Genomic DNA, 144,179 nt, shown 5'->3' with positions numbered 1-144,179 from the left:
GCTACCCAAGCTCACAAGTGGTATGTATGATCCTCAATCTCATGCTCCAAAAAAATAAGACTTTATCAAAGCCCTAGGAATAGAAAAGATTTGACTATTTTGAAGCTTCCTCAAAGTATAGGTCATAGAGTTGAGCTTGAGGGGAGGTGTTGAGATGTTAAGCTCAACACGAGCTGGTAGTCACGTACCTAGATGATTGTTTTTGCATTCATATCAGTGGAGTGCTTGATACCTCCATTGGCATATGCTTTCCATGATATTTTACAAAAAATGGACATTATTTAGTCCATGTATCTGAGTTACAGGATATCTATCTAGCCACCTTGCTAGTTGACATATCCACACTATGGGCTACTTATATATTATGTATGTTATACTTTCTCTTTATTCTCGATAAATTGTTATAGTGGAGAAGGAGAAGATGTAAGATTGGAGTTTTCAACTTTCTATCTTCTATGCATTATTTGTGTTGTATGTCTTGTAAGAGCTCAAGCTCCCTCTCTCCTCATACCTTTTCATGCACTTGGAAAACCATCCCTACTAGTTTTCTTAAGCTATCATTTGCCATCTTTAAGATGGTGAGATATTTTTGAATGGATAAACATAGCCTCTCCAATAAGTCAATGCACTAAATACACTTATAATGAGTATATTTATGTATTTTGATCAAAATGACATATTTTTTGCTAAAGAACAGCTCTAGAATCATTGTAGTAATTTTTCAACAAAAAATATATTTTTTGCTATATATTAGAAATTTTTATAGCATTTGCTTCATATTTTGACCATTTTTTATGAGGAAGAACATGAAAAACTAGCAACCAATCCAAATTAAGACAAAACCCATAAAGAAGAACCACATTCGTCCCACAAGAACATTATGTATTTGTAGAATCACATTCATCCCCCAAGAACATCATGTATTTGCACTTTCACAAACTATGTAGAATAGACAATCACTTACTTTGTGTAGTTTTCACTATTTCTTGTGTATTGCAGGAAATGTAGAAACTTACAAGCCATTAGAACACAATATTAGTGAGTTTGAAAATCTCCCAATTTTCATTTTTTGAATAGTAAAAAGTGGCACCCGGATAACATGCCCATAAGTTTCTCAAAACCATATGATGCTGACCTATCATTGGAAAGAGCTTGAAAAATGGAATCTATTGAGCTATAAAGGGCTCAATTCGAAGTTGTAGTATTCAAGTTATGAAAAATCCAAAGATTTGACCATGTGTCCCAAACTTATGGGAAATTCCCATATTCCCCAATATGGTGTTTTAGACCACCGTTGATGCTTTTTTTGACTGTTAATACAAGACCCTTGGCCTCATAAATGCTTCAACATCCTTCATTTACACATAATCATGACCCTCTTGGTTCCATCTCAACCACCCCCTCTCTCATGTGAACCGGTTTTAGTGGCTATGGAGGAGAAGAGAGAAAGATATCAATTCAAGAGAGAGAAAGATTGAAATCTTTGATTTTCAATAACTCCATCTGAGGCTAGAAAAGTGATATAAGTGTGTGGCACTCAAATAATAGGTTCCATTTCAATGATTATATACTATAGTTGGTGCATATCAAGCATGCTAGGAGCAAAATCATCATCAATATATTGACATATGTTCATTATGTATTCTACTTCATTATCTCTCCATGAATCCTCTTCTTGGGTACCCTTTAGCACTTTAGCCATGTTCTCCTTCAAAATTGGCCATGGCCCATCGACTATTTGACCAAACTTTGTTCATTTTGTTTTCCTACAACAATTTTCTTCTTAATCACTTTTAATGAAAATGTCATGGCTAGATATTGTAAGGTCAATTTTACACTCCAATCTACTACTGTCTTTAAAGTCCTTTATGTGAGATTTGGAGTCAAGTTTGGGTCTTTTAATTTTACAAAGAAAAAGCCTCTCCACTAGTAGAGCGAGAGCTATCATTATGGTAAAATAGAGGTTTCTTAAATTTTAAGTCTTTTATCTCATATTTAAATGTTTTTAAATAAAGTATAAATTCATAGAGACACAAAATGCAAGAGGTATTGGTACAATTAAAAATCCCACATAGAAATATTTCTTGTTAGTCCCATATGACCTTACAGTCTCCCAGTCATTTTCTTGAAATTCTTGAATAATACACCTAAATGTATATCATCCATTGTATTATTCCTCTCTATTTCTTGAAAATCTCAAATAATTCAATAAAGTGCATATCCTCTCTTCATTTTTGCATAGGATTTGCTATTCTCTCTTTTCACTTGACGTCCTCTTTTGCTTCATCTTCTATTTTAATGGAAGATTCACATCCTTGTGTCCTTTCTCTTCTATCAAAATAATCATAATATACAAAAAAATTGACCTTGACAATAATAGGTGGATTCTCACTACCATCTCTATTGGTTATTGGGTTATGTTGAAGACAAAGAAAAGGAGAAGACATGGAAATGAATTCATTAATACTTACAAGGGGCAAGTTAAGGATTTCAAGCTCAAAGGGTCAGGAGAAAAAAAATCAAGGAGGTGCTTATACAACATGCATATATGCACTTAGAACTACACTTCTAGAATTGGCCCATTAACATGCTATCCCATAGAACAAACTATAAGTTTACTATAATATTTCAATTGGCTTCAAACTAAGTTTTATGTTTCAAGAATTTGTTGAAGTTTCTCTATGTTTGCAAATATATATCCATCAAACATCAAAGATTGACAACCAATCGAAATCATAGTTGGAATCTTTAATGCATTTCATGACTTTATTGGCAAGTATTTGTACAAAACGACCTCAAACAAGTCATTGGCTGAGAAAAGTGTTTTCTTTTATGATAAACTTTACAATGCACCATCAAGCATGAGGTATGGATCTCTTTCTTCCACTTCCAGCTCTAAATAGTATAGAGTAGCCAATTCTAGACCAGAAACATGTGAACCTTTTAGGTTAAAGATTTATGTAAATATTCCTAATGTAGTGAGCATGTGAAGATCACAATCTTACTATTACATATTTTTGTGGACTTCTTTTTATGGTGAGGAAGTTCTGATAACATCATCAATATTCATATGCAAATTAGAGAAATTCATGGACTTCTTGGCTCAAAGTTAGGATATAAAAGAAGTTGTGGGATTATATCTAAAGTGCAACAAAAATCGATTACCTATAAGTTGGAAAACATCATCAATGTTTGTATTCAAATTAGAGAAATGCATGGATTCTTAAGGTAGAGTTTGAAAAACATCATTAATGTTCATATGCAAGTTGGAGAAATGAATGGATTCCTTAGGCCAAAGTTGGCATACAAAAGAAGTGTGTGGGATTACATCTAAAGTGCAATGAAAATCAATTATCTATAAATATATGATTGCATCATAAAGATTTATTTTGACTTTCTATTACATGAGATGGCATTATGTGAATGGAAAGATAATATAAATTGATCCAGACTTACAAAAGGACATTGATAGTCCGATGATGATGTTAGAGGTTTGGTTAGATCTTAATGATGTTCAATGTAAGGGAAAACATCTCTTTACACTACAAGTGTAAATGGATCCTAGCAATTCAGAATGTAAGTATCAATATTGCTTATTCGCTCATTGGCTTGCTCTTGTTGAGATCCAATCTAGGTATATGCTAAAATACCTAAGGTCTAACAATGAGGGTGAGTATGTTTTTAAAGCATTTGAGTAGTTTTGTGATTATGAGAGGGATATTAAGCATTGGTTAGGACATGTAACTCGAGCTACATTCTTGGTTACTGTGACTAATCTAGATAGGCAAACTTCTACAATTGATAGTGGTGAACCATTTCAAGCAAATTGTGGCAAAAATGGTAGTCTCCCTATCATTTTAGCAAGTTTTCATCAAATTTGGGCTTATTTTGAAGGAAATTTTACAAAAAGAGTGCTACAGGTGGTTGGAGGAGACTAAAACACTCCCTACTTTTTCAAGAAAGGTTTTTTCTTTCCTTCTCAATATCCTCATTAAGCTTCCATGGTGTACTATGGCTCCTCACTCTCTCCCTAAGTTCCCTTAGCTTCAAATACCATTGTTAACTCCGTTAGGTGATAGATGATGATAAAGAAAGCAATGCACTAAATGTTTTTACAATAGTGCGAGTTTTGGTAATGCCAACAAGTAACCAATGTAGTTTGAGTGTTGGGCTCACTCCCCCGTGCAAGTTTTAATAATTTTTGCGGAGTCAAATCCCACTTAGCTTTAACATCCACTTGTAAATGCAAGGTCAAGTTTGATGGACAATAGAATGTATAGGCACCCAAGGGGCACAAGGGACTGGAGCCCTCTAAACCTATGTGTAAAACCCAAAAAGATAATGAAAGAGATTATTTGGCAATGTGCTAACTTCTTAGTTAGTTCTCTTTTAGCTACATTCTACTGCATGAAGCTCCTATATGTGCCATTGAGAGAGGGAGTGAGTGAGGGAGAGAAGACTATAAAGGGAGTGTGAGGGACATGCCATGAAGCACTCAGCGACGATCCTCCACCTTCCTTACCTAAGCTTGCTTCACTCGATGGCTGAAAGAGATGGGTGGTGGAACTGCACGTTTGATTCGAGAGCTTGTAGAAGGAGGTGGTGCCATTCAAATCATGAGACCACTTTGGTTTGTTGAGTCTACAATGATGGGTGAGCCCCCAAGTGTGCCTACTACGAAATTAGTCCCATTGATTCCTTTTATCACCTATGAGAGTAGCCATTGGATGAGAGAGGTGACAGACTAGGTGAGAGCTAGTTTTCCCCAAATGGTTGAAATCCTAAAACAATAGGAGCTTCACACATTTCCTAGCTATCAAGTGTGGTTGAAGCCTGACATTTGGGTTGTGTTGTTAGGACATTGAAATCAACTATCCAAAGCATTCACCTCTCTACCATGCATAGGAATAGGAAATGGGTTGTGAAGGGTTGGTGAGAGATTGAGGGAGGTTCAATTTTTTCTTGCACAATAGTTTTTTACCCTAGACATCCAAGAAGTAGCACCTCCAATAAAGGTGAAGATATAACTAGAGGTGGACTTCCTACTATCTACATGTCTTGTATAATATAAGTTTGTGTAACCCATGACTTTGTTGTCCTGGGTTGATGCCATAGCAAAGGCGTAAGTCTACAATGCTTGAGACTCTAGTAGAGTATCTCAAGACCAGCTGGGGGCCATGTACATCCTGCACCTCAAATCGAGCAACAAAGTAAGGGTTTCATCCTCGAATGAGAGCTTGAGATAGGTAGGAGGGTTTGGATTTTTAATCTTTGCAACAACAAGTAAGTATTTTGGTTTTTGATGACTAGGCAAGTAGGAGAAATCATTTTACTATTTTTCTTTTGATTTTTGTTGCATTTAGAGTAGGATAGGTCAAGAAATCGAAGCGGGAAGCTTTAGGCCCAAACAGGTTACAAATAGGGGAAAAATGGAGAAAAAGAGTGCTTAGAGGTGTTAGAGTCACACGGGGAGTGATAAGGAAGATTAAGGTTGAGTCTACAAGGGTATAAGACCTCAAAAATCAAAGGGAGACCTCATTTTCACTTGTGGCATTGAGAGAGAGAGAGAGAGAGAGAGAGAGAGAGAGAGAGAGAGAGAGAGAGAGAGAGAGAGAGAGAGAGAGAGAGAGAGAGAGAGAGAGAGAGAGAGAGAGAGAGAGAGAGAGAGTGTGTGTGTGTGTGTGTGTGTGTGTGTGTTTGTGTGCTTAGAGGTGTTAGAGTCACACGGGGATTGATTGGGAAGACTAAGGTTGAGTCTAGCAAGGGTTTAAGACCTTGAAAAGCAAAGGGAGACCTCAATTTCACTTGTGGCATTGAGAGAGAGAGAGAGAGAGAGAGAGAGAGAGAGAGAGAGAGAGAGAGAGAGAGAGAGAGAGAGAGAGAGAGAGAGAGAGAGAGAGAGAGAGAGAGAGAGAGCTTGGATAGTCAGGGTTTCCTACTAATCGATTGACTCCCACTGGAATTGTTAGCACATCCTAGGTATATACAAACCTTTGCCTTGTGGTCGTAGTTGCATTCTAGAAGTCATTGAGACTACTAGCTTGCTCATAATCATGTTGTCGATTCGATTTTGTGTCATTTTGGCCCCCCGACCGGCAGAATCAGACCACCTTACCAGTGTCAGATTCCTAGAATCGGACATCCGATTTTGGAAACTAGACGCTCGGACACCCTACACCGGTTTGATTTCGAGACTCAAGTGGCCAACAATCACTCCACTACCATGTGTCTAATCCTAAGGATCGGACACTCAGATATGTGACCTCGTTTGATTTTGGAAATCAGACGCTCAGACCACCTTGTCTGATTTTGTTAATCGGACACACTCAAATCGGACCTACCCATCCTATTCGATTAAAATTATCATGTTCGATTTCGAAAATCATATATCCCATAATTAGACAGGAAAGTCAGACCATTCAGAATCGGACACTTCAAATCGGATAGAGTAAATTGGACAAGTAAAATTGGATACCTGTCAAACCAGATGTTTGATTCCTAGAATCTGACACTGTAGAATCAGACTCTGCAGAATTGGACCAGATATTGATACATTAAAATATACAAATTTAGAGCATCTGGGATGATGGAGAGTACAACCCACAATAGGAGAATTCACCAAAAGCCTTACAGGCAAATCTAACCCTAGAAATCATAGCCAAATCGCCAAGAACAGTGCATGACACTCATATAAATATATTTGTCACGCTTAGAGTCGTAGGCTAACCAATAAATTGCAATTTGACCTTGAATAAGTTGAACGACACAGCACAGATCCTAATCACCGATAATAAGGACAGCCAAGCATCGAGCCTAGAGCCCCATCAGGTCGAGTACCTAGATGAGATTGCTGGAGTTGCAATTGTCACTTTGTATTTACACCTACATTGTTTTCAAGCACTTGAAGTGCACTTAAGAAAAGCTAAAATCTTGATTTTGCATGGTGCATGGAAGAGAGCACGCACACACACTAAGTGAGTGTAAGTTGAGGACTGTTTGTAAATAATAAGGAGCTCACTCAGACTTAAGAATCAGAATGAACCCACCAGTAGGAGAAGACCCTAAAATGTAGATAGTTGATCGAGAACCCCAAGTATAGGACCAAGCAAGGACATGACACAGGAGTCACATGCAACAAGGACTGACACCATTGGAGGAGTAGATCTACCCAACTTGATCAATCTCATTGACAACTTCGTGGAGCACAAGACCACGGATATGGTAGAGTCAAGCACTAACCATAGACATAGCGAAGAGCTTGACTTAGGTGATTTCCCGATGTAAATCTAGTAGCTAGTCACCAATTACGATCTACAGACTTGGACGGACCACCACAGTAAGCCATCCGAGGATATTATAGCGGACCTTGAAGAGGAGAGGAGACTAGCACGGTAAGCTTTGCAAGGAATAGTGGCCTACAATTAGGAACAGAAAGATAGAAGCTTGTGACAAAACATCAAAATGTGGGAGATCCAGTGAGTGTTAGCCTTAGAAATAGAAATCAATTGGGATCTGACACGGAGAGAGAGAGAACGCTAGAAGGAGACCTTACGCTGATCGAACTTATTATGAAAGAGACTACTTGACAACACCTCCATAGAGGAGACTGCAACAACACTTGCAACCTCGTTGCTCTCATAGGGCTAGGATTCAACCAGGGCTCAAAGAGCTAATCAAAAATCCATTGTCATCATTGCTAAGTAGTTAGACAAGTACCAGCCAAACGACGATCCCTACAGCTTCATAAAGCAGTTCAAGTAGGTCTATGAGGCCAACGGCCTCATCGATCTCAACCATAGCACTTGCAGGCCTTTGGTCTATGCTTAGGCAATAAGGGAAGGACTTGGTACACCAACTTAGATGCCGTAGAATGTAACAACTTCAACTATCTCAAGAACCTCTTTATTAAGAGATTATCGAAGGTAGGTTACTTGGACAACCTAATCATACCGCTCATGAATGTGAAGGAGAGAGATAAGGAGGATATTAGGGATTATGTGACCCATGTGAGGAGTCTCTTTAAGAGAATCTTGACAAATGAATGACCCATGGAAGGAACAGTGTCCATGGTTTTCATCAATTGACTACTAAGTGAGCAACTCTACAAGGCCTTAGTAGACAACTCAAGCTTGCAGCGAGATGCGCTAATAACTAGGGTCTTTGACATTGGAGTGGATGACAGCTCAAGGAGAGGAGCTCTAGGAGATCAAACCAAGATGAGGCTAGCTCTAGAACCTCAAAAAGGGCTACCACATCTAGTGAATGGTCGGTCCCAAATAGCCAGGATAAGGGGAAGAGTATTGATCAGAACCAAGAGCTAGCAGAGATGAAGATGGAGATAGCAATGCTACAAGAAATGGTGAGGAGACCAATGTGCCCACACTTCCAGTGCATGTATTGTAGTGGAAACCACTTGCTAGTTGAGTGTTAGGACCCTATATCTCGACCTTGTACCAATCGCGGTAGGTCATGATGCCATGCATTGAAGACTACCAACACAACTCCCATACTCACAACTTACAACCAGCCTTACCTAGGAAATAGGCTGCCAAACTTTTTAGGAGAGGAGACCCATTGGCTCTCCCGACACGTAATGATGCTAAACTGTCCATTCCTAGGATGGAGATAAATCTCGCAGGTATACCCCAACCACCTGGACCCTTTTGTAACCCATACAATGAGCAACACTCCTTTCCACTATGTGGAGGAGCAAGCTTATCAAGAAAAGGCTAATCTTAGATGCCGAGAGTGTGGAATCACTCACTTGTTTGCTGAATGCCCTAGACAAAAACCATCCTCTAGTGTGGCAAATGAGCTATCAGTACCATTGTGGATGTTTGGAGTTGAGACATTTAATGGAGAGGACATACATATCCCATTACATGTCATGACTCGAGCACAAATGAAGCAGGCTAGCATATCACTACCTAGATCTAGCAATATAGATGGAGCCTCGATAGGGTAAAAGAGCTATAGGTGAAGGAAGAAGAGGATGGAGGCCAAGGTCACACTTAAAATGGAGGGTGCTATGACATTGCCCAACAAGAAAGATATTCACCGACGTAGAGGTAGAGACATCCACTCTAAGGACTGCTAAGAATGGGAGTGCTAGGGCAAGGGAGTACCCCAAATGATCTCTCAAGTGGCATAAGCACACCAACTTTGCCTCTACAACCAAAGTCAAAAGACGTGTTTGCACCACAAGCAGTGTGGTGCAAGCAATGTCGCTTAGATGGAGTTTGAATGCTATGGGCTAGCAAACCAGTCAAGGCCATTGGCCAAGGAATGTAGGCCAAGAAGAAGAGCAAGCAACTAGCAATCTTCTTATAACACTAGTAACCACCGGAGTGACTCTAAGCTTAGGAGATCTACTTAGGCAGCATCCGATGTTATGGCAAGAACTGAAGTAGTGGGTTGAAGGACCAATGGAGCAAGGGGCAGCTGACCTACATGATCATGACACGGTAACTTAGATACCCACTCTAACATTGCACTTGGTGCCCAAGTCCTTATATGTTAATGCTTTTTGGGAGGGCAAAGAGATGCATGTAGTCTTATCGGTCCTAGCATGAGGAGATGCCACACAAAAAGGGATCATGGACACGGGGGTAAGAGTCATTGTGCTTAGCCTTGTAGTACTCTAGGCTTGGGGTAACCCACTTGTCGAGAATGCCAGGTTTAATATTACACTGGATAATGGAATGAAAGTCAGGCCATTTGGAGTGTTGAAGAATTGGCCATTGAAGATCGCAGGTGTCCAGTTTTCCATGAACTTCATTGTCATGAAGGGAGTCGATTACGACATCCTGTTAATCCAACCCTGGATAATGTGCAAAGCACGAGTTGTCATAGAAGACTGGGGCAACGGTCTCATCTTCCTAGGCAGCCAAACAAAAGCGGCAAGGGTAGAGATGGACACTTGGAAGAGTACGCCAGTAGACTTAGATGCCATCTCGGCCATGTTGAAGGGTGATGTACAAGTTAGAAAATCATATTGGCCACTCAACAAGCATATCCCTTGTCCTAAGGATGATCAAGATTGGATGCATTTGCTAGCCACAATCGATCTGCCATTCTCAGATAGTGAGGAGTATGAGCAAGCCGCTAAGGCAATTGATAAGCCTAGTGACACGCCCCTAGTACCAATCTGCATGATGGCAAGAAGCTCACATAGACAACCCACCAACCCTGTCAAGGTACGAGTGGCCACCATCATAGAAATTGAGGATGAAGAGATGAGAAAGTGGTGGCACCTGCACACCTACGCATATCAGTGACTATCCTAGAAGATACATGTCTTTGATGCACTCATTAATGAGGGAGCTGATTGTAACATCCTTACACAGGATCATTGGACCCTCATTGGTTAGCCCCAACTACAATCTATTGACACTAAACTCAATCCATTTGGAGGATAGTCCTACTCACTACTGGAAAAGTGCAAAATAGAGGTTTCTATTGAGATTGAAAGCCTACCTATGATCTTTTATATGATGTCTAACACTAAGACAGCTAGTAAGAAATTGTTGCTAGGACACGCATTCAAGAAACAAGCACACTGCAATGTCGACTATGACTCGCAATGCATTCATCTTGCCATTGGCAATGTTCAGATAGTGGCGGCTTTTAATAAGGGTAGCATAGCTCCATCAAAGCTTTCAATGACACCGATGGAGAAACCTAATGCAAGGTCTGAGGAGGGGGGTTGTAACTTGACCCATCCTATGAAGACAAGCTAGCTATAGCCTAAAAGAGACACATCCAAGACCATTGAGAAGGAGCTCAAATGGGTGCCCAAATGACAACCACAACCATCTAGAAGCCAACCCTCATGATCTCTTGACCAGAATATCACCTCATAGGCCTAGAAGGCAAAGATGGCACTATCAAAGTAGACAAACATTCAAGCCACATTAGGTGCCCAAAGACCTATTGCACACTCAAGGCTACTACGAAGGCAACAACTAGATTTGGTTGCCCAAGTCCATGAACGATATGTGTGCTCCTCAATCCAAACCCTCTAGCCCACCTCCACAAAGTGGTGAGCCAACTAGGGATGAGAAATCCATTTCCCCAAAAAGCACCAAATCCATAGAACCTCACGGAATCTATCAACCAAAGTTGCAACCAGTTGGCCCTAGGTCAACTCAACCTAACACTTCCAATGTCCCAACTGTTCCACGACTGAGAGTAGTGCATCAATTAGGCCACAGGACCAATCTATCACACAAGTGGCCCAATAAACTCCCCATTGAATAGCCCAAAAGACATGCATAAGTAGAGTTGAGCTATCTAGCTCGGAAGTGCGCTCCTTGCCATGCACTTGGGAGAACTATGAGTTTGTGTTCATCAAGATTCCTGAGGTAGCCAAGGAATTGATTGATAATGAGATCTCTCAAGAGCAAGCTTGCACACAACAAATGATCCCATCATATCACAGGAGCAAAGTTGCTACAATAGGCTAAGAGCTAGAAGAGATCGAGTCAAGAGCAAGCTTGCACACAACAACTGATCCTATCATATCACAGGAGCAAAGTTGCTACAATAGGCTAAGAGCTAGAAGAGCTGATAAAGCTATTCAACTCTAACTCCTCCTTCTTGAGGAAATGGTATGCTCTCCGGCTTCGATGGGAGAAAGAGGGTTGCCAAATCATGACTAATGTTGAGCAATGCTGTGCCATCAAAACCTTGGATTATGACTTATGTAGCTCCAATCTCCTATAGGGCGTTGATCACTATTTGTAACCGACCCCTAGAAGAGAACCTCTTGACCCACCCGTATTTAGATTGAATTCTCATAGAAGAGGAGCTCCATATTGCTAGCAAAGTCGACTCTGGGGATTTCCTACTTGATGCCCTCACTTACATCACACAAGTAGGCACACCCTGTGACATGGACCACTATGCTCAAATGGAATACAACCCCGAATTTTACCCTTGGCTCATGCAAAAGTAAACACAATAACCATGTGTGGAACACCCTTAACCCCTTAAACCCATAATCCTAGGAAGGATTCTTCTTATTTTTGCAGGGGGAGGGGGTAAGGTGGAGATAAGAATAAAACTCAAAAGCAAAGGAAAAAAAATCAAAATCAATTCATGGTTAAGAAAAAGGCTCATAAAATTTGGAATGTATGGACTGCTCGAGGGAGAAGTTTAATTCTATAATTAAGCATTTCAATTCCATAAGGATGTAATCTTTTTCCTTTACAAATAACTGTTTTGAAAAGCATTAATGGTGAACATGGCTTCATGATAGGTACCCAACATGGCAAGCCAAGAGAGAGTGCATGCAAGAAGCGAGCTTTTGGAGCGAGCTTTTTTTTGGTAACCTCAAATTTTATTCCACATAGTCCGCTTAGTCCTCTTTTTCTTTTGGGCATATTCAAGCACCAATGATGCTCCTCCATTGCCACCACCACCACTAGCACCGCCACTACCACCACATCTTACTCTCCCTCTCCTCATTAGAACCACACCCAATTCTCCTCTCTCTCTCCTCATATATTGGGGACCAACCACGGATATCTCACTCCCCTCAATAACATTACCACCACTAGCACTGCCACCACACCACCACATCTTACTCTCCTCCTCCTCATCAAAACCACAACCAAATCTCTCTCTCTCTCTCTCTCTCTCTCTCTCTCTCTCTCTCTCTCTCTCTCTCTCTCTCTCTCTCTCTCTCTCTCTCTCTCTCTCTCTCTCTCTCTCGTTTCTTGGAGACCCACGATATGCATCTCCCTCTCCTCTTTCCCCTCAATAACATCCTCTCTCTCTCTCTCTCTCTCTCTCTCTCTCTCTCTCTCTCTCTCTCTCTCTCTCTCTCTCTCTCTCTCTCTCTCTCTCTCTCTCTCTCTCTCTCTCGTTTCTTGGAGACCCACGATATGCATCTCCCTCTCCTCCTTCCCCTCAATAACATCCTCTCTCTCTCTCTCTCTCTCTCTCTCTCTCTCTCTCTCTCTCTCTCTCTCTCTCTCTCTCTCTCTCAACACTAGTAATTCTCTCTCCTTAATTGCTTTACATCACTATGTTAAGCTTATGTGATTATTTGCACAAGCGATATCACACTCCGTATACATTCGCACCCCCCTCTCTCAATTATTTGCATACATGTTATAATTACATCATGATGTATTAGTACTTCAATCATGATTCCATATTCTCTTTAGAAGAAGACATAAAAGTATGACGTATTCTAAAGAATACATGTGGAATTACTTATCAAAATTTGGATCCTTATGTCTCTTGCACATTTTTTTATTCAAGTGTTTTTGGTATAATGCCTTCTCATTGGAGGGTATTTCACCTTTAGGTAGTAGAGGAAGATATGGCATCTTTGGTATACCTTTTCATTCTACTACTACTCAATCTAGTGATCCTTATATATGAGCTACTCCTCCTTCAAGTGCACCTAATCTGTGCATTTTCTTGGCAAAGTTTACAATATCCCCTTCTCCAATTACCCATACATAAACCTATCATTCATAGTTCTATTACATATAGAGAACACATCAACAAGATACCATTGCAAATATACTTGTATAGAAGGATACCAAATTATGCCTGTAGGGAAGTCTCCATGTTGCTAACTTGCATGGCTTGTGAGGCTCAATATCATCATCTGGTTTGAAATTCTCTTTATCTCCTATGTGAATGAGAAGGACAAATCTTTGTCCTAGTTGAATGTTGTAGTAGTTTCCTTTTATATATATAATGTGTCTTTATTATCATCTCTCTAAGGGGACATGACATTTTTTTTGCCAAACAGAGGTTGCCGACAACCCCTTCTTGGAGAGAGAGAGAGAGAGAGAGAGAGAGAGAGAGAGAGAGAGAGAGAGAGAGAGAGAGAGAGCTTTGAATCACAACTCCCCTCCATCATCTATCTAAGGGGATGTGAAATTTTTTGTCGCTAGACAAGGGTTGTCAGCAACCTCTTCTCAGTGAAAAAAATTCACAAATTGCCTCTATCTCTTTGAGGAGACTTGTGGATTTTTTTTTTGGTTGGGAAGGGGTTGTTGATGGCTCTATGTTTAGTGAAAAATAATTTTAGAGAGGACTTGTGAAAAAAAAATTCACCAAGAAGGGATTGTCGGCAATCCCCTATTTGATTAATTTTCTTTTCACAAGTCCCCTCAAAGAAATGATGGAGGAGACTTGTGAAAAAAAAAATCATCTCGAGAAGGAGTTGCAAGCAACCCTCTTCTTGATGAGTTGCTAGCAACCCCCTTGTTGATTTTAAAAAAAGGGTCAAAGCAAGTCACACACACACACACACACACACTCTCTCTCTCTCTCTCTCTCTCTCTCTCTCTCTCTCTCTCTCTCTCTCTCTCTCTCTCTCTCTCTCTCTCTCTCTCTCTCTCTCATTTTTGTCTCTCTCTCCCCCTCTCTTTATATTCTATTTAATAATTAACTAAAAAATAATTCGTAACTAAGTTATTAACTAAGTAATAAATTAAGTAGTGCATGTGTGTATGTGCCTCTCCCTCTATGTGTATGTGTATGTGTTTGTGCATGGCCCTTATCTTCATTTCTCACTATGTGTATCTCTCTCTCTCTCTAGAGTCATTAGGACTCAATAGAGTCGATAGATTTATTTATTTATTTATGAGAGGAAAGAAGAGAGAAATTTTTTAAAATAATATTTAACGAGAGAGAAGAGATAAAAAATAATTATTAGCTAGGAAGATCAAATTATGTATATATTTATGATATGTTTTAATATGAGACATAGTAGATTGAGATTTTTGAAAGAACAATATTGAAATGTTTGAACCTTATGAATAAAAAACATTCCTCTCTTTTGGGATTTTTTTAATCCTAACATAGAAAGCTAATAATCAACATAACATATAATGGCTATCATCTTTTGCATTGTGTACTTGGAAAAATAAAGACCTTATCAAATAGTTAAAAAAGTTTCATACTATTGAAATTATAATCAAAATGTGACTTTTTCGTTTAATTGTACTTGGGCAAAAAACTTTTAAATAGAGAATATATATATATATATATATGTATATGTATATATATATATATGTATATGTATATATATATATATATATATGTATATGTATATATATATATATGTATATGTATATATATATATATATGTATGTATATAGAGAGAGAGAGAGTGTGTGTGTGTGTGTGTGTGTGTGTGTAAAGATCCAAGGCTATTAATGTAGGAAAGGATCTAAGGAAGTATTATAGTAGAGAGTACTAGAAATTTTTGAAGCCAAAGAAGGGGGCATGGCTTCCCTTTCCTTGGCTTCAAAAATTTCTAGCACTCTCTCCTATAATACTACAATACTACTTTTGGGCTTCAAAAATTTCTAACACTCTCTCCTATAATACTATATTACTACTTTTGGGCCTTAACATTAATTTGAAAAAGATACTTCTCTATCCATACTACTTTTCACATTTCTTTCTTTTCTCTCTTATCAATGATTTTTAAAAAGAAACATCTTTCTTGTCTCTTATCAATAATTTGTGTGTGTGTGTGTGTGTCTGTGTGTGTGTCTGTGTGATTTTTATCTCTTTCTCCTCCCTCTCTTCTCCATTGAGTCCTAACACCTTTCCAATTGAAATTCCTTACATTCAAAGTATCTAGAATGTATTTTTTAATTTAAAAACTAGCTCAAGGTGGATTAGAACTTTTATAAGCAATAATCTTTAAAGCTATGTCTTTAGTTTTGTAATATACAATAGACAAATCTACCTTGATTTGTCTCTCTATGTATATGTGCATGTGCATGTGCATGCATGCACGCACTTGTGTGTCTCATTAAGAACTTGTTTCTGTATCTCTCTTTTATTCAAATACCTTGATTTGTCTCTCTATGTGTATGTGTATGTGCATGTACATGCATGCACGCATGTGTGTGTCTCATTAAGAACTTGTTTCTATATCTCTCTCTTATTCAAAAACTATTATCATTAAAAATCTCTCATTCTCTCCCTCACTCTCATTAATATATTTACATATATATGTGTGCATGTATTTATGTGTGTATATTAGAAGTCCTAATACGCACACAACATGTACACACAAATGATTAGTTCAAAGAAGTATAACTATATTTTATGGCTTATAAATATTAATATTAGAACAACATGATGTTAAGTTAGCAAAGACATGCACAATGAGAGATCAAGATGATGCTCTCTCTCTCTCTCTCTCTCTCTCTCTCTCTCTCTCTCTCTCTCTCTCTCTCTCTCTCTCTCTCTCTCTCTCTCTCTCTCTCTCTCTCTCTCTCTCTCTCTCTCTCTCTCTCTCTCTCTCTCTCTCTCTCATTAATCATATTGATTGAGCATCAAATTTATACTTATTTTTACCAATCAATATCCCTTCTTGCCACCATAATAAATAATCTAAAAATGTACAAGCTTTAATAATGAGTTTTTATTTTTAAACTAATATTTAATTAGGCTACTAAAGCCATGTATTTAAAAAAATATTTAGTGAGTATTTGGAATGCATGCAAATATAGACATGTTTATACACCAATCCATGCTTATAGAAGAGAACTTACATCTCATATTTGAAAAGAGAAAAACTTTTTCAACGTCGCCCATAGTGTGACCAACAAAGTAAAGAATCTACTAATTCTTAGAGCAAATGCATTTTATTTTGTTGAGAAAATACAGACATACCTCTCTTGGTTAGATATGATCAAATTTATGATAATCTTTTACTATCATTGTCTATCAGTTTGTGGAATAATAATACACTTGCCAAAGATCAATGTAATATAAATCTAGATCCAAATCGCTTGTAGAAATTATTTTATATTGTAAATGAGAGAGAGATAAAACTATTTACAAGTAAAGAGTAAACTATTTGTTGTGACACGTATTATAATCCAATGTAAAATAAGTTATGTCAAACCTAGAGTACTTGCACAAATACTTTTGTATTGCAAACGAGAGAGAGAGAGAGAGAGAGAGAGAGGGAGAGAGAGAGAGAGAGAGAGAGAGAGAGAGAGAGAGAGAGCTCTATATATCACTAAAGAGAGAACTGCTCATTGCAACACATATCACAATCCAATGCAATACAAGTTCTATCGATTTGGAGTGCTTGTACAAATGTTTTCATGTGGCAAACATGAGAGAGAGAGAGAGAGAGAATGTGTGTGTGTGTGTGTGTGTGTGTGTGTGTGTGTGTGTGTGTGTGTGTGTGTGTGTGTGTGTGTGTGTGTGAAGGTGGTGGTGAAGGTAATGATGGCAATGGTGGTGGTAGAGCTAGCAGTGGCGGAAGCGGCGGCAGTGGTGGTGGTGGTGGAAGTGGAAGTGGAGATCGATACATCTATGGTTGGAATAAGTGAACTATGTGTAATAAGAATAGAGGGGTTTCAAAAAAAAACTCATTCAAAAGCTTGCTTAAAAAACTTGCTTCTTACCCTTCCCCACCAAGAGAAAGCCAGCAAGTTGCCATTTTCAAAAGAAGAGCAGTCAGGCCTTTCCATGGAAACAAGGACCTTTAACTAGTTCAAGTTCAGGTACATCTTGAACTTGGAGGATGTTGAGGAACAAGCAGTGAAGCAAATTGTCGAACAATACCATCTGCAAAAGTACATGGAGGCAGTTGGCTAAGCCGTCAACTACAAGAAGTGCGAGGAATTCCTTCGAACCTTTAGTAGGAATTGTGACATCGTGACAATGCAGGAAAGAGAAGAAACCCTCCAAGTCCAGATCAAGTTAACCCTAGAGTTGGTGGAGAAAGCATTGGGCCTAGCCAATAAGGTGGAAAGGCAGTCAAAGAGAGATGTATATGCCATGTTAGGAATGTACAAGGTGATGGTCCACACAAATGATGGCATCAGCTTGCCAAACATCTCCGACCCCAAAATCCAGCTCCATGCCAAAATGATTCACGCATTTTTCTCTAGCCATAGGTACAACTCAATAATGAGTTGAATCAACGTGCCTATGCTAGAGAGCATTGCACCAAGATCCCTTAACTAAGTGAACCTAAATGGCTTTGTACAGAAGACCATTGAGTCTTTAGCAAGAGAAGAGTCTCCTGCTACCAAGGCAAAAAGAAAAGTGTCATCATCAAAGGCCTCTACCATCAGATTTGGTGGGCTTTTGACAACTATAACAAGGGAAGCATTGGGAAAAGGACAAGGTGAAGGAGAAGGAGTCGGAGAAACACCAAAGAGGTCACCTCCTCATTAGGAACAATAGCCACACTCCAGTGAAAAAGACAGTGAGTGATGATGAGAAAGGAGAACAAGAAATGCAAAGTAGCCAACGAAAACCCAAAAAGCCAAAGAAGAAGGATTTGCAAGAGAAGGCTGAGGAGGAAAGCAAGAAAAAATAAAAAACAGACTTACAAAGAGCTAAAAGAGAGTCTAAGAAGGAAGAGGAAGAGAGGAAGAAGAAAGAAAAGGAGGAGTCGGAGAGGTTGTAAGAAGAATCAAGAAAATCTGAGGAGGAGAGAAAAAGGAAGGCAAATGAAGAAGAGGAAGACTTGAACAGGAAGAAAGATGAAAACATGGCTCTATCAACATGTCTATCTATAGAGTAGCTATGTAGGTAGGACGAGCTAGGTGCCATGAGCCCATCTAGAGATGAAGGCCCGGGTTCAAGCACACAAGCATTAGAGATTAGGCCACCTGTAGTGAAAGAAGGCAAGGGCAAGGCCCCAATTGATCCCATCCCTACTCTCATAGTGCCCGCCACTCCCACAATCATATCCATGCCAAGATCCACGATCAAAGTGGATGCTAGCAACCTCATGCCCTGGGTACAATACCTTATTAATAAGGAAATGTCCCAAGGAACAGGAGAGGGTACCCCCATAACATAAACTAAAAGACAGACACTAGCAGGACTCTGAGTCTAGGTAGGATCCCAAGAGGCAAAAGGGGGAAACCTCCACAACCTCCATTCCCACGACATGGTTGCCACTTGCAGACTATGACAAATATGTCAAGGAGCTGAAAGAGTAGCTATAAGCCAAGAACGAAGCAGAAACCGATTGGCAAGCAAGGCTAGATGAAGAGACTCAAGCCCCAATGAGCCTGTGACACCATAATGACGAGCTCGTAGGGCTCTATGAAGACTTGCAACAGGAGATGGAAAAGGTCCATAAAGCCATAGAAGAGTTAGAGGTGGCAAGAGAGAAAAGGACACATAGGTACCAAGAAGAGATAGAGAATTTGAAAAAAAAAGGCAACCTCGGAGTAGGAGGATCAAAAGAGGTTGAAAATAGAGATTGAAGATCAAGAGTAGAGGTTGATGATACTGGCTCAAAGGCAAGGAGAAAGCCTTGAGGAAATGAAGAAGAGAGCAAAGGACTGGGCGAACCATAATGAGAGAAGAATCAAAGCTTTTGCACGCCATCTAGCGCGGGTGGAAAAGGACAAAGTGCTAGCTAAGAGTAGAATAGAGGCCGCCCAAGTGAGTTTCGAAGCCCAACAATGTGCCTTCCTCAACACACTATTGGATGTCACTCAAACAGAGGAAGGGGAGGCCATTGACTCCATAAAGAAGAAGCTATGGTTTGCACACATGGACCTGAGAGGAGGTATGCAGATGCCAGCGCAACCCGTGGGTGTCAGTCTTGGCCTTGAGAAGAAATGAAACTATTTATTGCAAGTAGGCTTGACCCCACAAGAAGTCAATGCACTAGGGTTTACCAAGGAGGCACAATAGGAAGACCAACAAGAAAAAGAGGCTAGCACAAGCTTTGACATGGAGTAAGCAAAGTGAAGATTGAATGCCAAGCTATCAATGGTGCCAATGGCACCTATCCCACCAAGCCAAGATGATTGCCAGCAAGCTTTAATGCCGAACTTGTGATCTAGGAGCAGTAGGAGACTACTAGAGGGCCCTTTGACTTTAATTTTCAATTCCCCACCAACTTGCACACAATGTACTATTAGTCAAGGTGGTGGAAGATGTGATTAATGTTGGAAGCATGCTAGGAGACAAATGGACCTTGGAGAGAGAGAAAATCCCACCCTATGGGGGACCGAGGATACAAATTTTTGGTAGGATAAAGTTTTTGAAGTATCCAAGGCTGTGAAGGGCTATGAGTGCCAACCCACATGGAGTCACATTTTTTAATATAAACATGGATGCCCGGATGGCTTTTTGTAATGCCCTACCCTTCGAGAGGAATAACCCAACCTTCATGCCATACCTAAGAAGGGTAGGAGTGGATTTTGACCCAAGCATTCATGCCCGGTTTGACTTTCCATGGATCTACAATGCCAATGCTACTAAACCTGAAGAGGCCCTCGTTTTCACGCTAGAGGACCTATATGATTCAATAATATGCTTCATTGAAGAAATCTCTTCCTGTCTTGATCATCACAAAGACACAAAAGATTCAACTCAAGTAAGAGTTGAATACTTTGAAGAAAGGAAAGATGTTTGTAAATGAGTATGTTTTAAAGGTGAGAAGCATTGCAAATACCTTAATAGCTATTGATGCAATACCTGATGATGATGATTTGGCTTTGTCTACCTTAGATGTTCTTAATAATGAGAAGTCCTAAAAATCATTTGTCACTTTCGTGTATGTATGGAAGCCACATCTAGTTTTTGATGAGTTTGTCTCTCTCACGCTTATTGAAGAGGTCAACATGCAGGGTAAATCACTTGAAAGAAGTGGTGAATAGATCCAAGCATTTTACTCAAGTTCCAAAAGGGGACGTGGCAGACCCTCTTTAAGAGGCATGGTATGGAATGCGTTTGTGATAACCAACAAAATAGATTGAATAAGCCGTTTGGAGGAATACAGGTTTCAAGAGGCTGGGAAACTTTAGAGATAGGTGAGCTTTAAAGAAAGAGGTAGATGATAGAACCGAGGTTGTGGCAAAACATGTCATATTACAGCCCATTGTTATGCTAAGAATGATGATATTTGCAATGGTAAATTGTAGCAATGAAACTATGCATCATCCTCACAATAGAATAAAGACAAGAACGAATGTTTGTTTATTATATAGTATATGATGAATGCTATTATAGGAAAGGGGACACATGATGATGTATGGTATGTTGATTCAAGTGTATCTAATCATATGACCAATCATGCTGAATGGTTTGAAGAGATTGAAGATTTATAAACTCTAGGTTATGTGTAGACATGTGATGATTCATGCTACCCAATTTTACACATTGGAAAGATTTCCTTATCCTTGCATGACCGTCAAACAAAGAATTTGTTAGATGTATTATATGTGGCATCAATCACAAATAATTTAGTATTTGTTGGTCAGATGGTAGATGTAATATTCCCGCCATAACACTTTATAAAACAAATTCGGGCTTAAAATGCTTTAAAAATTACTCGTTGAGTTATCACATAAGTGACCACATGTAATATCAAATATTGCATTAAATCAATTCTGCAATCCAACACGAGAAGACGCCTAAATGAACCTAGCTAACAAAAAAGAAAATATGCCTCGTAAATAACATTACAATGGCTTAATCATAATATTTTTCGCATTATATTTGATTTAATATTCTCGATTCCATTTAATGAATCAAAGATCGCATTGATTTGGCAACCGCAAGGCAAATCGCAAAAGCCTTAATCGGTAGACAAAGAATGCGCAAGAACGAGCATGATATTGAGTAAGTTAAGTATCAAAGAGTATGGCGTGACTTTAGAAACTAGATGAGTCATGAGGTAACTTGGCCAAAAACTACTAAATGAAGTCGTTTCGATGAAAAAAAAATGTTTTTGAAAAAATAGGCCAAAAATCATGACTTTTTTATGCCTAGAGAGAGAGAAAGCCACCATCCAACAGGTAGGCAATCAAAAAGTATTTTTTATCAAGCTTACTTAGCTCTTGACAAGTAGCCAAAAGAATGAGTGATTGCATGCACCCCCTTATGGCTATAAATACAACCCCTCTCCTTGACAAAGAAAGCAAGAAGAAAGACCTCCTGATGATGGAAAAAGTTCTCTACATCTCTTTTCCATTCTAGCTTGAGCTTTGAAGAAGGAAAATACCCCTCTTCTACCTCATTTCCATTTTCTCTATCCCATGTTACGTCTTTCTTCCATATAGCCATATCACTAAGAAAAACGCTAGCAAAATTTTTCTAGATGACCACCAACTCTCCCTAAGCTACCACGTTAATTTTGCCTGACATCCATGGCTCCACGAGGTCGCAAAAATTCAAAAAGCTTATTTGAAGCAAAAGAAGCAAGAAACGCGATCGATGGAGAAAATGACACAGTAGGAATTGGCGAAACCCCCGTTACTACAAATCTGATAGAGGTAACATCTCGTCGGTTTGAAAAAAAATAATATTTTATAAGCTTATCTATATATTTGTCTTTAAATGATTATAAACGTATTTTAAAGAAGATGCATATGAACTACCGCTTAGGAAAATGGCCTGAGTAATATAATAGTAAACTATTCAGTGAAAAGACTCTTTGACTTGAAAAAGGATTATATACCTATCATGAATAAAATATCGTAATTATGATTTATTTCATGATATTTATTGATATTTCGTTAATGATGTGTGTGATTATAATAATTAAAAAAAAGATAGACGGTGTTAGGAAAGAGAATATTTTATAATTTTTCCCTGAAAGTGACTATCTCTATTTCATTTTGCTAATGATAAATAGACACGTATGAGTCTTATAATAATTTATAGAAAATCATTTAGATAATATCATGAAATAATCAATGCATTAAATCAACAAAAAATTGTATAAGAAAATATATACTAGACGCATATAAATTAGGTACATAGTAATATAATTCGATGTCTGAAAGATAAAAGAAAAATTACACTTATGATTTTTACATTGCTTAGAATAAAGTTTTCAAAAAAACAATTAGTATTGTATTTATGACATAATTAAATGAAAATTGATCTTCCTAGATAGTGTTGAAAGTTCGACAAATGGTCGGACATCGTTGATTAAACCATAGAATACGAGCAGAATAAAATAAAAATTATTTTTTAACTAAAAACACACACAATGTTAATATCAATGGTTATATTAGCGAGAGCGTCAATATCATGAGTCGACTCACATATGAATCAACGAAAAAACCTAACATAAAATATCAAGGATGTTGAAGCAAAAACAACTATGAAATACTCGGTATCATGAAATTAAATAAATATCCAAAGTCTGTAAGACTTATTGGACATTGATAAGATTTTGTCGATACAAATTCTAATGTCTAAACAAACTTGGAAAAGCATTTTGAAATCTTGCTAAGTGTGGGTTAGGGCAGGGCAGCGCATGAATTGCCTGCCATAGGTATAAATGCCCATATTATCTTTTAGGGCGAAAATACCAAGTTTTCATAAGGATAAAATAGACTTCAGATTAGCGAAATAACTTGTGGATCCAGAAAAAAGAGTTGCAAGTAGGAAGCAAAACCCTAAGAATAAGGTGGGACCTTAAAAGAGAAACCCTAGACGTTTCTTTTTTTTATTTGTGTATGTATTGATGGTTGCACAAGAATGTTTAATTGTGCTTGTAACGGTTAGATCTGATTGTAAATATATAATCAGGATAATAAAAGGAAAGATCGCGCTATGCCTCCCCCACAGCTAGACGTGGAACCATACTCCAAGGGGGATTGTTTTGTACCACCGCAAGGAGCTTTGGACCGGCCCTGATGGCGAGAGGTCGCTCGGTGAGGAATCCATTAGGCAGGAGGAGGCGGGAGTGTCAGGGGGCTCTGACCGTAAATCTCTCGATCACTCCTAGGAACTACCTGACCCTCACGCTAATCAGAATGGGATCCTGGAGTCCCGGTACTAGTGAAGGGACCAAAATCTTGGAGGGTTTACTTTCTTCTACACAGACAGAAGGGATTTTCCGATGAACGGAGGTTTTATCTTCTGCATAGGTAGAATTGTTTTTCTTTGTCTTTGTGTTGTGTTGTAAAATTATGCAAAAGAACCTATCATAATGGGTTAATTAACAAAGCTGTTTTTATATGTCATAACTTAATGTGATAGGTAATTAGAAAACTAAAGAAAACCATTTGTGGGAAGTGGGTGGGCGAGATCCCTGTCGGATTTGTCCTACGGATGGGTGGTCCCGGTAAGTTGGGAGCTTCTTTCAAGAGATTGAATGAAATGTTAGTTAGGAGAGATTAGGTAAAGCCGAGCATTGACTTACCTAAGGTCAGGTCTTAAAACCTTCATCAATAATTATCTTAGGGGAAAGGTGCAGTGGCTATGCCAGAACTCCGTTAAGGCTCCCTGAATCCTAACTAGTTGCTAGAAAAATGCGTTGCACTATATGAACCAAGGGTAACTACAATCGCTCCAATCGGACAAGAAGCCCTTATGGGACACCTCTGATGGATCTAGCTGATGCATCAAGACCTCAATTGTCAAATTAGGACCTCGAGCTTGTAGGTTGATCCTCGTGGGGATGGCTGATACCTTCCGTTACAGGGTGGACTCTGGGAAACCTAGATGATAGACCCTGTGCATTCTCGTGAGAGCTGGGCGAAGCCATCTAGGATAATTCCCTGATGGACCACTAAAGCATCCTACTAGGGAACTGTTAGGTAGGCACGTGATAGTAAAGGGTTGAGGTTTGATTTAATGCAAAAGATTGCTTTGTGAAAGATATTAATGAAAGTGTAAGTTGGTTGCAAAAGGAAATAGATTTTGCCACATATTCACTTTAGATGTTGAAATTCCTACTATGAATGCTACTATGTATGCTAAAGGCAAAGGAGTGATTAATAGACATTGAAATATGGCACAAATGGATTGGACATGCAAATGTGCAAAGGTTGAAATTAATGTAGTCCAAAGGGTTGGTTATAAGGTTATTTGCTTTTAGAGTTGAAGAATTTTATAAAGTGTGTGCAACATGTCAATTTGGTAAGTAGGCAAGACAACCTTTTTCGCATGATCAAGATGTGAGTAGAAATATACTTGGTGTTGTGCATACAGACATTTAGGTGCCTACACAGAATATATGTCTTAGTGTCAAAAAATATTTTGTCATGTTTATTGATAATTTTCAAGAAAATTATGGGTGTATTTCATGAAGGAAAACAAGCTTGAAAGTTAAGTGTTTGAGAGATCCGATGGAGGGGAGAGGACCTCTCTGATGAGTTCAGTGACTTCTTAAGATCTCATTGAATAAAGAGACAACTTATTTGTAGGTGTACTCCACAGTAAAATGGGGTTGCAGAAAGAAAAAATAGATATATTGTAGAAGTTGCATGAGCATTGATGGCTAAAAAGAATGTGTCAAAATATTTTTGGTTTGAAGCTATTCATACTACGGTCTATATTATGAATAGAACTCCCACAATTGCAGTTCATGGGATGACCCTTGAAGAATGCTTCATAGACAAGAAGCCCAATGTGTCACACTTGAAAGTCTTTGGTTGTATTGCATATGTTCATATAACAGATGAGTTGCAAAAGAAGCTTGATCCAAAGGGTTAAAAATGCATTTTTATTGGATGTTCTTTAGAGCAAAAAGGGTATTGTTGCTATAACCCTATCCCATGTGAGTTTAGAGTGAGCAGTGATGTTATTTTTTATGAGATGAGCAACTACTATGCATCTAGTGGTGATGTATTAGATGATGATTATAATTATATACAAAAAGAAAAACAAGAATAACAAAGCCTTATGGACCAAAAACATCATATGGCACTACATATATAGGTTGGGAGACTGAGAAGCAACCCCACATCTTCAAGTGCATCTAAAGTATTATAGGTAAAGACAAAGGGAAGAAGAAACTATCAAATGGAAATGTTGAATCTACTATGTCAAAGTTTTAGAGGAAGAGAGAAAGACATAGATATTGAGAGAAATCCACACACAAAGAGTAGTGTACTCTCATGTTCTTCACCTTCATTATTCAAAACCTATAGATTAAAGTCTAGTCCCACGCTACATAACAGTCTAAGTCACTATCTGACTATGTCGCTAACTATGGTTGAGTCTTCAACTCGTTTATTACAACACACATGGAAGATGATGATAGTTAAGACTACAACTATCAAGATAGAGACATTGACGGTGATCATGAGCTGTAATCTCAACACTCCCCCTCAAGCTCAAACTAACTATTGTACTCCAAGAAGCTCCCTAAAATGCACAAACTTCTCTTTACCAAGTGATTTGGTAAATATATCTACTACCTGGTCTTCTGTCTTTACATGGAGTAGATCAATCTGTCCAGTAAGTACCATCTCCCTGATGAAGTGGCAATGAACCTCTATGTGTTTGGATCTAGCATGATACATAGGATTTCTAGCCAACATCACACTACTAAGATTGTCACAATGCAATGCGACCTTTCTATCTAATTGTAAACCCAACTCATGTAGCAGTTTCACAGGCCAAACTGCTTCGCATATACTGCTAAGACTACATCCATGTATTCTGCCTATGTACTGGATAAGGCAATGGTCAGCTACTTCTTACTACTCCAACTAATCATACTACTACCCAAGTTGAAATTTTAACCACCGGTTGACCTTCTATCATAGGCACAACCAACCCAATCTACATGTGTATACGTGTGTTGAATAGTCAGAGTGTACATAGCCCTCGAGCTGCTCAATATACACCTCCTCAAGCAAGTCACCATTCAAGAGTCTCATACTATAAGCCATAATGTCATGCATATCCCTTTGCAACTAGTTGGGCTTTATACCTTTCCAATGAACCATCTAGCTTGCATTTCGCTTTATAAACCTATTTACAACCAATCAGTATTTTTCCTTCAGGAAAACTAACCAAATCTCATGTTTCATTTTTAGCCAGTGCTACATATTCTTCATCCATGGCAACACACCAATTTTCATCTGCAATTACCTTACTGAACTTCATAGGCTCTTTGTAACCTAACACTTTAGTCATATACGCATAATGTCTAGCTGAATACCCACTATATATCAGCCTATCAATTGGTTTCCTAACCCTTCAGACCTTCTTAGCTGTGGTTCACTTTGTGCTTGCCTCTCATGAGGTGGCACATACTTGCTTTGTCTTACAATAGGCATCTAATGGTGTGCCCAATTCATTGTCAAGACTATTACTACCAAGTGGCCCATATCCAGCTATAAGCAAGCTAGTTACATCATCAAACATCTTCTCTTTGCCTTTATCTAATCTCCCCCTCACTAACGTATTCGTGTCAGTGGTGGATGTAAAAACATGACTGCGTAGTCGTCCTGTCCAAGGACTAACAATAGAAGAACCATCACGTATAGGTCCATCATGGTAGTACCAACTGAAGGATAATTTTCAGCATGAGTAGGGCTAGTTGGTCCATCAGAAACCATCGCATTCAGACCACCATACCGTGATATTAGCTCATCAAACACTTATTTGTGCTAATTAAGGTCTCCCGAGTGGACAGATTATAACACTTGTAGGCCTTTCTATCTTGTGCATAGCCAAGAGAGAAACTCTTTATAGCTTTTGGATCTAACTTCTTTCTCTTTTCATTAGGTACATGTATATAAGCAATGCAACCAAACACTTTAAGGTGGCTGATATCGGGCTTGTGCCCATACAATTTCTCATATGGAGTCAAGTCATGAATTCTAGCTGTAGGGGTTTGTTCAATACATAAACAAAAATGAAAATTTTGCTTTATCCCAATAAGCATTTGAAAAGTTCTTTTCATTAAGCATTGCCCTAGTAGCTTCCATAAGTATATGATTCTTTCTCTCTACCACACCATTCTAGTGTGATGTGTAACTACTTGTGTGAGATGCCTTTTTATGCCATATTTTACCAAGTACCTGTCAAACTCTCTAGAGACATATTCTCCACCTCCATTAGATCTCAGACATAAGAGATAACATCCAAACTCATTTTCAACATGTGTCTTAAAATCCTTAAATACGTCAAGCACCTCATCATTGTGCTTTAGAATATACTGCCATGTATATTTGCTAAAATCATCAATAAATGACACACAATACCTAGCACACCAAAATATATGTTATGAGCAAGACCCCCCCCCCCCCCCATACATCCAAATGTATCAAGTGCAAAGGTTGAGAACTGCTTTTGACATGTCTTAGGCAAAACAGACATGTCTTATCCCAATCTGATAGGCAAAACAGACATGTCCTAGGTCAATATAGTTAAACTTTGGAAAACCAAGTACAACTTGCTTTTTCTACATAATTTTTAACCTCTGAATATTGACATGGCCAATGTATTTGTGCTAGATTTCTACATCCTGAAGTGCTCCATTATCATGGGCAAACATGGCTGCTTTCAATTCAGGGATAGATGCATCCAAATTGAACATTTTGCCATCTCTCTTGCTTTAGCAATCAATTTGCAGCCATTTCCATATTCCTCAATAAAGCAACCATCTCTCTTGAATTTGACCTACAAATTTTGTTTTTCCATCTTTCCAATTGACAATAAGTTCTTAGTAATAGAAGACACATGTAGTACATCATAGAGACTCTTTTTTCTGCCATCATGCATGATTAGCAGAACCACACTTGTATGCTTAAAATCATGCTGTGTGTCATCACCATTACATAAATGTCCATGGGAACCTGTTGTCAACTCATCAAACCACTCACCATGTGGAGTCATATGATTAGTGCTCCTAAGTCTATATGCCACTTGTCATCCTTGCCTTGCTTATATGTATTCTTAGAAACATGATACATAGCAAATAACCTATCTAGGTGATCTCCCCTTGTCTATAAAGGCTCCAGATCCTTGCTGTCCTTGCACATTGAGTGCACATTCAAGCTTTGCCATGCATTCTATTGCTATTGTCCATATGTATTCCAAGTGTCTCCATGACCTCAAAAAGCTCCTCGAGCTCTACCACCTCTAGCTCGCTGACTCGAGTAAAAGATAGTATCTCTGCTTTGAGAGGTACTCGAACTTGTATTAAAGCCAAGCTTGACTTCCTCATGTAGTAGCAACACAAGTAATTTATCCTAGTTAGGGGAATCTACTCTCACAAAAATCGAAGTGTCAAATGCTTTGTGCTCCTTGCCTAATCCATTCAATGTAACTGTAACCATGTCATCCTCTAAGACTTTAGAATCAATAGTAACAAGCTGATTTGCTATGGTTTTTATCTCTTTCGTATAAGCTTGAATGCTCCTGCCATTTCTAGACATATTATTAAACTACTGCTTTAGTTTACCTTCATTGTATGAGTAACATTACCATAATTCTTCATGAGAATATCCCAAGCATCTTTTGGGGACTGACAGCTTGTAATTTGCATAGTCTTTGCATCAGAAATGCATAAATAGAACCAGTGCAACACTTTGCTTGCTCTTTCCAACCACTATTGATGAGCTCTCTGCTAATCATGAGAGTCATATTCTGTTTAGGCAGTTCAGGTTCTACTTTAGCCCCTGTACACAAATCCTAATAGCCTCTTCTAATTGTTGGAGATAAAGGCGCCTCCGCCTAGCCTCCCGTGTATTACTACACTGACAGTACCTACCACTGCACACTATAGGTGGCGGGCGCCCATCACAGTCACTTATTCTTTATTCTTTTAGTGACAATTTGAATAAAGGAGGCCCGGCCACACATTGTGGTTGTTGGAGTTCCCATTTCTTGTCTCTCTCTTTCTTGCTCTTGCTCTCCTGCCATAGTTATTGCGTGCAAGCTTTGATCCTTCTCACCTTTCAACTGGTATCAGAGCAGGTCCTTCGTGAGTGCTTTGGGGCCTTCCCCGGCATCTACACGAGGTATGAGAGCTTGCTTCTCACTCAGTTCTCAGCCATTCTTTGATATGAACAGCAGGGTTTCATGAAGAGGCAGCCATAGCTTCCATCATTGAAGCTTGTTCTCTTCACGTCTTGCTTGGACTTGTCCTAGGCTTCTGTAGGCCTATTGTAGGCCTTCATTGGGCTCTTTCTTATCCCCTACCCACCCTGATTTGGCCCCTTGAGTACAACAACATGCTTACATTTTATTTGTGCCTGTTTGCAAAAATGGCTCAAAAATCACTCTTTTTGTCATATCTCGAGCATTCAGAACCAAATTCAGGCAAGATAAGAGTCTAAGTTGGGGTTTTGGCACGCTCCGAACATGATGGTGATGTTGGATTTGCCAAATTCTAATTACAAAATATTTTGCAACAAATTTCAGGTCTGAGACAACATGTATTTGTATGCTTATGGCTTATGTAATGCTTCTACTGATGTCTATTGATACCGAATCACTTGCAAATGTTATGCCTCTTATGTGAGATGCATTTGGAGCTGCTTTAGCTCAGCCATTGACTGTTTTGAATAGTTCCAGATTTGGCCAAAATAGGGCATCACTTATCTCTTGAAGTCTATCCTTACCGGGATTAATCACTTGATGCATATTGATGCACGGATTATGTCTACATGTATGGAGATGCTATGTTAATGGATTGCCATCATTTTGGTACTAATTTGAGGCCTGAAATACTCAGTCTAGAGTAGTGAATGTCTGATGTAAACAATTGGCCTAAAGCTATTCTAGTCATGTATGCTTATGCCTATGCTATTCGAGTCATGTCTTGGAGATGTACATTGATGTATTGACCCTCGGGGATTGAAAAAGAGTTTAACATTGCTTCTTAATCATTGGTTGAGCTTGAGATCTGCTTTTCATAGCATTTGGATAATTATCTTGGATGTATCTTTGCACTTATTGGTCTATGCTTGACTGCTTTGGACATGCACTTATGCTCATGTCACCTACCTATGTCAGTTACATTGTTTGAGCCTGGATGCTATTGGAGATTTAATTGGGCTTGACATTCGATTTTCTGGAGCATATTTTAGAGATTTATTAGATGCTAGAGTTTATTTTGGGATATACTTGATGTCTATGGATGCTACATATGGATGACACACAGTCTCCATGTCTGGGATGTCTCATTGATGCTTAATCTTGGACACTTGTCACTGGTTCTTGTACATGCTTTGTTTGAGCTTTGTTGCTTGATATTTACGGTCTTTGTGCCAATGGGAGCATCTTTGGATGCTTGACAGACATTGAGCAGGCGGTCTATGCTATTTGAGCTTTTGAAACTATTTGGGATTCCTTACCCTTTGGGATGATACATGGTTCATATGTCGGTTCCTTTTGATGCTTATGAGCTGACTCTTTGACTTGAGTCCCTTTCCTACTTGAGCTAACACTTTGCTCCGTTGACTAGGGGGTGTGCCTACTCACTGGCAGATATTTCATGACATGTTCGGATGTTGGATTCATGCTTATCAACTGTCATATGTCCATGTTATGCCCGCATGATACTGGTTATGGTCTTGGCAGCATATGATTGACTTGGGATCCGCTTCTGGCACAGTTAGCTCTCATTTACTGAAATCTGTCATTTATTACAGCAAGTTAAAATCTGCAGATTTTGAGCACTTCTCTGAGGGTAATGCTTACTATTTGATGTTCTCTTGGTCAAATTTGGTGGACAGGTGCTTCTCTTGGTAAAATCCACTCTTTCAGCCAATTTTAGCAGTGGTTTTACTACATTTTCTGCTAATTACAACAACAACCTGCAATTTTGCCTTTTTGCATTGATTTGGGACAGTATGGCTAGTCATCTGAAAGACATAGCTCTCTTTAACATTGTTAAGTTGGATGGTACCAACTATGGCTATTGGAACTCCCAAATATGGCAGGTTTTGGTGCAGAAGTTGCAGATTAAACCCTTGCGTTTCAAGGGTGTCAAACCTGAGGATATGGATGATGATGTTTGGATGGAAGTTGATGAGTTATGCAAGTCTACCATTATTTTATCACTCTCAAAAGAGGTCCATCATAATGTTGTTGAAGATGAGAGTCAGAGTGTATGGGATTTATGGGAGAAAATTCAAGAGCTTTATGCGCAGCAGAGTCCTGCATCACACATGTCACTACAAGGATACGGAGGCATAGCGACAGCACTTTTTGATGCAAAATAGCGACGGTGCTCAGATGAAAAAATGCGGGCCAAAACTTGAGCGCGTTATTTTGCGCGAACAAATGAAAGAGAGAGCGAAAGGGAGAGAGAAAGGGAGAGCGAACTCCATCTTGCGTTTGAGAGGGAGAGGGAGAGAAAGAGAGAAGGAGGGAGAATGAAAGCTTCTCGCCGTCGCCATTCGCAAAGAAGAGGAGGAAGTGTACGGAGGGCAAAGAGGAGCCGCCGTCGCGAAGAGAAGCCGCCGAATCCATCCTCGAGCCTTTACAGTAAGTGCATTGTTCCTTCTTGCTTTGTTTTTGTTTTTTCTCTTTTTCTTTTACTTGTTTTTATTAAAAATCATGTGTATTAAGAGAGGGAGAGGAAGAGAGAAAAGGAAAAAAGAAACAAGAGAGTGAGGGAGAGAGAGAGAGAGGAAGGGAGAGGTTGTTGTTATTGTTGTTGTTGATGTTTTATTTCTTCTTTTCTTTTTTTATTGTTTGTTGTTGTTGTGGTAGTCGTGGTAGTAGTAATGGTAGTGGTAGTGGTAGTGGTAGTGGTAGTGGTAGTGGTAGTGGTAGTAGTGGTAGTGGTAGCGGTAGTTGTTGTTTGATTTCTTATTTTCTTATTTGTTGTTTTTCTGGTAGTGGTAGTAGTGGTAGTGGTAGTTGTTGTTGTTTGTTGTTATTGTGATAGTTGTAGTAGTAGTAGTGGTAGTAGTAGCGATAGTAGTAGTTGTTGTTTAATTCCTTCTCTTCTAGTTTTTTGTTGTTGTGGTAGTCATAGCCGTGATTGTAGTCCTCGTAATCGTGATTGTAGTAGTAGTACTAGTAGTAGTAATAGTAGTTTTCTTGTTTGTTGTTGTTATTGTAGTAGTAGTTTTTTTTCTTTTCTTGTTTATTGTTTAGTTTTCTTGTTTGTTGTTGTTGTTTTTTTTTTTCTTCTTCTTCTTCTTCTTTTCTTGTTTGTTGTTATTGTAGTAGTTGTTTTTTCTTCTTCTTCTTCTTCTTCTTCTTCTTTTCTTGTTTATTGTAGTGGTAGTGGTTTGTTGTTGTGGTAGTCGTAATCGTAGTAGTAGTAGTAGTAGTGGTTTTCTTGTTTGTTGTTGTTGTTTTTTCTTTCTTTCTTTCTTTCTTTCTTTCTTTTCTTTTCTTTTCTTGTTTATTGTTGTTTATTTTTATTGTTTGTTATTGTTATAGTAGTGGTAGTAGTAGTAGTTTTTTCTTCTTTTCTTGTTTGTTGTTGTTGTTGATTTTTCTTCTATTCTTGTTTATTGTAGTGATAGTAGTGATAGTAGTAGAGAGAGAGACTTGTTGTGGTAGTCGTAGTCATGGTTGTAGTCGTAATAGTCGTGATTGTAGTAGTAGTAGTAGTAGTTTTCTTGTTTGTTGTTGTTATTGTAGTAGTAGTTTTTTTCTTTTATTGTTTATTGTTGTTTAGTTTTCTTATTTGTTGTTATTATTGTTGCTGCTGCTGCTGTTGTTGTTGTTGTTGTTGTTGTTGTAGTTTTGTCTTCTTTTTTTATTTGTTGTTATTGTAGTAGTAGTTGTTGTTTTTTTTTTCTTCTTGTTTTCTTATTTATTATAGTGGTAGTGGTAGTAGTAGTGATAGTGGTAGTGGTTTGTCGTAGTCGTAGTTGTAGTCATGGTCGTAATCGTAGTTGTAGTCGTAGTCATCATAGTCGTGGTTGTAGTAGTAGTAGTGGTTTTCTTGTTTGTTGTTATTGTTGTAATAGTTTTTTTTGCTTTCTTGTTTATTGTTGTTTAATTTTCTTGTTTGTTGTTGTTGTTGTTGTAGTGGTAGTAGTAGTTTTTTCTTCTTTTCTTGTTTGTTGTTGTTACAGTAGTAGTACTTCTTGTTGTTGTTATTGTTTTTTTTTTCTTCTTTTCTTGTTTATTGTAGTGGTAGTGGTAGAGAGAGAGTGATATTTTGTTAAAGGAAATTTGTAGTAGAGAGAGATAGATGTTTTGTTAAAGGAAATGAGAGAGGGAGAGGAAGAGAAAAAGGAAGAAGGAACGAGAGAGAGAGAGAGAGAGAGAGAGAGAGAGAGAATAAACATACAACATAATAAAGAAAGAGAAAAAGAGAAAGAGATGGAAGGAGAGGAGAGAATGAATGGATAAAAAACAAAGAGAGAGTGGTGGCGAGGTTCGGTGAGGTTCGGTGCAATACCACGAGACGAAAAATACTCCGACATACGTTAATTTGTGGCTAGGTGGAAACTTTACATACGTTAATTTTGCTGAGTTACAAGAGAAGAAATCCCTTCTCAAACAATTTAAGAAAGAAAAAAAAATGATAACGAAAACAAATTGTTTGTCGTAACATAGACAAAATGGAAAATGATGAAGATCATGATGTTCAAGATCGCGAGGCGTATCTTAATCAACGTGTCCCATGTCCTTGCTCTCAATATAAACTGGCAATTAGACAAAAACGTCAATTGTCTATAGAACATGTACGACGCTTCGGCGAGTTTCAATCTGAGATCATTGATCATGCGATCTCAGATTTTAAGCAAACGGTAAGAAAAGTGTATATCAATCATGCATTGTATTTGCAAGCTAATTGAATACCATATACAAAAACATTGAGTGTGGCTGGAAAATTTTCTATCTAGGGAGGTGACGTCTCATCCCAACGAGAAGTGCGGCTAGTTAGAAGAGTTTGTGGGCATGCGATGGATGGAGTGCCTGAGCCAATTCACCACTTGAAAGATACTACCCAATCTATACCGTCAATACTAGAGGAGACACGCATCCTTCCAGACTTACCTACAATCTTGGAGCCTGAGATGGAGGCAATGATCGATGTATTGATATCCATGGATGTCGAGACTTTTGATCAGCTTAGAGAGGAAGCATCCATACCATTATATGATGGGTGCCGAGTATCTCGCTTGAAGACATTGCTTGCGCTCCTAAGTGTGCAAGCAAAATACGGATGGAGCGATGCGAGTGTGACCGAGTTGTTCAAGTATCTTATACATACGCTTCGTTGATTTCTTTTTGGCACTATCATTAAAAACATTTGTGCTTTTTCCAAGTGTTTTATGATTTTTTTTCAGGTTACTGAAGTATCATATATTACCACTTACGAATACCATGCCTGAATCTCGTGATGATGCAAGACATGTTTTACGAAAGCTTGGCATGGACTACAACAGCATCTATGCATGTATCAACGATTGCATACTGTTTCGAGGAGAATACGAGACTATGGAGACATGTCCAAAGTGTGGTGCTCACAGGTATCAACAGGACTTGCAAGAGAAAAACATCCCTCAAAAAGTTCTTAGACACTTTTCGCTTATCCCCTGCATAAACCACATGTTTCATACGTCCGACATGGCGAGCTTGACAATGTGGCATGTGCAGAATAGGTCCATAGATGGAGTTCAATGAATATTAGCGGATTCACACGAATGGGACCACATTAACTCTACCTTCCCAGGCTTTGCCCGAGAGCTAAGGAATCTTTGGCTCGATATTGCTATGGATGGCGTGAACCCATTCGATCTCTGCGCTCAACTTCTTACAATGTGTGGCCTATAGTCCTTGTCAACTACAATATCCCTCCATGGCTTTCTACAAAGAAAGGACATCTCATCCTTAGCTTACTCGTTCTCGGTTGCTACAAAGTCATAAATATGAAAGTGTATCTTCGTCCATTAGTCGATGAGCTTAAGATTTTGTGGGAGGAGGGGGTCACCGTGCAAGATATGAGCAAGCACGATGGTTGACGGTCCGCCAATATTCAAGCATTTCTCATGTGGACGATGCATGACTTTCTGGGATTCGAAGAGTGCTCAGGTAATTAGGCTTCTGTTCTCATTGGTAATATCTATCATAGCTCGTTCAAGTTTATATTCATTGAATAGAGGTGTTGGGATAGGTCTAGCTACCTCAGGTTATCATGCATGTCCATTGTGCAGGCCATAGTTAGACTCCTGAAGGTCACGAACCATGAAGAAGATGGTATATCAAGGACACGCCGCTTTCGCAGTATCTCCATCTCATCGTTCTGCTGGAGTTGTGTCACCTCCAGGATTTGTCACACTTGTGGGGACGTCTACTCCACTCACTCTGCTCAACCGTCCGCATGTGGCAGCCCTATGGGTGCTACTTCGATAGATACTACCCTGATAGGTACACCAGATGTACAGGGGTCTCCTAGATATGCCCAAGAGCATGGTCGCAGGTGGGAGAGGACCCATTTTAGGCATACCCCAGAGGGGTATGCCTACCTTGTACATGATAAGTCAGGAGCCATCATCATGAATGATGATGGGAGGAGGGTGATGGCTCACATGAGAGAGTTATGCCAACAAGTTTTTCGGCACAACGTCTTGGATCATTGGAAGAACATACTGGAGGGGAGCAAGGACTACATAGTAGCATCCTTGCATGAGGAGTTTTCGGTACCAGCCACAGCAGATAGGTTTTCTACGAGCTGGATGATGGAGTACATGCATGCATATATGTCACACAAACAATTAGACACACACAAGGCACTCAAGAGTGGGGCTTCAAAGCTCGAGTGGCTACATGCGGACGACTGGTGCCGACTCAGGGAGAGGCTATAGATTCTCCAAGACGTTAGAGATAGTAGCACGAGGCAGCGAGGGCACGTCTAAAGGCCGGAGTGGTCCATCATCTTGGGAGTGGCGGCCACAGGACATATCTGGAGGACTTTGTAAGTTTTTCTTTTGTTTTGCTTGCTTATTTTTTTACAATATCCTTTGTAGTGACAATTGTGTTTCTAACAGTTGTATTTTGTTTTCTTTGCAGCACTCCATTACAAATCACGATCCCACCGACCTCAAGACTCAATACGCAGAGAGGCATGGTCTCACTACATTGATCGATCGATTGTATGGACGTGGCAGCCCTGTAAGTCACTCATCTTTTCTTGTCCATAGTTACCATGTTTAATTAGAATGCATTATTGTATGGTGGACTAACGTGTAGTTGTTTCTTTTTTTGCAAAGTCCATTCGATGCTCCTTTGCGGCAGGACTAGGTTTCGGATGGCGATGATCTATAGCTCGCCCTTGAATCCCTAGAGCTCACATACCCTTCTTTTTTGGTCACGTGATCTGTGTAGACATTTTCTATGTAATAGTAGTATCTTGTCATGATTGTACCAAGCTTTCATTATGCGATCATCTATTTATTTCATGTATTAGTGTTATGATTTAAGTACACTTTGCATTTATTTACACGAGCATTGTAGACATTATTGAAACTATTTTGTATGGCCTAAATAAAGCACATAGTGCTATATCTGGCAGGGCAGCTTGCTACCCTACACCAAAAAATAAAATTCATGTTACTATCACTATTAGCATCGCAAATTTACTACACACATCACTATTAGCGTCGCAAAATGCATTGCAAAGCATCGTTATCAGCGTTGGTATCAATGTCGCATGATATCGACACAAATAGCGACGCTGATACCGACTGTTCTATGGCATCGCCAATAACGACGCTTTTTGCAACAACGGGGGCAAATTTCTTTATGAAAATTTTCATCACTTTTAACGTTGGTATAAGGCCTATATCTTGTAGTGTGTATTGGCTGAAGCAGTTAATGGACCTTCGCATAAAGGAGGGGTCATCCCTATCATCTCATTTCAGTCAATTTCATGCTATCATGAAGAACCTATTGTCATAGGGTATTGAGTTCAATGATAACTTGCACCCATTATTTCTGCTTGGCACCCTTCCTGAATCATGGGATGTCTTCCGTACTGCCATATACATGAACAAGCTTAATGGGCTAAAAATTAAAGATATTGAGAGTGCTTTATTGACTGAGGAAATCAATAGGAGAAACAATGATGCTTCTTGCTCTTCACATGCATTGACTGTTAGAGGTGGCAGAAATGGCATGCATGATAAGGATCATAAGGGCAGGGACTCTCAGTAGTCCAGATCCAAGTCATGTGGTCGCAGTAAGTCCCATGGACAGAAGTCTGATCTTACATGTCATTATTGTGGGAAAGCAGGACAAATTAGGCTGCAGTGCCATAAAATGTGCGATGATAAGTGCAAGAAAAAGGGAAAAGAAAAAGTGTAGGAAAAGTCTTCTGAGCGCAATATTGTACCTGTAAAGTCTAGTGTGAAGAGTGTCATGCATGCCACTAACTCAAATGATGATTACATACTTGCAGCTTCTTCATGCAATGCCTTACAGACTTCTAAGATACATTCTATGTATGTGCAATGCTGGCTCTTGGATTTGGGTACATCCTTTCATGTGACACACTGTCGAGATTGGTTTCATACCTATCGTACCATGTCTAGTTCTGTGCGTCTTGGTGATGACAGGTCTCTTGACATTGTGGGCAGCATTGGAGATGTTAGGCTGCAGTTTCCTTCTGGTAGCTCTTTTGTTTTGCATGATGTACACCATGTACCTGCTTTGACTCACAGCCTTATGTATGCTTTTGACAGCTTGATGATGCATGGTATTTTGTGTCTTTTGGAGACTCTGCATGGAAGATTACTCGTGGCAGACTTGTACTTGCAAGAGGTGCCAAGTCTGGTAGCCTCTATCCTTTACTTGTATCAGGAGCTACATTGGATCATGTTTTGTCTGTGGATTCTATTCCCCATATATCCCTTTGGCATGCTCGTTTGGGGCATATTTCTCTTAAAGAAATGAAAATGCTCTATGCTTTGGAGTATCTTCCGCCCTTTGACTCTTTGCATTTTGATTCTTGTGATCATTGTTTGTATGGTAGGCAAACTAGAAATATGCATAAAAAGTCTGGTCAAAATGCATGGGTGAGCCCTTGGCTCTTGTGCACTCATATGTACGTGGGCCCATGCCCTATCAGTCACTTGATGGGGCAAAGTACTTTATTACTTTCATAGATGATTACTCACGTAAGGTTTGGGCCTATCCCATAAAGAGAAAATCCGATGTCTTAGACACATTTCAGCATTGGCTTGCATTAGCAGAGAACCAATTTGGAAAAAGGCTCAAATGCCTAAGGTTAGATAATGGGGGTGAGTATGTATCACGTTCTTTTGAGCAATTTTGTGATGAGCGGGGTATTAAGCATCAGTTGACCGCCTCTTACACCCCACCGCAGAATGGTATGGCTAAATGCATGAATAGGACCATTCAAGAAAGGGTCTGTAGCATGCTTAGCCAAGCTGGCTTATCGCAGCACTTTTGGGCTGAGGCAGTTACTACTGCAGTGCATCTCATTAACAGGTCACCTAGCAGTGGCATAGACTTCCAAGTTGCAAAGGAGGTATGGGTAGGCAAACCCCCCTCTTATGATCTTTTGCATGTCTTTGGCTATGAGGCGTTCTGCCATGTGCCCAAGGATAAACGCAATAAGCTAGATCCTAAGAGTGTCAAATGCATTTTCATTGGCTATGGAGATATAGGAGAGACCGTCTATGGGATCCCCAGGCGCGGAAAGTGATCCATAGCCATGATATCATCTTTTATGAGGACAAAATGCATATGCAGCCTGAGAAAGTGGTTGAGATACGCAGAGTTATCTTTCAGGAGGAGCCACCTGCTCCTGTTCAGCCGCCGCTCCATGACCAGCTAGACAGCGCACAGCATCACCTGATGCTCATGGCCTAGATGCTAGGCATGTTGATGTTAGACAGAATGTCGGTCAAGCAGCAGATGCTGGATTGAGGCGTTCTACTAGAGATAGACGCATTTTGCGCCCTCTATGGATTATGTATTGGTTACAAATGCAGGAGAGCCTCTTACTTATGATGAGGCTATGCGAAGGGGTGATTGTCACTCTTGGGAGAGGGCTATGTAGTCTGAGCTTGACTCATTGTATAAGAATAAGACTCGGGATTTGGTTTCCTTGTCTCAGGGTAATAAGACTTTGCCATGCAAGTGGGTGTACAAGCTGAAAAGTACCCCTAAACACCCCAAGCCGACATACAAGGCTCGATTGGTTGCTAAGGGTTTTAAGCAGGAGCATGGTGTTGACTTTGATGAAGTCTTTTCTAGTCAAGATGACCACCCTACGTTTAGTCTTGGCCTTGGTTGCACACCTTGACCTAGACTTGTACCAAATGGATGTCAAGACTGCTTTTCTACATGAGGACTTGCATGATGAGATTTACATGAAGCAGCCTAAGAGCTTTGCAGACCCTGGCAGGGAACACCTAGTGTGCAAAATAAAGAAGAGTCTATATGACTTGAAGCAGGCACCTAAGAAATGGTAACAGAAGTTTCATGCATTCATGCAGTCACAGGGCTACAGCCACAGTGCTATGGATCCGTGCTTGTACATGAAGAAAGCCCGTGACAGTTCTTTACTGATTTTGGTACTCTATGTGGATGACATGCTTTTAGCAAGGACAGCTCATGAGGAGCCAGATGCTCTTAAGGCTCAGCTCAAGAAGAGCTTTGAGATGAAAGCCTTGGGACAAGCCTCTCATATACTTGGTATGCGCATTACGCATGATCGATCTCAAGGACTACTCTATCTGTGGTGCACAGATCGGACGCCGTATACACGTGTAGTGAGCACCAGAAGGTCCCTAAGAACAAAAGAACTCTACTTTTTGTACAAAAATTGATGAAGAAAGCTTGCACGACATGAACAGGAGACCAATTGGGTGCAATCTCCCCCCATGCCTTGTGTGAGTGCTCCACAAAGCATGTATTTTAAATATTATTCATCTTCAAGCTCAAGAAATAGCCCAATTGACAATTAGCACGCTTTAGCTTTTATGTTTGCTTTTGTGCCACTAAAGAATTAAAGCTATTGGGCACCCAAGAAGTCAGGCGGTACCCAAATACAATGTCCAATACAAATATTTAAATCGTGCGCCCATGCACATACAAAAATAATAAATAAATATCAAGTGCTTTGATAAATAAGCACGTCAAAATATGGATACTGTGCCTAAGATATGCACCCATCAAAAATTGATGATAATTTGAATACACGCTATCCTCCAATGCTTCCCACTGCCACCGCTGCTTGCTCTACACATCAACTGAAGTATTCACAATTGTTAGAAAAATAATATAATTAGACCGACAAAAGTGAATACCTAGCAGTCTTCAGCTAAAAAATAAATTGGTTAGAAATCAATCCTAACCTTAATTTATTACGAGTGCGCACTCTAAACTCATAAACGTTTATTAATTTAAATATGTATTTTGCGAAATCACGCGCTATGGAATCACCCACTTATACATTAAATTAATAAAATGCCCGAAAAGGATAGGCGTCCCCATCGACTTTTCGCACAAAGAATCCACCTTATGTATGAGCCCAGGTAATAAATTTTTATGGAATCCACCGTGGAATATGGCTCCTGGCATCATACCCCCGGGGTGGGATAGCAATTGTCCTCAATTGCTATTAGCTCAATGTGAAGCTAGCAGTGTGGGGAAAGCACTTAGGTCTCTAGCATGCATCCATTGGGCCTCTTCAACAGGATGATTTTTAAACTTGACCAAATATCTAGAATATCTACGGCTAGTTCTAGTGGTCATAAAGTCAATATCTATAATAGTTTCATGCTCAAGGATTTCAGTTTCATCATCTAGCAAAGGAGGGTTTTCATAGATAGGGTGTACAGGTAGTTGTCCTCTAAAAGGTCGTAATAAACTGATATGGAAGGTGTTGTGGATTTTCCAATGTTGTGGTAATTCTAGTTTAAATGCATTGTCATTGATTTTGTATATGATCTTGAATGGTCCATAAAATCTAGGTGCTAATTTGACAACGGAGTGTTTATCTATACTTTGTAATCTTCGTTTTTGAATTCGTAACCAAACATAATCATCAATTTTAAAATTCATAGCCTGTCTTTTCTTGTTTGCTTGTTTTGTGTATGACTGCTGGGCTTTGGCAATCATATCTTTAACTTCATCAAAAATAGTAGCATACATGTTAGCAATATCATCAACAGTTTGAATTTTGTTTGATAATGATGTAACAGGTGTAGGGAATCGATATCCATAAATAACTTCAAATGGTGCTTTCTTTGTAACTGTATGTGGTGTGTTATTATATGCAAACTGAAGTAAATGTAGATATGTATCCCATGTGTGTGGTTTTGAAATTGTGTAAGCATGCAAAAGATCTAAAATAGTACTGTTAGTAGCTTCTGTTTGACCATTTGTTTCAGGATGAAATGTAGATGAAAAATCAATCTTTGTTCCTAAGTTAGCAAACAAAGTAATCCAAAAATTATTGCAGAATCTAGAATCACGATCAGAAATAATGACTTTTGGTAAACCATGGTTAATGAAAATAATTTTCAAAAACAATTGAGCAGCTTGAGATACAGTTAAAGTTTTCTTGCATTGAATAAAATATGCTTGTTTGCTAAACCTGTCTACAACAGTCCAAATCATATCATGATTAGCTTTAGTGTTAGGTAGACCAGTGATAAAATCCATTAAAATTTGTTCCCATGATTGTAGTGGAATAGATAATGGCATTAGTAAACCATATTGTTTACCATGGTGTCTTTTAACTCGTTGACAAATTAGGCATTCAGATACAAAATTAGATACATCAGTGTCCATATGTGGCCAATAAAAATCTTCAATCAATGTACGCAAAGTAGATATAATTCCTCTATGACCTTGATATGGAGGACAATGAATTTTATGAAAAACAAATGATCGAAATGGAACTATCACACATAATCTTTTTTCATAAAACATAAATCCATTAATGTAAGACAATGAATCAATAGGAATCCAATTATTTGTAACTAATTTATTCCAATCAGCTTGAAAAGTAGGATCCTGATGATAAGTATCTTTCATAGGAATAAGAGAATCAAATAATATCACAGAAATATTTTGAATTGTAGGTCTTCTACTCAAAGCATCAGCAACAGCATTCTCTTTTCCAGGTTGATATTGTATAAGGAGATGAAAACTTTGAATAAAAGCGGCCCATTTAATGTGTCGGTCAGATATTTGTGGTTGACTAAGGAGATGTATAATGCTTTGTTGGTCCATTTTGATCATAAATTCAGATCCCATTAAATAATGTTTCCATTGACGTAAGGCTTGTACTACGGCTAGCAATTCTTTATCATAGGTAGAATATTTAAGTTCAGATGGTTTGAGTTTGCAACTAGAGTAGGCTATGGGATGAGAATCTTGCATAAGGACTGCTCCTATTCCGGATCCACTTGCGTCAGTAACCACTAAAAAGAATGGTCTATTGAAGTCAGGTAATTGTAATACAGGAGCATGAGTTAAAGCATATTTCAGCAAATCAAAGGATTTTTGTTGATTGTTAGACCAGTTATACATGATACCCTTCTTTAAGAGTTTTGTCAAAGGTAATGCAAGAAATGAGAAATTCCTCACAAATTTTCTGTAAAAGCTAGCAAGACCTAGAAAAGAACGTAATTCATGCACATTTTTGGGTATCGGCCAATTTAAAATTGCTTCTATCTTTTTAGGTTCGACTTTAATACCTTTTGATGAAATAATATGTCTTAGATATTCAATTTCTGTTTGGAAGAATTCACTCTTTTTTTTATTAGCATATAATTGATTGTCTTTTAATAACTTAAAAACTAAAGACAAATATTCATAATGGTCATTCTCATTTTTACTGAAAACTAATATGTCATCAAAGAACAGAATGAAGATGGAAGAAAACGGCTTTGATTGAATCTTCGAAAATTTGAATTGAATTGTTTGGAACCAAAGTTACCATTAGTTGGAAATTGTTGTGGTCGCTTGTCTCGTCCGCCAATTTTGTCTTCAGTGTCATGGGCCAAGGAAATTGCATCTTTAGGGGTTGTTGGTTTTTACATATTGACTTCCGCATAGAAATATCCAAGTAGGCCAGACATAAACTTGCGTTTATGAGTTGCTTCAGGTCATCTTTGAGCATACTAGTTACAATAGAGCATTCCAGAAACGTTCAGTGTATTGAGAAATAGGTTTGCGATCCCTTTGTTGTAGAAGATCCCATTGCTTGATGCTTTTTCGTGGAATTGGGGAGGAAGAAAATTCTGCAAAAATTTCTTTTGGAAAGTCTCCCAAGTAGTGGGACAATCAACGCTTTTGTGGACCACAGTCCACCATAAGGATGCTTGGTCAACTAAATGGTTAGTGACACGTTTAATTTTGTCTTTCTCAGCATATATTTCTTCATGGAAATAATCGTCAAATTGACTGATAAAAGCAAGAACAGTCTTTGCATCGCGTGATCCATTGAAAGTACGAAATTTGAAGTTTCTTTTACTTATCTTTGTTTCTTTGCGAATGGATTGGGCTTCAAGTGTTACATCGATGGTACATCGTATAAGATCTTCAGGTTGCGATCCATCTTGGTCGGTGGTAAATCGTTGCAGATTAGCCAATTGAGCTTGCAAAGCTTGTCGTGCTCTTTGTTCCTCTTGTAGCTGCATCATAATCAAATCCGCATCATAATCAAATCCAACTTTTGCTCCATTGTTGGTTCGGGTAAATCACCTTCAGCCATAAGATCGTCCATGTTTTGATCAATCATCCTGCAAAATTCCAAAAGACCTCACACACTCGAAACCTTATTAGCGGGATGAGCGTAGCTCAAAGGCGAGTTTACAAGGCTTGTATATATTTTGTTTGGCTTTTATAGTATTTGTCACTTACGATTGCGAAATTCGATGTCACAATCGTCTTCCAAGAAAGTAATTTTGCGTATAGACTGCGTATAGTCTGCGTGTGAACTTCTACTTTTGTTGAAACTGGTTCAGCAAGACTGCAAGTGTGAACAGGGACTTCTTGAGAGTAGTAAAGTGAATCGTATATTGCTGAGTATGAACTGCCTCTATGGTAGTTGGTGAAGATGACTTTGATGACCTTAGTGACTTGAGAAACTTGGAGAACTTGGAGTCTTTAGTGTAAAAGACTAATCGTGATTTTGAGGACCTCAATATCTTTTCGCCAGATTCGGCGTCGATCAGTTCATGTTGTCGCCGCTATTACGCGAGCGGTGAACAAGAACTAGCCTCTCTCACAACCCGATAACAAGATGTAAGGAGTGCTGGTTAAAATATTTAACATTGTCGAATGCACTACTTAATTTGAAACATTTAAATATTTGACGAAACTCACAACCACACAAGACAACCCACAAGGAAAATATCCAAAATTTTGACAACAACCAAATAAATTATATTCTCATACCTTGACAGCTTCGATTTGAAGCTTGGCACAACAAAGTCTAACTTCTTCCTTTTCCACAGTAGCACGTCCAAAGATCTCTCGCATGCGACCCTCCTCTCACATCTCTCACAAGATGACAAGAAGATACAAGGGAAGAGGGCCCCTAACTCTACACTCTCCTCTCCTTTTATAGTTTTTTGATATCCTCCCTTACGTTGAATCATGCTTTTGCTTTCCCAAAAAGCCTTAGGCTTTTTATGCCTTTCAAACTTAAGGCAATTTATTATCTTTTTTTCGTTCATAACTTGACGTTCTGGATACCTTAAAAACTTTGGAAACTTTAAAGCTTAATAAAGCTTTTTATTTAGTGCATTAGGTTAATGCTATTCTTGCTGAACGGTCTGCTTTTTTCATTCATCTCTTCACCGTCTTCTCTTCATTTTCTGCAGATTAGTCCTTCCTCCTGTTCTTTGTTCTTTCTTTACATCTGTCTATTCATTACCTTCTATTCCATTCGCACCCTTTATCTCAAAATCTACTCCGTTCTGTGAGTTTTGGTTTTCGTGTTTGGCTGCGGCCTGGAAAGCGAGCTTCCAAGAAGGAGACGCTGATGCCCTGGTCTGCCTCAGCCATAGCCCTTCCTTTCTTTCTTCGATTTCTTGACCGTTACATAGAAGTAGCAATCCCTCTCCTTGCTAGGTTTATGTTGGTTAAGGAGGATGTTAAAATTTATGTTGCCATTGATAGGGAGCCTTTGTCTCTTTTCAACATCTTTCTGCACTCGGCGATGACAGATGAAGACCACTAAGAGTTGGTTTGGAGAAACTCCTATTTTCTGGCTCAAGAGAGACCTGAAACGCTTGAAAGTAAGTGCTGAATGTATGCCGATATAGCCTTTATCCAACTCTTGGTCTCCGTCGAAAAATGTCACCGGGTATGGTGTTGCAAAGCTCTCCATTATCTGTATTCCTAGATCTAAGCACTGGCAAAGCACTGAATGATGGCCTTAAGAAAGGTTAGAGACCTGGACACAATGTTCTGTTTCCCGAGTAAAATAGCAGACACTTGTTTGACAAAGAGATCTGTGGTTTGAGAGATGCAATGTGACACCGCTCTAAAAGGTAAATAAATATTGAGCAAGACCTGTAGAGGTTTCAGGCTAATCTCTGGATGGGATCAACTTCCAGGAAGGATCCATTGCGCTTCTCTTTGTCTCCACATCGCCATCATCATCATCACGACCACACCACTACCCTTCTCAATTACACTACTGCCAACATTTGATGTCTTGATCAGGAGCGTGTTCTTAAAATCCACAGTTTGTCCCTTACTATCTGTCAGCCTTCCATCTTCTAATATCTAAAGCATCATATTGAAGACATCTGGATGAGCCTTCTCAGTCTCATCAAAAAGCACAACAGTGTAAGGTCGACGATGCACCGCTTCCGTGAGTTGTCCTCCTTCACTGTACCCCACATAACCAAGTGGTGAGCTAGGATAGTTGTTCCTACTGGACAGTAACTCTTGTGTGGCAGCAAAGGAGACCAATGCTATATCTTGTCTAAAATACTGTGCTGCAGAGAGGGCAGCCTGTGTGATCATTGATTTCAAATTCTTCATAAAACTGCAATAAATCTATGCTTCATGAAATGCTCACAGTTTTATAAAGCATCAGAGGCATCGGGAAGCTCTGTTCTGTAAATCCCATCAACGAGAAATTGATTGAACTTAGGCTTTAAATCGCCCTTTAAGGTAACAGACCAATTCTCTAGAGCTATCCTAGTGAGCTGGTTCCTTTGAATCTCTGAAAGGGTAATGATTTTACTCGTGCCCAAAATTCCTGCTTCAATCTAAGCAGCTGCATCTTTCTAAATGCTAGGACCGAAGCCATTCTTGGAATTTTATTTCATGCAATGTGTCCTAGCAGAAATATGATTTGGGAAGAACTTCGTGCTCAACCATACATGATTTGATTAAAAAATGCAATTGATCTATGATATGCAATTAATCAATCCATGCTACACACAAAATAATGTATGCATTGAAGAATCGTGCCTAGCCTATCTAGATGTGATCGTGCGTCATGCAAAATGCAAACAAAATTCCTTATTAATTTAAAATTCCTTATCCTCACCTCTCAATTCTCATAAGAAAATATGATATACTTCGCTTCACCCGCCCATAAAATTTCACAATCACTCTAGAAAATAGTGGTCCTCAAGATGTAGACCAAATATGATCAACCCTTCTCACAATTGATGGCGTCCTTCAAGACCCTCGAACTCTCCCAACCACCTTACCCTCTCAACTAGAGATTCCTAACTTTGTGATGAACATCCCAAATGGTGCGTGCAAGAAACGTGTGTGCTTAATGACAAGTGCTCTCTCATGTGTGCGTGCATCTAAGATTTACTGCATATAATTGCAGCGGACCTCATGCCGTGCTAGTGCTCAATGATGGTGCAAAATGTGCTTAATCCCAACCCATGGCATGGAAATATTTGATAAGGACAGGAGACGACCCCCGAGTGCAGTGCATCAATAAGTGCAACGTGAAGTGCTCGTGAACCCATAATCCCTATGATGTGCAAGAGTCTCGACAAGAATATATACCTAGCTCCTCAATGTTCGGTAGCTAATAGCAAACTCCAACTTTATCGTGTTCAAAAAATACCAAACTCAACCAAGGCTATCAAGTTTCACACTCAACAAATCAAACAAAATGACAGAAACATATCCTAAGCTAGACAAACACAATAAATCGAATTACAAAACAACAAAACAAACTGTCACACAACAACTAAACTAGCAAAAAATCAAACCTAACTACAATTTGACTAGGGGATTTCAGTTTTCAGAAAAATGCTTGACACCGCCGTTTAATGAATTCGATTAGGGAAGCTTTTTAATAAGATTCGTGTAAAGCTTAATAACTAATCCTTAAAGCTTTTAGAGATATGGCTGAGATTTCTTATCTGTGAAGAAAAACCAACGACTTCTTCAAGGATCTTTCCGTGTGGTCCTCCGCCTCTGCAGAGACCGGTCCCTTGCGATCTGAGTGTACAGCAGGGGGTTCTTGACTGCCAGGAACACGCTGGTATCGACCGTTTGCCACGAGACTGACCACAGAGCTCGATCGTTCCAAGAGCTCCGCCTTCGCGGGGATGGTAAGCGATTGGAAGCTCTCGATCTCAGCTTCGCTCTGATACCACTAGTGCACAGATCGGACGCCGTATGTGCACGTAGTGAGTGTCAGAAGGTCCCCAAGAACAAAAGAACTCTACTTTTTGCACAAAAATCAATGAAGAAAGCTTGCACGACATGAATAAGAGACCAATTGGGTGCAATCTCCCCCCATGCCTTGTGTGAACGCTCCACAAAGCATGTATTTTAAATATTATTCATCTTCAAGCTCAAGAAATAGCCCAATTTACAATTAGCATGCTTTAGCTTTTATATTTTCTTTTGTGCCACTAAAGAATTAAAGCTATTGGGCGCCCAAGAAGTCAGGCGGTACCCAAATACAATGTCCAATACAAATATTTAAATCGTATGTCCATGCGCATACAAAAATAATAAATAAATATCAAGCGCTTTGATAAATAAGCGCGTCAAAATATGGACGCCATGCCTAAGATATGCGCCCATCAAAAATTGATGATAATTTGAATACACGCTATCCTCCAATGCTTCCCACTGCCACCGCTGCTTGCTCTACACATCAACTGAAGCATTCACAATTGTTAGAAAAATAATACAATTAAACCGACAAAAGTGAATACCTAGCAGTCTTCAGCTATAAAAATAAATTAGTTAGAAATCAATCCTAACCTTAATTTATTACGAGTGCGCACTCTAAACTCATAAATGTTTATTAATTTAAATATGTGTTTTGCGGAATCACCCGCTATGGAATCACCCACTTACACATTGAATTAACAAAACGCCCAAAAAGGATAGGCGTCCCCATCAACTTTTCGCACAAAGAATCCACCTTGTGTATGAGACCCGGTAATAAATTTTTACGGAATCCACTGTGGAATAAGCCTCTTGGCATCAATTTGTCACAAAGGGAGTACATTCATAAAGTCCTTGAGCGCTTCCGCATATAGGATGTTAAGCCTATTGGCTGTCCGTTACCTTCTCATGTAAAGGTTTCACAGGCCGATTGTCCGCAGACAAATGAGTAGAGGGCCAAGATGAGGTACTTGAAAGGCACAGCAGATATGTGTCTTTGTTATGGCAGCCAGGATACAGGAGTCGTGGGGTACACTGACTCTGATTATGTAGGACATGCAGATATAGGAAGTCCACTTCTAGCTATGTGTTCACTTATGCTAGAGGGGCTATCTCTTGGATGTCCAAGGCGCATAAGTGTACGACCCTTTCTACTACAGAGGCCGAGTATATTGCAACCACAGAGGCTTGTAAAGAGGCTATCTAGTTAGGCCATTTGATTGCAGACCTTGGTATGACAGATCTTATGCCTACACTGCATTCGGATTCTATGAGTGCCATTCAGTTGGCCAAGAATCCAAGAATTCGGTCTTCCATGAGAAGATGAAGCATATTGAGGTGAGGTATCACTTCATTCGCGAGGTCGTTGAGGATAGGTTAGTTGACCTTGTCAAGATTTCGACTAAGTAGAATCTTGCAGACTTACTCACGAAGAGCCTCATTACTGAGCGCTTTGCCTTCCTTTGGAGATTGATGAGCATTGGATGAGATGCGGTCTTTTTCCTCATCTTGTTGTACATGTGTACATGTTGTACTTTTTCTTTTTTCTCTCTCTCAATAGGGAATATTCGCCTTTAAGTGGGAAGTTGTTGGGGGTAAAGGCGCCTCCGCCTAGCCGCCCGTGTATTACTTCACTAACAATACCCGCCACTGCACACTGCAGGTGGCGGATGCCCATCACAGTCACTTATTCTTTATTCTTTTAGTAAAAGTTTGAATAAAGGAAGGCTCGGCCACACATTGTGGTTGTTGGAGTTCCTATTTCTTGTCTCTCTCTTTCTTGCTCTTGCTCTTGCTCTCCCACCATAGCTCTCACGTGCAAGCTTGGATCCTTCTCACCTTTCACTAATCAAGAAATTTTGCATCTTGAACTTCCACTAAGCAAAGTTTTTATTATCAAGATTCTCTCCCACAATTTGAGTGGTATTCTCAGTGCCTTGACATTTTCCATATCTATAGCTATAGTATTTAGTGTTGTGCATACAACCTGTGTGCCTAACTCTATACAAACCACTCAGGTGTGTATGATAGTTTGAGTCCAAGAACCTATAACAATAAATCTTTGCAGTAACCAGTGTGTTTTAGCTTACATGCATGTCAAATACATCCCCAATCATGTAGTAGAACATCTAGATGTAATAGCATGCCAAGTAGATAGCATTTGTAACATATAATTGATGTAGGTATCTTCCTGAAACTTTTAATAGACAACATTCTGTGAGTAACTAGTAATAAATTCTCTACATAAGCTGAAGTAATTTCAGCTCAAGTCAATCCCAAAACATCCCAGACATACACCATAACCTCTAGGGTTCACCATGAGTACATAGGAGCATAAACAATGATTCGTATGAGCAATAGTAATGTCAGACAAACTCTTCATAGCCTGTAAACAATAACTTATTGTAAAACCAACAATTAAAAACTTTCCAAATTTGAGCATTCAATGCTCAATTCACTTCATATACCTTCTAACATGTATGCATCAATATCCACGCACCTAGAAGTGCCAATCAATGCTCCAAGAGGCTTTAACAACCACTAAATATGTGCTATCTGATTTCAGGATAGATTTTAACCTATTGATACTTCTCAGAACTGAGCATTAAGCACTCTAGAGCCATGCCAAAATGCATGAGAGTAAGACCACATACATTGTTAACCATCTCAGTAGGCACACTAGAGTTCAATATAGTTCCCAATGAGCTATAGCCAGGTAGTTGTATGTTGTCCCTTTGTAATTACAGTAACAAACCTACTCTATTTTACAACCAATATTTGACTCAATCATTCCATAAATGAGTTGAGAGTCTCAATACCAATGTTATGGGGTCTTCTTTAATCCCTAATAAGTTGTTTGTCAACTAGTGGAGTGTGTTGGTGACTATCTAAGTCTAAGTCTGAGCAGAATTAAATGGCTAGCATCATATAGGCACAATTCGGGCCTGATCACACAGCATGTTGATGTCTTTAGATCTGGTTTTCAACTAGACAACTAGCAACCACAACGTTTTAACACTTAGATTATGCTTGCCTAGCTTTACATAGCATTGCTCTTCATTCTTGAGCATTAAAGTATGGAATTTGATGGTTGATGCTGCCCATTACACCCTCAAGAGAAATGGGTGCAATATGTGGGCATCACATTTTCTAATCTGTTACAAATGATGGTCATGGATGAGCTCATTAACAAGCTCTAACACATGCCATTGATCGTTTATGCAAGCCTCAACAAGTTTTGATAGTTGTAAGAGCTCCAACTCTAATGCATACCTTTCAAATGTTGGCTATGGATTCCTTTTCTTATAGATCCACTTCAATCTTCTCCTCTTCAAGCTATGACTTCCGTGACTCTAATGCTGAGCTTGTGGGCTTAGGGTTTCATTGCTTTATGGCTCTGATGCCATGTCAAAGTTTTAGAGGGAGAGAGAAAGACACAAATATTGAGAGAAACCCACACACACAGAGCACTGTACTCTCAAGTTCTTCACCTTCATTATTTAGAACCTATAAACTAAAATCTAGTCACATCCTACATAACAGTCTCTAGGTCACTAACTATGGTTGAATCTTTGACTCATTTATTAAAACACACATGGCAGATGATGATAGCTAAGATTACAGCTGTCAAGAAAGAGTCAGTGATGGTGATCATGAACTTGAATCTCAACATACCAGTCATTTAGGATTTGGTGGAGATTCCAGTGGTTCAAAGAGTTTGCAACATCCTACAATTTTCAGCCCATCCTTAGCATAAAGAGCCATATGGAAAGTGTCCCACAACTCAAGTTGAGTACCAAGCAAAAATAAAGAATGCAAAGTATCCTGGAACTCAATCTCTTGTGAAGCCAAATGGCCGATGATGGAGTGAAACTCATTCAAGTGTATAGACATAGAAGTCCCTTCATGTGAAGGTCGATCAACTATTTTAGCAAATACATTTGAGATGCATGACTTTGTTTGTCATAAAGATTGTTAATATGTGTCCAAAGCTCATATGTAGTCTAATTTTCAATTCCAACATTGTAATGAACCTTCTTAAAGAGTGATAAAATGATTGTGGACTTGAATAGCTCATCCAGTTCATCCCAATCCTCAACTTCAATGTTTTCAAGTTTGGGACCCCCATTTTCGAGTGGTCTTACCTATAATTTCTACACTAAAATGTGCCATATCTGGGTCTTACAATAGTTGTAATTGGCCCCATCCAATTTCTCAATATTGAAGATAGCACTGTTGCGAGAACCACTAGTCATAAATGAGACCAAGAAAATACAAAGAAGGGAAAGATGAGCTATTGTAATACCCTGCAAACCATCCCCAAAACCAGTACTAAATCAAGCAAGAGTTATGAGATACTATCAAAGTAATAAGATATCCACAAACTGTAAGCAAAAGGATGTCAAGTCCAGGTGATTGCCCACAAATAGAATGCATAAAATTGAAATGATTGGCTATTGCAATAAATTGCAACAATATGTCAACAACCAACTATGAGCAACCAAGAAGGAAGAAGCCAGAAACGAATGGCACTGAAGACTATCACAATTGCAATGTGTCAAAAACCATATATGCAATAAGCATAAATGTCATGCACAGGGTAGGTCTCAAGGGTAAACGAAGAGAATTGCTAGATGCATAACCCATTGAACAAAATCTCAAAATAATAATCCAAAAGTAAATAAATACCACTATCAATACCCTTACAAACTTAAGTACCAAGTCTAAGCCAAGATATCAAATTAGCCCAGGATAGGGTAACTGCATCCAAAAAATATCAAGAGAGCATGTACATGTTACAATGAGTTCCACTATCTCACTGTGATAAGCTAAAGCTCAACTACATAAACCAAATGCTCTATAGTACATATAAGTGCCGGTGTGGCTCAATACACAAAGCCAAGTAGCTCCCACTAAAAGCAAAGTCGAATGTCGAATGAGAAAGCAAAGCTCAAAACATCATGTGAATGACATCAAAGTATCCAAGATACATGAAGCGTAAGCCAAGAGCATAAAACCCAATAGATTCTTCAAGCCCGTAAACTGCATAAGCCATTAAAGTAACAAAGGCATGTGACCACAGCCAATATGAATGTAACAGATCTTAAATCTCAGCTCAAAAGCATACCATAGCATATCAAGAAATATGCATAACAATCGACGTAGCGGTGCATTTTTTGAGTATCTCGTGAAGCATCATTGAGTATCACCCAAAAGCTTTTCATTGATAAATGATTGTTTCCTTGTTATTGTAGCATTGAAATGGCAGTGAAATCTAAGCTATTTCAATCTCAAATTAGCCCCAAAAGCATAACCATACCATCCAAACACTAAAATAGCCTCCTCGAAGCACCAAACATGCATTTGGAATTTACTGTTTGCTATACAAACTAGAACAGTTATGTTCTTTGTGAAACAAAGATTAGAAAAACTACACAAAATCAACTCTATGAGTGCCCAAATTTGTAAATCTCATCATGCTCTTCATTTCTAGCTATAGAACACCTAAGTTCCATACCGTATGCAAAAGTTATAGCCAAAATACGACAATGTTGTCAAGCTGCCATTGTTGTCCACAAGTTCTACAACATGCTCTGTATCCACTCAAATTAGATAAAATGGCTACTTCTTAGCTCAATAAGCACTCAACAAGGCTCGGTAAGCCTTGGGAAGCTCCTCAACAAAAAAAGGAAAGACTCAATGCATATCTCAAGAGAAAGAAATAATGGTTGCCATGAAACCTTGAGTTGAAGCTTTGAATCCAAGATGAAGTAAAGGATGAAGAAGCTCCTTGAATGGTTGGCTCTAGTGGATACCAATTGAAGGGAGTGATCTTGAAGTGGAAGTATATGAGTAAAAATAAAAGCTATGGTGGAAGGAGCAAGAGCAAAAGAGAGACACACAAGATGTGGAAACTTCAACAATCACAATGTGTGACCAACCTTCCCTTTATTCAAATGTCACTAAAAGAATAAAGAATGAAGTGATAGTGATGGACACCCACCACTTGCAATATACAGGTGTGTGGGACTGTGAGTGTAGTAATACGCAAGCGGCTAGGTGCAGCCACCTTTACCCCCAACAAAAAGATGGCTCTTTACTAAGCCTCAAGAGGAGAACTTTGCTATGGCTCAAGTGCCTACTAGTGCTCCCATTGAGTAACAAATAGCAGCTAAGGCTCGAGTTCCCTCTATGGGAGTAGAAAGGTAGTTCCCTTAAAGTTAGCCAAGCTACTTGACTTGCACATTCAGGAAATTGAATTATCTAATACAATTGCCTCTTTAGCTAAAGGCTTAGTCGATTATCAAGTGAATTTTTTCAAACCTTTTAGGACATAGTCATTCCTCACCAATGTCAATTTGGAGGGAAATGGTTCATTTTGGAGCTCTCCCCTCCATTAGAAATAAAGGTGTGGTCAAATTAATTCATAAGAAAGACAATAAAGAAATTAGCTTATAATGTATTTGCAAAAACAATCACCCATAGACTCCCATTTGGACAAATGAATTTGAAGGGTGTTAAAGGGGCTTATTAAAGGAGGATATAACTTGGATGCAATTATTAGCCTATGGAAAGGGACAAACTATGGCCAAAGGACCAATCAAGACTATCTATTTTTAAAAATATATTTTGATAGCTTACAATTGCCTTAAGATGGGATTTTATTATCTAGTAACTTCTAGACATGGGCCTAGGGAGACACTTCATTAAATATGTGTTTGTCCTCCTCAGGTAATGCATCTAGGAGGATAGCAATAAATGAAGGTCTCACTACCCCTTCCCCTTAAGAAGATTAATAAGTCAAGTCAGTCCACTAGTCCCCCTACTCTTTACTTGCAATCACAATGGATGGATTAGGCTGGCTCGTAGAGGATCAAGTGAAAATAGAAAATATCTAGGTTGTCAAGATTCCTAGTGGGACAAAGAAAATGATCCTAAATATATTTGCTGACAATACCAATGCTCCAGTCAACAATGGTGTGGTCTCTATGTCCACTTTTGGAAAATGTTTAGAAACCTTATGTTTAGTCTCAAGTTCAAAAGTTAACCATACAAAAAGTGGGATAAAAGCCCTCATTGTTGAACCACCTTATTGGATTCTAAAGATAGACTACCATCATATCAATGAAGGCATAATTTTCAATCAATTAGACATAGTAATGGACTTTGGTGTCACATTGAAACACAGATGGAGTTGGGTTGTGAACAAAATGCAAGCCAACCTTGACAAATGGAATGAACTTCAAAAAGGATTTGCCTCTAGAATTGTAATATTATAATACACCTACCCCTAGCTAATCAAGAGGAGGCATCATTTAATAGTCCTTTGTATATCTCTCCACAAGCAACACCGTCTGGACCCAATTTAGATGCATGAACTTAGCAAGTTGGGTAGTCTTCAAGTCTCTCTCATAGGGATATGTCCAAGACTCCAACCCAAAGGATCAACCTAAGGGTTCCTAGACTACAAAGGTCTCCTAAACAACACTCTAGTACCCACCTCAAAAGGGTCACTTTGTAACCAATCAAAGGTGAGAGTGGTCTACCACCACACTTGGTTCAAAGAGAGTGGAGCTACCTTTTAGAGTTCCATGGCCATTAGGACATGTACTTAATCGCACTTCAATGCCCTAATCGATTAACTATCCTACCAGATTTGTGGATCGCATTCCACTAGCTCTATCTAGTGTTTAAGAAAGTTACTCAATTGATCAGGTCTACCCAACTATAGACTCTCAGTCTCATCGAGACAGAGGCCTCCCACTTTTCTCCACATGTTTTTTTTAGTTATCAAAGCATGCTACCACACTCTAAGAACATGTAAAAACATATTTATTTTATTATCCCATTGTACAAGGTTCATTACACATAATTTTGGTACTAGCCATTAAAAAAAAATTAAAAATAAATTCATTTTAATTAGGATTTATTTTATTTATTATGATCCCCACAAGGATCTTGACTTTTGCAAAGTCGTCCAAGTCCCTACAAGGAATTCCCATCTCTTAACTAGTATTTGAGGTCATCCATCCCTAATTGGCCATGGGGATCATGAGGCTCTACATCCTTATTATAGGATGCTAACTAAGTCAAAGCCCCTCTAAGCTCCTTTACCTAAGATAATATAGGAACAACATGCTTGGCCTTTTTCACCACTTAGCTCTCAGACCTAGATATTAAGGAGTGCCCTTCTGAGTGTCTCTCAATCGCTTTGTCATTCCCGTTGAACCTTGGGGCAAGTCCAACCATCAATAGTTTCATTGATCCTAAGGAACACCCACATATATCCTTTTTCTATTCATCCCCCAAATCCAACAACTACATATCCTCTTAAATCTTATTATTAATTCACAAGATCATAAAGCAAATATTCCAACATAATGAATACATCTTTTCTAATCAATAAATAAGATTGTTAATCATCATGATATACTCTACATCCTCAATGTCATTTTTTGAGTTCTTCATTAGAGCATCTTCCTCTAGCTCTTGAGAAGTGTCTTCTCTAATGATCTCCTTTCCTTTACAATGTCTCTTAGGAGCAATCATTTAAAGTAAATTTAATAGAGCTTCCACACAATTGTGAAAAAGAGAAAATCCTAAGTGGATTTTAGCATGTGCGAGTTCCCAATGCACCTCTCTAATCTCATGGTGCTTGAGTCCTCTTTGCTCATTTGCTTATTCAACCCTTCTAAAGAATGCAAAATCTGTACAACCTACATTGTTCAACAATCCAAAACTTGCAAAATGTGATGATGACGTTATCCCCACTACTCAACTATCCTACATCCATCCTCCTAGGTTCTTTGTGAGTGGATGTGTAGCATCACGACAACGTGTAGCCCCTTCCTAAGGGAAGTGTTAGTTTTATTGTATGCATGATATATATATTGGCAAGTTGAGAGCCTACATGAGATGAAACTCCCTACATATGTCACAAACTTGAGGCCCAATCCATGTATACTTTGTAATAACATGTGAGTGCACATGGTTACATAGGCTAATACATACTTATCAAAGCCAACTTCTCTAGTTGCTTCTTTTTGAAGTTTGTCATTGTAACAAGGGTAAGATCCATTAGTGTATAAAATAGTTTTAATGTTGAGGGGAAAAAAAATCATGAACAAGATTGTAAGGAGACAAAAGGTTGGATAGGCAAGCATGTGTATTCAACACAATGATAGTTAAAGCACATGCCTTAATATGACTCAACTAGTAGTTGACATGCTAGTTGAAATATGTGGAATCTTCTAGCTTTGAAGTGCCGTATATACCTTGCTATTGGAGGATTTGTTCCTTAGCATTAGAGTGGATAAATGGAGTTATAGGAAAAGAAATGTATAAGTGACTATATGAGCCAAGCCTAAAACTAGAAAAGCAAGAGCTTATTGGGTATGTCATGACCTTGATGTACCCTAAGTGTGTGTGGGGTTAAAGAAAGGAGATGAGGAGATTAGAGATAAAGCTACAAAACGACATTCTTCTCCTCTAACTTGAGAATCTTTAGATGTCGTTTAGGGAGAATGTATGTGCATATTTTTTGTTTTTATTTTCTTTTTGTCTTTGTTTTTGTTAAGTGTTATACAATATCATTACATTAGGCTTTTTGCTATGGCCACATGAAATTTGGAGGATAAGCACAATGAGGGTTATACATTTGCACTCACAATTAATCTCATAAGCATGAGTGTGTACATGAGAATGAAGGCCAAGATGGCTATGATTGAAAAGCATTGATGATTGTATATGATTTTCAAAGAAGAATAACCAAGCTTACTAAAGATCTTGTTGGTGAATATCTTTGAGTTGATTGGAGAAGCATTGAAAATTTTCCAAATTGGAGGAAGTGGTTATCAAGGTGCTATTTGGTTGAAGAACTTGTACGGTTGGGTTTGATTAATGGGCTATTTCTTCTCTACTTTGTTATTTCAACTTTCTTTCTTGGAACTAGAATGAGTGAATGGAGTTCTAGCAAAAGAAATGTGCAAGTGACTTATGGAGTCAAGTCTAGCACAAGGCAAGCGAGAGTTTCCTAGATATATCCTATCCTTGATGCACCATAAGTACGTGTGAGGTTCGAGAAAGAGGACTAAGGGTTTAGAGATGGAGTCAATCAATCAAGGTTATCATTGCATCCCTAACTTGAAAACCCCCAGTAGGTATGGCATAGTAAATGTGAGTACATATCCTTTTGACCTCTAGTTTTCTTTTTGTATTTTCTTTCTCTCTCTCTTTTTGGTGTCATACTACATTTATGTTAAGCCCTTCAACCTTGCTTATATGGGAATTGGAGTTGAAGCACAAAGCCTAATAGGGATTAATCATTTGTCTCAAATCAATGCACGTATCGCGAACAAGAGAATGGGGATCGAACTAAAAATTTGGAAAGTTTGATCATGATATCGTTTTACTGAAAAACCAAGCTTACTAAGGATGTGCACGAGGACCTATGGACCAATTGGAGAGGTGATGAGTGACTCTTCTTGAGACGCTTGAAGATATACTCGCGTAAGCTAATGGATCTTGATCGCTCCTTTGAATACCATGACGATGATATATCTCAATGGCTGGGTTTGCCCCATCCTAGTTATACTCATGGGTTGAAGTAATCAAAAGACTTTTCCTTTAATTTCCTTTAGGTGCCTTCAAGATTTCCCTCGACTTTTTCTCATGTTCTTAAGAGTCTTGTTACTAGATTGAATAGTGTTAAACTAAATCAAGAACTATTAAAAATAGCAAGTGCCATAAAACATAACCGCTAAAAATAGTAAGTGGTGTTCAATAGTCACAAGTAGGAAGGATAGACTAAGATGGACCTAAAAAGTCATGGAGCGATTTTTGGAGATGACTAAGGCCTTGCCATCTCTTTAAATTATGTTTATTGTTCTTTTTCCACTTTCGAGTCTAGTCTATTGTAAAATTTGAATACCATGCTCACTCCCATGAAAATTGTATGAACATACACCTAAACTTAAATCCAACATGCTTGCACACACCATATATCTTGCAAGTAGAATAGGAGAAATTTTGAGGATGCAATTTAGTATCCCTCACGTCACACAGGCCTAGTCAAACGGCTAGGCATTGGAAATGGGCAAGATAGGGACCAAGGAGTCAAGGATACCTACCCAAAAGGGAACCCTATGTATATAATGTGTGAAAACAAACAAAGAGTTCATTATTGAGTTTGCAAACTCTGAGCCTCTTCTTCTCCAAAGAATAAGAGAGATGGTGAGGAGCCAATTTGAGAAGCTACATCTCCATCTTCCTCTTCTTCTTTTGGCTTGAAGTAGTGGTGTCTTACAAATTGAAGAGGAAGCAACACAAACTTGAGGAGTAAATCACTTGGATCATGAAGCCATCAACGCCCTCTCCTCCATTCAAACTACAATGGTAGAAAGGTAAGTGTGGTCAATCTACTACAACTTATGGGTGGCTTTGCTTTCTTTCATTTCATATGTATGAAGTGGATAAAGCATAGCAGCTTGAAGCTAGAGTATGAGCTAGCTATATGACAAATAGCTTAGAACAGGAGTGGCTTGAACTCTTCAAAGAATAAGAGCTCCAACAATGTCCCATTGTTGCATGTAGAGGCTAACATTGTTAGGATATAGATAGAATCAACTTTCTCAAGGTTGCTTGTACTCTCACCATGTAACAAAATAGGAGCTATTGAGCTACTTAAGAGGAGTGGAATGATGAAGAAATACTCCCCCGCTTGAACAATTAGCATACCTCAAAAAGCATACAACTAGGTAGGAGGCCAAATTGAAAGACAAAGGTTTTCTAAGGGGTGAGCTATGTAGCACAATCCCTAAAAGCTTAATTCCCTCAACTAACTCAATTATCCAAAAATCTCATAAAGCATAAGACAATTCTTCAAAAATACATTTCATGGCAACAACAAGAAATCCCAATTACCAAACAACAAGCAATATGTCTACTTAAGTGATGCAATGGAGACTCCAAAACAAGTTGACATCCCTTAGTTGACATTGGAGTAAGAAATTCTCAATCTTAAACATGAAGATGACTTGCAGGTACTCATGGAGAACATTGCACATGAAATGGTTGGTCGTTTATCTATACCGAGGACCCTAGTATAACCAAAGGGAAGTCACAACATTGCCCACTTAGTCATGTATTGTGAGTTAAAAACTCTCTCAACATTGTTGAAAGAGCAACAAAACTTGGCCGTTCATTATTCACAACTGCCAATACACCAAATCCTGAGGTTTTCAACAAAATGCCATGCAACATAAAATCCTTAATATCATCTAAGTAAAACTTTTAATATCTCCCTTAAAATTATTTCCCATTTAGTTATTTTTTCATAGTGAGTTGAAGAGAATGCCCAACCTAAATTCTTATCACATCCCTTGGGGACTTGAAATGCAATGAGCCACCATGTGAGTGCCCACAATGGACACTATAAGAAAAAGGATTATCCTTCTAAATCTTCCTCGTCATCTATGCATCCATAAGTACGAGTCTTACTCTCTCCAATTTTCTACTCTTTATTATCTCACTTTTGCCTATCTTAGACCAAATTTAAATTCCATGTGTTTTATAAATCCAATAACACCATCTAGATGGAGATTTTTCTAATCAACATGAAATATGAAATTTAGCTATTTCTTTGAGTTTTGAAGTCATAAAGCTTGAGGATACATGTAATAAAGCTAGTTTTTCTTTCTAAAAGCCTAAATACATATTTATCACCTTAGTATTTGGAAGTACTTTGTGATGTGATGAAGAAGCACAAGTTACATGTTTAACAATGTCTTCTCTTACCTCTTTCAATTGCACATGTTATGTAAACCATTTTAGATCGCATACAAGTGAGATTAATTTCAAAAACATCATAATGGCTTCAACATGTTACCTCTTCAAACTAAAAAATAACATATTCATATTATTCATTTGCCTATAATGCATCTCTTATGATTCCATGTATTGTCAGGTAAACTTTCCTCATTATTCCTACTTTATTATATACACACAAACCCCCTATATCATGTTCCTTAAGGTCCTCGTTTAAAATAGAATTCATTATCATTCCCGTAACACCTTGATCAAATAAACTCAATAGATCTTTAGTTGAGAAACCTAGATGTAAGTGTAGGGCTTTTGTTGCTAATGATATAACTCTCATTCTTGAAAGTAATATGCTCCAAATGAAAAGTCATCATGTTTATTAACTCTTTTTTAATCATCTAATTTTTAGAATAGTCTTTTCCATAGTTTCATTTTGAAGACGAGGCTACTTGATAGAGAGACAATCCTTCACTATATTCATCATTCCAAATGGGACTCCATTAAAACTTATTAGCTTGGTCTAGAATTCTTCTATCTTCCTCTTGCAGCTTCTTCCATGCTTGAAAATCTTGATTACAATCATACCATGACTCTTTTCTTTTTCGACTATCTTTCAATGAGCCTATGTTAAACATCAAGATTCTTTAGACATTTTCCATTTGGCTCCTCATTGTAAGCAATGACCATAACCATGTATTCTTGATGCTCCATCCCATACAAATTGTCACTTTGGTACATGGGGAGCACATTGTAGTTGGTATATTTTTTATATTCCAAGCCATCACACAAGTGATTCTAATCTCTTTAGCTTGATCAAGTGTGCAAACCTATTTTGAATGACCCATGAGAAAGAGAAGCTAAATATTGGAAACAAGCTATATAGTAAAATCATCATAGCTTTTGAGAGGAAGAAAAATGTTGTGTTTTCATTTTTTTAATTGGTTGAAGATTGTACACAATTGACATGGATACTCCTAGGTCACTTTTTTAGCCAAATAGAAGTTTTTATGGGATTGAAAGTGACACTAATAGCATATTAATAATCCTACAAATGAATCTACAACCCCAACTCTCTAATACAACTACAAAGCAATATATTATTCTAAGCCCATCTCCAAGACACTTGAGAGGTATTCAATACCCCTCTAAAGGAGTACTTAGTGAGATTACTCACCCAAAGTTTAAACACAATGGCTGCAACATATTTAAACTTTATATACTTTGTCTTTTAAAGTCACTCGCTCTTTTAAAATAGGATTGGCCAGAAAGCATGCCTTCAAGTTATCACAAAGTCTATACTTGTAAAGGACACTTCTTTTGAGACTATCCAATAGAGATTTCTTCTCTCCGTAGCTTTAAATTTCCAAGTAAATACATAGCAAAGTACTATGCCTAGCAAATGACAATTAAGAAATTGAAAAATCACCTAACACATTCCTCCCAACAAGTCAATAATTATAGACTTGCTAACAATACCAAGCACTCTAGAAGTGGCTGCAAAAATGTTAGTAGCGCATATGGAAATGAACACGATTTCTATGTCTTCAACTTGAGGTGTTTTGACACTAAAGAGTCCAAGTGGTACTAATGGCCCAATTGCTGTACTAGTGGAGGGTTTTTGTCTAGGGCAATTAATGTACAAATGTGTAACTCCACACTCTAGACATCTCAAGTTGGCTTTGTACTTGTTTGCTTTCTCCTTTTTAGGGAAATGAGATAAAATCGTAGGTCTTTAACTCTCTCATTACCCACCATCTTCACAACTTCCCATAGTTTCAGATAAGCTCCTATTTAAGTCTACATGTGTACTACAGATGAGCTTCTATGTAGATTCTCTGTAAGCTTTGCCTTTTCACACAACTATTTCAACCCCTATCTATATGGAAATTTGTCTCTTGTAAAACTCAACTTTGAAAACTCATTTCTATCAACATCAGTAAAGCCATTACAATATATTTTTAAGCAAGTTATCAAACATAAGTCACTTTTGTGTCCTCACTGCTTGCTTTATCAGGAACTTTCTTGTGTATGTGCATAGAAGTTGACAAGGTTACACTTAAATGGTAATTAAAGTACAGAACAACAGTCTGAATTTTTCTCAACATCCTTCAATAAAAAATTCTCTTTTCTTTGCAGTTATGATGATTACCATGATAGATGTTTAAATGTCTGACAAATTGGTTTTCCTTAAATAAGCAACATGCCACAAACTCACCAAACTCACCTCGTTGCTTAATTTCTGACTCAATGTGAATCACATGCTTTTCAAGATCCAAATAAATAGCAAGACTGCACATATGCTCACTTTGTATCTGATTCAGGAGACCTCTCTGTTGCAGTATGTTTGAATAATATTAGAACTGCAGTGCAATTATCCTTACACCTGCGCTCTCGAACAGCTTCGCGGATGAGCCTTCGACATGCTACTCCAACAGAGGCTCCTTCCTGAAAATTAACCATGAACTTCAATTATGGAAAATTATGGAGTACCCCTGTTCATGAGTCGGATAGTAGACAGCCTAAACAAATCTGCCTTGACAGGCTGATCAGCCGTGGTGAATTGAAGCACATGAAAGCTAAGCTTATATGAGAATTAAGATGCAGGTTCACTAAACCACATTAGAGGCTTCAGCTTGTAGTTTGAAAACCAGGAGAGTCAAATTCTTACTTTAAGTTGTGCATCAACAAACTCAACAGCATCAGTTGGTCCGAAAACCTGTTGAATTTCCTTCCGAGGAGTGAGGCTCAAGTTCTACAATGATGATACATTCAGCTTTACAACAATGCTTTGTTCATCTTACCCCCCACAGTCCATCGCAGCCCAGTATCATAAACTTCTCCTTGTCTGTTATTTCAAAGCTACTGACATCTGGTACTGCAGTAACACCCACCTGGGAAACAGCTCACTTAGAAATGGCTTCCATATATTAATCCTACATTCACATAGAAATTGTTTCCGTAACACAAAGATCACCACCTTTTTGAACTGGCGATCCCCAAATGCTCTGGACACCTCAAGACGACCCAACAATCGCCCATTTTCCCCTACATAACCTCCAGCCTAAGAAAAGAAATGGGCAGTTACAATTATGACCTCCATCAATAACTTGTGCACTCATCTGCAAAAAAACATTGCCTGATCTAGACAAATATTCCCCATCTCAAATATGCAAAACAAGTGTGCCTGCATGCATAGCGGACATGCACATAGGATTTATTTACAGAAATGCTTCTTTAAAAAGTAAAACGAATCCTCTTGTAAAGTGAACAAGAAACTTTTCCAAGCCTTCTTCAAAAATCATTACATGAAAGGCAGGACTTGATCAGCTTTCTTCCCAGCTCTTTACAGTTACACACAATCAAGATAAAACGCTTCTTTATCGACAATGTATGTTGGTTTCACTACACACATCAAAATGACCATGTTTCCAATTCCTTACTAAGATAGCAAATGATTGTAAGGGCACTTGCCTTCTCTATCCGAGCTCGTTCTACAGGGAAAATGGCTTTATGCTCTCTTGTTACAGTAACACCTTTCAAAAGAGAAAGTTTGGCTGCTGTATTGCTCATCTTGGAACATTTTTCAGGTTTCCATGCTTCCTCATGAGGGACATTTAAATTCTTCCTTGCTAGAACAGCTTTAGCATCTCCAACATTTGCAACAAACACCTGTAAATTTCATATTCAACACTAGGCACAAATCATGTCAGTGACCATGGAAAAGGTTGGACAAAAACCAATGGAATACCATTACTGGTATCAAATGCACCAAAGGCTAATACAACTATTGTATACTTAAAAGGACGTGTATCAAAAACAAAGGACATAAGACCACTCAAGAACTACTTGCCAACCACCTAGAAAACAGCACTCAAGAACTACCATATTCCCAAGAATCCACACACAAACAGCAGTTGCTCCATCTTGCCAACCACCTAGAAAACAAAAATAGTTATAACTTTGTGAACTCTCTCTCTCTCTCTCTCTCTCTCTCTCTCTCTCTCAGAGGAATAAAAAAGAACACATTCTCAATGGTCCAGTTATGGCAGCAGCCCAAAAGCGCAAGAAGTGGAATACAATCATCACATATGGCTGCACACAGTCTGTCAGATTAGGTTTTCCAAAAATCCAATCTCGTGGATGCATGGATGCTCCAACAACATGATGCCAAACCTCAAACAAAAGAGACCGTATCTTTCTTGCTACAGGACAAGAGAGAAACCGATAACGACAAGTCTCCCCATTTAGTACAAAAGAAGCAAGAGCCATACAAAATATTGCAACTTGAAAGAGCAGCAACAAAAGGGAATCCACCCACCAACATTCTCCAAAGGAAGACTTTGCATTTGAAGGGCATTTTATTAGGTCAACCCACTATCACCATGGATTTCCATCAAGCTCTACCTTTGTGGAGGCATCAAAAGGGAATTTCCCTTATGTGTCAACCATTCCTAATCTTAATAAGCTCTTAATTATAATATTCACTTATTTTAAAAACTTAACAATTTGAGAAAATACTTAACAATTCCTAATCTTATGTGTCAACCAAACCCGAGAAAATTGAGAATTTAATCAAATTGTGCAAGAATTGCTTGGTGCATGCACTTGGGTACATGTATTGATGCAATTTGGATGGATTTGCCTTTGAAAATTTGGGGCTCTTGACCGCAATCGTCAGATTTGTGCCCGAGAAAGCATTTGTAACAGAAATTGCAGCAAAATTTTGGGAATTTCACATGCAATTGGTACATTGGTCTATAAATCTAGCTGCAATTGATTGTGGGGTGCAGTAGCAAACATTCTCTAATTCTGGAAATTAATTTGCAAATCTGAAATTTCTGCAATTTCTTGATTTTCATCGCTGGTTGGTACTCATAGAGTACCATGGTCATTTGTGTGACATTTGGGCTTGCAGTTGCTGCCGTTTGAGTCGATTTAGTGCTGCAAATCATGGCTGGAAACAGTGACAGCGGCAACCTTTTGCACATCAAGATGCTTGAGGGTGCACACAATTTTGCAATATGGCAAAAACAATACTACAATGTCTTGGTGTAGAAGAAATAGGTGAAGCCCATCAAAGCAATAGGAATAAGACCAGCAAGTGTGGAACAAGAAGAGTGGGCTGATTTGGATGAGCTTGCACACTCTACCAAGAGCTCTCAGTGTCAGACAACTTGCTCTTTAACATTGAGAAGCTGAGTTCTGCATATGAAATGTGGCGAAGTCTTGAGGAATTGTATGCTCAAAAAAGTGCAGCCAGCAAGGTTTATTGGCTGGAAAAGTTGATGGACCTTCGCAAGAAAGAAGGTACAGCCATGTCTATACATTTGAATGAGTTCAACTCAATCTTAAGTCAGATGGATGCTTTGGATTTCCACATTGATGATGAGTTCAAAGCTACTTTCTTGCTATGCACTTTGCATGAAAGTTGGAATACTTTCAAGATGGCTTTGAGTAACTCAACTACTCAGCTATTATATTCTAATGTGAAGAGTTATTTGTTAATGGAAGAACTCAACATGCAAAATAATTCAGCAAACAAGTCTTCTAATGCATTGCACACAAGGGGCAGATTTCAGCAAAAGGGCAACAAATCTGAGAATAGAGCACACAGTAAATCTCATGGCAAAAATGTGGAGTGTCAATATTGTGGCAGGAAAGGGTATTACAAATGGGATTGTTTTCAATTGAAGAAAGAGAAAGACAAAAGCAAAAACACTGAAGATAACAAGGCTAAGAAAAAGAACAACCAACCTACAAAGAAAAGCAATGTGACGATAGAGGAGGTAAATGTAGTCACTCATGAGAATGACAATGGTAGAGATACACTCCTTGCTTCTTCTTTGAGTTCACATACATTGATTGTAGATTTTGATGATAACATGCACACTTGGGTACTTGATTCAAGTATGTATTTTCATGTCACACCACATCATGAGTGGTTTTCAGACTACAATGGTGATGCACATGATGTTGTCCACTTGGGGGGTAACTATGCATATCAAATTGTAGGTATTGGCAGTGTGAAATTGGAATTTCAGCATAGCTCCGTGTTTATTTTACATAATGTGAGGCCCCCAAAGACCTATTTGGTGACCTCCATATGCTTACTTAAGAGTGTTTGGCTGCAAAGCATCTGTACACATTTACAAGGAAAAACTGCTTCCCAATGCTTCTCGCTAAGATATGCCATGTACTTGCTAACTAGTCCCATCGCAAATGCAATGTTAGGGCGTGTAGCAACCATAGCATACATCAAGCTACCAACAGCTGAAGCATAAGAAATCTTAGCTATCTTAGCCTTTCCATCATCATATGTAGGGTTATCATCGGCACTAAGTTTCACATATGGAGGCAATGGTACACCAATGGATTTCCCCCCTTCATATTGAAACACTATAAAACCTTAGTAACATACTCCTATTGTGTGACAGATAGAGAAGACCCTGCGATCTGTCCCTGAGTATACGCATGCCAAAAATATGATTAGCCTCACCAAGATACTTCATATCAAAGCTACTTTGTAGGCTTTGTTTAAACATCCCTGCTTGCAATCAACATGTTATCCACATACAAAACCAAGAGAATAAGACCGCCATCTGTTGTCTTCTTGGTGTATAAGCAGTGATTAATTTAAGATCTATGGAATCCCTGAGATTGCATAAATGTATCAAATTTATGATACCATTCTTGTGGGTGCCTATTTCAGCCCATACAAACTCTTGTTGAGTTTGCATACCATGTGCTCTTTTCCCTTTGCAACAAAACCCTCAAGCTGCTGCATATAGATCTCCTCATGTAGATCACCATGTAAGAAAGTTGTTTTTACATCCATCTGTATGAGTTCTATATCTTTAGATGCAACCAAGCCCAAAATGGTTCGCAAAGTAGTCTTTTTGACTACATGAGAAAAAAATATATCAAAATCAATTCTATGTTTCTGCTTGTATCCTTTAGCAACCAGTTGTGCTTTGTACCTTCGCAAAGAACCAAAAGTGACTTTCATTTTGTAAACCATTTGTGTGGTAGCAATTTTTGCCCTTTGGGCAAATGCACCAAATTCCAAGTGCCATTTTTCATGAGGGATTCCATCTTTGACAACATAGCCTTATGCCATTTTTTGCTATCTTTTCTGTCCATTGATTCCTTGAAGCATGATGGCTCATCACAATATGTCAATTGACATAATTGACACCAGGAACAAAACCTATGCGGTTGTCTTTGCATTTTGGCATCACACTCCATATTTTTACCACAAGACTTGCTGTGTGCTTTGTTGTCAGAGTTACCCTTCTGCTGGGATCTACCTCTAGTATGCAATGCATTGAAAGACTTATTTGCTCATCAATGTGAAATTCCAAAGCAATCAACTAGCTGAAAATAGAGTTAAACTCATTCACATGTACAAACATGGTTGTACCTTCCTTCAAACGAAGGTCCATCAATTTTTTCAACCAATAAACCTTGCTGGCTACACTTTTCTTAGCGTATGACTCCCCAAGTCGTTGCCGTATATCATAAGCAGATTTCAATTTCTCTATGTTGAAGAGCAAAGTGTCTGACACTAGAAGCTCTATGGTAGAGCATGCAAGTTCATTTAACTCATCCTACTCATCTAGATCCATGGTTGCCGGTTTTACCCCTTTTGTCTTTATAGGCTTCACCTATTTCTTCTGCACCAAGACATTATAGCACTACTTCTGCCATATAGCAAAGTTGTGTGCACACTCAAGCTTCTTAATGTGCAAAAGATTGCTGCTATCATTGCTGCCAAACATGATTTACAGCTCAAAAGTCAACAAATGTGAGCTCAACTGTCACCCAAATGAACCAAGGTACGAAGCAAGTACAAACCAGCAATGAAAATTCAAGTAATTGCAGAAATTTCAGATCTGCAAATCAATTTTCCGAGGTATAAAATGTGTGCTACAGCACACCACAAGCAAGCGTAGTCATATCACGAGCTAATACATCAATTTCATGAGAAAGCCCCAATTTTTAGCTGCAATTTCTCCTCCAAATACATCCATGGGCAAAAATTTGACTTCCACAATTAAAAGCCCCAAAATTTCTCTGCTCAAACTGCTCAAATGACATCAGCCATAGCTCCCAAATGGATTATACAAGCCAATTTTGCCAAAAATTTGCAAATTTTGTAAAAGCCCCAAATTTGTCCAAGGTCCTATGTGCTCAATTTGCATAGGAATTGCATTGCAAGTACATACCAAGACCAAATTTCCCCCAAACTTTGCAAATTTTGCAGTTTCAAAAATTTTACCTATCCCACAACAATTTTTGCACATACATGAAAACCCCAAATTTTTGAGACCCAAGAGTGTACAAGAATCCACAAATTTTACTTGGCCCGGTAAAATCTTCACACATACAGCAAAATCCCCAATTTTCAGGACCAAATGTGTGTCAAAACTTCCAATATTTGTCGAACTTTGCTTATGCACGCATAACAGCCTATAGAGCACCAAAGAAAGAAGCGGGGGGGGAAAAAAAAAAGAATTTCTTTTTTTTAAATGACCTGTCGGAAAGTTAGGCAGCACACGACCTGCACCTAGGAGCTGCCGCCGAACTACTCGAACCTATCGGGCAACATGTGACCTGCACCTGACTGGAACTCCCGCCTGTCGACTTCTACTAACATGGAGCTGCCACCCTGGAGTTGTCCCGCCAGTTGTTACCTAACTGCCCTGGCTGACTGACCTGCCTATCACCTTGGTTGCGCTTGCTTGCGCCAAGCTACGACCTATTCCTAACTGTTGAACAATCCCGTGACTTGATATGTCACAGTTGAGACAAGCTTTGGAGGCTCGGTCGGGATGGCCTTCAACTCTAATACCAATTTGTGGTAGCCTACGTGCAATGAAGGTTCATTGTTCAACAATGGCAATGGAGAGAGAGAGAGAGAGAGAGAGAGAGAGAGAGAGAGAGAGAGAGAGAGTGTGTGTGTGTGTGTGTGTGTAAGCAACACTAGAGAGTGAGTGAGAGAGAGATGCACAATGTGCGTACAAAGAGATGTACCTCTCTTAGGTTTTTGTGATAGTTATATGTAAAGTACTAAAGTACAAGTGCTAAGGGTGTGTTCACACCCGAGCTCGTATAAAAGGCACGGTGGCCCTTTATTCCCAACAACGTACTCCTAATTCTACAAGTGAAAGGTATTTGCAAAAATGCAAACTACTTCCAAAGTCCGTGGCATACAAGCATATCATGGTGGCGAGTTTACTTCTCACCTGTTTTCTTAATTTTGCAAGGATCACGATATTCGGATAAAGTATTCCCATCCAAAAACACATCGCATAACCATGTAGAGATGGCTCGATCAATGTGGAGCATAGCGGTCTTCCTCATTCCCTTTGGGGTGAGGCAAAGGCTACAACGGTTCATATTCGCAACCGATACCCAACTTTTGTATTACAAGACATGACTCCATACAAGTCTTTCTTTGGTAAAAAGCCTTCCATGTCTCACTTTCACATCTTTGGGTGTGATACATTCCTCCACATGGACAAGAAGAAGAGGAAGATGAAGCTTGACTTGAAGTCACAGAAGCTCCTCTTCATGGGCTATAGCACTACCATGAAGGGATATCAGCTCTACAATCCAACGACATGGAAGATTGAGGAGAGCAAGGATATGGTCTTTGATGAGGCTACAACCTCAGAGGATCCTATTGATAGTTCTATTGCAGGTGATTCTTCGTCATCGATTGACCCTTCCCCATCTTTAGTTCCTCTCCTTTCGCGGTACATAAGGCTAATCAATCTCCCTTGCAACAGCATCCGTCTCCTCAAATTCCTCTTTGGTACAAGCGGCTCATGCAAGATTTCGGTGTTTCTCACTTTCCTACTCCTATAGGTCCACGCAAACCAGCTCGTTTACAAGCCCAATGAGATAGTTCACTATGTGTGAACTATGCTCTTATGCCAAACATTATTCATATCAAAGAGCCTACTTTAGTTAAGGAGAGACTTGCACATGATATTTGGCGTCAGGCTATGCAAGAGGAGCTCAATTCTATCCAGTGAAATCAAACTTGGGAGTTGGTTCCACGTTCATAAAAACGGAAGGTAATAGGTGTGAAGTGGATCTATAAGACCAAGTACCAAGCAGATGGTTCCTTCGACAAACACAAAGCTAGGCTTGTTGCCAAGGGTTTTTCTCAAAGGGCAAGTTTGGACTATTTTGAAACTTTTGCACCTACAACTCGGATGTCTACTATTCGAGCTATCTTGGCTCTTGCAGCCCACCACTGCTGGCCTATTTATCAAATGAATGTCAAGTTTGCCTACTTGAATGGCAACCTTAAGGAGGAGATTTATGTTTCGTATGTTGAGAAACCCTTTACCCGCAGTTTGCATTTTTGTGTTTCTGTGTTTTGCGTTTAGGGTTTGCAGCCCCAAAAAGAAGCGCCATCCTAGACTGGCTGTGCCTATTTATAGGCCACTCTCTCATTCATTCCTAACGGCTGATTCATTTAGTCCGTCACCTCTTCTCTCTAGCCTCTCCACTACCCTGACACCCCTTCAAGAGGACATTGCAGTTCGTGGTTCATGGCTGTCTTCATCATCTTCCTTGTGCTACGGCACCCTTGTTCCCTTGTATCACATTCACTCCATGATTCAAAACTTCATCATTCCATTCATCAAAGTTTCTTCTCTCTTCTCTTCTCTTCTCCATGTTTGCCGAGTTCACTCTGTGTTCCTCCCTGCAAACCCTACTGTCTCATTGGTACGTCATCTCTCGACATGATATCAGAGCTAGATATGCTCAAACAGTGGCAAAGATCCTCCACTCCAATGAAGGCAAAAGACCGGTGGCGGATTCGGCATTTGCCTTTCTTCTTCTTCCATTGCATCAATATCTCGTTTTTGCAAGTTTCGGGTGTTTTCAGCTTGTTGCCCACACCCCTTTCGCAAAGGACATCGCAGTCTCAGCTATCTCTTACTGTCATCTATAGTCTGGCGCCTATTTCCAGCCTTCCACCCGCAGTTTGCAGTTGTTTACAGCAAAGCGACTATTATTGATCACTCTCCATTCAGAAAACAATCTCGTTTTTGCAGATTTCAGGTATTTCAACTTGTTGCCCACACCCCGAACGCGGAGGACATTGTAGTCCAAGCTGACCATTGTTGTCTACAACAGTCTGGTGCCTATTTCCAGCCTATCAAACACTGTTAGGAGCTTATTTCAGCATATTGACTGCTGCTGCTGTTTTTTCTTACGTTTTTAGTCTTTCTCTCTCCTGCAGCCTACTTTTTTAGTATTTCTCTCTCCTCACCTGCGTTTTTAGTCTCTCTCTCCTCACCTACGTTTTTCTATTGGTTGCAACCTCTTACTGCTGATCGCATCCTCCTCCCACTAGCAGCTCACTTCCAGTCCTTCCACTCCCCTCCCAGCCCTTGAGGCAGACATTGCGGTTTGTGCTTCACACTGCCTTCACACCCCTTAAGGCGGACATTGTGATTCGTGGTTCATGGTGGCTGATCTCTTCCTTCTTCAACAAGGCACAATGGTATCCATGGCTTCTTTACCAACAGATGACCAGACTACTGGGTACTCCTATGGCATCATTGGATACACCACTGATGCTTGCCGACTTCGACCTTTGCTCTCCCCTGGAGTATATGCGTCTTCCACCAAGCACTCCTTGTGCTACCTCTCCTTTCTAGACCATAGAGATCATTCTGCATCGGCTATCAGATTACTATGCTCAAGGCAATAAGACACATCCGATGCGCATTAAGTCCTTTCGAGGACATGGAGGATCAATTGGCGCTATGATCTAAAGATCGTCGCAATCAGTGGCAGTCTTCTCCCACTTATTTTCAGGTGCAGTGGCTTCCACGACCTACGGATCTGCAGTCCGCTCTATCGAGAGACAGTGATTGTTTGATATCGTCTCCTCGTCAGTCCTCTCCTTTGAGAGACAGTGGCTACTCGACTCCTTCCTCTTCTTCGGCTACCCAATCCGCTCCACTGAGAGACGATTGTTGCCCACCTCTTGCTCATTCCGAGCCCCACTCTTTCCCATGAAGGGGTAAGTGCGCAATGGCGAGTGAGATCAAGGCATTAGTTAAAGAGCAAAGCTGAGTTGAGAGTTAGAGAGAGTGAACGCAGAGATAGGTGGTACCGTTTGTTATGGTACACAAAGAATTAAAAAATGTATTTATATGTTAGGATACATTAAGGGTGTGTTCACACCTATAAGTCTATTTACACAGAGCTCACCATAGTTGAGAGTAAATTCAAACCAACGCATGCCATAACAATGATAATGGTAAGAATAAGAAATGTGTGTGTAGAACTCCATCGAACCCCAACAACCAAAAAGTTGAGCCACTCAAGCTCAATGTGGGGACTTGATGGACCACTTATTGTTTCAAGTGTGCATGGGCTAACTTCCTCTCACCCTCTTTCAATATGCAACCTCTTTGTTTCTCTTCTCATATTTCACTCCTATCCCATGAAAGGGAATTAGATCAAGAAGAAAGCTACCAAGCGCTACATGTGTACTCATTGAACCTTCAACTTCCACCACTCTAATCCCAATGTTTGTGGTAGGATGCTCCAATAGCATGTCATCTATGGTGCACACTTTATGACTCCTCTTAATTTGTCTCATTTATCCATTGCCTTCCATGCATGTAGTGTAAGTGCGAGAAAAGAAGGGAAGATAAGAGAAGAGAATAGAATACAGCATTAGACTTTTTAACGACACCAAAGTAATAAGGAGACTTCACTTGTTTTCCATATAAGCAATCATTACAAAATTCGAGACCAGAGCCTTTTATATCAAATCTCCCTAAAGAGGAGAGAACCTAAAGGCCTTTTTGGCTCATATGATCAAGTCTTTTGTGCCAAAGCTCCATCAGTGAATGGACTTCAACCACAGCCAAGAACTTGCCAGGTAATGCTTTACAATGCAAATAATTTAAAGTCCCCCTTTTGCTGCCTTTAACAATCAACATAGAGTCCTTATGGACCTTCCAAGATCCACCATCAAATGTAGTAAAATACCCTTTAGCATCAAGCTACCCAACTGATACTAGACTCTTCTTTATGCCATGTACAAATCTGACATCCTCCAACATCAACTCTTGGCCATTTTCAAGAGCCAAGTGAATGGTGCCAACACCCTCTATCTCACATGCATAGTTATTACCCAAGTAAACCTTGCCTAGGCAACTTACAGTATATTCGGAAAATGACTCCAAAGAGGGAGTAACATGAAAAGAGGCACCGCTGTTCACTATCCATGATTGTGACAGCCCATCATAAGCTAAAAGTAAGGCATCAATTACCTCCTTTTTGGTGATGTGCATATCACCTATTGCTGCCATAATATCTGTATCATTACATGAGGCTACAACAAGTATCTCTTCAGTGTCAGGAAGCTCTTCAATGACCACACTAGATGCAACATTTGCCTTTGCAACTTCTTTTGAGGAAGAGTTGTCATTATCTTTCTTATCATCCTTCTTTTTCTTACCCTATTGTTTCTTTCCTTCTTGCTCTTTCTTGAAATACCGGCAATCGAGCTTTTTATGCCCTTTACGCCCACACTGATAGCATGTGACATCCTGCTGTTTGTCCTTGCTTTTGCTTCTGCTTTTCCCTTTACTGGCTACATTACCCCTCTTTTCTGACATGCCTCTCACATGGTGAGCTGAGCCACTGCTTTCACCACTAGACTTTCTTCTGATTTTTTCATTAAGGATTGAACCTCTTACACCATCAAAAGTCAAAGCAGGATTGTTACTAAGTGACACAACCAAAGATTCCCAGCTGTTAGGCAAAGTTATCAATAAGAAAATAGCTTTCAATTTATCATCGAAAGCCGTCTAACCAGAGTCCTGCAACAACTGACTCAAAACCCCTGTGAAAGCACTCAAATGCTCAGCTATTGGCTTAGACTCATCCAAATCCATGTTCACAAGTTTACGGATAAGATGCACTTGATTCACAAGAGTCATATTTTCATAAGTGTCCTTAAGCTTTTTTCATATAGCATAACCTGTGTCAAGATGCTTGATGTCTATAAGTACATCATCAGACACGGCCATCTTAATGTATGCAATGGCCTTCTTATTAAGTCTAGCCCAATCCACATCTGTCATAGCTGCAGGCTTAGTCTCCAAGAGAGCATCTTCACAGTCCTTGAGAAACAAAATGCCTTGCATCCTATCCTTCCACAAGTCAAAGCCAGTGCCATCAAACCTCTTGATTTCAAAGAGGGATTTAGTGTCACTATTGCTAGAAGCATTTGCAGCCATTTTACAGAATAAACCAGAAATTCAATGCTGCAATTTATGACAGCAAAAAATGAGCTGAATATTCAACTGATTTCAGCCCACTTTTTCAACAAATAATAGCAAGATTCAGTCCTAGTATATGTACAGCAGTAGAAAGAATGACTTTCAGCAGTATGACTGCAATTTCAGCATACATTAAATGCATACACCACTGCCAAGTAACTCCCACTTCAGCAATATCACCAAAAATACATATGCACCAATCCCAAATCTGCAAATGATCACTAAGACTACTGCAACATAAATAATCAGCAATACATTAACTCAATGGGAGCCGTCCAGCAAGTGTACTGCATACATATGTGCTCGTATACCCAAAACACCAAGAAATCTCTGCAATTTCTCCAAAATCGCACAAGCGGGAGATAAAAATGCTCAAATCACTCTGCTTATAACCATAAGATTGCTTCAGCAATATTCCCAAAGTGCATTTCATGCATTTACTTTGCCAAAATCCACAAATTCCAGCAAAAGCCCCAAAAATTTCACTATGAAATCTGCCCCAATTGCATTAATACATGTTCCCGAGAGCATAAAACGGGCAAATTTAGCAAAATTTCACAAGATTTTGCAAAAGCCCCAAATTTTCCGGGTCCAAGTGTATACGAATGTCAGCCAATCTGACTCAGCTGAACAAAATTTCACCAATACAGCACAAGCCCCAAATTTTATGGATCTAATGTTGAGAAATTTCACTCGAATGAGTAAAATTTCAGTAAATTTGGCAAAATCCCCAATTCAAACGCGCACAATGTCTGCAATTCCTGATACAGATGCCTCAATTTTGCATGAGCAGCACTCAACCTGAAAAGCCTAGGTTTCTGGGCATAGATACGCACAAATCTAAACTATGTGCTTGCACGTGCGAACCCCCGTTGAGCCAAGGGGAAATTCCAAGAGAATTTTTAAGGAAAAAGAAAAAACAAATTTGTGACCCAAAAAGAATGACGTGACGAGGTCCGTTGACTTGATAGTTACGTCACGTCGCGTGACCTGGAACCCCACCGGCTGCCGTCTGACACCCTTCGCCTATCCGTCACGCGCTGGTCACGGCTGTCACGCCTCGACTCCCTACAAATGTCACTTGCCGCCGGTCGTCAATGCTGCCCACCGTCGCTATGGTCCACGCTAGACCTGCCTTGATCCTGCCTTCCGCTTGTGAATTGTCACCCGTTACCCAGAAGTCTTGTCAACTACCTGTGTCAACCTATCACCCGACAGCCACACACACAGCAGCTGCGAGTCACACTGACTGGTGCTCAACTAACCTTCTTCTGCCTCGAGCTGTTCGCAAGCTGCCTTTGATCTCGAGAAGTGTGCACTCCGGGCTCTGATACCAATTTGAAGGGGTGAGTGCGCAATGGCGTGCGAGATCAAGGCGTTAGCTGAAGAGCAGAGCTGAGTTGAGAGTTAGAGAGAGTGAACGCAGAGATAGGTGTACCATTTGCTATGGTACACAAAGAATAAAAGAATGTATTTATATGTTAGGGTACATTAAGGGTGTGTTCACACCCGTAAGTCTATTTACATGGAGACGAAGGGACTTTACACCCAACACCCCAACCTCGACTACTCACGTTCGAAAGGCTACCTCTGGGAGCTCTTCGGCACCCCAAATGCCTTCTTCGGCACGACCAGCGGCACTTCCTTCATCATTACACATTTCGGAGTCTATGATCCATGAGTTTTTGGATTCCCTATCTACTTCAGAGGGGGATGTTATTTCTTTGCCCTCAGAAGGGGCATCTACTTCTTCTTGGACTTCAATGGGGCTCCTCCACCTCCCACCTCAAAGGGGGAACCTACTCCACATGAAGTTCTTCACCCATCCTCTACTTTCTTGGGGTGGCTGTCTTTGACCAGTCATCTCTTCTACTGATACCTAGGATCTTCAAGTACCACCTAGATCGGAATCTCGAAGGTTCGACGGCAACTTGGTGACGAGGCCTTCATATTCCTTCCAGCATGGATACACGGAGCTAATGGCTTCTCTCTCGAGGTTGAGTTTCGAGTTCTCCACTTCACTCTGTCTATTATTCTTTACTACAGATTCCCTTTCCCGTGGAAATCTTGGATCTTAGGGATCCTCTTCATCTTCTTTCTCCTCTTCTCCTCTTGCCTTGGTCACTTGGTCAGCATGGAGCCACCTCTTGAGATGGAGTGCAGGCGTATCCTTATGGTTCTCAGCACCACACAAAGTCCAACATTCCTCCTATGCATTGCATGTTCTCATCATCTTTGTACTGGGGCGATTGGACAAGTGAACAATTTTCCCATGAGGGACACTGTCCAAGTGGCACCTACTGCATGAGCATTCTTCAACATATAGCATTCCATCTCCACCTTACTCTTTTCTTCTTCCCCTTTTTGGACTTGAGAGGGGATGTTGAGAAACCCTTCAACCTTTACCTACAGTTTGCGTTTTTGCATTTTTGTGTTTTGCGTTTAGGGTTTACAGCCCCAAAAAGGAGCGACTAACTCTGCCTATTTATAGGCCACTCTCTCATTAATTCCTGACGGCTGATTCATTATGTCTGTCACCTCTTCTCTCCAACCTCTCCACTACCCTCACACCCCTTCAAGACGACATTGCGGTTCGTGATTCGTGGTTGTCTTCATCATCTTCCTTGTGCTACGGCACCCTTGTTCCCTTGTATCACATTCACTCCATGATTCAAAACTTCATCATTCCATTCATCTGAGTTTCTTCTCTCTTCTCTTCTCTTCTCCCTGTTTGTCGAGATCACTCTGTGTTCCTTCCCACAAACCCTATTGTCTTGCTAGTACGTCATCTTTTGACATCATAACCTCCAAGTTTTCTTGTGCAAGGAGAGGACCATGTCTATAGATTGCAAAGGGCCCTCTATGGATTGAAGCAGACTCCTAGAGCTTGGTACCAGAGAATTGATCGATTATTTCTAAAAAGTGGCTTCCATCAATCAGATCATGACCCCACTACAAGGTTGAGGATAACCAGCATGTGTTGATCATATTGTAAGTGGATGATCTTATCATCACAAGGAGCTATACTCAGGAGGTTGATCAGACTCCAAACTTCAAAGATTTTGAGACAAGAGATTGACATGACAAAGCTTGAAATCCTACACTTCTTCCTTGGATTGGAGATCTATTAGACAGTAGAGGGCATTTTTATTTCCCAACACAAGTACATCTCTAATCTTCTTTCAAGGTTTAGTATGGCCAACTGTCGACCTATTTCATAAACCATGGACCCTGAGTCCAAGCTTTTGGCAGCAGGAGATCCCTTTACAAATGTCGCCCATTACAAGTGTCTTGTTAGCTCCCTAATCTAGCTTATTCAAACTCAACTGGATATTTCTTTTGCGGTGTCTTTGTTGTCTTCTTTCATGATGACTCCCACTTAGGAGCATTAGAGAGTGACTTTACATGTTCTTCGTTATTTACAAGGGACTCGATCCTACGAGATCATGGATGGAAAGGAGGTTACTCTTTCTAGTTGAAGTGACTCTAACTAGGCAAGTGATATGGATTCGAGACGGTCCACTACAGGTTATGCCTTCTCCCTTGGATCAACAGCTATCTTGTGGAGCAATAAGAAGTATCCTACTATGGTCCTTTATTCTACAAAGGCAAAGTATCATGCATTATGTTCTATAGCTATGGAGGTGGTTTGGCTATGCCACATGTTGGTAGAGATTGGCTTTCCCTAGCCTAGATTTATGAAACTGCATATGGACAACTAGAGTGCTCTAGCTCTGATAAGAACCCCATGTTTCATACTCACATGAAGCCCATTCAAATTTAGTATCACTATGTTCGAGAGTAAATCATGGCTTTCGAGTTGGCAATGGCCTACTGTCCCACAGTGGACAACACAATGGATATCTTCACAAAGCCTTTACCCCAGGCTTCTATGCTTTATGTCAATCTATCATCTCCTATTGTGGGCTCTTGTCAAAGTCTGACAAAGACATAGGAGCTCTGGAAGTTTTAGGTGTATTTTCTTGGTTTCTGCACATAGTGAGTATTTCCTATGTTGCATAGGGTCTAGGTTGCAAGTGTCAGTGTCCACCAGTTTTGTCTCACACATGTGGGATGCCTTGTCAGCAGGCAGCTGTATTTATTGCAGCCAGACTGCACAATATATAGTCAGCCAGCATTTATAGCCCCCTATAGGAGCAATCAACCAGTTTTCAAGTTTTGGCATTTTGTGGCTATATATAGCCAGCCCCCCACACTTGCCAAATCAATTGTTCAATGTAGGCTTTGCAAATTGCACTCTCTATCTCCGACACTCTCCGACTTTGGTGCTACCATCATCATCATCAGCCTAATCTGGTGCCCTCACTGACATTATGGGCTGCGTACAAGGACTGATCAGTCCATCCCCTTTTGTATCCGCATTCTCCTCCAGTCAATGCAGTATCTTCCTTCATCTTCAGCTCTCTCTCTCTCTCTCTCTCTCTCTCTCTCTCTCTCTGTGTAAAAGGTAATTCTATTAATTACGAAAAAAGGTACAAGCTGACATGATTACAAGATACACGATGGCTCTAAGCCATCGAGTTACAAAAAGTCATGGCAAAGACGCGGAGGAAATTGCCATATGCCAGAAAAGTAAGTCCTCCCGAGGGAGTAAGTCAGAGTGCCGAATAAGATCCAACTGCCAATGCAGGAGACCTCTAAGCCTCACAATATGTCTCGGAACATTAGAGGCCGAATCAAAAGAAAGGCATTCCGAGTGGTCCAATTGTGCCAACAGCCCCAGTATCTAAGAAAGTGAAACAAGATCTTCATATGCGACTGTGCCGGTGTGGGGTATTTGGGCCGTACAAAAACCCAATCAAAAGGGCTTAGGGAGAACCCAACCACTGCTCGCCAAACCGTTGACAAGAGTGACCAGATATTCTTCGTGAGAGGGCAAGAAATAAATCGATGACGTGCCAATTCCACAATAGTGGTGCAAAAGAAACAGTTGCCGTTAGAGATGTGACGCTTGGAAAGGGCGGAAGCAAGAGGAAGACCACCAATCATGACCCTCCAAAGAAAGACCTTGCATTTGAAAGATGTCTTGTTTAACCAACCCTCCATCACAGTTGCCTTCCACCATGACTGAGATTTACGCAATCCCCATACAGTATTAGCTTTAGTAACCAGCCATTGATGATCTTTAATCAAAAGATGATACACCTGGTTAGCTGAGGCTTTTTCCAAATTCAAGCAACCTGCAAGGTCCCAATCCTGCCAAGGACGATCCAAAGCAAGGGCAGGAAATGGTTGTCTGCTCTAGAGCACTAGCAAAAGCTATTTCCATAAATCACGGTATCCATGAGGGATTCTGAAAAGCCTCCTTGCTGTACAAAATGATATCAACACATTGTGACTGGCAAGGGTGGCATCCACAACTGAAGTCAAGCCCAAACGTGCCATGCGGTTAAATTTTGGTCTAAGCTCATGTTTGCCTTCCCAGGAAAGTAATCACGAGGCTGCCAATAATTCCAATGGAAAAGAGTTTGCATGTAAGTGGTCCTCCGCTGGATGCCACCGAGCCTTCTGGAGGACTAATTTCCAGGAGCCTACCAAATGAGCAAGGAGGGATGAGGAAGGACTAGAAAACCGAGAGTCTGCATTAAGAACATGCCACCAGGAGCTCCGAATTTGGGTATTACCATGCATGAGCCCGTGATCCTCAAGAAAATAACGGGCTATAACGACCCACGGGTGATGATCCAAGCACATGGTACGAAAGAGTGACCAACAAAGAGCCAGCATATGAGTTTCGGCATCCAAAATAGCCCCACCACCCATGCGTTTTGGCGTACATGCATGTGACCAAGAAATCCATGAAATGCCTGCATGCAAGGAGTCCTTCTTCCATAACATGAAACGAATATACTGAGTAAGAGCATTCAAAGTAGTAGCAGTCCAAGGCAGCAAAGGCAAGAAATATGTGAGCATTAGCAACATAATTGTCTAAGCCACTTTGAGGCGAACATGGAAGGGCCAAGCCTACGACTTCCAATACAGAAACTTAGCGGCCAGTTTCTGTGAAATCCACTCTAGTAGTTGCTTTGGCCTAACATCAACACCCAAAGGGCACCCAAGATGCCTGACAATGGAACCACGGGGAACCACCAGTCCCTGCCAGCCCAATGACTGTAAATCCGACTCCGTGCAAGTAAGAATGGCTGATTTGAAAGCATTGATATGAAGACCAAACGCATGTCCAAAGAGCATCCAAACATCCAATGCTTTGCGAAGATTATCCTTGTCCGCCCGCAAATGAGTCGAAGCTACCATAGAAGATAACATCAACAGAACCCAATGAGTCACAAGGGCAAAGAAGAGAGGACTCAAAGGGCAACCCTGTCGCACAGGGCGTGCAAGGACAAATGGCTCGGTAACACCGCCATTTAGCATAACTCGCGAAGAAGCCGCAGCACTAATAGTGTAGATCAATCTGGACATCCGAGTGCCACCCCATAGTAGACATAAGATCTGCAATGAAAGACCAGTCTAAATAATCAAACGCCTTTTCCAAGTCCAATTGAATCAATACCACTTCCTGATTAGAGTGTCTTGCATAGTCAATAGCCATTTGCACATTTAAGATATTATGCAAAATGTTTCGGCCCTTAATGAAACCATATTGAAGAGGATGCACAATGGCCGTAAGATGCTTGTGGAGCCGATTCGCCATCACTTAGGAAAAGATTTTATACATCGAACCCATCAAAAAAATTGGTCTCCAATGTTTCAACATTGACGGTGAAGGAACTTTGGGAAGCAGTTTGATAAGACCTTCTTTCCATGAGGAAGGCATGAACCCCGTTTCCCAAACCTGTTGAAACATAGTCATCAATGGTTTCACCAGTTGAGTAGCATAAACCTCAAAGAATTCATTGGTGAGACCATCCCAACCGGGACTTTTATCCTTGGGCAGGTGTAGCAAAGCATCCATAACCTCTGCCTCACAAATATCTGTCTCCAAAGTAGTTTGCATATCATGTGAAACCTGATTGCGGACCAAATCATAGAAAACTGAACGTGCATGAGTAACTTGATCAGAAGGTGAAGGAGAAGAACCAAGAAGGTCGAGAAAATAATTCTTGCACATGTTCACAATAGCCTGAGGATCAATGACCATTTGACCTTCTGGATCTTGGAGTCTAGTAATATTTTCTCGAGCAGGAGATGCATGTAGAGCTTGAAAGAACTTATGAGTCTGACAAGCACTATCTTGCAAAGTCTCCGTCAAATTTTGCAATTTGGCTTGCTAATAGGATTTCAACTGAAACTCTTTAATAAGATCAGCCAAACGCATCGCTAATGGCAGCAGAAATACATCATCTGCAGTGTCCACCAGCAGAGAACAAACCAGAGCCAGTAAGTCCTCCGCTGCTTGTCGACGCCGCCGACAAAGAGAAGCATGATGGATCCCATACTGTCGAGCAACCCGCTGCACATTAGAGAGCAATCGTTCAAACGACACATTGCCCTCAGAGGAGAAGTCCAATAGGAATCTCTCAATCAATTGCTGCATATAGCCCTGAAAGATTGAATGCTTCAAATAAGACGAGTTGAAGCGCAAAGGGAGTCGATCCAGAAACTGCTTAAAAGGTGCAATGGGTTGTGCAAGCATCTCAAGCTGTAGAGGGAAATGGTTCGACAAGGCATATTGCTGCAACACTTTCATTTTGAGCATCTCAGGAAGAAAATCATCATTCTGCATGATGTACATGCGGTCCAACCGCGACCATGTAGTTGCATACTGCGCAGAATGGAAAGTAAACCCGGTAGAAGAAGGGTGTAGCCAAGACCAGAGATCTTGCTTAAGTACAGCAAGAGCAAACGCATTCCACACGTGACTTTCCGGAGCGTCCATCACCGAATGCTCTGATGTGGACTGTGAAGAAGCAACACACATATTAAAATCCCCCATCAAAAAACCCCGTCTGCCAAGTGACAAGGAGGACTTCAAAGTATTCCAAAGATCTTAGCGGGATAAAAGATCATTCGGAGCATAAAGGCCAAGTAACCATAAGATCTCTCCTTCAAATAAAACTTCAATCACCACAAAACGGCCATGTACATCATTTTTAAGAGGCTGATATTTCTCATGTACAATCATAAGTACACCAGAATAATGCATGGCATGTGTCCCCGCATAAAACAGGCGAAAGCCATGACAATCCACAACTTTTCCTGCTTCACCATGACTCTTGTGCTCAACAGCACACAGGACATCCCATTGATTCTCATGCAATGCAGTCCACATGGCATGTTGCTTATGGCGAGAACAAATGCCTCACACATTCCACGTGGCTATCTTCATGTGTATTCAAAAAGAAAATCAGGTGTGAGGCACAGCTTGCCTCGATTTAACCTTTTCTGCTAGAATGTCAAGGACTCCCTCATCCAAAAAATCAGCTAGCACGGCAAAAGAGTTCTAACGGCCAGATTTGGAGGTGGACGGTATATCCACTGTCTTGGGGATGGAACGGGGATAATGACAATCCCATGGTATAATCACGTTACCTCTAGTATCAAAAGCCAACTTAGCAGGTGGACCCTTTGGACCATCCGTATATACTTTCCTAGGAGGCTGGGAGAAACCATAGCATGAGCAATGTGCTCTGAAGACAACATTTCTTTCCTGCGCATATAAGTGCACATGAAAACTTGGGAAGCAGTAGGCACAGTATCTGCCATGCCAGCATCAAACCTTTTACCTTTTTTTGCATGTACATCTACCCAGTCGTTGCCACGGGAATCCAAACCCGAAACATGTTGTTTACCTTTATCCAGAACTTTAGGCAGCTGGGTTGCATCCTGCAACGGAGCATCAAGCACCATATCTTCCATGGGCAGCACAACATGCTCAGCATCTGAAGTCGGTTGCTTCTCTGGGCATTAAGCCATAAAATGCCCCAATTTTCCACACGAAAAGCAATGCCCGGCAAAGTTACCCCATTGCAAGCGAAAGTGCAAAGGATGCATGCCAGAGCAATTAAGACGTAACCAAGCAGGCCTTTTCCTAGCAGTGTCCCATAACATACACAAACGGTTACGATTCACAGCCCTGAGGCTCGGGGGGACCAGAACAGTGCCCACCACGGCCATGGCATCCTTTAACAGTGGCCAATAGACAACCGGACAATTTTCCACTTCAACCCACACCGGGCATTCACTTTGAAGCAAGCGCTGAAAATCTGCCATTGGACGCCATGGCACAACATGGATCAAACGGCGATCAAAGAACAATGGCAGTTTAAACAGGAGATCAGCACGATGCTGCTCGGATTTCAACACCACCTCATAAAAGCCTTGGGGCCCAACAAAAATCTCTTCAACACATTCCCCTTGTAGCAAACTGTGCAGCCACTGGCGAATACGGGAAAGCACCAAGAGCTTCCCAATGAAGAAGAGTATAACAACACGTTCATAAAACATCGAAAATGAGCACAAAACATTTTTCGGGTCCACAGTGGCTTCCAAAACATCTTCAGTGGCAGAGTCAAAAAACGCTTCATGATTATGCTGAACATAATCGCCAAGCAAGGTGTTAGCAAACTCCAGCAAATGTTCCCAGTCAACATCCTGAGAATCCACAGAATCCGAGGCAACCTGACCATAAGAGCGTTCCTGAGGATCCATGATCTCTTCCGAAGTATGCTAGGTGCGTTTGCCCGCAGGCTGGAAGTCAGGACCAGGGGGCATCTCCTCCGTGCAAGGAACCATATCCTCTGGTTCCTTTGTATCAAAATCCGAACCAAGAGCTGCCACCGTTTAGTCTATAAAAGCCATATCCAGACCAGCCATGGTGTATCACTATTTGTGTCAGATGCCGAGGCAGGAGCTCACAGGAGGTAGAAACGGCGCAGGCCAGCACAGGCCTCTCTCTCTCTCTCTCTCTCTCTCTCTCTCTCTCTCTCTCTCTCTCTCTCTCTCTCTCTCTCTCTCTCTCTCTCTTTCTCTCTCTCTCTCTCTCTCTCTCTCTCTCTTTTTCGTAAAAGGTAATTGTATTAATTACGAAAAAAATACAAGATTACATGATTACACGAGTACAAGAGACACGAGGGCCGTAGGCCAACGTGTGGGAAATCCCCGGACTAGGGTACTAAAAGGTTACACCAATCATGGCAAGGACCCAGAGGCAATTGCCAAATGCCAGGAATGCAAATCCTCCCGAGGGAGCAAGTCAGAGTGCCTGATGAGATCTAGCTGCCAATGCAAGAGCCCTTTAAGCCTTGCAATATGTCGCGGTACATTAGAAGCCGAATCAAAGAGAAAAGCATTTCGGGTGGTCCAAATGTGCCAGCATCCCCAGTACCTGAAAAATTGGAATAGGATCTTCATATGTAACAGTGGTGGTGAGGGATACTTCGGGCGCACAAAAACCCAATCGAAAGGAGTCAGTGAGGACCCCACCACCGCGTGCCAGATTTGCGACAAGAGTGACCAGATATTCTTGGCGAGCGGGCAAGAAAGAAAACGATGTCGGGCCGATTCCGCCGAAGTGGTGCAGAAGAAACAATTGCCATTCGAGATTCGACGCTTGGAAAGGGCCGAGGCAAGAGGAAGACTCTCTCTCTCTCTCTCTCTCTCTCTCTCTCTCTCTCTCTCTCTCTCTCTCTTTTTTCAGGCTATGCACAGCAGCCTGCAAGAAGAAGCACAATCCCAGAGTCGGGTCTAGCACTCCCCACAGCCCACAGCCCACAGCCCACAGCCCACAGTCCCTTGGACTGATTGTATGGAATGGGTTTGCACCCAGCAGATGCCAATCCCAGTCCGAAAGCTGATCTGCACAAGCAGTCAACACTGCCGCTCGTGTTTGCTACCCTGTTCTGCACGGGTCTACCCTAATTTACCTGACAGTTGCTGACGAACTTACCGGTCTGCAGAAAGAGTGGCGCCTCTGGCTCGATGTCCCGCTGTTCGTTCAACAGGCGCGGGCCCCAGGGCAGGGCAATCTTGAAATGACTCAGGTGGGGGGCGCCAAGTTGTCGCCCACTCACTCCCTTGCTGAGTGGTTGTCGGGCGTTGCTGCAGCCCAGTCAGGCGACGAGGGGCAGACGGTCTGCGTTACCAGTCCCTGCGCGATCTGACAATCAACGCAGCTCCTCGCGACAGGAAAAAGGCGACACGGAAGTCAGACGGGCGGCGTTAGGGCCAGACACATAGGCGATGGCTTCTTCTCTCTCTCTCTCTCTCTCTCTCTCTCTCTCTCTCTCTCTCTCTCTCTCTCTCTGTGTTTGCGTTTCTCTTCCACTGCCCGCTCTCACAAGATGGTCAATGGCTCCCATCATGAGCTCCGCCTATCATGAAGATGTGAAATTTCAATGCCTTGCTTAGCATTTGATTAAAAGATAATCAAATGTGCAAATGTGACTTGCGCATGTAAGGTGTAGGTTAGTTATTTCAAAGTGTTGAACCCAAGACCCCGAGATATCAGTTTTGATGCCAAAGGCAAAAGTTGTAATAAGTTATGCTTGGTAGATACTAGGTGGTACCCAGTGTCAAATTTTGGTCTAGATCAATTTATTGGCCATTAACATCAATGGTGACATTAAAGACTAGGCATTAATTAATCAATTAAGGCCACTCTAGGGCCCAGGGGCTAATAACTACTCAAATATACTTGGGAGACAATTTGGCCTAGCCAATTTAATTATTGGCTAGAGGGATTATTTTATTGGCACTAAAGTAATTATTAAATTGATTTTTAGAATTGTCTTTTCAAGCAAACATGTAATCCTAGGCCATTATGGACCGCAATGTCCCTATCCTACCGACTTTTCCCTAGGATTAAAAGCTTAATGGAGAAAACTACTACATCTAGTAAGTGATGATGGAGGCTATCTTAGAGTCATATGATTTGGCACGAAAACCAGACTTCCTTCTCAAAGAGGGTGGTAATAACCTGATTAATCAATAGTTACAGTAAGTGAATAAATCACATACACTGAAATGCACACTTTACCACTTTAATCTTGGACAATAGTCACCTTGTTGGCCCAAAAATTGGTGCCCCTTGCAGTATTTCCATTGGCAACATTGCTATACACTAGATTTTGCATTCCACTTGCCATACCCAAATAAATTGGGCCTTGCATACCCTGCATAGATGATTGCATATAATGTACATTCGGTGCATGCATTTCCATGTCTGAAGCATTACCAGCCATTGCTTGAAAAATTGATCCACCTTTAAAGTACTCGCAATAACCCACATTAGCATACATGCCTTGCTGTCCATAACCCATTGGATTGGCACTTCCAAGTTGGCCTTGCATTTGCATCAATTGCCCCATCAGCACCAATTGTCTTTGCTCATTGGCTACATTTGGAACATCACAAGGCTACATTGGCTTTTCAAGTTGGTATATCTTGCTATCCCAAAGCTCTAGGGATGACTTCCTCTTCTTGCCTTTGTTAGCTTTCCTTGAAGAATTCAAAAATCGAGTAAACTAAGGATCCCTTGCCAATTGAGCAAAGGTATTAGCTACTGTCCTCAATCGATCTTCTTGCTGGTCATTAGCATCAAGAGGCCTAGAAGGACCCACATTTTGGTCTGCATCAACATTTTCAGCTTGTTGCTCATGTTGAGTGACTTGTCCAACATTTGACAATGCATATGGCTGTCAGACAAGTGGTTGCAACCAATGGCAACTACAAGACCACTATTGGCCCCAAGTGTGGAGTAATTGTATGCTTGTGCTCTAGCGCGCGTGCACGAGAGAGAGAGAGAGAGAGAGAGAGAGAGAGAGAGAGAGTTGAAGCACAATGATAGTAAATCACGAAATGAATGAGTGTCCTATGTGAATGAATGAAAAGTACAATTATCAAATGTGCACACCAAATGATGACCACATTATTGTGCTAAAAATGCACAGTATGGTTTTCAATAGAAACCCTTCGACTAAGTGTCCTAACCAGTCCTAGCAAACCCTTGCACTAGTTATCCTAGATGTACGTACAAAGTCTTACCTGTCCTAAGTGACAATTTAGACTAAATAGGGGAGCCCAGACCAAGAAAATAGAGAGCATCAATGTGTAGCCCAACAAACAGCCAAATGGACGATCTGGTAGTCACTCGACATCATGGGATCTCCAATCTAAAACACAGTACAATAGTATGATCAGTCCAACTTTTTGGAAACCCCTCACAAATGGACCTATTGAGAGCATCAAGACAAGGGCCAATGTATCACAAATGTATGAAAAGTGCTCAACTACTAAGTCATAATTGTATTCTACTCTCCCTTTCTGCAGTCTATCAATGGCATCCCTGGTCATCTTCCTTTCAATAAGGGTGCTACTTATCAGCCTCCACTGGAGACAAGGAGACTACTTCACTTTGTTGGCTGTCCTCCAGAAGCAGTGTGCTCACCTGTTGGCTGTCCTCCAGAAGTAATGTGCTCGTACCTGATGACTGAACGAGAGGAGGTGAGCAGCCCATTTAATGTGGCTGAAAATACTAGTCAGCCACGTTTAATGCACCAGACCTGAAAATGAAATGCACTCTAAGTGGAGGTTCCAATACCTAGGATAAGCACTCTAGCACATAGGATATACAAACTCCTAACATAGTGTGGGTCCATAGTGAACAATCCACTGCATACTGCACACCTGTATACATGATCATGAGAATCCCTAGGAAAGCCACCTATGCACCAGACCTGAAAATGAAATGCACTCTAAGTGGAGGTTCCAATACCTAGGATAAGCACTCTAGCACATAGGATATGCAAACTCCTAACATAGTGTGGGTCCATAGTGAACAATCCACTGCATAATGCACACCTGTATACATGATCATGTGAATCCCTAGGAAAGCCACCTATCACTACAAAACTCAAATATGCAACTGCTAAACCAACAAGACCACCTAAGAGGGTAAAGCCATCGATATATCACACACACACACAGGGAGGGAGGGAGGGGGGGGTTTGTTGTGTACGAGGTCTCATATGAGAGAGAAGTTTATTTGGCTGGTTGGGATCTAGTTGGGTTTATGTTCCAAATGCGGCCAGAGAGCCATGTCAGTTATAGGAAGACTTGCAGTGTCTATGGCTCGCCCAATATTTGTTATGGGTGATTTCAGTATTTGTGATCGTTTAGATCATGCCACTTTGCCCCATTTAGGATTGGGATGCATTGGCAGCTTCCTTTTTGAAGTATGATATATGGTCCTCACTTCATCCTTCTGTGTCAGGATATACATATTGTTCTCCTCAGCATTCTGACACTAGGGCACATTTGGATAGTTTGTCAAAATCACTTTTTCTTGCCATCAATGCTGAGCATATGGGTGGAAGGCAACATATACTTCTTCTTGATCATAATCATTTGGTATTAGAAATGCTGCATGCAGCCTGTTGATGCCTTTAAGGCACTGTTCAGGTGCTTATCTTTGCACTTCAGTCAGTGTTTCTTGCAGCATGATCAATTATTCAAAAGGATGCAGGTTGATTCTTTTTGTAAGCAAGGCATATCTATAAAAATATTAGCCTACCTAGGCATCTTCAGTAAAAATTCTGAAGGGCTACATAGTACATAAAAAATATTTAGGTATATGGTGCACAATGTCCACCACAAAACAGAGTGAGAAGGACCAGAGACTCAAAAGTACCTAAACCAATCCATTAGATATACCCATATGGACCAGCCCCTTACCTGCAGCACTCTCGCGAAGTAGAGATTCGTCAGTGTGTTTAAAGCCTGAAAAAAACAAAAAACATATGACTTTTCCATCAGAACAACCAAAGGGTCACTAACAATTAAGTCTTGTACCAAAACAAGTAGTTCTGCATCCTTTTAATCCTTTCCAAAATGCTATAATACCTTTGATTAGTGTATATGAGCTTATCAATTATATTTTATCATCTACATAACATGGAGATCAAGGAAAAACTATTTAGCAAGGAAAAATGTCTTCCTCGTAGTTATACCATCACTGTTGATGACTTGATTTTGAAACAGATAATTGTCCTAGCTTTGCAGAAACTCAAAACATAAAGAGAAAAAGGATATGCGTGTAGTCATCCATGGTATTTTGGGGCACTCCAGTTTTTGGGCTGGGCATGAATTTTCTTTTGGTAATAGCAACTCAATAACCTTTGGTCACATGAATAAAAACCAGTATCTCTTAGATACAATGTTGAAAAAAATGCTAGGCTTCTGTGCAGACCAGGTCGTTGCAAATTAGTTCATCGAAAATGGCAAAGTTCAGGACACTAGAATGTCTCAAGACGTTAGTCTCCAAGTATAGAACTACAGTTCATAAATGATTGGAAAAATTACATCTATTTGTAACCACTGTACATTATGTTATCTGCTTATACATGATGTGCCTTGTTGGAACTTGGCACTCAAGTCACAAATTGTTGGAACTTGGCACTCAAGTCACAAATTTACATTGAAAACATAAGAAATGATGCAGAAAAGTGCACAGGATAGTCGCACCTATAAATTAAGAATACTGCCAGCTTGCCTTTTGTGATGATTATAGCTATAAAGTAGCAGTTACAAAATATGTCATTGAAGCAAATCTCTTGATCTTGACATACATTAAAATTGGCTATTTAGCCCTCATAGCAGAATACTGAGAAAGGAACTTGAGGAATTCATTCAATCAACTATTAATCACCACTTAGGGAAGAAAATTATTACCATCTATGATTGCTTTCTTTGCTGCCTTTACGCTCAACTGCACCAATTTCCAGGTATTAATGCAAATGCAAGGGGAAAAAAAAAGTCTGCCATGCCATGAGTCTTTCACTCATTGACTCTACAATCTCAGTTTTAAGTAATGGATCTTACTACCAGGCAGTTATGTTTCTTTACTTGAAGAAGACGTGCAGTTAGCATTCAAAGTAATGCTTAAAATGGGCAGAATGAGAATATCTTGTATACAGCAGTTAACTGCCTGCTAATTAGAATACTTGACCTTCACATCAGGCAGCATGAGAATTAATAATGATTTCTCAGGAACTTACAGCCTTACGAGGCAAGCCCGCCAAAAGCACATTAGAATGTAAATTGCTACGAGCAAAATCAGCAGCTTGTCTCCCACCATGTCCATCAAAGATTGCAAAATGAGCACACCTGTGTTTGACCCATTAAAGGACCAAACAGAGCAATCAAAATTGATCCTTCCATTCACTAAAAACAGATGAAAAAGAATTTGGCAGTATGTTTGTTTTTCAAGTTTAATACAGGTGACTCCATGTCAGACATGGTGATAAATTGACAACTTTCTTCCTTTTCATTCAAACATTAAATAAGAAGCTTAGCCATTTCATGAATATATTAAAAACAATTACCAAGATGACATTAATATGGACATAATGCTTTGTCACTGAATCTCTACATACCAGCCTTCATCTTCTACATGTTTGAAAACATACATATAGAGTATATGATAAAATGACCGTTTTACCTTTCAGATCCTTCCTAGCAAAAACCTCTCCCACTTTGTTTCATGATCCCAATTACAAGCAAAAAGCCCATAAATAATCAATCAAGAGCTGGGTAGACTAATGTGCTATCTCCTGTTTGCACAAGACCTATAAATGCCTCCACCATCTCTCCGCTCACCACCTTCCCCTCTTCTCCTTCCCAACTCCGTAAAATCTTTTGCAGAATCATGCCGCTAGGTCCACTGCAAGCACCAGCTCTAAGCTGTTAGTTGCTTCTACACTTAGCATGAACCACACAACCTAGCTGCAAATCAACACATAAGACGGACTTTAATGGTTTCACTCATTCTTTGTTGTGTCAAGCAGCTGTCTGCACAAATATTTTGCCAATAGTAGCTTAGGTCAAGGTTGTAAGTGTTGAGAGTCATCTCCTGCCACGTCAGCAGTGCCACGTGGCAGCAGTCAGACTGTCTGACTCTAGTCGCAGCTGACCTGATTATTTCAGTTATTTTTGAGGCATTCTTTTCAGCCTTTATAAGGCTGAGTTTCCAATAGTCTTCCACACTTGTATCTGACAGATTTCAGCCTGCTGGTGATGGAGACTGCACTTGGAGCTGACGGAGATTGAGGTCCTCGTGGTGGAGACATACGCAGATATTTCTTTTGCACCCGTGTATTATTCTGCATCCTTATACAGCATTCTTCACTACAGATTTTTTGCATTTCACTGTCTCTTTCTCTCTCTCTCTTCTCTCTCTGTTCACTCTTTGTCACGGTCATTCGCTTCCGCATTGCTTCACTCTGACATGGTATCAAAGCATTGAAGAACCTATCTAAAGAGGAGTTTTCAACGTGACACAAGGCTGCATTTTCAGCGTTCAAGTGCGAGCAGGTGGGCTGCGCATCAAACAAGGCTGAGGCGAGCGTGGGCTGCGAGAAAAGGGAAGATTTGCTGAAGCTGCTGCTGTTTTTCTGCTATTAGAGAAGGAAGAAGGCTACGTTTTTGGCCTTCAAGTGTAGATTTTACCTTTTCATCACCTCGGCGACTAAACAAGGCTCGAGACGCGAAGACAAGAGCCCTAGCAGGCTGCGTTTCATAGTCAGAGGGGGTTTCTTTTGCGTTTGTGCAGGTATTGCAGAAGAAGATGTCTACAGAAACTAACGTGGAGTTCCAGGTGATCATCAACTGGAAGGTGCCTATCTTAGCGGCTCTTCCATCAGATCAAAAGCTCGATGGCAACAATTACCGCATCTGGCATGTGGTGATGTTGGCCATATTGGAGTCTTATGATTTGGCAGAGCTTGTGATGAAGAAGATCAATCGGCCCTCAGTGAGAGATGAGTCCAAACTCTCTTCAAATGCTCGTGCGGAGTTGACCAAGGCCCAATCTCATTGGGACAAGCTGAATGCCACAATTCATTTTTTTCTTTTTCTATCTTGTACAACAGCTATGATAGCCCATATAGAGCACTTGACGGTGGCTCGGGAGATATGGCTAGAGCTTAACCAGATGTGCAACCGGATGACCCTTATGAAGAGGGTTTCTTTGGAGGTGCAGATGCGGACCCTGTTCGTGAATAAGTCTTCTTCGCTTCAGGAACACATCAACAAGCTTTGACAGCTTCAGATGCAGGTTCAAAATGCAAGGAAGCCCATTTTCTCCGAAGATATGGCAATCACCTTATTGTCCCAATTGCTACCATGATTCGGTACCTTTTACTCCGCTCTTATTGCTTCAGGGTGAGAGTCAACTCTTCGTTGGGAAGAGTTAGTTCCTATGGTCTTGGACCAAGAGGAACAGTTAAAGGGACAAAATGCTTCCAAATCGGAGGCATTGATTGGTCAAGCCTCTCAGAAGAAGGGAAAGGACCAAAAGAAGAAAGAGGATAACAAATCTAAGAAGGACAAAGAGAAAGAATCGACATGCCATATTTGTGGTAAGACCGGCCATTGAAAGAAGGACTGCCCCGACAAGGACAAAAAGGACACCAAGAAGAAGGACACGAAGGATTCTGGAGTGGTGGCTACACCCTCATCAACTACTCTTCTACACTTAGCGGTCATTGAGGACTATACATCGAAGACTTCTAATGCTGCAATGATAGCTCCCCAGGCTCGAGAGTGGATCGTGGATAATGGTGCCTCACGGCACATGACTCCTTCGACAATTGGCGTTGCCCATTTGCAACCCTTGTGTGGGCAGATTCTCATAGGAGACAACTCTTCTGTATCTATTGCTGCACGGGGTGAGATGCAGCTGATTCCAGATGGACGTGGTGGTACCCACACTTTCGAGGTGTTGCATGTGCTAGGTTTAGGGTATCATTTGCTTTTGGTACATAAGATTTGTTCTCTTGGTCTTTTGGTGGAGTTTGACAGTGATACTTCAAGTCCTCGGTCGTGGCTCGAGGAAGGTTCTCTCCTCAGGGTATGAGGAAAATGGCATCTACAAATTGAAGTCTTCTTCCACTCTTACCTCTCTTTTTCTTACCTCTCAGACACAGTCCAAGCTATGGCATGCTCCATTTGGCCACCTAAACTATGAGTATCTTCGAAAGGCATCACGAGGATCGCTTGTTTGAGGTTTGCCGGACATAGTGGTGAGCCAGCAGCCATGCATCTCCTACATTGTGGGAAGCAACATAGGGATATGATTTCCAACAAAGCTTCGAGGCGGTCTACTTCACCTATGGAGCTTGTATCTACAAATCTTTGTGGCCTAATGAGGAATGAGTCCTTGAAGGGGAGCTCGTACTTCATGTTAATAGTAGATTACTACAACAGGATGACGTGGGCCTATTTCTTGGCGCTAGAGTCGAAGGCTTTCTCCCCGTTCAAGGATTGGCTTCTCTTCGAGGAGAACCAATCGGGCCAAAGATTGAAGACCTTGCGATCAAACAAGGGTGGTGAATTTGTTTCTAATGAGTTTGCTCGTTTTTATGTAGATAGAGGCATTCGCCAAGAGTTTGCTAGTACCAACACTCCTCAAGAGAATGGCATTTTGGAGCGGAAGAACCGCAGTGTGATAGAGATGGCACGCACCATGATGGAGCACCGTCAAACACCTCAGTTTCTATGGGTTGAGACAATGGCTACAGTAGTCCACATCCTAAATCGATCCCCCACTTCAGCCATTGACAAGACGACACCTTTTGAGACTTACTTTGAGACTAAGCCTGATGTCTCTTATTTCAGGATCTTTGGGTATGACGCCTATGTGCACATCCCGAAGACGCAGCATGACAAATTTGAGGCAACTTCCCGACGAAAAGTATTTGTTGGCTACAGCTCCCAGTCCCAAGGTTATCGCTTGTATGATCCCCTGAAGCGGGATGTCTACACGAGCCGAGATGTGCGGTTCGTAGAAGTTCCGGCCATAAAAGGGAGTAAGGAACACCCCGTACTTGGAAATCCAGGGGAGAGTTGGTCTTCCGAGACAGTTCCTTTGGAGCCAGAGCCTCTTGATGGAGATTCTTCTTCAGATTCCGAGTCTTCTCTTCTACCGGCCACCCTAGTGGAGATTCCGCTAGTCGATATACCAGAGTCTTCAATAGATGGAGAGCGACAAGGAGAGATCTGACCTCCTCCCTGTTCAGCTCGTGACATCGTCCGGGATTCAGGGATCGAGGGGGTCCCTGAGGAGTGGCAACCATAGGATGAACCGCGGAGGTCACGAAGGCACCAGGCACATTCTACAGAGCTTGTTTGCTCTAACTACTGTTTGATGTCCTGTGTTATGCAGGATAGAGAGCCTATAGTGGAGATTCCGCTAGTGGATATACCAGAGTCTTCAATAGATGGAGAGCGACAAGGAGAGATCTGACCTCCTTCCTAGTCGGCTCGTGACATCGTCCGAGATTCAGGGATCGAGGGGGTCCCTGAGGAGTGGCAACCGTAGGATGGACCGCGAAGGTCACGAAGGCACCAGGCACATTCTACATAGCTTGTTTGCTCTAACTATTGTTTGATGTCCCGTGTTATGCAGGATAGAGAGCCTACATCAGTGAAGGAAGCTTTACAGTCTGATCATTGGCGGAAAGCAATGAAAGCCAAGTTAGAGGCTATTGAGCAGAATGGCACTTGGTTTCTTGTGCCTCGTCCCTCTCATAAAAAGGTGATTGGTGTCAAATGGGTCTTCACGACGAAGTACCATAGTGATGGCTCTTTGGACAAGCACAAGGCTCGCCTTGTTGCTAAAGGTTTTGCATAGCGACTAGGTGTTGACTTCCATGATACTTTTGCCCCTGCAACTCGCATAGCAACTATTCGTACTTTTCTTACCTTAGCTGGTCATAGAAGATGGCCTGTTTTTCAGTTGGATGTGAAGTCGGCCTTCTTGAATGGTGATTTGAAGGAGAAGATCTATGTAGAGCAGCCTCATGGCTTTGGTTCCTCAAATGGGAAGGTTTACAGGTTGAAGAAGGCCTTGTATGGCCTGAAGTAGGCTCCACCCGCTTGGAACGAGAAGATTGATTCGTTTCTCCAGGCCAAGTTGGGATATCGGTGCTCTAGGGCCAATCTGCAACTTTATGTCCACACTTCTGAGGGTGATCGTGTGTTGTTTGTTTTGTATGTTGATGACTTGATTATTACAGGTGATTATACCTAAAAGATTGAAGAGACGAAGGCAACCCTACATGAGAAGTTTGAGATGACCGATTTAGGACTTCTCCATTTCTTTTTGGGCCACGAGATCTATCAGTCTCAGAGGGGGATCTTCATCTCTCAACAAAGATATGTACAAGAGCTCTTGGTGACTTTTGAGATGGAGTATTATCGGTCCATTTCTACTCCTATGGATCCAAACTGGAAGGCCACTTCACACACAGATTCTCCTTTGGCAGATGCTACCCGCTACCGTCAACTAATTGGATTATTGATTTGGCTTCACAATACATGGATTGATCTATGTTTTGCTGTAGGTCTCTTGGCTAGGTTCATGAGTGCACCTCAATAGGTGCATTGGCAAGCTTCTCAGAGGATACTTCAGTTTTTGAGAGGGACCTCCGACCTCGGGATTTCCTATCCAATAGGTACAGGTGCTTCTGATCTTGTTCTTGCAGGTTGGAGTGATTCAAATTGGGCTGGTGATGTGGATCAAAGGCGGTCTACTACAGGTTATTGTTTTACCTTGGATGCTAGTGCTATCTCTTGGAGTAGAAAGAAGCAACTCAAGGTAGCCCTATCTTCGACTGAGGCAGAATATCAGGCTGCGTCTTCTACCACATGTGAGACTGTGTGGCTTCGGCGATCATTGGAGGAGCTTGGCTGCCCCCAAACTCGTCCTACTATTTTGCGGTGCAACAATGAGAGTTGCATTGCCTTGACACAGAATCCCGTATTCCATGCCCAGACAAAACACATAGAGATCCAATATCACTTCATCAGGGAGAAGCTTCTAAATGCGACCATTGACGTGAAGTATTGTAAGACTGAAGACAATCTTGCAGATTTATTTACAAAGGCACTTCCCCACGCTTTACTCCATCGACATTGCAAATCCCTCCATCTGCTACCTTGTCCAAGATCTGAGAGGGGGTGTTGAGAGTCATCTCCTGCCACGTGGCAACAATCGAACTGTCCCCAACTGCAGTTGGCTGCATTGCAGCCAACCTGATTATTTCAGGTATTTTTGAGGCATTCTTTTCAGCCTTTATAAGGCTGAGTTTCCAGCAGTCTTCCACACTTGTATCTGACAGATTTCAGCCTGCTGGTGATGGAGACTGCACTCGGGGCTGACGGAGATTGAGGTCCTCATGGTGGAGACATACGCAGATATTTCCTTTGCACCCATGTATAATTCTACATCCTTATACAGCATTCTTCACTGCAGATTTTCTGCGTTTCACTGTCTCTTTCTCTCTCTCTCTTCTCTCTATTCACCCTTTGTCACGGTCATTCGCATTCACATTGCTTCACTCTGACAATAAGATGGCAAGGCCATTGGCCAAGAACCTCACCATCACTATGTGAGAAACAGGCTCATCCTGCTCTTCAAAATTGATTCCTTTGAAAAAGTAACTTTATAAAAGCAAGTAAGCATAGAAAATTGGAAAAGAAGAACAAGTGCTCAAAACTGGAGTCAAAATTTTGCCAGTACATTATGTCTCCAAAATTGCTGACATGCTGTGAGTCCAAGCGATGGGGCTATCAATGATAAGATACAATAAACGTGTGGCTTTAAAATAGCTGAAAACTCTTGAGGTATTACAGGTGGGCCAAATCACACAAGTAAACTGAAAGAGTCACCAAATCATTTTCTGTCATTTCTCAGACATTGAAATGACCATTTAGAGAAACTTTTTGATGTCCAAAAGCTTTGTCAATCATGTGCCAATGCCCTGCGAACTTTCTAACCAGGTTCTAGCTCAATTTGTCCCTTGAAATTGTACATCTTCTGGTGCTGGTACCATCATCATGCCTCGTCCAAATCAGGAGAAAATTTATGACTGTTGGTAAAAATAATCTAAATACAAGATTTCAAGCTTTACAACCAAGACTCCTGACATGCCCAACTCACTCTGACTCAAAGCTCATCCAGATTCAGGAGATGATCTTTACAAGCACCTTACAGATCTGGAAAGTCGAGGAGCTCTAGGCCATTTTCCGATGCAATGTAGTCAGAGGACCTATAAGCTAGTTTGGTGATGTTGTGCACTCATAGCAAGTTTTGCAAACAATTTAGTATATGATATTAACTGAAGTGCAATTGTGTGTCCATATGCCCACCTGTAGCTAATAGACTGATAATCCATTAGTAGTATATGATATTAACTGAAGTGCAATTGTGTGTCCATATGCCCACCTGTAGCTAATAGACTGATAATCCATTAGTAAGAAGTATGCCTACCATGTACATGAAGACTGTAAGAGGGCCATAATGTTTGACTTAATGACAGTAGATGCCCCCTATGACATGCAACTTATAGATAATATATAGCACGTAAAGCATACATGTGTGAGTCTATGTAGAGTTTTGTAAAATGTTATAGAGTACAATAATTTACTGTCTCATAACATGCGAAATTTTCTAAATAAGGTATTGATTCCTTCACACACAAAATTTAGAGTATCTACACAGAATCCAGATGTATATCTACTGAAACACCTTTTAGGTCAATCCATGAGGAACCACGAAAAACATGCAATGCAAGTAGCAATAGGAAGATGCTGCTTTAACAAGGCATTTTCTGGTCTCAAAAATTATACTGCTCATGTAGAGTAGCTCACCACAAAGAGAGTGTCTAACTCCAAATTAATGCAAAACAGAAACTAGAAAAATTAGATGGCTTTGAATAGCTGAAGGAAAATAAGGGTGGACAAACAGGGTTATTCATATGATTGATGGCTGTGTACAGTGGCCACCTTGATTGCACAATTGTCCTCAAATGAATGCAACCTCTCATACTACACCTTAGGAAGTACCCTACGGATCAAGAAAATAAGGAAAACCACAACCACATTCAGACCCCCATTGTGTCACATTATTGTGGGTTTGCATGGAAAAGGGACCTGGTGCAGAAGTATTCTGCATGTTGTTTAGTCACAGCTTATTCATAATGGGTTTCTAGAATGCATGGCGGTCTTCCTTGTCATTGTGTGGTGAGTATGATAAGTGTTCACATCTCTTCAACAATTTCACAAAGCACCAGAAAGCTGCACTCTTAACATCTGTATGGGAGGGTGCCCTCGACACCTGTGCTCTTCTTAGCTTCTGTACACAAGATTGGCATTCCTACCGTAATCCTACATCTTTTTGCCAATTGACAAACTAAAATTGACTTGTGTATCCTACTCCCCTGCAGCAGTTGAAAGTAGGAGGTTTCCACCATGAAATTGTGATCAGACCTGGTCCAGTTGACAGAGAGACACTTTTGCTTCTTCCATCAAAAGTGATACTGCGATTTGCAGTTGCAAATCACAATGCTATTGTTTGGTTCCCTACAAGCTTTTGAAAACAGCCTCAAAAAAGAACATAAGGTGTTTTATAAGCAAGCCAATTGTACTTTTGAATGTTGTAGTATTTATCCTATACTACACAGGATTACAACCTCCTTGTCATTTTTGCCTTGGGATCACTACATTCTTAAGTAAGAACTGAGGCTGTGCTCATAAACATCATGAAGATAAACACGGCAAGCTGCAGTCAATTAACTAAGCATGTAATGATATTGTCTGGACAAAGCCTAAATGTGCACAAACCATAATAATATCTAAATCTTCAAACTAGCTCCAGCACATAGAATTGTTTCCTTCCTTTACAGCATACAAAACGCAAAAACCCACAGCAGTGACTCACTGTACAGCTTCAATACTACAGAACCAACCAGAAACTAGCTATAGAATTCATAAGTTTGGTTAGTTATTGACCTTTACCCAGGCTGTCCCATGCTAGCATCAACAAGAAACCAGATATAGAAATCATGAGGGTTCAGTTAACAGTTATTGACCTTAAACCAGGCTGTCCCATGCTAGCATCGATGAGAACGGTCCAGGCGTCTTCCATTGTAAGTCTTGAGCCTTTGTCCTCTGCAGCATCAGCTTCAATAGTTATATCTGCTGTTTCAGATTTTTTGGTTTCCTCAGGTATAACAGTAGTGAGTGATGAGATAGTTGCACTATCAGCATTGCTCATGCAAACAGGAACAGAGTCTCCATCTGTTTGATCTCTTGAAGGATTTCTAATGTCGGCGTCTTCTCTTGTATTCTCCAGGCACTGAGTAGTCTTAAGTCGTTTAGCTGATGATGCCATCTTCTTAATGTTTTAGTGATAACTTCTATATCGACACATGATCCGCTATCTTGTTACTCTTGAGCTCTGCAACTTTATCAAAAGCTGAGTGGTTGAGAATTTTAATAAACATGGGCATTTGGAGTAAATCCTAGAAACATCATGAAGCATGCCACTTGTTACCAGTACTGAATATACTAAATGATCAGCCCACTGACATATTTAAGAGAAGTTTGAATAACAACCCAAAATCACGATCCTTGCTGATCAGGCCACTAACTATGAGCCAAACATGCACATATTCATAGTCTTGCAACAATTGATCTTGCAAATTTTAGTTTTAACAGGCACGAAAATTTGAATTGACTTTAAAAGCAAATTTTATTGAGCTCCTCTTCATGATTGAGGCACTTGATATAAAGATACATGTGTTCATAGTCCAGCATAGCTTCCCACGACCCATTCCATAAGGATTATTTAAGAAAGAAATTTAATGAAATTCCACTCGTTTTAAGCACAGAAATGACCCATTTTAAATACAAAAAGGCACGACAATTATGGCCATTTTAAGTTTTGCTCTTCCATATCCTTGTTCTCCTTGGAGTTGGTAACATACACCCCTGTTCATCAAAATTGAGGAATTGTTCTCATAACTACAGTCTGTTGGGTATGGAGCTCGTGTGTGACCAATAGGCTATGGCAGATGGAACTCCTTTTTTTTTCCGTTTTGGGGGGGGGGGGGGGATGGTGGTGTGTGGTTTTAAGCTAAAAATGCATTAGCTTCGCTTAAACATCCCTTAAACATGTTTAATTAAGGAAGAAGCCTTGTTTATTTAAAAAGAAATGCATTCCTAGGGAATGTCTATATCCCATAAGCACTATCCCACTTGGGAGGGCCCAAACTTTCTATAAATAAGTATGCTGCCCTCCATTCATCCTTAATCTCGTTTTTGCCGGTTTCAAGTGTTTTTAGCCTACTGCCCACACCCCATTCACGAAAGACATCACAGTCCAAGCTATCCATTGCAGTCTTCACTCATCTGGCGCCTATTTCCAACCCTCCATCATCAGTTTGCTGCTATTTCCAGCCAGGCAACTGCTACTGACCATCATCCAGCTGTAGTACAACCTGCACGTAAGCATATTGCTGCATTTGCAGGCCCCAACTACCACCCTACAAATTTTCTCTCTCCTCCAGCTGCCGCCATCATCTCCTCAGCCTGTCGCTGCTATTTTCTCTCTCCTGCAGCCTCTGTTTGCTATTTTCTCTCTTCTCCCAGCTGCATTCACTGTTTTTTCTCTCCCCACCTGCGTTTTTAGTCTTTCTCTCTCCTCACCTGCGTTTTTAGTCTTTCTCTCTCTTGCACTACCGTTTGCATCAAATCCAACCTTCCTTGGCTACATTTGCTGGTGTTCAACATCCGGAGGTTGCCTTGCTACGATTCAGGATCCATTCGAAGTACAACACACTCTCCAACTCATTACCCCTGCCCTAATCCTTGAGATACAAGAGTTAGAGGTACAATATTCATTCATTGTATAGTGTGTTTATTGCATGAGTATTGTATATTCAATAATCATATCACTTCATTCATTCTTTGTGTTCATTGTCTCCAAGCTACCCTAACCCTAACTATGTTCTATCAGTCAGTGCTTTGTCGTACGGTGTTATTTGTGTTTCTGTGTTAGGGTATTTTCTTCACATGGTATCAGAGCCAAATGACTTCGAACACTATTTCCGCACCACTTCGAACATCCGAGCTAAATCCATCGAGGAACGAGTTAAGAGTGGGCCTCACTGCTTGCTTCACAAGCTCCCAACATGGCCAAACAGACATTCAACTACCATGGAGTTCCACAATCTTACGAGATTATTACAACTGAGTACGATCTCATTTTGATGCATAGAGCCCAGCAACAGATAGAAGGTAAGTCTAAATTTCACCCTTTAGATTTGGTGCACCGGTCTACTAACCATGCAGGAAGGGTAGAATCTCCGCTTAGGATTGGCCATCCGCGAGTGGAAACTGTCAGAGATCATAGCCTGTTTCAGGCAGGCAGCAGCAGGCAGCAGCTGCACAGTCCAGCTGCACAGTCGGACTGTGCAGTCGGATTGCCACGTGGCAGTCCGACTGCCTGCAGCTGATTTTTATCAGGCTGCGCCTTATTTTGGCGCCCCATCCTAGGCAGATTTTCGCCTATTTATTGCTGACGTTTTCAGCAGTCTGGCATTCATTCTCTGTCGCAGATTACAGACCGGTGCCGTGCAGATCTCTGTCTCTGTTCGCAGATTTCTGACAGCAGACAGTGCAGACTGCAGCAGACTTCGAGGTGGACAGCAGGTCGCATCGTCGAGGTGGAGACACTCAGTCCAGCGCACTGCGCCCGTGTATATCTTTGTATTCAGCATTCTTTATACAGCAGATCTTCAGTGTACACTGTCTCTTTCTCTCCCTTCTCTCTCTGCGTTCTCTCTCTCTCAGTCCTACGCTTCCGCACCGCTGCACTCTGACATGGTATCAGAGCAGTGTTTGAGGGCTGACTGAGCGCAGAATCAACCTGAAGAGGAGTTTCCATCGCGACACAAATTTGCGTTTTTTGCGTTTAAGGGCAGACAGGAGGGCTGCGCCTTGGAACAAGGCTGAAACGAGTGTGGGCGCACAGGAAAGGAGTACAGGTGGTGGATTTGCTGCTGTTTACTGCTGTTTGTCGCGGAGAAAGTTTGAGTTTTCAAACTAAAAGTGCAGGTTTTGCTTTTTCATCGCCTCCGGCGGGTGAAGGAGCTTCGGGACGCTGAAGAGCCTTAGCAGGCTGAGTCTACTCAGTCAGAGGGGGCTTTTGCGTTTGAGAAGGCATTGCAGGTAAAGATGTCTACAGAGATGGACTTGGAGTTCCAGGCGATTATGGACCGGAAGGTGCCTGTCCTACCGGCTCTTCCTACAGATCAGAAGCTCGACGGCGACAACTACCGCATTTGGCGCGTTATGATGTTGGCCATTCTGGAGTCCTATGATTTGGCGGAGTTGGTACAGGAAGATATTGACCGGCCCTCGGTAAGAGATGAGTCCAAACTCTCTTCCGATGCTCGTACGGAGTTGGCCAGGGCCCAGTCTCATTGGGACAAACTGAATGCCAGGATTCGATCATTTCTCTTTCTATCATGCACTACAGCCGTGATCGCTCACATCGAGCACTTGACGGTGGCTCGTGAGATATGGCTGGAGCTTGATCAAATGTACAATCGGATGACCCTGATGAAGAGGGTTTCTTTGGAGGTTCAGATGCGGACCTTGTCCGTCAATAAGTCTTCTTCGCTAAGGGAACACATTAACAAGCTAAGGCAGCTACAGATGCAGGTTCAGAATGCGGGGAAGCCGATCTCCTCCGAAGACATGGCGATTACACTCGTCCCAGTTGCCGCCACGATTCGGTACATTTTACTCTGCCCTTATTGCTTCAGGGCGCGAGTCTACTCTTCGATGGGAGGAGTTGGTTCCTATGGTCTTGGACCAAGAGGAACAGTTAAAGGGACAGAATGCTTCCAAGACGGAGGCGTTGACAGGTCAAGCCTCTCAGAAGAAGGGGAAGGACCAAAAGAAGAAGAAGGGGGATAACAAGTCCAAGAAGGACAAGGAGAAAGACAAGGACAAAGACTCCACATGCCATATTTGTGGAAAGACTGGCCATTGGAAGCAGGATTGCCCTGACAAAGACTCGAAGGACACCAAGAAGAAGGACACCAAGGATTCTGGAGCGGTGGCTGCACCATCATCAGCTGCATTTCTACATTTAGTTGTCATTGAGGACGCTTCTCCGAATGCTTCTGATGCTGCGATGGCGGCTTCCCAATCTCGAGAGTGGATTATTGATAGTGGTGCCTCACGGCACATGACTCCTTCATCAGATGGTGTTGCCCAGCTGCGACCTTCGCGTGGGCAGGTTCTCATTGGAGACAGCTCTTCTGTTTCTATTGCAGGTCGGGGTAAGATGCAGCTTATTCCGGATGGACGAGGTGGCACCCATACTTCAGAGGTTTTGCATGTACCAGGATTGGGGTACCATCTCCTTTCAGTCCATAAGATTTGTTCCCTTGGTCTTCTGGTGGAGTTTGACAGTTCTACAGTGCGAGTCCTCGATCGTGAGTCGAGGAAGGTTCTATCATGTGGATATGAGGAGAACGGCATTTACAAACTGAAGTCTTCCACTGCCCTCTCTACTCTTCTTCTTACCTCACAGTCACAGTCTGAATTATGGCATGCTAGGTTTGGTCACCTGAACTATGACTATCTTCGGAAGGCGTCACGGGGACAGCTTGTTCGAGGGTTGCCGGATATAGTGGTGAGCCAGCAGCCATGTGTCTCCTGCATAAAGGGGAAGCAGCATAGGGATGCCATTCCCCACACCGCTTCGCGGCGGTCTACTTCACCGATGGAGTTAGTATCTACGGATCTATGTGGCCCTATGAGGAATGAGTCCCTGCGTGGGAGCTCGTACTTCATGCTGATCGTGGATGACTATAGCAGGATGACATGGGCCTACTTTTTGGCACTAAAATCAGAAGCTTTCTCGCACTTCAAGGATTGGCTTCTCTTTGAGGAGAACCGATCAGGCCGGAAGTTGAAGACCTTGCGATCCGACAAGGGAGGTGAATTTGTCTCTAATGAATTTGCTCGGTTTTGTGCAGATAGAGGAGTTCACCAGGAGTTTGCCAATACGAATACTCCACAAGAAAATGGTATTCTCGAACGGAAGAACCGCAGTGTGATCGAGATGGCGCGCACCATGATGGAGCACCGACAGACCCCCCAGGTTCTGTGGGCTGAGGCTGTGGCTACTGCAGTCCACATCCTTAATCGATCTCCTACTTCGGCCGTGGAAGGGATGACTCCATTTGAGGCGTATTTTGGGTCGAAGCCAGATGTTTCTTACTTTCGGGTCTTTGGGTGTGATGCCTATGTTCACATTCCCAAAGGTCACCGTGACAAATTCGAAGCGGCTTCCCGCAAACAGGTATTTGTTGGCTACAGCTCCCAGTCCCAAGGCTACCGACTCTTTGATCCCGTCAAGCGGGATGTATATACTAGCCGTGATGTGCGGTTTGTGGAGGTTCCGGCTTCTTCAACGGGGGAGGAGCATCCCGTTCTTGGAGATCCAGGGGAGAGTTTGGCTCCTTCTACAGTTCCACTGGAGCCTGTGCCGTTTGATTATGATTCTGTTTCTGACACAGAGTCTACTGTTCCACCGGATCCTTCTGAGGAGTTACCACCGGTGGACATTCCAGAGTCTTCTACTGATGGAGAACGTCGAGGGGAGGTTCGGCCTCCTCCTCGCTGGGCCCGTGACACACTCCGTGATTCAGGGATCGAGGGGGTTCCTGAGGAGTGGGGACCGCAGGATGGTCCGCGGCGGTCACGGCGGCACCAGGCGCATTCTTCGGAGCTTGTTTGCTCCAATTATTGTTTGATGTCCCGAGTTATGCAGGATCGAGAGCCCACCTCCGTGAAGGAGGCTTTACAGTCCGCCCCATGGAAGAAAGCTATGGAAGCTGAGTTGGAGGCTATTGAGAGGAATGGCACTTGGTCACTTGTGCCACGCCCCCCGAAGAAGAAGGTGATTGGAGTCAAGTGGGTCTTCAAGACCAAATATCTCAGTGATGGTACTTTGGATAAGCACAAGGCTCGCCTTGTTGCTAAGGGTTTTGCCCAGCGCCCAGGGATTGACTGTCATGACACCTTTGCCCCTACAGCTCGTATGGCAACCATTAGAGCTGTTCTTGCTTTGGCTGGCCATAGGAGATGGCCTGTTTATCAGCTGGATGTGAAGTCGGCCTTCCTGAATGGTGATTTGAAGGAGGAGATCTACGTTGAGCAGCCTCCTGGCTTTGGTTCTTCCGATGGGAAAGTCTACAGGTTGAAGAAGGCCCTGTATGGTCTCAAGCAGGCCCCGCGAGCTTGGAACGAGAAGATTGATTCGTTCCTCCAGACTCAGTTGGGATATCGGCGGTCCAAGGCCGATCCGCAGCTGTATGTTCACACTTCCGAGGATGGTTGTGTGCTGTTTGTATTATATGTTGATGATTTGATTGTCACAGGTGATGATGCACAGCAGGTCCAGGAGACAAAGTCAGCTTTACATCGGACGTTCGAGATGACGGATTTGGGGCTACTCCATTTCTTTTTAGGACATGAGATTTTTCAGTCTCAGAGGGGGATTTTTCTCTCCCAACAGAGATATGTACAGGAGCTCTTGGTGTCTTTTGAGATGGATGATTGTCGGGCCCTCTCTACTCCTATGGATCCGAACTGGAAGGCCACTTCCCACTCAGCTTCTCCTTTGGCGGATGCTTCCCGCTATCGACAGTTGATAGGGTCTTTGATTTGGCTTCTCAACACCAGGGTTGATCTATGTTTTGCTGTTGGGCTCTTGGCAGGGTTCATGAGTGAACCTAAGTCGGTGCATTGGCAGGCTGCTCAGAGGATACTTCGGTATCTGAGGGGGACGTCTGATTTGGGGATTCATTACCCCGCAGGGACAGATGGGTCAGATCTTGTACTTGCAGGTTGGAGCGACTCGGATTGGGCCGGTGACGTGGACCACAGGCGGTCTACAACAGGTTACTGCTTTACTTTGGGTGCAGGTGTTATTTCTTGGAGTAGCAAGAAGCAGCCCACGGTAGCCCTTTCGTCTACTGAGGCGGAGTATCGGGCCGCGTCTTCCACCACATGCGAGGTTGTGTGGCTTCGGAGACTGTTGGAGAAGCTTGGGTGCCCCCAGACTCGTCCTACATTGCTGCGATGTGACAATGAGAGTTGCATTGCCTTGGCGAGGAATCCTGTTTTTCATGCCCGGACGAAGCACATTGAGATCCAGTACTACTTCATCCGAGAAAAGCTTTTGGATGAGACCATCACTGTGGAGTATTGCAAGACGGAGGATAATCTTGCGGATTTGTTTACGAAGGCGCTTCCTCAGGCTCTACTTCGGCAACATTCCAGATCCCTCAGGCTTCTGCCCTGTCCAGGCTCTGAGAGGGGGTGTCAGAGATCATAGCCTGTTTCAGGCAGGCAGCAGCAGGCAGCAGCTGCACAGTCCAGCTGCACAGTCGGACTGTGCAGTCGGACTGCCACGTGGCAGTCCGACTGCCTGCAGCTGATTTTTATCAGGCTGCGCCTTATTTTGGCGCCCCATCCTAGGCAGATTTTCGCCTATTTATTGCTGACGTTTTCAGCAGTCTGGCATTCTTTCTCTGTCGCAGATTACAGACCGGTGCCGTGCAGATCTCTGTCTCTGTTCGCAGATTTCTGACAGCAGACAGTGCAGACTGCAGCAGACTTCGAGGTGGACAGCAGGTCGCATCGTCGAGGTGGAGACACTCAGTCCAGCGCACTGCGCCCGTGTATATCTTTGTATTCAGCATTCTTTATACAGCAGATCTTCAGTGTACACTGTCTCTTTCTCTCCCTTCTCTCTCTGCGTTCTCTCTCTCTCAGTCCTACGCTTCCACACCGCTGCACTCTGACAAACTGGCATAGAGTACACTCCATTATCTTCATACTTATCCTCTCCGGTGCTAGGTATATCTACCATTTCAGATTCTATTAATGATGATTCCCCTTCTCCTATTGGTATGGATGATTTTCATAATGAAGAACGTATGCAAAGCAATTTCTGGCTTATGAGTAATGAGAAAGACAAATATTTCTTTATGAACTCAAGACTAGGTAAGCAATTGAAATAAGAAATTGTGAGTACTCCTTTCCCTTCTTTTCCTTCAAACAATTTTTTTTTCAAAGGTCAAAATGAAGTAGTGCATCTTCATTATCATCATTTCAAATTAAATGCATTTAATGGACAAAAGGAACCCACATTATTTTCCACATCTACACGTATCACAAATCCATTTAATCTCCCTCCCATCCTACCCTCTTATTTCGCTGCCACATCCTTTTAGCCTCCATTAAGTGCACCACATGTTGCATCTCATGTAGGATCGCATGTATTTTCATTCACCACACCAGGGCGTCCTTCAAACTGAGGCACAACCATTAGGACCTCATCTCTTCCTCAACCGGGTGGTATTCCACCTTTTCCTCGCACACTTTCACGATCATTGCAGTCTGGGCATTCCCCCCAATCTCTCCCGAATGTGGATCAATTGGTACCACAATTTGCCTCCATGGCATTACCTAGTGAACCCTCTAGTCATTATGTTGTGTCCTAGCCGATATTTGGACAAGGCTTACATGTCCTAGTGCCTCCACCTCCACTCGCACCTTATGGAAACATTCATGTTCCAATGCCTCCGTATCAATTGGCACTCATTGGCCACTCACAGCCTATTTTTATCTATCCACCTCTTCCCCTTCTCCTCCTTATTAGACACCTCTACCACTACCACCACCACCATCTTATCCTCCACATCCATCTTACCCCACATTCCCGACACCTCATGGTTCTACCTTATCTTCCGCCAAGCATACATTCAATGACAAGACTCGTTTTAACGGATAAAACTTTACAACTTGGTCAAACTTGATGATACATGTCCTTGACTCACAGAACCTATGAGATCTTGTGTAAGGGTTGGAACCCCAACCTGATCCCACACTTGTTCCATATGGTCGTCCGCTCATGGAAGGCTAGAAATGCCTCCACTATTATCGAGCTGATGTAGGGCTTACTACCTAAGTTTCATTCTCAACTTCAACATTTTGACTTAGCATCAAAGCGATGGACACACTTGACTGACCGCTATGCGGCTCAACATAGGTCCCGTCAAATAAATCTTGACATGAGTTTCAGGACTTCAAAATCTCTAACTGGGATGACTTGAAAGTCAAGTTGGCTGAGTATCGACATCTCCTTGTCGAATTCTCCACTACAAGAACTCCTAAGTTCTCTAACGATCAGGTCACATTGTTTCTTAACAAGCTATCGCGTAAATACTTCAATTTCGTGCAACAAGTGATCTAACATTTTCTTTCAGAGCCGACACCCGAGGACTCCGTGGTCGTAGCTTCCAAGCATTAGTCACATCTCGAGAACCTACAAACAATGAGCGCCTTAAGCATTTCCGCCTAGAGCATCTTAGCTATGACTCTTTTTATGAGTTGTCTCACCGTGAAATTGTTGGGGGTCTTCCTTGCCTAAGCTAGCTTAAGATGTTTGTAAAGCATGTCAGCTCAAGAAGCAACACCATACCCCATTCCTTCAACAGCCTACACACAAAGCCAAGGTGCCTCTCGTAGATTGATTTACGTTGATCTTTATGGGCCAACATCCACTACTGCCTTCAACGGTGCGCCATGTTGGGATGTAAAGGTTCTTTATTCACCTCCGTGTATTTTACACGTGTATTGTTATGTTGTACATGTGAATGCACCCTTACGGGCCCTAAGTATAAATACATTTTATTCTTTGTGTACCAACACATTGTTGGTACACCCAAAAAATATGTTCGTCACTCTTACTCTCACTCTCACTCACCTGTTCACTTCCTCTGCTACAAATCTTCACGCTTCCGCTACCCGCGCGCTCCAACAACTGGTATCAGAGCTGAGGTTCAGGTGCTCGCGCTCCTCGAAGTCCGCGTGAGACATCACCAGCTCTTCGCTCGCGAGAAATCAGTAAGTCGTCACTCATACAGGTCAGGTCGTCATGTTTCCAGGCACGTGTATGTGCTGGACGGTCAGGTGACAGTGTTGCAGGTCATGTTTTGTGCAGCGACAGCCTGATAGACAGGCGACAGGTCAATTTTTGACCAGGCAGGCAGTCGAACAGGTCACGAGCAGCCAGGCGCAGGCTGCACAGGTCAACGCAGGTCACAAAACTGCAGCGATAGGCTGCGTGGCACCAGGCGCAGGCTGCACAGGTCACGCGATGCAGTTTTCGTCACGTTTTTTAACAGGCGACAGCTCACGCAAGGCTGCGTGGCATCTGACGGGAGTTCGCGCGCGCAAGCACAGTTCTCAGATTTGGTCAAATTTGAACCTGGAAATTTGGGGCTTTTCCCAGATTTGATGCTGTTTATGCTTGACAGTGACATCTGTGTCAAAAATTGCAGACATTGTGCGCATTGACCTCAATTAATTTGGGGATTTTTCAAAATTTGTTAAAATTTTGCTCATCCGAGTAAAATTTCTTGGCATTGAACCAAGAAAAATTGGGGCTTTTCATGTATTGATGTAATTTTGCTCAGCTGAGTCAGGTTGGCTGACATTTGCGCACATTTGGACCTGGAAATTTGGGATTTTGTGCAGAATTTGATAAATTTCTGCATTATTTGCCTGTGTAGTGGCTAGTTTATGTCAAAACAGCAGAGGATTATTGCTGGTTATGCAAGAACAGCAATGTATTTGCTGATTTAGCTTGTGCTCTTGCAGTTCAGTGCTTTTACACTTGTACTTGTGAAAAAAAATGCCTGCAACTTCTTCCAGTTCTGACATTAAAAGTTTGATGGAAATCAAGCGATTTGATGGTCAGGGCTTTGATCTTTGGAAAGATTGTATGCAGGGCATACTGTTCTTAAAGGATTGTGAGGATGCTTTGCAAATGGATAAACCCGCACAAATGTCTGAGGCGGATTGGGCCAAAGTCAATAAAAGAGCTGTGGCTTATATAAAGATGGGTGTCACTGAAAACATTTTGACAGACATTAAGGGTTTAGACACTGGTCAGGCAATATGGGAGGAGTTGAAGACTACCTATGAGATCACCACACCTGTTAATCAGGTGCATTTAATGCGTAAGTTGGTGAATATGCAGCTGGATGAGTCCAAGCCTGCAGCTGAGCACTTGAGTGCATTTACTGGCATTTTAAATCAGCTCAAGGATGCAAGTTTGGATTTTGATGATAAGTTGAGGGCGATCTTGATGCCAGGAGGCATATTTCACGGTGGATTCCGTACCATGGTGGATTCCGTGAGGTTCTACGGTGGATTCCGTAAACTTTGATGACCGGGGCTCATACACAAAGTGGATTCTTTGTGCGAGAAGTTGATGGGGACGCCTATCCTTTTCGGGCGTTTCATTAATTTAGTGTGTACATGGGTGATTCCATAGCGGGTGATTCCATAAAAATGCATATTAAATTAATAAACGTTTATGAGTTTAGAGTGCGCACTCGTAATAAATTAAGGTTAAGATTGATTTCTAACCAGTTGATTTATTTATGTAGATGAAGACTGCTAGGTATTCACTTTTGTCGGTTTAATTGTATTATTTTACTAACGATTGTGAATGCTTCAGTTGATGTGCAGAGATAGCAGCAGTGGCGGAGGAAAGCATTGGAGGATAGCGAGTATTCGATTTATCACTTATATTTTGATGGGCGCATACCTTAGGCATGGCGCCTATATTTTGTCGCGCTTATTTATTGAGGCGTTGGATATTTATTTATTATTTTGTATGCGCATGGGCGCACGATTATGTTATTTGTACTTGGACATTGTATTGGGTACGCCTGACTCTTTAGGCACCGCCCATTAGCTTTATTTCTATTTTGTGCTAAAGCAAACTCAAAAGCTAAAAGCTTGCTATTTTGTAATTTGGGCTATTATTTGAGCTTGAAGATGATTAATACATAAAATACATGCTTTGTGGAGCGCTCACACAAGGCATGGGGGGAGATTGCACCCAATTGGTCTCTTGTTCATGTCTTGCATGCTTTTTACCTTGAGTTTTGTGCAAAAAGTAGAGTTCTTTTGTTCTTGGGGACCTTCCAGCATTCACTACGCGAGCGTACAGCATCCGATCTGCACACCAAATCTTTTTTATCATGACATTGCCTGACTCTTGGGAGACTTTGGTTGTTTCTCTCAGCAATAACCCCAATCTCACATATGATGGTGTGAGGGGTTCGATCTTGAATGAAGAAATTAGACGTAAGTCTAGTGGAGAAGGCAGCAACTCAGCTTATAATGTTAGAGGCAGGGCTGAAAAGAAAAATGCAAATGCTGGACAGAGAAGCAGAAGCAAGAGCAAAGGAAAAGAAGAGTGATGTTACATGCTATCAGTGTGGTCGGAAGGGCCACAAGAGGCCTGATTGCAGGTATTACAAGAAGGAACAAGAGAGAAAGAAGAATGCAGGGGACAAAAAGAAGAAAGAGGAAAAGACAGATGCATCGGAGGCAGGTAAAGGCAAGGAAAAGGCCAATGTGGCATCTAGTGTTGTCATAGAGAAGCTCTCAGATGCAGAGGCTGATGTATTATGTGCAGTGGATTATGATGCCCTTGTATGTCACATGCAGGATATGCAGATCACCAAGGCTGATATGATTGATACACTTTTGTCAGTTGATGATTGTGTCCTCAGACTTGGATTGTAGACTCTGCTGCCTCTTTCCATGTGACTCCATGCTTGGAGTGTTTTGCTACTTTTGATGCAGGCTGTTATGGCAAGGTTTACCTTGGAAATAATCATGTTTGCAGCATTGATGGGATTGGCACCATACACTTGTCTTTGGATAATGGGCAAGAACTTGTGTTGAAAGATGTCAGATATGTGCCTGGCATCAAGAAAAGTTTACTATCTGTTGGACAGCTTGACTTGCATGGTTACACCACACTGTTTGGTGGTGGTTTGTGGAAATTAAAAAGGGGTTCCATGCTGATTGCTAAAGGAACCTAGAAGGGCACTTTGTATTGTCTGCACTGTAAAGCCTTGAATGGCAAGTTTCTTGCAGTTGCTGAAATTGGCTGTCATTTGGAGTTATGGCATAAGAGATTAGGCCATATGAGCCAGAAAGGACTTGATGTTCTTACCTCTTTGAAGAGGGTTGATGGAAAAGGCTCTAAACTTGATTTTTGTAATGACTGTCAGTTTGGAAAGCAAATGAAAAATTCCTTTTACTCTGGTGTCTCCCGTAAGTCAAATGTATTGGCCTTAGTGCATTCTGATGTATGTAGCATGCCTTTGAAATCGTTGGGTGGTGCTGCATACTTTGCCTCTTTTATTGATGATTGTTCCAGGAAGATTTGGGTTTATTTGTTAAAAAAGAAAAGTGAAGTGTTTGCTGTTTTTAAAACTTTTCATGCATTCGTGACCACTCAGACAGGTAGAAAGTTGAAATGCTTGAGAACTGATAATGGGGGTGAGTTCACGTCTAATGAATTTAAGTCCTTTTGTGACTTGCATGGGATCAAGAGGGAGCTTACAGCCCCTTACAGCCCTTCTTCAAATGGTGTGGCTGAAAGATATAATAGGACTCTATGTGAGAGAGTGCGGTGCATGCTGTCCACTGCTAATCTCCCTCATGAATTTTGGGGAGAGGCACTTAAAACCGCGGTTCACATTTGCAACCGCTCTCCAAACAGGTCCCTAAAAAATGGCATTCCTGAGGAGGTTTGGTCTGGCAAACTGGCCTCATATGACCATTTACGAATATTTGGCTGTGATGCTTTTGTGCATGTTAGAAATGAGCTGAGGAATAAGCTTGACCCGAAATCCACGAAAGGCATTTTCATGGGCTATGGTGATGAGGGTGAATTTGGCTATAGAGTGTGGCTACCTCAGTCCAAGAAAATTGTTCGCAGCCGTAATGTTGTGTTTAATGAGGCAAAGTTGCTGAAAAGTACTTTAGCCTCTGATGAAGACATGAAAAAGGTCAAATTTCAAAATTCGCAGCCACCTATTACTTCAAGTGATGAGCCTCATGGTGCTGTACCACAGGCTGAAACTGATGATCAGCCGGTTATCTTTGAGCCAGATGATGATGGACAGCAAATAGAAGCACAGGGAGGTCATGGACAGCAAGATAGGCTTGCTGATTATGAAAATGCAGGTGCTGGAAATGAAAATGAAGGTGCTGTACAGCATGAACAGCATGCTGAAAATGGCTTACAGCAGCCAATAAATGCTGAAAATAACATGCCTCCAGATGTAGATCCGATTCCTGAGAATGTAGATCACTGGGTACGCAGGTCTACACGCCTAAGAAGGCAGCCACATAGGTATGACCCCTCTTTGCATTATGTGATGCTTATTGATGAGGGTGAGCCTCTGACATATAAAGAGGCTAAGTCATGCAAATTCAGCAATAAGTGGGAGCTAGCTATGCAGGAAGAGATTAAATCTCTGTATACTAATGATACTTGGGATCTTGTGTCGTTGCCCAAAGGAAGAAAACCTCTTCCAAACAAATGGGTTTACAAAGTAAAGACAGTTGATGGGAAACCCAAGTACAAGGCAAGATTGGTTGCCAAAGGGTATGCACAGAAGGAAGGGATTGACTTCCAGGAGGTCTTCTCACCTGTCGTGAAGATGACCACACTACGTGTGCTTTTTGCTCTCACTGCTGTATTGGATTTAGAGCTGTACCAAATGGATGTGAAAACAGCTTTTCTGCATGGTGACATTGATGAGGAGATCTACATGAAACAGCCCGAGGGTTTTGTAGTTCCTGGAAAGGAGCAGTTGGTGTGTAAACTAAAACGCAGCTTATATGGGCTGAAACAAGCACCACGGCAGTGGTACAAAAAGTTTGACACTTTTATGCTCTCTCATGGGTTTACGCGCAGCCATGCAGATCATTGTTTGTATATGAAAAAGGATACAGATGGCAGCCCTATCATATTTGTTTTGTATGTGGATGATATGTTGCTAGCTGGGAAGAGAAAGACTAGCTTGGATGCTCTCAAAGATCAGCTGAAATCAGCTTTTTCCATGAAAGATTTGGGGAATGCAGAGCATATATTGGGCATGAGGATTCGTAGGGATAGAACGCAGAAATTGCTGTTCTTATCTCAAGAAAAGTACATTGAAAAGGTACTGGACAGATTTAACATGGCTGAAGCTAAGCCTCTCGGAGTACCCTTACCTCCATACCTTAAGCTTAGTAAAGCCAACAGCCCAAAAGATGACATGGAAGCCAATGCTATGAAGGGAGTCCCTTATGCATCAGCTTGTGGCTCTCTTATGTATGCTATGGTGGCTACTCGTCCAGACATTGCTCATGCAGTGGGAGTTGTCAGCAGGTTTATGTCAAATCCTGGCAAACCACATTGGGAGGCTGTCAAGAGTATTCTTAGATATCTGAAGGGTACACAAAGAAAGTGTATTTGCTATGGGCAGGGTGCACTTAATCCGCAGGGTTATTGTGATGCAGACATGGCAGGTGACTTAGACACTCGCAGATTCACTAGCGGGTATGTCTTTACAGTTGCTGGAGGGGCCGTCTCTTGGTGCTCCAGGTTGCAGAACATCGTCGCACTGAGTACTACTGAAGCTGAATACATATTAGCTACTGAAGCTTCTAAGGAAGCTATATGGTTGAGCAGACTCGCAGAGGATCTCGGCATGTCTATGAGTACTTAAATGTTGGGATGTCATAGCCAGAGTGCTGTGTATCTGGCTAAAAATGCCATGTATCATTCACGCACAAAGCATATTGATGTGCGATATCACTTTATCAAACAGATTCTAGAGGATGGTCTAATCACATTGACCAAGATCAAAACACAGGACAACCCTGCAGATGTTCTCACTAAAAGTCTAGGCAAGGCTCAGCATGAGCATTGCATACGACTAGTGGGAATTGGTTAAAGGTTCACTCCGGATCTTTAAGTGGGAGGTTGTTGGGATGTAAAGGTCCTTTATTCACCTCCGTGTATTTTACACGTGTATTGTTATGTTGTACATGTGAATGCACCCTTACGGGCCCTAAGTATAAATACATTTTATTCTTTGTGTACCAACACATTGTTGGTACACCCAAAAAATCTGTTCGTCACTCTTACTCTCACTCTCACTCACCTGTTCACTTCCTCTGCTGCAAATCTTCACGCTTTCGCTACCCGCGCGCTCCAACACGCCATACTTCCTTTTGATAGTGGATGATCATTCGAGATACATGGGGGTATAATTTCTCAAGCATAAGTCCGATGCTTTCATATATTTCTCTGCTTGGGTGCTCCTGGTTCATAACCAGACGGGTTATCATGTTGGTTGCATGAGGAGTAATAGCGGTAGTGAGTTCATCTCTCCCACAAGTTTTCCGAGTTTCTACAGTAGCATGGCGTCTCCCGCCAGCTTACCTCTACCAACTCTCCCTCTCAAAATGAAGCCGTAGAGCGCAGAAACCAGACAATCATGGAAATGATATGCTCTATGATATTCACAGCAGAGCTCCCTGAGCGCCCCTAAGTTGAGGCTGCTAACACTACGATGTGCATCCGCATTAGTGCCTAATTGCAGTTCTTCCTCAAAAAACCACGTACGAGGCATTCTTTGGCTCTTGGCCTACATATCCCACTTTAGAGATGCACGTATCTATTGGTTTGTTGTAGGGAAACTTGTTTGGTTAATTCATACTAGGCAAAACTTAGCTTACTCAATCAGCATTCTGACTCAGTATTGCATGTCTTCGTGTGTTGCATTATTTACGGTGTACTTATTCTTATGGCCTCACTTATGATTCGAGTTTAAGTTTACAAAGGTACAATTATTCTGATTGGGTAAGAAATCTTAACACCCAGCATTCCCATGGCCACTACCGCTTTACCTTGGACACAACTCCCATTTCTCAATCCAACCATAAGCAAGAGACAATAGCGGCTTCCACGGCCAAGGCTGAATATAGGGCTCTCTTCAATGGCATCACCAAGGCTATCTACCTGAGGAGCTTACTAGCAATGTTTCACTTCCCTGGTGACTCTCCCACCGTTGTCTACAGCGACAACCAAAGTGTCATTACTCTAGCAGGCAAATCCGATCATCACACCATGGACGCAGTATGTGAGAGTCCACTTTCACTTTTCCAAAGAGCAAGTTGAGCTAGGCACTATCCACATAGAGTTTGTGCCTTCATCAAACAATTTTGCAGACATTTTAACCAAAGTGGTCAACCGGTCAATTCTTTAGTACCTTCTGCCCAGGATCGGCTTGGCTACACCCTCCTCTACTTCTTCAGATTGATGGGGAGAGAGTGCTTCCCTCCTGCTTTCTCTTCCAATTTGAGAGGGAGCAACTACTTCTCTTGATAGTACCGATGATACTTACTGTTTTTAAACATTCATTCATTCATTTATTCTTTTGTATTGTACTTCTAGACATTTATAGCTTTATCCACATTGGCAAGATGACATGATTGTAAAAGGGCACTTGGACAAGTGAACAATTTCCTTGCAAGGGCGCTTTCCAAGTGGCACTGTTGCATTGCATTTTGAAAGAGCATGACATCTTGCATCTCCCTTTGCATTACCCCATGCATTGGCATTCTATTCATATAAACAAGTATTTGTGCGCATTTATTCATTTTCGATCTCTTAGAGTGGTCAACTCTGGATCCACCATATTCATGGAATTGCACATGGTAGTCTCCAAGACAGTTCTCTCTAGCTTGCTTGCTTGCTTTGCTTGTCTTGCTTGCTTCACATCTTTGCTATATTTGTGTCACCTATACCTTAGCCATTTTCCTTCTTTACCAACACTCAATAATGGTAAGGATAGTATACTTGTTTTGTGAAGGTCCTAGATCAATATGCTTGTTTTGTGAATGTCTTGGTCCTGACCATCCCTTATCACTCTCCCATTTGGGGCACGAATACTCAATAGGACGATCCTGATTTGAAACCCTCACTTATTGTTAAATCTATCAAAAGTACAATGCCCTCCACCAAAAAAACCAAAAAAAAAAAACCATAGCTGATTCCATCTGCCTTTGCAAGACTTGGTAGGCCACTGGGCCGCCAACGTGCACCCTTTATCCGATGCCCTGGCCTCTCTGGGGTGATCACTTGGGCTCCCTTGGTAAGATAACCATCGCCCCTATAGTTTTAGTAGGCCACTGGGCAACTGACACGCACCCTTTGTCCAATGCTCTGGCTGCTTTGAGGTGGGACACCTTGGGGTAAAAGATAAAGGGGAAAAAAAGGGCTTAGCTGCTTGGCTGGGCATTAGCTTCACTTAAACAGCCCCAAAACATTAAGGAAGAAACCTTGTTTATTTAAAAAGAAATGCCTTTCTAGAGAGTGTCTATATCCCATAAGCACAAACCCACTTAGGAGGGCCCAAACTTTCTATAAATAGGTATACTGCCCTCTATCCTTAATCTCATTCTTGCAGGTCTCGGGTGTTTTTAGTTTGCTGCCCACACCCCATTCACAGAGGACATCGCAATCTAAGCTGTCCATTGCAATCTTCACTCATCCGGCACCTATTTCCAGCCCTTTGTCTTTAGTTTGCTGCTATTTCCAACCACGCGACTACTGATGTCCATCATACACCTATCGTACAGCCTGCCACATCAGCATATTGCTGCATTTGTAGGCCGTAGCTACCGCCTTGTAGATTTTCTCTCTTCTCTAGCTCATTACCCCTGCCCTGATTCTTAAGATACAGGAGTTCAAGGTGCAGTATTCATTCACTACATAGTATGTTTGTTGCGTGAGCATTGTATATTCAATAGTTGTATCACTTCATTCATTCTCTGTGCTCATTGTCTCTAAGTTACCCTAACCCTAACTGTGTTCTTCTATCAATTTGTGTGCTTTGTCATACAGTGTTGTGTTTTTGTATTATGGTATTTTCTTCAAAGAGAGAGAGGGCAGAGAGAGAGAAATAGAATTGTATTAATATATACAAAAGGCCAAATGGTTCTATGAGACCAAACTGTTACAACGAAAAAGTCAAGGACTTTTTCCAAGTCCCAAAATAGCTATCATCTAATGCTATGACTAACTAAATGGAAAACAAACAACAAATAAACAGTTGATAAATACAAAATGATCTCTAGGTCAGATACAATGTGGAACTGCTTAGGAGGCACTCTCATCCCAAGATATCTCTCATGGGTCTATCTAACATAGAGAAGTCCCTCAATGATGATGTAGTATCCTCTGTATGTGCAAATGATACCTCCTACGGGCGCATGGACCGGCTAAGAACTCTTATAAGTACATGCAAACTAAAAAAAACTAGATTGACAATAATAGATGAGATGCAAGTACAAATGATAGGTATGAATATATGCGCAAAGCTATGTAGCTAACCCTTTGACCCTTATTTAATAATCAATGGTGTAAAAGGTGTTTACAACTAGCAACTACTTTTACACAATAATGTGTATAAATAAAGCTAACAAACTCCCCTTCGGACCATGGGTAACTAAACCCGTGACATGAAACATATGAAAAGGAAAAGGAAACATCTTGTCTCAAAGAGATACTATCTACTTCCGTACAATGATTCTAGAAAAGGAGATTCATCAATGACAGAGGTGCAATATGAGGATGGTCATGACATAGTCTATCAAGAAGCTTAGGGACCCAAGGTAAAACATGGTTTTGAGATGCGTGTGCATAGCTCAAAGGCTAATCAAAAGCCAACATGGCGCAAAGGCACCAGGTGTCATGAGGACATGTATTTTTGAAACCTCACTTAGCATGTGGATTAATTTTTAATCACATGATTAAGTAAATGATGCACATGTGAGATGCAACTCGAGTTAAAGTAAATTTACAAGCCCGAGACCCGAAGAAATCACGAGATGTCAAAGGCAAAAGTTGCTATAAGTTATGCCGCACATGTACTTGGTGGTATCTAGTGCCAGTTGTTGGCCTAGGTCATTCATTTGGCCATAAGTGTCAATTGGTGACACTAGAGAACTGGCGTTTAATGGTACCTAACGCCAATTCCATGGTCAAAGATGACACAGAGACACTCAGGAATGGAAGTTGCCTAGCCAATTTAATTATTGGCCAGTCATATTACTTTTCAGGGCACCGAAATAATTATTAGATTAATTTTCAGTATTTTAAGGCTGACAATTAATATTTAATGCTGGGAAAACCATTTGGAAAGGCTGCCACTTGTGAAAAATGCCCATGCAAGACTGAAAAACGTCTTTAGAGGCTGAAGAGAGGCATTTCTATAAATTCAACCTGCAAGAAAGAGGGAGGGAGGCTGCTGGTCTGATTTGCAACCATTGGAGATCCTTTTGAGGCAACCAAGGCCAAAAGAAGACCAATCAAGAGCAAAAGACAACATGTGCACTCGACAACAGCTATGCCGAGCACTTCACAAGACCCCCTACGCACTTATGTGCGTCACAAATTTGCTCCAAAACCCTCTATTGACCATTTGCGGGACCCTCCTGCATAGCTTACTTTTCATCCCCATGGTAAAGTGATCACCCCTTGGGATTCAATTGTTTGCATCTGCATGCTGTTGTGGAAGGGCAGCAGTTGCACTTGACTGCTTTTCAATCATTCTTCGCGACAAAACTTTGAATTTTCTCTCTCTATAATTTTCTCTCTCATCTCCCAACCATTTCACAACCTTGCTCCAAAGATCTCAACATTTGGACCCTTGGAGGCTGAGAAATTGCAAATTTCTCTGTTGTAAACCCTAATTTACAGCAAAAATTAGGGTTTAACAACAGCCTTGGGAAGCGTGCCAGAAATTGGAAGCTCCAAGACTTGGATTTAGCAAGGCTGAAGGTGAATTTCAGCTGAATTCAAGTGGAGGACTAGCCAACCATTGAATTTAGGGCATTTCCATCGTCTATGAAGTGGGTGAAGGCCAATTGTGTGCCCAAATCAAGGGGCAAAATAGATTGAAGACTTGCTGGTCACTTTGGACAGCAAGGGGAGTTGAAATACTGAAAGGGATTGGGAGAATCCCATTGTAAGTCAATTTTTTCTTCAATAAAGCTAAAGAAATACCGAAAGGGGTGCCAATTTTGGGGCCAATCGGGTATGCATTGTCCAAGATCAGTAGGTAAATTTGTATTTTCAGATTTGCATCTATTGTTTGCTCCTATAATTAAGTTGTAATCAGGGATTTACCACCCTATCCGAGGAGGAAGGCTGGTTTCATGGTTCCGTTACCGGGACACCATCAGATCCTTTGAACTGGTGGGGCCCGCGGTACTTAATTGCAACTTGGGACTATGGCATTATTGCTGAAATCGTTCTCAGCAGTGAATTACAGCAAGCATGTCTTCACATGGTGATACGGGATCAAGTGGAGAGGATGCATCACTCCTTGGTCAATCACATGGTGAAGGGGAAAATGCAATGCCTGACCTTGGACAAAGGCTCAGACCATGGACAGCAAGCTGAAAATGTTGCTATTGGGCAAGATGCACGGCCTTCAGGGCATAAGGAGGCTGATGACTAGTAAAGTGAAGAGGAATTTGATGACCAGTTCAAGAATCGGATGAGGACAGCAGCAAATCTCTTTGCTGAATTGGCAAAGGATCCTCAATTAACCCGATTTTTGAATGCTCCAAAGAAGGACAGCAAAGGCAAGAAGAAGAAGACGCCCTCTACACCTTCAGGACAACAAGATGCATCGAAGAAAATGCCAAACCCTTCATTTGAACCTCGAAAAGATGCTAATGAAATGAAACAGTTGGTACCTACTACAAGGCAAGGAATGCAAATGCAAGGCCATCACGAAAGTGCTAATCCAATGGATCTTGGGCAGCCAGGCATGCATGCTATGATGGGGCAACCCGGATATTTTGGTGGAAGCACGATTTTTCATGCTATGGTTAGACAAGGACCGCATACGGGAATGTATGGCACAAATCCCTATGGTATGCAGCAACCAATGCATGGAGTACAAGGCCCAATGTATTCAGGTATGACTAGAAATATGCAAAACCCTATGTATGGTAGCATTGGGTTGATGCCTGGGGCACAAAGTAGCATATTTGGTACTGCATCTGCACCCCCGAATGCTTATGGGGCTCAACGAATGAATGTTGGTCATACAAATGCTCCGTTTTACGTTGGTTTTCATGTAAATTCAGCAAATGCACCCTTTTTGCAACAGCCAGTGTATGACAACTTGACACCCAAAGGGCCGGCAAAAGACTATGATGAGGTGGAAAAGGAGTGAAGTTTGAGTCCTTCAACGGTGTACAGGATAGGCTGAAAGCTTTGACTTTCATTCAGCAGTTTGATGTAGCCTATTCAGGGGGGAACCTCACGGAGTCCTCAAAGATTCAAAAGCCAGCCACTTTCTTGAAAGGGAATGCATTACTGCAAGGTAGAGCACCGTCAAGGTGGATACAATTCAAGCAAATGTTTGCATTGAATTGGTTGACAAATACCTTTGAGGTGGACATCATGACTGCTTGGAATAAGCTGGATGCTAAGGAATGTAAGAATTTGGAGAAATATAATAAGAAGTTTTGGGGATGCATTGCTGCCTATTACTTCTTATCGCCCCGTACCCCTTCATGAGCAAGTGGAAAAGTATGTTTGTGGGCTGCCCAAAGAAATCAGGGATTTTTGTATTAAATCCACCGTGTCTAGCATGTCTCAGCTTATAGAGACTGCTACTACAGCCGATGCTTTGCTGTGTGGAAAATATTCGGGCATCCTAGAGAGTGGGGAGAAGCTGAATAAAATCTGAAAATCAGCTTGAAAAGAGGCCAAAACAACAAAGAAAGGGCTCAAAAACATTGGCACAACGTAAGGAATTGATGGCTGGAAATAAATGTTTTATTTGTGAACAAGAGGGTCACATTGCAAGGGATTGTCCCAATAGGTAGCAAGATGGAAAATCAAAACCAGGGAGATTCTAAAGGAAAGAAGCCTAAAACATCAGTGGGATTGGTGCCCCATGTTGTTAGTGATCAGCCCAATGATGATGCTACTGAGTTGTGCAGTGCATGGGGCAAAATTAGGGATCAACATGCATTGATTTTCTTTGATAATGGTGCATGAGCCAACTTCATCTTTGTTGACATGGCCGCCCGTCTAGTCATCAAAGAGAATGAGATGGAACCCATGGGGGAAGTTGGAATGGCATGTAAAGGCCATGCAGAGCCTATCACACCGCTCATTGGAAAGCTTCGGTTGCACATACAAGGATATATGGACGGCGAAGAGTTCTTCATTGCTCCACTTGAGAGTTGTCATGTATTGGTTGGTATGCCATGGTGTCACCGTATGCATGCAGTGATTGATTCTCGTGCAAAAAAGATCACTACTCAGCATAAGGAAAAGGTATTCACACTTGATGTAAAGTTGAAAAGGTGAATTTGTCCCTGTTGTATCTGCAGCTGCCATTTCTAAAGTAATGAAAAATCATCTTTCAACGTACTTGGTTTTTACTAAGGATAAAGATGATAGTGAGAATGTTGGGAACATATCTAAGTTAGAGAAGGATCGCATGTCATTTCTGAAAATGTATATTGATTGCTTCTCTCAGTCACTTCTAGGCTAGCTACCGCCTAAAAGGCCAGAAGATCATGGCATAGATCTTATCCCTGAAAGTAGCCCACCTAATAAGCCACCCTAAAGAGTCACTGCAGCCCAACAGGAGGAGATTATGAGTCAGGTAAATGAGTTGTTAGAAAAAGGGTTGATTCAGCCCAATTCGTCTCCTTTTTGTTCTCCAGTGCTTTTGGTGTAGAAAAAGGATGATTCATGGCGTATGTGCATTGATTATCGTGCTTTGAACAAGATCACAATAAAGAATCGCTTTCTGATTCATCGGATCAATGATGTTATGGATAGATTGCAAGGGGCAGCCATATTTAGCCGTATAGATTTGAAAAGTGGGTATCATCAGATACACATTAGACCGAAGATGTGCCTAAGACAGCTTTCATGACATCTTTTGGATTGTATGAGTTTCTTGTTATGCCTTTTGGACTTACGAATGCTCCTGCCACTTTTAATCGGGTGATGGATCGTGTCTTCAGGCCACATAGAGAATTTGTGGTAACTTTCTTTGATGACATGATTGTCTATTCAAAGAACGAGGCAAAGCATAACACTTGGACATTGTGTTCAATGAACTGCATGACCATAGGCTGGCTATCAATGACAAGAAAAGTGAATTCTTTTGGGGCATATTGTATCGGCTGATGGTATTCGCATGGACCCTGCAAAGGTTGAAACAATACGATCATGGCCACCTTTGAGAAATGTACATGAGATCCGCACCTTCTTGGATTTATGTTCTTACTACACGAAGTATGTACGCGGGTTTGCTGAAATTACATCTCCATTGCATGCCTTGCAAAAGAAAAATATACCATTTAGATGGACAGCAGTGGAAATTTCAGCATTTGAAAAGTTGAAGGAAAAGATGACTTCAGATCCTGTGCTTGTGTTGCCCGATCTAAGGAAGTCATTCATAGTTCAATGTGATGCATGTGGTAACAGCATTGGGGCTGTTCTTATGCAGGACGGCCGAGTTGTGGCTTATGAGAGCCGAATTCTCCACGGTGCAGAAAAGAATTTACATGTCTATGAGAAAGAGCTCTTGGCTGTAATTCATGCACTGTCTACATGGAAAAATTATTTATTGGGGGCTGATTCTACAGTGCAGACAGACCATCAAACTTTGAGGTACTTTTTGACACAGACAAAGTTGTCAGAGAAGCATATGAGATGGGCAAATTTTCTCTCTATGTCTCATTTTCACATTGTACATATTGATGGTAAAAAGAATGTTGTGGCTGATGCACTGTCACGTAAGCCACAAATTTCAGCAGTCGGAATGGTTTATCACACTGAGTTGGATGCCATGAAAAAGCAATATGTTGTTGATTCGGACTTTGCTAATATTTATGATCAACTTTGCAATGGCCAAAGGCATGAACACTTTGTGCTAAGAGATGGATTTCTGATGATGCATGGATGACTATGTGTCACAAAGCAGTTAAGGCCTAGAGTTATCACTAAAAGTCATGTTCCTCCGAATGCAAGACACAAAGGTATTGATGCCACGGTCAAGCAATGGGGCATTTCTTTTATTGGCCAGCTTTGAGGCATGATGTAGAACAATTTGTTAAGACATGCATCGTATGTAGAACAATTTGTTAAGGTAAAGCACGATAGGCAAAAGATCCCGGGTTTATTGCAGCCCTTGCCTATTCCAGATCGGCCTTGGCAGAGCATTGCAATGGACTTTATTTTTGAGCTTCCTAAGACACCTACAGGGAATGATGAGATATGGACTATCATTTGCAGGTTTAGCAAACAAGCCCATTTCATTCCGATGAGGAAGAAAATAAAGGTTGATCATATTGTTAGCATTCGAGTCATCCCTTGGACAGGCTGTGTTAGGGTTTCTGCACAGTTAGGGTTTGGTACAGCAGACAGATTACAGAGCCATGTCAGCAGCAGACAGAGTACAATGCCACATCAGCAGACTGTGCAGGTGCCACGTGGCAGCCTGCAGTGCGGTCGGACAATTTTTTAAGCATTATTTTATTGCAGTCGGCTGCATTTAATGCAGCCAACCTGTTTATTTTATGCCTTTTATTTCTGCTTTATATAGCAGTCCTCCAGCACATTGTTGGCACATTATTCAGTGATTTCAGATTCTGATCTTGAGATTTGTTGGCTAAGACAGACTGTGCTCGGGCTGACGGAGATCAAGGTCATCAAGTCGGAGACATACGCAAATATTTCCCATGCCCCCTTGTGTATTTATGCACTCTTATACAGCATACTACACCGCAGATTTTTTGCGTTTACACTGTCTCCTTTTCTGAAATTACCTCCACATTGGCGGATACATAATCCCTTTCATGTCAATTTGTTGAGGCCTTTTCATGGTGATGTGCCAGAGGATATGTCTGCTGAAATTTAGACTAAGGTTAAGGATCTAGATGAGATTTTGGTACTTAAGCAAATTTTGGCACATAAGGAAAGAAAGGTCAAAGGTAAAGTTTCCAGGAGATACTTGGTGAAATTTCAAAATTATTCACCAATGGATGCCAAATGGATGGAAGAGGATGACTTGGTAGACCATCCTTACTTGTTGCAACTTTACCTAGATGCCTTTCAATTAGAGCCGACTTTAGTTCAGGCTCCGTCAGGTTCAGCAGAGCAAGGGTCCGAAGTATTGCCTGATGCTCAAGGGGGCAGTAGCACTTCCCCTCCTCCAGTTAAGGACAGCTCTCGTATGTAGTGGATCTCGGAAGTATTCAATATGCATCCAAGGTACTGCACTGAAAGTATGTTTGCCATTAGATCACTACTTATTGTACTAGTCACTCTGAGATGTATGCAGATGAGTATGACTCATGAGTTTCACCCGCGCACTGAAACTATACTTTTGCATCGGCTTATGATCAATTTAGCATGAACTTTGCCTCAATTTTGAAACAAAAATTCTGATCCATTTCAGCTCAGTTTTTTATCAACTTGAGAACCGTTTATGGTCACTTTTTGGATCAATTGTGCATCAGTTTTTGCACTGATTGCTGGTCAATATTTGCAATGAGTTTGTGATCAGTTTGGGGTCACATTTGCAACAGTTTGTGATCAGTTCTCAGGTCAGCAAGTGATCAGTTTATGATCAGATTATGCTCAGTTTTCAATGGTTTACGTCTAGTTCCATGGACAAACAACATATGTTATGTTGCCATTGATGTTTTAGCCATGGTTTATGCTTGGTTATGCTATGCTATGGTTTGGTTTGCCAGATGAGTTGAGTTCATGAGAAATAGACATGTCACATGATAATCTGGCAATGTTTTCGAGATTCTTTGTGAGTCTTATGTTATGTTATGTTGGCTGGTAATTTTCAGCATATGTTGGGCATATGGAATGGTTGAAGAGCAGTGCGTAATGTTGTGTTTACTATGATGCCCTATGGAAATTCCAATGTAGTACTTTGCTTTTGATGCATTTGGCAGTGCAACGACGATTGCAAGGACTTGAAGGGGAAGGACTGTCATGAGGATATGTATTTTTGAAACCTCACTTAACTTGTGGATTAATTTTTAATCACATAATTAAGTAAATGATGCATATGTGAGGTGCAACTCGAGTTAAAGTAAATTTACGAGCCCAGAACCCAAAGAAATCACGAGATGTCAAAGATAAAAGTTGTTATAAGTTATGCCACACATGTACTTGGTGGTATTTGGTGCCAGTTGTTGGCCTAGGTCATCCATTTGGCCAGAAGTGTCAGTTGGTGACACTAAAGAATTGGCGTTTAACGGTACCTAATGCCAATCTGATGGTCAAAGATGGCACAGAGACACTCGGGAATGAAAGTTGCCTAGCCAATTTAATTATTGGCCAGTCATATTACTTTTCAGGGCACCGAAATAATAGATTAATTTTCAATATTTTAGAGCTGAAAATTAATATTTAATTATTAAAAATGCTGGAAAAACCATTTGGAAAGGCTGCCACTTGTGAAAAAGGCCCATGAAGACTGAAAAACGTCTTTAGAGGCTGGAGAGAGGCATTTCTATAAATTCAGCCTGCAAGAGAGAGGGAGGGGAGGCTGGTGATCTGATTTGCGCCATTGGAGGACCTTCTGAGGTAGCCAGGGCCAAAAGAAGACCAATCAACACCAGAAGACAGCATCTACCGGCTGTTGAGGCAGAGCAGCAGCAGTAAATGATTGATTCTCTTCAGTTCTTTGCATCTGCATGCTGTTATGGAAGGGCAGCAGCTGCACTTGACTGATTTTCAGTCATTCTTCGCGACAAAACTTTGAATTTTCTCTCTCTACAATTTTCCCTCTCATCTCCCAGCCATTTCATAGCCTTGCTTCGAAGATCTCAGCATTTGGACCCTTGGAGGTTGAGAAATTGCAAATTTCTCTGCTGTAAACCCTAATTTACAGCAAAAATTAGGATTTAGCAACAGCCTTGGGAAGCGTGCCAAAAATTGGAGGCTCCAAGACTTGGATTTAGCAAGGCTGAAGGTGAATTTCAGCTGAATTCAGGTGGAGGACTAGCCAACCATTGAATTTGGGGCATTTCCATCGTCTATGAAGTGGGTGAAGGCCAATTGTATACCCAAATCAAGGGGCAAAATAGATTGAAGACTTGCTGGTCACTTTGGACAACAAGGGGAGCTGAAATACCGAAAGGGATTGGGAGAATCCCATTGTAAGTCAACTTTTTCTTCAATAAAGCTAAAGAAATACCGAAAGGGGTACCAATTTTGGGGCCAATCGGATATGCATTGTCCAAGATCAATAGGTAAATTTGTATTTTCAGATTTGTATTTATTGTTTGCTGCTGTAATTAAGTTGTAATCAGGGATTTACCACCCTATCCGAGGAGGAAGGCTGGTTTCACTAGGCACATGACCAAAGGCCGAATACATGAGTATAGCTTTTGGGCTCAAATCAAAGGTCATGCGTAAAGTGGTTATAAACCCCCATGAAATATAACTCCTTTTTGAATCAAAAGGAAAGGAAATAAAAAGAAATATAATTCATTTTGGATTAAAATCCAAGTAAAGGATCGCACACAATTATTTAATAAGTGACGAAAAGGTCTTAGCATATAAGGTCCAAGACGTTGCCATCAATGTTGATTGCTTACGATGCCATTGCCAAGCAATGGATTCCTAGCAAGTCATTTTACGCCCAATGTTGAAGGTGAGCGCTCGAACCATCTTTAACATGTTGTCAAAGGCCTTAATTGGATGTTTGAGGACTCCAAGGCAAAAAACACCTAAGTTTCGACAAAGAAATTGGGAGAAATTTCAAAGAAGATCAAAAAGGCCCAAATGTGTGTGAACTACCCCTTGATAAAGAAGTTTAAAACTTTTATTGATTGAGGTTTAAACTCAAAGTGGTTTTAGATTAAATCCTTTTTTCATTTTGTGGTGACAACTCACAAGGCAACCTGTGGATGACAATGCGTCGGCAATCAACTCCACGGGATGAGCTACATTGGACAAGTCGATTGCGGTAGCACATTTGATGCAATCAAATCAAGTTGATGACGAGTCAATGTAACACATATAGGTAGGTAAACAAGCAGATAAGCAAGTCACTGGAGACAACGCAGGTTGTGAGGTAGAAAGATACATAATAGCCCCACCAAGTGCCTGATTGGTCGCCATGCTGGGTGGTGCTAAGCAAATCATCTCACTCCTTCCCCCCCCCCCCCCGCGCCGCCGCCTCCTCCTCCTCCTCCTCCTCCTCCTCCTCCTCCTCTTCTTGGCCTAGGATGGAAACCTGGCATGCACACAAGATAAGGAGGCAATAGCAACACTTCTCAAGACTCTGAGTTGTTGAGAACACTAACATTGGTGACTTCAATAAGTAGACTTGGTGCAATAATCACCACAAGTGGCCAAGAGAGGAGGCAAAGCCGATGTTCAAGGTTTCATACAGCATGATGTGATGGGCTAAGAATGTATCAATAGACAAACAACGCCTCCAACTAGACGGCTATTCCATTTGAAGGCAACGGTAGTGGGGGTGAGTGGCTCTGATACCACAGTTGGGTATGAAGCATCTATGTGACTAGCAAGCTATAACGGATGGAGCTCCATTGGGTGGGGGGGGAGAGAGAGAGAGAGAGAGAGAGAGAGAGAGAGAGAGAACTCTTGCAAGTACCCACAAATTGAAAAGAAATAGATTGATATGATAGATTAGATGCAAGTACAAGTGATAGGGTTTGAATATATAGGCAAAGCTATATAGCTAACCCTTTGACCCTTATTTAATGCTTAGTGGTGTAAAAGGTGTTCACACCTAAACACACACTTTTACACAATAATGTGTTCACACAAGAGGACAAATAAAGCTAACATGGTGCAACAATCAACAATGGACTTAATCCATTATTTTATGAAGGGGTTGATAATTATTTGCAACCTTGGACATCAAGCTTTAGAATTTGACTTGAATTCAAATTCTTTGGTTTATAGGGTGTATGGTACATGAATCCCTTGGCAAAGAACCATGACAAAAAGTGAAAGTAACTCAATAACTATTCATTAAGCTCATGTTCTTCCAAAATTGTCACATCATTGACACATAAGATGATCATAGTAGACATCCCTACATCCATTATAAAACGGAGATTGGGACTAGAAGCTGACCATCTGACACCACACTAAATGAAGTATTCTATCTTCTAATACTAAGCTTATGGATGCTTACTAACCCATATCACTTATATCTACACTCGATTGCTGATGCAATAATATCCATCTAGAACACTAGTGATTGGAGATAGATTAGATGGCCATCCTATCGTCATCATCTCTATAGGAGCAAAACTATAGTAACCACTAGGCTTGCAAGCAAAACCCTTGGCAACAAGTGGTGTCTTATGCTTATCCAAGGTCCCATTACTAGTTTGCACCTTGTCTCTACATCCATCTTCCTTCCAAAAACGTTCATTCACAAAGGCCAAGGAATCAACTCCGACATTGAATTCCACTCTAAAGTGAAGTTCCTCCTTCTAGCTCTACCTACCATGAGCTAAAGCCTCTACAATGCCAAGCTCCAAAATCTCTATCATGAAAATGTAGTTCACACTAAAACATACCATTGTTCATGGTTGTCACTAAGCTTTTTTGAGTAAGAGTTTCTAGTTGTGGCTTATGCAAAGAATGAACCCTTGACTCTCTTATGAGAGTCCTCAATCTACAACAAGACACAAACTTGAAATGGTATCGCTCACTTTACACTACCGAGAATGATAGATCATGATCTCATTATAAGCAATGAAGATGCCTAAATATAATGACAGCCCATTCACGAGGTATCAACAATGAGGTTGTTGAGGAGGTGAATGGCTAGTTGACATGATGTCTGCAACAAAAGCCTGCCTAAAATAGGCAAACACAATTTGCCAACCGACTAGCATCCAAATCAACGATGACTGGGTGAACCAAAAACAGTGGACAGTGAACAATACTGTGACCTAATAGGACAAAGCTCCATATGTCCCTCACTAACTCAGTGTAGGGCCCACAAGCAAGAGATTACCAAACAGCTACAATTGCTGCACATGCAGCCCTGTACTCTGCCTCTATAGAAGAAAATGCAATAGTAGGTTACTTCTTGTTGCTACACCACGACACTAGATTCCTAAGGTGAAACAAAGGGCTAGCCATAATCCTCATAATAATTTTATGTGAAACCAGGAATCAAACATGACCCCTCTTGAAAGTAGGACTGAAGAGGAATCTGAACAAGGAACAAAGAAGTACATTATAGCATCACAATAGTAATCTTGATATAGTGAATATGCTTTTTTGGACACACCATCGTAACACTTTAAAGTCACACACAATAATATAACCATGGTAGAGTGTACATACTATAGTTCACTGGCACAGTCCAAAGGAGTGACTTTAGATACAACATTCCTTGGTTGTCCCCAAATGCACAATATCATTGTATCCATTCAGAAAAAGACACAAGTTCTCATTCATACATGTCATAACATGTCATTTGGTCGTGTGATAGTCTCTCAGACTATGAGTCTGTCAACAATTATACGTTTTTATTTGCAAAGCAAGAACCACAATGTTTGACATGATGTGGATGTTGAGAATACCGCATGAAATGCACTCTTCAACAAAGCTAGTTCAACGACAGCCAACTGCACCCCACCACAGCATAAGCAGTCCCAGCCGTTGCAAAGCTTTGTTATCCTCTTCGGCTAGATTTCCAGATTGACTGAAGATATTGTGTTATGGCACCCTGTGAACCCTAAGAATGTATGCAGTGTCACTACTGAAGCTAAACCTCCAGTCTCCCAGATTTTCCTTTTTCATCTATCCATGTGTGCGTTCAGAGACCCAGCAGCATACAGGCTTACCGTGTGATGGCTGTTCACGCCTTTTATATGTTCCCAGCATCTCCGGGCTTTTCATGCTTAAATTTAGAAAACGAAAAACAACATGGCGTTCTTGCTTTGTTGCCATGTGCGACCCCCGTCGATTCTATGTAGCTGTCTGAAACTCGATCGTGAGCATAGCCAATCAAATGGATACAGAGGGAAGAAATGGAAGAAAAGCTTGCTATGATAGACACGTTGTGAGCTATGAATCTGATTTTGTTTGTTTTTGCATTGTGGACACAGCCAGGTAAAAATATACGCGCACCAGAGTCATACAAACGAACGCTAGGACAGAATGGCGTACCTGATCTCGTCTGTGTCTGAGGACCGAAGCCCTTCTCTTAGTCGCAGGAATGGTTCCCTCGACCCCTTGGCACGATCGCTTCACTTCGTCGTCATCCTCATGTCTAATCCACTGTCTACCTGACTCAGTTCCCCTTACAGATTTGCAGTCCCTCAAGGTTTGCACAATAGTATTTAAATTGTAAGTATAGCCCCAAGCTGATTAATGAATGCTCCACTTGCTACTAAATCATGACACAATTGTGTTACAAATCGGATAATTAGTACCTTGTGCAATTTAGCAATTAGTGCTTTTTATTTTTTTTCCCCCAATTATCAACTAGATCACTATTGCTTGGCCTTAGCAAAATGCCTTTGTTAGTAGTCCCCCTCCCAACAAGAGTGGTATCATAGTTCTACAGCTAATGGACACTTCAAAAGTAAGAGATGAGCTAATTAGGGACCTTCCTCCAATGCATGAACCACAATGCGACTTACTATCCCCTGGATGTTTGAGCACCTTTTCCCTCTTTCTTTTCTCTAGTTGCATGCCCCTAATCTTCAACAAAAAACCACGATGTGCAATAGTTCTTCTTATCTAGGTTGCGCCCGAAAAATGCACAAGCTACTCCTCCTTCTCCTCATGCTTTTCTTTTTCACCACAACCTTCACTTAGTTACTTAAGTGGCTCCACAAGTCATTACTCCAAGCCACACATCAAGGTGACTTCCCAAACTCTATCTTGCTTGATTAAGTAAACTCTCCCACAAGTAAATTAAGTCGAGTCTACAGGAAGACCAACACTACATGTCTTGTAATGTATTTAGGTACAACTACCGTGGTAAACAAACTAAAACATATAGAAGTGGCACTAACTTTATTCTTCCTACAAACATCCTCCTTCCAAGAGTTTTCAAGAGTGAATGTGCGACATCACAATAATGGCATGTGATCTTAAAGATGGCTTGTAACATTGCAAAATACATGTGAGCTTCAACAATGTTACCCAATATGTCAATTTGTTGTTGAATATAAATAGAATTTCCAGTCATCAATTGATCTTTTCAAGTAGCCAACACTTGCACATCAATCAAATTCTTAGGATGGATAGGATGCAATCACACAATCAATTGCCAAGGAGAGATACTACCAACATTTTTCATTAAATGCCAATAGAGTCGAGAAAACCTTCTCTTTTGTAAGAGATGATAAATTGCATTAGCTTATATGGACGATGAAGTGATTAGACCCACCAAGTGAGGGGAGGTCTTCAATAGTTACATTGTTGAATACATGAGATTCATAAAACTTACATGATTTACTTATGGGGGTTAAAAGTTTATTCATGGACTAAGAAGTGATCTTAAGGTCCTTCAATAGCCTTAATATTGTTTACCCTTCTTGTCCTTCTAGGAGACACTTCTTGTTTCACAAAGTACAATGAGGAGAAGAGAGTCTTAAGCATACCTCAAACTATAAGTGACCTATCTAGTTTAACTCACAAAGCTTGTAACATGTGTGGTAAGGTTTTAAAAATCAACCTAGCCTCTTAGTATTTAAGTAATTCTTTCATAATTAAAAACATCTCCTTTTATGTGGTAGGCTTTGGTACAACATTTCTATTGATAGCCTTACAAGACTATTATGCTCTTTATGTTTACCAATGGCATGCATTAAGGACGATGTTGTTGAGCATAAGCAACTTGACGGTGAGAATCTAGGTACTGCCATCACTTGCACCTTAAATTGTAGTTAGTACCCCTAAGTGAGGATACATCTAAAGAGCATGCTATAGCAAAAAAATATTTTTTAAAGAGCTCATCACAAGGTCCCTTACCATTTATCCTTTACACACTAGAGTTGTAAATGGCACCATTAGATTGCAATCTATTCTTGCATTGCTCGACTCTTTTAAAAATCCCTTTGAGATTACTTGAATCTTAACTCAATAAATGACCTACTATGATGGCTCCTTTGTGCAAGCTTTGGGCACAAAAGCTCACTCTAACAATCTAAATAAGAAGAAATGTTTGAAGATGGGCGAACTAGTAGATAACTTACATGAAATTATGATCCTCCAATTGTTGATTTCACTTTTCTTAGTAACCTTAAAGGGGTTTCTTTAAATTGATCAATACAAACTTATTGTTTCCTTCATTTAGACACCTTAGAGTGTGTATAAGAGGATGATAGTTAACAGGATCATGATTTATATTTGAAAGCATGATGTCAATGTTCTTATTGAAGAAGAACCAAACTCTCTAAGGATAGTATTAATGTTCTTATTGAAGAAGGACCAATCTCTATAAGGATAGTATCAATGAATGTCTTTTAGTCGATTGAAGAAGTGTGGAGCAACCCTCCTTAAAGAGTTTCGCTTTGGAGGAGGTGGGTTGAAAGTGTACTCTTTGGATATAGCATTTGTAAGGTTGGGTTGATTTGATGGTCTTGATGGATTCTACCTTAAATAGCATAATGGTGGGGTGTCATAGTGGTTGGACTTGCTCCCTCTTAAGTGTGAGTAGGGATTGATGTGATCAAGGGGGCTTTCCTTTGGTTATCTTTTAGCTTGCCTCGTACAAACTTGTTTTCTATTAATATGTAGCACAGTTTAACCCATAAGTGTAGCATGTAGTTATGAATGAAAATTTGATAAGATTAAAGGTTATTTTGCTTTTCCTCTTTATCAAATCAATTTCAACTTGTTATATTAAGGTTTTTATACTTTAGAGAGTATTTATGTCTAAGGAAAAGGGACTGTTAATTTATTTACAAGGCTCTCAAGATCCATCAATTTCCATTCATAGAAATTGGAATTAGATTCAAGCTTTACATACACCTCTAATTCTATTGTTATAAGTATTAGCTATGTGATATATGGTAAAACATTGATTAGAAGGTTTTCAAGGCCCAAATGGATAATAATATGCATTTCTAATGTTGTGATTATCTCCTTTATAATAGGATGATTTAGTAGCTTTTCTTTGCTCACTATTGCAATCAATCTAAGAAAAGTGTATGCTACATGTGTAGGGTCCTATTCAACCATCTTAATGGCTCTTTGATGCCCAACATTAGTCACCAGTTAACTTCCCATGCATTTTATGGTGGGCCTAAGTGTATGCCACTTTTACAAGAATGGGGCATCAAACTTAGCTTTTGCTTCTCATTCCTAAATCTCCTTATGAGTAGCTTTGTTTGGGAGATAGTTTGGTAAGAGGTGACGAGATGTGTAGTTCTAGCTATAGGTTTTGGTGAGGGTGTTTGTGAATTCCTCAATACGATCTTACAATTGCTTAAGATATGTTCATGTTTCTACCATTTATTAGCCTCTTCTACGTTTGCAAGCTCTTGGCGTTGTACTAGCATGTTTTACTCGTATTTAAAAGGTAGAGCCTGAGGGAAAGCACACAAGCAGAAGCAAGAGCTATAGCAAATGGAGTAAGAGAGCAAGAGAGAGAGGGACAACATACGTGGGAACTCCAACAGTCACAATGCATGAACTGCCTTCCCTTATTCAAATGTCACTAAAAGAACAAAGAATAAAGTGATAGTGATGGGTGCTCGTCACTTGCAGTTTGTAGGTGTGCAGATACCATCAACGTAATGAATACATTGGCACTTAAGCATGGTCACCTTTACCCCCAACAAACTTCTACTTAAAGGTGAACATGTCCCTAGTGAGAGGAGAGAATAAGAAAAAAGTGACAAAGGACAATTGTACATAAAGTACAATAGGATGAGGAAAGATGTCGTTTCATCTAATGCCCATCAACTTCCTAAGAAAGGAAAAATGCTCTCGAGAGAGACATTTAGTGAGAAAATATGTAGAATTTTGGTCAATTGAGATCTTGATAAGCTCAATGGACTTGTCCTCAATGACCTCTCAGATAAAGCTATGAGGCGCCTCAATATGATGTGTCTTTGCATGGAAGACTAGATTCTTGGCCAATTGACTAGCACTCATAGAATCCAAAATAATGTAAGGACCACATTAGTAATACCAAGATTACTAAATGGCCTAACCATAAATCCTCCTTGTAGGCCTCAATGGCTGCAACATACTCTACCTCTGTACTGGATAGAGCCATGTATTTTTGTACCTTGGACATCCAAAAAACAACACCTCCAACAAAGGTGAAGACATAGCTAGAGGTGGACTTCGTATTGTCTGCATGTCCTACATAATCAAAGTTAGTGTATCCCATCACTCATGTATCCTAGATACCATAACAATATATGCATATATCTACAATGCCCTTAAGGTACCTCATAATACCCTTCACAACATCCCAGTGTCGCTTGCTAGGTGTAGCCATATAGCATGCCACAACTCCCACTACAAATTCTATGTTAGAACAAGTGCCTATAATGTTATACATCAAACTATCCACTATAAATGCATAACAAATCTTGGCCATCTCGCCTTCACATGAGAAGGCAAAGGATAGCCAATTAGCTTAACATACTGTATATGAAACCACCCAAGGACCTTTCAAATGTACTCCTTGTGTGATAAGTAAAGGAGCCCCTTAGAGCGATCACGCATGATGCACATCCCAAGAATATGTGAGGCCTATCCCATGTCATTCATCTCAAAGCTCTTCTCGAGTCGACCTTTCAAGGCATCTAGCTCATCATGAGCACTCCCAACAATCAATATACCATCAACATAGAGTACTAAAATCATAAGATTACCATTACGAGCCATTTGCTATATAAACACGGATCCATATCACTATGAGTATGTCCCTAGGAATGCATGAAAGCATCAAACTTGTGGTATCATTCCCTATGTGCTTGCTTAAGGCCATAATTGCTCTTCCTTAACTTGCACACTAGGTGTTCCCTACCTTTTTCCTCAAAGCCCCTAGGCTGCTACGTATAAATCTCATTATGCAAGTCCCCATATAAGAAAGTTGTCTTGACATCCATTTGATAAATTCATTAAGCTATGCAACTAAAGCCAAAACCAAGCATAGGGCAATCGTCCTGACGAAGGATAAAAGGTTTCATCAAAGTCAATACCATGCTCATGCTTAAAACCCTTAGCAACCAATCTAGCCTTATAGGTTGGCTTGGAGCATCCAAGGGTGCTCTTCAAGTTGTATACCCACTTGCATGGTAAAACATGTTTTCCACTAGGCAAAGGAACCAAGTCCCATGATTTTTCTATAGTGAGACATACTTGGACTGCATGGCCCTCTGCCAAGAGTGACTATCGCCTTTGTGCATAGCTTCATCATAGATAAGAGACTCTAGTAGATTGCTACAAAATAGGATGTGGGGCATGTACCTCATGTCTAACATCATGGTCTCGAGTCATTGGAGCATTAGTTTCTGCAAGCTATCTAGCTAGCTATATAGCAACAAGGGGCTCCTCGTGAAATATCACCCTACATACCTCAAGGACTTACTCAAGATGCTTATGCATTTTCTCCTCATGGAAAAAAACATTATGGATATGATTACCTTTTGAGCCATAGATCCTGTAGTGATAGCCCATTTCACTTGCATCCTCATAACCACGAAATATACATTTGATGGACTTAGGATCCAACTTATTACACTTATCCTTGGGAATATGGTAAAAAGTCTCACAACCAAAGATACGCAATCGGGGCATATGATGAAGGTTTTCAAGACCATATCCCCTACGTAACTTGATAGTAAAGAGTAGTGCATGTAGATCAATTAATCAAATGTGCAATAGTAGTAACTGCATTAGCCCAATAATATTGTAGTAAGCATGCTTAGCTAAGCATACTATGAACTCGCTCTTGAATCGTCCTATTCATGCACTCATCCATATCATTCCAGGTGCCATGTACTGGGGCAGTCAATTGATGCTTAATGCCCCTCTCATCATAAACTGTTGAAAGGCTTTAGATACATACTTATTCCCATTGTTAGGTCGTAGGAATTTTAGCTTGTACCTAGACTGGTTCTCAATAAAAGTAAGCCAATGCTAAAAGGTAGCCAAGACTTTTGATTTTTGCTTCGTGGGGCATGCACAAACCTTATGCAAATAATCATTAATGAAAGTCACAAAGTATTTTTCACCACGTAGTGATTGATAGGGCATGGGACCACATGCATCAAAACAAACAAAAGCCAAAGGCTTATCCATGTGCATAATACTAGACTTCTTATGAGAACTACGTGTTTGCTTTCCATAAGGACAATGATCACATAAATCAAAACACTTATGGTCAAGGGGTAGAAGATATTGCAAAACATGTAAGCATTTTCATTCCATTTAATGACATATGCCCAAAGTGATGGTGCCATAACAATACACATGGTACTACAACCACTACCAAAACATGGTCGATAGATGTATATACAAGTCAAGATAAAGAGTGCTAGACTTGGCATCTCGTGCTAGGACAAGATTCCCATAGGTAAGCTTTCATGAGAAATCACCAAAAGATACAAAATAACTGTTGAGGGTAAAGGTGCCTTCGCCTAGCCGCCTGTGTATTACTACACTGACAGTACCCGCCAATATGGCTCTTATGCTAAGGATGGGCTAAAATATTGAGAGTGTCCACTTGATAGAAGAGGTGAAAAGAAAGAATGTGGATATTTCCCGTACATCCCATGCGTTGACTGTGAGAGGCTAGTACGATGGAAATGGCTGTGGTAGAGACTCTAATAAGTCTTGGTCTAGGACATATGGATAGTCTCATAGGAACTCTTATGGTTGTAAGTTTGGTCTTACTTGTCATTATTGGGGAAAAGCAGGCCATATTTACCACAGTGCCATAAAATGCATGAAGACAAGGGGAAGGAAAAGGGAAAGAGTAAAGTATAGGATACGAATGATGATCGTAGAATTGTGCATGGCAAGTCTAGTGTTAAGATTGAGGAGATTAATGTAGTCCAGTGTAATACATCTAACGATCTTATCGTGGCAACTTATTTGGATGCTTTACAACTAATTGATGCTTTGTCATGATATACTCAATGTTGGTTAACAGATTCAAGGGCATCGTTTCATGTGACCCCTTATAGAGAGTGGTTTTACTCCTTGATCGGATCTATCCATTTGGGTAATGACCTTTGGTGCGCAGATCGGACGCAGATAGCTCACGTGGTGAATCCCGGAAGGTCCCCAAGAACAAAGTACTCTACTTTTTAGCACAAAAACCCATGTAAAAGCAAACACGACAAGAGGCAAGAGACAAATTGGGTTCAATCTCCCCCATGCCTTGTGTGAGCGCTTCACAAAGCATGTATTTTATGTATATTTCCAATCTTCATGCTCAATAATAGCCCAATTACAAAAATATGACAAGCTTTTAGCTTTTGAGTTTGCTTTCTACCAAAAATAGGAAAATAAAGCTAATGGACGGTGCCCATAGTGTCTGGCACGCCCAATCTCAATGTCCAAATAGAAATAACATATCCAGGCGCATAAGCGCATACAAAATAATAATAAATAATCGATGTCTCAATAGACATAACAAAATATAGGCGTGGCGCCTATCAAAATCTAGTCCAAGAGTCGAAAACCCGCTAGACTCCAATGCTTTCCTCCGCCACTGCTGCTATCTCTACACATCAACTGAAGCATTCACAATCGTTAGTAAAATAACACAATTAAACCGACAAAAGTGAATACCTAGCAGTCTTCAGCTACATAAATAAATCAACTGGTTAGAAATAAATCCTAACCTTAATTTATTACGAGTGCGCACTCTAAACTCATAAACGTTTATTAATTTAATATGCATTTTGCGGAATCACCCGCTATGGAATCACCCATGTACACACTAAATTAATGAAACGCCCGAAAAGGACAGGCGTCCCCATCAACTTCTCGCACAGAGAATCCTCTTTGCGTATGAGCCCCGGTCATCTAAGTTTACGGAATCCACCGTAAAACCTCACGGAATCCACCGTGGAATATGCCTCCTGGCATCATACCCCCGGGGTGGGATAGCAATTGACCTCAATTGCTATTAGCTCAATGTGGAGCTAACAGAGTGGGGAAAGCATTTAGGTCTCTAGCGTGCATCCATTGTGCTTCCTCTACAGGATGGTGCTTAAATTTTACTAGATATCTAGAATACCTTCGGCCAGTTCTAGTGGTCATGTAGTCAGTGTCTATGATGGCTTCTGGTTCAAGTATTTCAGTCTCTTCTTCTAGTAATGGTGGGTTTTCATAGACAGGGTGGATAGGTAATTGTCCTCTAAATGGTCTCAATAAACTAATATGAAATGTATTATGAATTTTCCAATGAGATGGCAGTTCTAACTTGAATGCATTGTCATTGATCTTATGAATGATTCTAAATGGTCCGTAGAATCTAGGAGCTAATTTGACAACTGGATGTCTATCTACACTTTGCAGTCTACGCTTTTCTATTCTAAGCCAAACATATTCATCAACTTTGAAATTCATGGCTTGTCTTTTCTTGTTGGCTTGTTTGGTATATGATTGTTGGGCTTTAGCAATCATATCCTTTACTTCATCAAAAATAGTATTATGCATAACAGCAATATCATCGGCACTTTGTATTCTATTAGACAAAGATGCAACAGGTGTAGATAATCTATATCCATAAATAACTTCAAAAGGTGCTTTCTTTGTAGATGTGTGCGGTGTATTATTGTAAGCAAACTGTAATAAATGCAAATGAGTATCCCATGTTTGAGGTTTAGAGATAGTATATGCACGTAAAAGATCTAGAATGGTACTATTTGTAGCTTCTGTTTGTCCATTTGTTTCTGGATGAAATGCAGATGAGAAATCAATCTTTGTGCCTAGATTTGCAAACAGTGTAATCCAAAAATTATTACAAAATCTAGAATCTCTATCTGAAATAATCACTTTCGGCAATCCATGGTTAGTAAAAACAGTTTTCAAAAATAACTGTGCTGCTTGTGATGCTGTTAAAGTTTTCTTACATGCAATGAAATATGCTTGCTTACTAAATCTATCTACAATTGTCCAAATCATGTCATGGTTAGATTTAGTATTTGGTAAACCAGTAATGAAATCCATAGATATATGTTTCCAAGGTTTAGATGGAATAGATAAAGGCATTAATAACCCATACTGTTTACCATGATGTCTCTTTATTCTTTGACAAATCAAACATTCAGAAATAAAATTAGATACATCTGCATCCATATGCGGCCAATAAAAATCTTCAGTTAACATGCGTAATGTAGAGATGATACCTCTATGACCTTGATATGGAGGACAATGAATTTCATTCAAAACAAAAGATCGGAATGGAATAGTAACACACAGTCTCTTTTCAAAGAACATGAATCCATCATTATATGACAATGAATCAACAGGAATGAAATTATTTTGAACTAATTTTTGCCAATCAGAATGAAAAGTAATATCCTGGTGATATGTGTCTTTCATAGCAATCAAAGAATCAAAAGATATGATAGAAATGTTATGAATTGCAGGTCTTCTACTCAATGCATCAGCAACTACATTTTCTTTTCCAGGTTGGTATTGAATGATAGGATGAAAACTTTGAATGAATGAAGCCCATTTGTTATGACGGTCAGAAATTTGGGGTTGGCTAAGTAGATGTCTAATGCTTTGCTGGTCGGTCTTTATCATGAATTCTGAACCCATTAAATAATGCTTCCATTGTTTCAATGCTTGGACAACTGCTAAGAGTTCCTTGTCATAAGTGGAATATTTAAGCTCAGAGGGTTTCAACTTAGAACTAGAATATGCTATTGGATGGTTGTCTTGCATTAGCACGGCTCCTATTCCTGATCCGCTAGCATCAGTCACAACTAAAAAGAATGGTCTATTAAAGTCAGGCAATTGTAGAACAGGGGCATTGGTTAATGCACGTTTGAGTAAGTCAAAGGATTTCTGCTGGTTTTCAGTCCATTGATAAACAATGCCTTTCTTAAGAAGTTTGGTCAATGGTAAAGCAAGTAATGAGAAATTACGTACAAACTTCCTATAGAAACTAGCAAGACCAAGGAATGAGCGTAATTCATGTACATTTTTAGGAACAGGCCAATGCAATATTGCATCAATTTTCTTAGGATCAACTTTTATTCCTTCTTTTGATACAATATGACCTAGATATTCTATTTCTGTCTTGAAGAATTCACTCTTGTCAGGATTTGCAAACAATTGATTTTCTTTCAGTAATTGAAAAACTAATGATAAATGCTCATAATGCTCTTTTTCACTTTGACTGAACACTAAAATATCATCAAAGAAAACAATCACACAATATTGATATTTTAGAAAAATACGGTTCATCATTCTACTGAAAGTAGCAGGTGCATTAGTTAATCCAAATGGCATGACTAAGAATTCGTAATGACCAAACTGTGTCCTGAATGCAGTCTTAAATATATCGGATCTATCTAACCTCACCTGATGATATCCAGACTTAAGGTCAATTTTACTAAATATAGAAGATCCTTGCAGTTTGTCCATAAGGTCGTCAACTCTAGGTATAGGATACCTATTCTTTACAGTGATCTTGTTTAATGCTCGGTAGTCAATACACATTCGATAAGTATTATTCTTTTTCTTGACTAAGAGCACAGGTGCACCGAATGGAGAACTGCTAGGTCGAATTAAGCCTCTATTTAGTAATTCTTCAACTTGACTCTGGATTTCTTTTTGCTCTATTTGATTGTGTCTATATGGAGCTTTGCAAGGTGGTTGTGTGCCAGGTATTAGGTCAATCTTATGGTCTTCTGGACGTGATGGAGGTAAACCTGGTGGTAGGTCTTCTGCAAAACAGTCCTTAAAATATGCGAGAAATTCCTTATGCCTAGGGTGCATATGATTTTTCTTTGCGTGCAATTCATTTACCCAAATGAGATATGATTTAGTATTCTTGCGTAGTGCACGTTTTGCTTGAGTATGCGAAAGCAGTGGAAAAATATGAGATGCATGCATACCAAATAATGTAATAGATTTTCCTTGAAAATTAATATTCATTGTGTGTGTGGAATAATCTATATTGGGATTATGTTGGTGTCTCCATGGCATTCCTAGAATAATGTCGCTTGACTGTAATGGGACAACTAAGAAATTTCTTCTTTCAATATATGGACCAATTTGAATTTCTAAATCTTGAACTTCTTGTGTGCCATTGTACCTAGTGCCTAAAAATGCAGCTTTTATGCGATAGTGCGTAGGTACAGTATGCAGTTTCAATTCCTTTACCAATTTTGCTGAAATAAAGTCATGGGTACTACCGTCATCATGCAATATAATTCTTTCTTTTCCATGCACCATACATTTCATAGTCAACAATGAATGTAAAGTAGGCATACCTGGTAAAGTGTCGGAAGTAGTAATAGGATCATCTTCTTCTTCAGTGAAATCCGACATATCCTCATGCTCGTCTTCGTCCATAGCTCCAAGGTAGTTGATATGTGCTGATGGCTTCTTTGAATGACAATTTGCTGCGAGATGCCCTGGCTGGTGACACTTGTAGCATACAATGGGCTTGGCTTTGGTCACATTATTTGCAATGGCTGGGAGTCTGGGTATATTTGGATTTGCTTGTGGAATAGGTTTAGGATTTGGATTGACAGTGGATGGTAATGCAGGTGGTTTAGGCCAATTCTTGCGGAAAGATGGTGATGAGAAACGACCTGGATTAAACCTTCTGAAATTGGAATTGAATTGTTTAGATCCATAATTACCGTTTGCTTGGAATTGCTGTGGTCGTCGATCTCTTCCGCGTAACTTATCTTCAGTGTCGTGAGCTAAGGAGATGGCGTCTTCAAGGGTAGCAGGCTTGAACATGTTCACTTCAGCGTAGTAATGTCCAAGAAGTCCAGACATGTACTTCCGCTTATGTG

At 40.8% G+C, this 144,179-nt stretch overlaps 1 protein-coding gene across 3 annotated transcripts; it reads right to left on the bottom strand.

The window, feature by feature from the left end:
* Positions 1–62,815: 62,815 nt before the first annotated feature.
* On the bottom strand, positions 62,816–132,556 carry LOC148013188 (Protein phosphatase 2C family protein). 3 transcript variants are annotated; one of them, XM_087667772.1, is made up of 11 exons: positions 132,376–132,556; positions 100,259–100,632; positions 91,385–91,493; positions 91,059–91,095; positions 90,063–90,107; positions 64,960–65,012; positions 64,549–64,746; positions 64,055–64,138; positions 63,879–63,968; positions 63,746–63,793; positions 62,816–63,522 (listed from the first exon to the last, which is right to left on the bottom strand). In XM_087667772.1, the coding sequence occupies exons 2-11, from the start codon at positions 100,558–100,560 to the stop codon at positions 63,379–63,381; spliced, it is 1,110 nt and encodes a 369-aa protein (XP_087523898.1). In that variant the 5' UTR covers positions 100,561–100,632; positions 132,376–132,556; the 3' UTR covers positions 62,816–63,378. The 3 variants fall into 3 exon arrangements, 2 of the variants coding, with proteins under 2 accessions (XP_087523898.1, XP_087523897.1); XM_087667771.1 differs by having other exon boundaries at positions 62,817–63,522; positions 100,259–100,626; positions 132,376–132,555; XR_015688820.1 differs by having other exon boundaries at positions 63,432–63,522; positions 63,879–63,952; positions 100,259–100,626.
* Positions 132,557–144,179: the final 11,623 nt, after the last annotated feature.

This window comes from Lygodium microphyllum, chromosome 26, assembly GCF_053477565.2.
Source record: "Lygodium microphyllum isolate KBCC chromosome 26, Lygodium_microphyllum_v1.1.10, whole genome shotgun sequence".
Lineage (NCBI taxonomy): Eukaryota > Viridiplantae > Streptophyta > Polypodiopsida > Schizaeales > Lygodiaceae > Lygodium > Lygodium microphyllum.
The sequence above is the reverse complement of the archived record's forward strand: the minus strand, read 5'-3'. Positions and strand labels throughout refer to the sequence as shown.

What these genes read in the sequence shown, in the direction of transcription:
- LOC148013188 (XM_087667772.1), bottom strand. Translation starts at nt 100,560, where the DNA reads ATGGCATCATCAGCTAAACGACTTAAGACTACTCAGTGCCTGGAGAAT. An exon ending in TGTGGATTCTTGGGAATATG is followed by an intron (nt 64,747 to 64,959) that starts GTAGTTCTTGAG and finishes TGAAATTTACAG; the next exon opens with GTGTTTGTTGCAAATGTTGG. An exon ending in GCTGCGATGGACTGTGGGGG is followed by an intron (nt 63,794 to 63,878) that starts GTAAGATGAACA and finishes GAAATTCAACAG; the next exon opens with GTTTTCGGACCAACTGATGC.